This window comes from Peromyscus maniculatus, chromosome 5 (assembly GCF_049852395.1).
Source record: "Peromyscus maniculatus bairdii isolate BWxNUB_F1_BW_parent chromosome 5, HU_Pman_BW_mat_3.1, whole genome shotgun sequence".
Lineage (NCBI taxonomy): Eukaryota > Metazoa > Chordata > Mammalia > Rodentia > Cricetidae > Peromyscus > Peromyscus maniculatus.
This window is the reverse complement of record NC_134856.1, coordinates 118,183,389-118,306,671: the sequence shown is the minus strand read 5'-3', so window position 1 is coordinate 118,306,671 and position 123,283 is coordinate 118,183,389. Positions and strand designations below refer to the sequence as shown.

The window sequence follows — 123,283 nt, the reverse complement described above, 5'->3', positions numbered from 1 at the left end:
GGGGCAGGCGGTGAGAGGCCAGTGATGCAAGGCACAGAGCAACAGGCGGCTGCGGGCTGTGCCTGCAAGCAACTGGAAGCAGGAACATCAGCACAATGGGGCCGACCCAGCCAAGCGGGTAAAATGTCAGGGCGCTGTAACCTCCAAAGCAAGATGGCATGAAACTCAGGGAGACTCATTTCAGTTAGATTGAAAGTCCTGCCCTGACCAAAGACTATGGCTGTGGTCAGATGATTCTCTCACAGATTCATTAGTGGCTTGACTAGATGCTAGGCTATGCAAAATGCCTCTGACATATATTTCATAGGCCAAAATGGTTGCCCAGGCCCCAGCCATTAGTCCCACATTCCTGCTAACAGCAGCAGCAGCAGCAACAACAACATGGTAGCCAGGAAAGGTACTTCTCCTCCACTTCCAGTCATGTCTGGAAAGCTGCACATAACATACCTGACTTTTCACTTTATTCTGGGTGGCCTTGTGCTCAGCGGACGAAGCATCAGAAAGGTAGATCGGGATGGAGGGGTAAACAGGTAGCTTGTCCCACAGCAGTCAGGGTGGGGAGCCCTGAGCCAGCTGCAGGGTGTGCGCAACCAGGAGTGTGTCCCTATTGCACATCAGGATACAGGGGACAAGAAAGGAAAGGGGGAAGGGCACGGAGACAGGGAGGGATGAGAGGAAGCCAGGGTGCAGGGGAGTGAGAAAGGGGGGTGAATGCAACAGCAGGAGGAGGGGCCAGGAGATTGCTCCACCTGCGGACTGGGCTCATCAAAACTACCTACCCTCTAATGGGCAACTGATGAGGGTGAGTAGGAGGGTGATTCTTGCCAGCAGCCTCTCTCAGCCAGGGCTGACCTCATGCTCTGCTCAACCTCAACATGCCCTCCCACCCAGCCGGCAGACATTCCACACTCACTCATCTTCTGCCTTCTCCCGCTCCCACGTGCTTGGGGGGCTGGGGATCTATGGTCTGGCTACATCCAGTGAGCCCGGCTCCACCTCAGGATGATGGGCGGCTCCCAGCACACTCACGCTGCCTTATTTGCTCCAGAAAAGCTTCCGAGGGAACTAGGAATACAAATGAAAGCCTCTCCAGTCTGCAGAGCATTCGTGCTCAGAGGATAGTCCCTACCCCTCCCTGCGTGAAGTTTCCGTGTGACAACAGGTACCAGGGACTGAAGAAGCCAGGAAGAGAGTCACCCTTCCCACCTCGTGGTGGTCTGAGCTGAACTGAAACTAGCCTGTTGCCCCACAGCTGTGAGAGTCAAAACCACCAGCTGCCAGGGCATCTCTCCTCAAGGGAGGAATCAGCTCAACTGTCAAGTTCGGTGATAGGACGTTTGTCCACCCAGACAAGTCACAGGAAATGTCACTCATTGGAAAAAGACCTACTGTGGCTAGGTGTCCCTCCCCCCAAGGCAGGGAGTGTTAGAAAGGGAAGGGGCTGACTGCAGATGCTGAAGTCCAGTAGAGCCACCCGAGGATTCCTCTGGAGGAAAGAGTGGGTGATGCAGGGAGGGGCCTGGTAGTCGTGGGTTCAAATGTTGCCTCCCTCGGCACTGCGGCCTTGTGCAAACCAGCTTTCTGGGTCTGGGTGTTCAGAGCTGGAAGATGCTGCCAAGCTGTAGCCCTGACCTGGTTATAGGGAGGACAAACAGAGCATGCTTGAATGGCACCCTGCTTATCAGGAGTCCTGCGGTTTTCCCCCAACTAGCTCATGGTTTTCCCGGGTTCCTGGAGGGCCAAGCAGCTTGCTCCTCCTCCTCTGTGATGGGCAGCCCCTGGCAGCTGCCTCCCCTCTACTGTTTGTCAACAACAATAAAACAAAGTTTCCTCTGCAATGAAGTTCATCCAGCCTAGTGGAGCCTTGGGGCTCCTGCAGGGCTCAGGGGCCAAGGACATTTTGAAGGGCCCCTTTCTTCTTGCTGGTGTTATACTAGAGGCTCCTTCCTGGGCTGCGTCAGGCCACTGACTTGGCTCACACTCCTCTCAGCTGTGGGTGAGCCCCCAGCTTTCTCTGTTACCTGCTTCTCAGATCCTTCAGGGAGACCCATGGCTGTGCAGTGGAGAGAGAGGGGACCTACCATAGCCACATTTATTTCGAGGCCACTGAAGAGCTGACTCCAAGCAGGTGTCCCCTCGCAGTCCTCTGTGAATGGATGCCGAGGTTAAACTTCTCATCTCTTCACCACCGCTTTTCCTACTTCTTAGCCTTCCTGCGTGTCTTATTTCAATTGAAGAACAACATCTCTCCATTTTTGTTTTCCTTGAGCAAAGAACTGGTTCAACTCCATGCTCCAGGATGAAAGGGGCACGTTGAGCAGGCATATAATGACCATTGCTCTGACTCCAGCTCATGGGGATCTGTAAGATCCTGAGAAACGCATGCCATTTCCCTGTGCTGGCTCCTTGTCCACAGTGGTGTTTTCAGAGGAGCTGGGTGCCAGGGGAAGGACCCCAGCACCTGAGTGAGTGCCAGTGACGACGTATTCATGAGGTGAATGTTGTTCCTGTGCACGCAGGGCTGGTGCCCTGCAGGTGCGATGGGGTGCTAGGGACTGGTGTATTCAGAGGGACTGAGTTTGAGTGGGAGAGGTGGGGAGGCCCTTCCCACCACAGGTGTATCATGGGAGAAGTGTGGCAGGCAGAAGTCAGTTGATTAAGCTGACGCAGAGTCAGTTCATCTGCCTTGGAGATGAACCGTGAGAGGACCAGTGCTCAGGGAGTGGGAGAAACAAAATGCGACATGGTCAGAGGGAGGGAACGCATGCGTGCTAGCCACCTGGGTTCTCCCTGTCACCCCAACACCCCTTTATACACCTGGGTAGAGGATGGGCCTGGGTAGAGAATGGGCCTATGGTAGTTTTCAGATGACCAATAGAGGCAAGAGAAGGTTGGATATCATAATTCCTGGGTTAATCATTCTTTTATACCCAAAAAGAAGTCTCCTTAGCCTCATTGCTCCTCTGTGGTGTGTGTGTGTGTGTGTGTGTGTGTGTGTGTGTGTGCGCTCGTGCATATGTGCACACATATGAATACATATTTTTAAATCTATCTTTTTACTGTGGACTCATCCTCCTCCTGTCTCAGGCTACCAAGCAGCTAGAATGTCAGGCACTCACCACTGCCTGTGCCTGGTGCTCTTCATTTTTGGAAGTCTCCGGTAGTCTGGCAGTAGATGTAGCAATGGGGTCAGGCTTCTTTCCAGGTCCCTCCTTATCCTTCCCTGTTTCTTCCGTGGAGCCTGCAGCTCTGGGCTCCTCTTCCTCCTACTGCATCTGTCCTGAGGTGCTGAATTTCACCCCCACGGGGGTCTTGGTCAAGCTGACCTTCATCATGTGTACCCCTTGCTTCTCCTGAGCACAGGTGCTGGCAGGAGGCAGAGAACAGAGCTGCCCTTCAGAATGGACCAGTGGCATCCATGTCCCACAACTGTGGTCATCATACTGAGGTGTGGCTGCAGACCTTGGGTGAACAGGTGGGCACTCACATGTTCAGATCTACTTCTCTATGTGTGAGCACATGTGCGTAATGTGTACATATTAGTGTGTGCTTGCTTGTATATGTGTGTGTGTGAGTGCCCAGGGAGACAGAGATTGACATTAGATGTCTTCCTCAATCACTTTCCTCCTTTAAAAAAAATTATTAATTAATTAACTTTTCTGCATATGGGTGTTTTGCATGCTTGCATGTCTTTGCACCATGTGCCTACCTGATGGCCAGGAGAGGGCGTTGGATCTCCTGGACCTGGAGTTACAGGTGGTTGTGAGTAGCCATGTGGATGCTAGGAACTGAACCTAGGTCCTCTGTAAGAACAGCCAGTGCTCTTCACCGTCAGCTCCATCCTCCTTACTTTTTTGGACGGAATCCGGAGCTCCAATCTGACAGACTACCTTGCCAACAAGCACAGTGCCCCTGCTGTGCCTTCCTCCCCAGGGCTGGGGTTACAGGTGCAGACTGCCACGCCTAGCTCTTATGTGGGGGCTGGGGATCGATCGTGTGTGCACTTTATATGCTGAGCTGTTTCCCCAGATCCCGCAAGTCTGCTTTTTCAACGGGAAACCAAACAAGACTCATTACCCAATGATAGAAAAGAACATTCAGCGGCATTGAAGGTGGAGGCCAATCCTGCCCCAGCTGACTTAGGGCTTCTATTACAAGTTCTTGCTTATACCCCCAGTGAAGCGGCTGCTATTTCTCCAATGATTCTGATTTTCAGTGTACAGTTACAAAAATGTCTGTAGCAGATGATAAAGCAGTTTGTAGCAGTTATAAAACAAGATACCAAAATCAAAAGATTCTCCCTTTTTGTTTGTCTTGAGACATAGTCTTGCTGTGTAGCCTTGTGGGGCCTAGAATTCACTATGTAGACCAGGCTGGCTTCAAACTCATAGAGATCTGCCTGCCTCTCTACCTTCCAAGTGCTGAGTTTAGAGGTGTGCTTGGCTTCTGATTAATTTTAATCTTTTTTTTTTTTCTTTTGGTGTTTGGAAACAGCGTTTCTCTGTGTAACAGCTTTGGCTGTTCTGGAACTCACTCTGTAGACCAGGATGGCCTTGAACTCACAGAGATCTGCCTGCCTCTGCCTCCTGAGTGCTCGGATTAAAGGCGTGCACCACCACCTCCTGGCTAATCTTTACATTTTATTTTTTTACAGTATTGAGCCCAGGGCCCTACAGGTGCTGGGCAAGTGCTCTGTTGAGCTTTATTTTCCATCCGTACTTCATTATTTTCTTTTATTTGCTTTATTTATTTTATTAAATTTTTATGCACATGAATGTTTTGCCTGCATGTATGTGTTTGTGTATCATGCACATGCTTGGTGCCCGTGGAGGTCAGAAGAGGGTGTCAGATCCCCTGGAACTGGAGGTGCAGATGGTTCTGAACAGCCATATGGGTGGTGGGAAGTGAACCTTGGTCCTATGCATCAGCAGAGAGTGCATCTGACTGCCGAGCCAACCCTCCATCTCTCCACTCGGCGTCTGTAAATGCCATTTTTATTTTCCAGAGTGATTAGGAAGACTTAGAAACGGGTCCAGATTATCTCCTTTTGCTATAGTAGAATCTGGACTGGTCCAGCGTATGCACGGTATTTGTGTTTCAGAATTAGACCTGTTAAACAGTAGTGGGAAGTGGATCCACTTTCTTGGGGAAGGGAGCAAAGAGCCTCTACTAGTGCAGTAGCAGTGGTGTGTGTGTGTGTGTGTGTGTGTGTGTGTGTGTGTGTGTGTGTGTGTGTGACAGACACACACACAGAAAGAGACAAAAGCAGACTGAAGCAGACAGAGGGAGAGGAAGAGGGAAAGAGAGAAACTGGCTGGTTTTGTGTGCCTATTGACACAAGCTAGAGTCTTCAGAGAGGAAGGAGCCTGAGATCCAGCTGTAAGGCATTTTCTCAATTAGTGATCAATGGGGGAGGGCCCAGCCCATGGTGGACGGTGTCATCCCTGGCTGGTGGTCCTGGGTTCTATAAGAAATCGGCCTGAGCAAGCCAGGTGGAGCATGCTAGTAGGCAGCACCCCTCCATGGCCTCTGCATCAGCTCCTTCCTCCAGGTTCCTGCCCTGCTTGAGTTCCTGCCCTGACTTCCTTCAGTGGGAACAGCAATGTGGAAGTGTAAGCCAGATGAACCCTTTACCTCCCAGGTTGCTTTTTGGTCATGGTGTTTCAATGAAGCAATAGAAACCCTAACGAAGACAAATTGGTACCAGCATAGTAAGGAATTGCTGTGACAGCGCTGACCATGTTTTTGGGAGGAATGTGGAAGGACTTTGGAACTTTGGCTAGAAGAGCCATTGAGTGTTAAGAGCTCTGTCAGATGTTCTGTGGAAACTTGGAAGATAAGAATGTTGAGAGCAGTGCAGAGGATGGAGGCCTGCTTGTGAAATTTCAGAGGGAAGTTTAAAGACTATTGGGGCCATTTGTTTTTTGTTTGTTTGTTTGTTTTTGTTTTTGTTTTTGAGTTAAAATACTTTGGTTCTGGCTACCTGGGGCTGAAAAATCAGCTGCGATTAACAAGATGCTAGAACTATTAAAGTGAAACTTTGCTGGGATACTTGATGCTAGTTGACTAGAGCTAAGAAATTAGCAGTGATTTAGGAGAGACCAGCATCACTGAGTTGAAATCTTCTGGGAAGTGTTTCCTGAGAGCACAGAGAAGCTGTGTTCCAGAGGCAGCCAAGGTTGCACCTCCTGCTGGCAGCTGGACTTGCTGATGTGTAAGAGTCACCCAGGTGGTACTGGTTTTGAAGGCGTGAAGGGGTCACGGAGAGCAGCTGAGGCTTGGCACCATGAGCCATGAGAGGTCACTGGTGAAGGTGGCAGCTGAAGGTTCAGGACTGAAGGGGTCATGCAAAGAAGATGAGGCTTGGGCACCATGAAGAGAGCCTAGGAGAGGCTATTGGTGAAAGTGCAGCCCCGCTGCAGCAGAAGACCCCAGCATTTTGGAGATGCCAGTACCATGGGATGACCACCAAGAACAGCAGCTATGGAGTGGCGCCTGCTGGAGCTCAGACAAGCTGTGTGTGCTGCAGAGGGTGGAGCCAGAGAAGTGCCCCAAGCCCTTTGGAGGAGTCTAGAAAATGGTGAGTGGATCCCAGACACTGGACAGTTGGGAGTTTGATTTTGATTTGATTTGGTTGTGACTGCGCCCTGATTTTTCCCCTCTTGAAGCAAGAAAGTATTTTACTGGAACCCACAGTTGAGAGACTCTGGATTTGAATAGACTGGCTATTTTAAAGGGACTGAAAATCTAATGTGTTTGAATTTATAAAGCCTGTGGGACTTTTAAAGTTATTTGTGTTTTTAATATGAGATCTTGGGGATGAATAAACAAGGAATGCTTGTGTCATGATAGTGATGTGTTTGTGTGTCAAGATGGCAAGGGGTCAGTTGTGTCCACTTGACACAAGTTGAGGAAATGCCTCCATGAGATCCAGCTGTGAGGCATTTTCTCAATTAGTGATCAATGGGGTAGGGCCATCCCTGGGCTGGTGGTCCTGGGTTCTATAAAAAAGCAGCCTGATCAAGCCATGAAGAACAAGTCAGTAAGCAACACCCCTCCATGGCCTCTGCACCAGCTTGACCTCCAGCTTTCTGCCCTGTTTGAGTTCCTATCCTGACTTCCTTCAGCGGTGAACAGTAATGTACAAGTAGAAGCCAAATAAACCCTTTTCTCCCCCAGCTTCTTTTTGGTCATGTTGTTTGACAGTTTTCATTGAAGCAATAGACACCCTAACTAAGAGCGGAGGAGGGGAGTTCATTTGGATCACGTGCAGGACATATAAGGATTGACATATTATTTCTGTCCAGTGTGGGGCCTATCATGCTAGCAGAACAATATCGCAGTGTTGAATAGGCCAGCAAGCAGAGGAGGGTGAGGGGGACAGCAGTTAACCAGTTAACGCTGGCTAGAAGGGCTTATGGGAGTCTCACAGGAGGAGATGGCATTTGGCATGTGTATTGGCTATTTTTCTTGTGATGGTGATGAAATACCCCATATAAAGAACTTAAGGGAAGATTTCACAGTTTCAAAGGGGTCAGTCCATGGCTGCTTGGCCCCATTCTCCTGACAGAACATCATATTGGAGGGGATATGTGATGAGAAGCTTCTTCATGGCAGACAGGAAGCTGAGAAATGGGATATAGGAAGGGGCCAGGGCAAGATACAACCCCAGGGAGTCACTCACAATGATCTGACACTCTGACTAGTGTCAACTTCTTACTTTTTAGCATCTCCAAGACATGCCTTCATATTTTAAATTCATCAAGGTGTTAATCCAGAACCCTGATTAGCTCAGGACCCTTAGGATCCAGTCACTTGTCCCCATCACCCAAGTCTGTGAGGACATTTCACATTCCAACCCTAACAGCATGTGTTTGCCCTTTCGGGTGGGTAGAATGTCTGTGGGAGGACACAGTTGAGGGCCTCAGGTAGAGGGGACAGCAGTTGCCAAGATGGGTTGCTGGTCCCTGCCCCCCTTCTAGGCCTTGGACTCCTAGGCCAGGTCTTTGTCACACTCATCTCTTCATAGATGGAGCAAGGCTCTCAGTGCTTCTGAGCTCACCTGTACCCCCCTCTGCTCTGGAGGTCACACAGGAGAAGTAGCCATCTGCCTGGAGGCAGTGATGAGAGAGACTCACCTTGCTTGGCAGCCTTTTCTAGAACAATATTCTTGCAACATCTTTTTAGAACCACAAAGGCCAAGCAGTTATTTATTGAGATGCAGTATATGATTGGGAGGGAATGTCCAGAGACAGATGCTGTTCAGGCCAAGGGACTCTTCTCAACTTTCTGTCCAGCTAGCACAGGGAGGGAAGAAAGGGAGGAAGTGGTCTTGAATGGGAATACTTATGAACAAAGTGGCATTGGTAAGGGAATAAGCTGATAGTCTACACTTCAATCATCAATCAATCCAGCTTCCAGGATCCTCCTTTGCTAGCTTTGGTGTGAAGAGGCTAAGAGATGGGAACAGATTGAGTGCATAAAGCAAGGATCAGATAAATTCTCTTCTTTTAACTTGTGAATGAGTGACTCCACAGTGCATGGGACAGGATAGCTGTGAGCACTCCTGACAAGTCAAGAAAGCCTCATTCAGGTTTGGAAGGAAAATATTAATTCCCCAACAGTGACCAGTTGGAAGGGTGCTTCAAAGGATGAGTCAGCCACTGTCTTCATTAGGTTTCTATTGCTGTAAAGAGATACTGTGACCACAGCAACTCTTATAAAGGAAAAACATTTAATTGGAGCTGGCTTACAGTTTCAGAGGTTTAATCCATTATCATCTTGGAGAAACAAGGCAACATGTAGGAGGACATGATGCTGGAGAAGGAGCTGAGAGTTCTACATCTTGATTGGTAGACAACAGGAAGTGAACTGTGTCACTGGGTACAGCTTGAGCACAGGACATCTCAAAACCCACCTCCACAGTGGCACACTTTCTCCAACAAGGCCACACCTATTCCAGTAAAGCCACACCTCCTGATAGTGCTACTCCCTGTGGAGGCCATTTTCTTTCAAACCACCACAGCCACCAAGGGCACACTACAGCCTGCATCCTCCTCACCTGGTGGCTTAGCTGAGATCATTGTTTCATAGTGTGGAATCTGCTGAGTGCCAATGACAGTGCCTATGAAATTCACCTCATTGAGCATCATGCCAGCTCCAGGGACTGTGTTTCACATGCTTGGCTCCCTGGACTCATGCCAGAAACTTCCCTGATGCTTTTCTCATGACAGCAAGGTGTCATCATCTGAGATAAGGCATGCCAGAAATCTTCTGTTAGACACAGGTGGTTGCCTTGACCATAAGCAGAATGGAGGACATAGGTCTGTCTCTATGACCTTTTTTTAATCAAAGAAGAAAATATTCACATTTTAGCTGCAATGCTTGTGAGTGTTCTTAAGACTAAAACGGCTAAAATTGAACACAACTTTTCAAAAGTAGGCATTGTGACCATGATTTTGTAACTATCTTCTATACAGGGATGTGGGGCTCTGCACAATCTGTTTCCCTTCTATTTTTAGTGCCTTTGAATTTTCTCTATCTATGTCATTTCTAGGGGGTATCTAGTTGGGGCTGTGTGATGGCTGATCTTGGTTGTCAACTTAATACATTTGGGAATTGCCACTATCAGACTGGCCTGTGGACAGGTCTCTGGGACATTTTGTTGATTGCTAATTGATGTAAGAGGGCAACCCACTATGGGTGGTGCCATCCCCTAGGTAGGTGGGCCTATAATAAACAGCATTCCTCTGTGATTTGTGCTTCGTTTCCTGCTTCCAGGTTCCTGCTTTGAGTTCCTACCTTGGCTTTGCTTGATGATGGACCTCTAAGCCAAGTGAATCCTTCTTCCTTTGCTTGATGATGGACCTCTTAGCCAGGTGAATCCTTCTTCCTTTGCTTGATGATGGACCTCTAAGTCAAGTGAATCCTTCTTCCTTTGCTTGATGATGGACCTCTAAGCCAAGTGAATCCTTCTTCCTTTGCTCGATGATGGACCTTTAAGCCAAGTGAATCCTTCTTCATAAGTTGTTTTTGGTCAGTGTTTTTTATCCCAGCAACAGAGAAAGTAAACTAGAACAGTCTGAAATGCTTTTCTAGAGATGTTTCATATTTTCTAATTTATATATTATCTCAGGACTATATATGACTTGATTTGAAATTTGTGGGTTGAATTTAAAGTCCTCATTTTCTTTTCTCTGGGAGATTTCTTTGACTATATCTTCTAAGTGTTTATTAAAATTGTAACAATTCTATTCATTATTTTTGAATGTTTCCATTTTTAAAACACTTTGTTCTGGTTTCACATATTTAGTCTCTCTCTCTCTCTCTCTCCAGGAGTTGGTATTGAGTTTCTTAACTTTTATCTGAGTTCCTGTTTTTGGTGTTTCTTTGTGTTTCTCAACCTTGGAGTCTTAATAGTGAATGCCTGGGGATGCTGAGATAGATAGTTGTAGCTCTATGTCTCAGAGGGTGGCCTTTTTAAGTGCTGGGCATCTAAAGTTGGGTAAGTGGTGAACTGGACATTTTTCTAAGGGCTAATTCTCATCTTTTAATATCTAAACTATATAAGCATCCACATTTTCACTGGTTGGTGAAATGCTTGCTGCAGGTTGAGAGAGTGGAGCACAGATGTCTACATGACTCTCTGTTCTGTGTGTACCTGTTCATGGTCCCTTTTTATTTACCTTTTCTGTGAACTGTGACTGTCTGTTTGCCCCTGTGTCTAGAGAATCTGGGTTAATGTTCCCCAGAGCATCACCCTTGGCCTCTGACTCCGATAGTCCACGTGCAGTGTTTACTTAGAAGTCTCAAAGGCCATGCTGTGAACCGTTGGGCAATCCTGCTTTCTGTGAGCCGACTTTGGTATCTGTTAGGAGAGATTTTTACCCAGCAGTGTGATAACATCAATTCCATCTTCCTGTAACTACAGCTGGCAATAAACACCCTCTTCCTTCTCAGCTGCAGGGAGCTTTCTCTGAGCCTTCTTGAAAAGGTCTTGATGTTGGTCACCACCACCAGGTCTGCATCATCCTCTCTGGGGAAAAAAAAAATCCCCTAGCCCTGCTATGGCCACTTCAGGATTTTCCTTCTACTCTTTCTCACCAGCTTCTTGGTTCTAGCTGTCTTCACATTAATCAGTATTGAGGCCACTCTGTTGCTCCTGTTACCATATCCCTATTGCCATAATCTCAAATAAAATCCCCCTTATCATTTCAGCCAGTGTTGGGATGTTTTTAACACTGACATTTGAGGAAGCACATAATCACTTGTACAAACAACACACACGATGTGACCAGTGGCTGCCATGAGTGTGCAGCTGACCTTTGCCTTGACCTAATCAGGCAGCTGCCCAGGGACTGCTTGCCTCCTGGTCATCACGAGGTGAGGGCTTCCTCTACCATGTGCTGCCAGCATGATGGACTGCCTTTCCCCAGGCCCAGGGTCAAGTAACCAAGGATTATAACTCCCCACACCATGAGCCAGAATAAAGCTTTCCTCCTTTTAAGCTGTCTTTCTCAGAAGTTTTGTCATAGTGATGGAAAATGAACACACTAAATCATTCTAACATCCCCAAACTGAAATGGAGTAGAGTTAGAAAATATCACTGTGGGGGAACAGTGAATTGGATTTGGACCAGTCTATTCATTAGGCAGGTGCTGTTACAGCATCATTGTATCAGAGGAGCAGACATGACAAAAGCCAGTTTCCATCCACTGAGTCCCTGTACATCCAAGTCTCAGTCTATTTACCATAACTTTGTCAGCTTCTCCTTAGGCAAAAGCATTTTCTTTCTTTTTCTTGCCTAAGAAAGCAAGGGCATGTTAGGTTAGAATTTCCTTTCAAGTGAGGAGTGGGTACACACATGGTTAGTTAATATTATGGACTAGCAAGCAAACCAAAGATGAGAACCAAAGGGACAGAGTGTTTCTGCTTGGAAAAGGGCTAACTCTTTGGGACTCATTTGCATTCTTACATCATTGGCTCTTTGAAACCCTGGGTGGGTGCTAGGATCAAAGTGTGGTCGGTTGGGAAGGCACAGTAAAGTGTTAGTGGCAAGACTTAGCGCTTAGGATCACAATATAAGTAAAACTAATTCTATAGGTGACCCCACAGGAGAACAGTAAGAATACAATCGATGTTTGGAGGACTCCTGTGGCTGCCATGTCAACTAGGTCTTCTCCGCCTTCAGAAGTAAACTGTCCACACTTCAGGGTCCTTGCAGTTGTATTTGTAGAGGAAGACAAACTCACTCACAGAATACCCTGTAGCTTTGGGCAGACATAAACATGAAACAGTTCTTTTGCAGAGTTGCTGAGCCCCACCTGGGGAGGGGGCAAGCTTGGGGACCTTATGGGGACAGGCTGGGCTTCGGGGTTGGAACAACAAAGATCTGCAGCCAGCTCTGCTGGTGCTGGGTGTGTGGCTGGCTCTGCTGCTGCGTTAAGAGCTGTGTTTTGCTGTGATTTCCCTCAAATTAGTGCAACTTTGGTTTAATGACAGCTAGTCATTTGGTGAATTTATCCCGAGAAAGAACTACCTCTTAGCTGGACACAATGGCATACACCTGTGTTCCTAGCACTCGGATGGCAGAAAGCAGGTGGATCAGTTCCTGGCCAGCCTCGGCTACATGAGACCCTGTCTTGAATCAATCAATCAATCAATCAATCAATCAACCAATCAGATCTATGACAAAAAAGCATGTAAAGATTACAAATACAACCTAAAAACATTTTACTTGAAGACAATAACAAACTGAACAAATGAAAAATTAGCCCATGGAACAGAAATTTTAGCATCAATCATACTAGTGGGTTGCTGCTGAAGATGAAGATATTTCCTGTTTCTTACCTAGTCAGGCACCCCTGTCCTTCCTCTTTTTCCTTTTCTTCAACTGATATAAGTTCGAACACTAAGGAAACCACGAAGTGACTTTATTTTGAACTCTGTCTGGGAAACTGACACCCAGCAGAGGACAATCTTGCAGTGTTTGCAGAACTGGTGGTACTCTTTTGTGAATTTTATTTATCTTATAGCTGAAGGCTTCTCAGGGAGAAAAACTTATGGCCTGGTCCAGCGGTCTTCAGGAGAAGCAGACAAGTTTCAGTTGTGAAATGGTGGGTTGGGCTCACTCAAGAATGGCAGGGAGGCGATGCCTCTGGGCAACAGACGTTGTTTAAAATCCATACCCAGGCTTTAGCCAAATGCTCCACATGCATCCTAGAATCTTATCTATGCAGTGGGAGCTGGGTGCCTTTGCCACCCCTACTTTGCAGATAGAAAAACTGAGGCCCAAGTTTAGGTGAGGGCTATCACTGACCTCCGCCACAGTCTGTCAGAACATTGACTGCTCCTGCAAGCTTGCCGGTTGTAAAAGGCTCTTCTGGGATTTCTTTGTTTTTTTTTTTTTTTTTTCTCTTGTTTTGTGGGGATTGAATGAAGGGAGCCATACATGGGCATGAACCACGCCTTTGAGTGTAGGTCAGAGGACGACCATATGGAGTTGGTTCTCTACTGCTACCTTTATGGAAGTTTAGGGGATAGAATTCAGGTTGCCAGGCTGTGTGCCAAAAGCCTTTACTCATTCAACCATCTTGAAGGCCCCAGAAATTTCTTGGTAACAAAGATATAACCAAAAGAAACAGAAACAGATAGGAAAATAAAACAGATTTTGATGAAGCCCTAATTACTTGATAACTCAAGTTTATGAAGCCACCAGGTTGTACATGAGTTTTCAATTTCTTTAAGCCTCCTTCAGATGGTTTATGGTGATTATAGTAATCTTTGATCATTTGCATTGCCAAAAGATTAAAAACCACAACATTTTATTGTAAAGATCTAAACTGGCTTTCTGACTATTGACTTTGGTAACTTTTCATGCCTTTGAATAAAATAAACAAAGCAATACAAAATAAAATCATAATACAGAATAGAAGAACAGCAATGGATGATATAGACTATAATAAATGTCACCCCAAGCGGAGCAGAAAAGGTTGGTGTTATAGAAAAGGTCTGACAGATACTTTGGTTTTCATAGCCTGAGGGGGTCGGCCCAAGTCCAGCCCCTGTTCGATATGTCCGGGAGTGACCACGGTCACCCCAGCGTTTGTGCCACTCGGGAGAGGCGCCCTCTCCTGGAAACATAACTTATAAAGAAGAACAGGCTGGCCTCCAACTCACTCGTGCTGGGATTAAAGATAGACCAGGCTGGATCCACCTGCCTCTGGGACTGTACACCAGCCGGTCTGGATTGACTGCAACTGCCCTCCTTCCCCAAGTCACGAACTGCACAAACAAAAGAAGAAACTTCATCACCCCAATGTAGGCAGGGAAGATGTCCCTTCCCCTACAACCCAACCCATTTGCCCTCTTCTATGGTATACTCAATAAAATAAATTAAATAAGCGAACAGATAAATAAATAAACAAACAAATGAAAAGTCAAAAAAAAAAAAAAAAAAAAAGGGTTGACAGCAGAAACAAAGCCCAACGCAGGAGCAGTCATCACAGCAGCTCTTGTTAGGAAGAAACAGCGGATAGGTAGAGCACAGTAACTGCTGACTGGTTAACTAACGGCAGGTTTACTTCTTGACTAGGATAAAAGCAGAGAACACTCATTAGGCTGACTGAAGCCAGCTGCTTGAGGAGTTTTTTTCTGGCCTTGTGGCTGGAGAGGCATCAAAATTAGCATATGTAAGAAGCCAATGATAGAAAGGACTGGAAATTCTACCCCGCTAAGGCTGATGTGCAAACAGCATCCACCAAAAAAATGTGCCCCGTGCAAATGTTCCAGTCTACCCATCCACAGTATCACTAAGCGTGGAGCCTTCTTTCCGGAGTCCATGGCCCACTTCCCATCCTACAAGTGTCTGATTTTTAAATAAACTACCACCACACTTCCCTGGTCCAGTTCCTAGCTTCTGGACACAAGAACCTGGACATCCCAGAGGGTACCCTCCAGACTCCAATACCCACCTACAGAAACGTCCGCTGCTTTCCCAAAGACCAGATACCAACCTGGTTTTAGCTTGGTGAACTGAAACCTGAGCTAGGGAGGCTTCACTGCTGTTAGACTGCTCTTTGGGGGCCTGGTGTAGGGCTTTTGTCCAGAAGAACGGCCTCCTATGATTTCTATTGAACAACATCGTTTACTATGGCATTTCTGATTCCTGTACTGGTTGCACAGGGAACCCTATTTTGTCAGGGTATCTCACTGAATTGGACAATGCAGCTTCACACATGCCCATCCACTTCAAGAGACAGAGATGGTGAGGGAGAGAAATAACTGAAAACCATGTCAGGGTGGCCAGCATCGCTGACAGTTGTTCTTTTCCTAGATTTTTTAAAAAACTGTCTTCAGTGGGCGATGCTTTCATTCTGATATGTCAGTATTCGGTGGGTGAAGAACAGTGACTGTTCACTGGGCAACCGCTAGGGTGTTCTGAAGCGAAGAAGAGAGGAAATGATCCTCCCTGCTGTGGGGCTCTTGGAGCAGAGCTGGAAGGCCATCTACTTGTAAAGCTGTGCTTGGCATCTTGGACTCTCAAGTTCACTAGCATGAAGGGGGCCTTGGACGTAAGCGGTTCTGTTTCAGTAGCCAGGATAAGACAGCACACGCCTTTGGTGAACAGTCAGGTGTCACCCGCAGCCAAATGTGGTGCAGGCTGGCTTCTCTGTTTGTTGGAAGTCTTAGAAGGCCAAGAGTAAAACTCCCAGTTTTTGACTCCTGTCCTGAGGAGAATCTTCCAGATCTAGCCTCTACGGGTTCGGTTTCCCTTTGTTAGCAGAAATAAGACTTCTGATTGTGCTGTTAGAAGAGGTCAGTATGGCTTGAATGAGCACCTGAAGTTCCTGGCTGCCTTTTTAACCTCTGGGTTTTATTTCTGAAGTCAGTACAGGCTTCCAGCACTGGGAGAGTCCCATGGCTGCTGCTGTTGAAAGACTGAACTGCTGTAAATGTCTCCGTGAAGCGTTCTTGCCAGCTCCCTTTGGAATGGTTTGTTTTGTTGAGTTGGGTTGCTGTGATTAATTATTAAATTAGTCTCTCACAAATTCATCCATACTTCTGCAGGAGGAAATGGAGAGCTGTTTGCTGGTAATGGGTACCACACAAAACAAAGAAGGAAGCCACAGTGAGGGTAGGAGCCCAGGAGGCAGGAGCAAGGAGAGTTGTTGGAAAGACAGAGGATGCTCCCTCAACTATACCAAAAAAAAAAAAAAAATCCAAAGAATTTGTCAGTTCGGCATTTATTCTGCATCTGCTGTGTGGGGCAGAGATTCCAAACTTCCAGCTAATTAGGAGTTGAAGAACTGTTTGTTTAATGATATGAGTCCTCTCTCTCCCTCTTCTTAGAACTAATGCATGCATTAAAATGATAGTCAAGGGAATTTAAATGTGCATAACCTTAAAATACTTTATAAATTCAAAGTTTATCCATCCTTAAATAACCACAATTCTCTCTAGGGAGAGCATGGCTTAAAGAGGGAGGCTTGCCTTCAGAGCTTTGCCATGACCTGGTGACTCAGCACTGGCCACCATCCCAGGAGTTCATTCCCACTGTGGGGAATCATCTTCCATTTCTGGGGAGTCCCCAGGAGCCACCTTCTCTGGTTTCTCAAATGGTTCATGTATAACACACACACACACACACACACACACACACACACACACACACACACACACACACACTCCTGCCGTAATTCTCAAGCCTGTTCTCTCTGTCATTTTTAACTTTTGCTAGAAGGCCTTTGTTTGCTCTTGATCTAGACTGCGGGGGACTTGGGGTTCTGGCTAATTGTTAGTAGAATCAGAACACCCAGAATCAGAACAGTATTCACTATCAGGTGCCTTTATGGAGACCTGGAATTATTATTATTATTATTATTTTTAAAGAGCGTGGGCTGGAGAGATGGCCTAGTGGTTCAGAGAGCACTCATTCTTACAGAGAATCTAGATTCCATTCCTAGGACTTGTGACAATGCACAGCCTTCTATAACTCCAGTTCTGAAGGAGCCAGCGTCCTCCTTTGGCCTGCTTGGGTAACAGGCACACACATGAAGCTTATACACACATGCAACTAAAGACTTATAAACAAAAATAAAACTAAATACTTAAAGACTTGTGCTTTTGAGATAACCTAAAGTGACTTAAACATTTGAGCTGATGACAGGTATTCTTTGACACAAATGTCAACAAAATGTTTCACAGAGGTCACCTTAATTTCCTAACAACCTGAAAAAGAACAGCCTTTCTTAGAGACAGTGCATGTTGAACTGGTCAGCTGGGTGATGTTCCATATCTTCCAAAGGAACCTGTTTTTGCACAGTATGGCAAGTGGTTGTTGGAAAGATGTAACAGTTGGACCTGGGTGGTCTGGATAACTGCCTGCTGGTCTGGAAGTATTCTGTAAACTTCCATCACGGAGCCAGCCAGAGGGGCCTGAGCTGGCGCTGACTTCTCCTTGTCATGTGACAACCCACTGTCCAAGCGACTGACTTTGAACATGGCGGCACACCTCCTGACTTGTTAGTTCTTCCTTGCCTGGGGTCAAGGGTGAAGATCAAAGATTCCCAGGGTCACCGAAATGCAATATGCTCACTTTTTCCTAAGGTGCCAGCCCTGAGCACCAGACCGTCTGTGTCTCAGGCTAGTGTTTGCTGAAAGGGCTCATGATCCTGGAAGTAATGGAGTGTGGAAAGGGTAGGGCCTTGACAATTACTCCAGGGTTGATGCCACAGCCAGCCATAGCTCTGGTTCTTTCTTCACTGTTTGCCTCCTCCTCTGTTTCTTCCCTCTGCCTTTCTTTCCCCCAGTCATCCTCGAGCATTTTAGAGTTGATGAGCTGTTCAAGTAATAACTGTTATCAGAATGTGTCACCTGTTTATGGTAGACCATGGGTGGGAGGGTTTTGTGGGGCAGGGCACTTGTGTGTAATACACATCTCCAAAGTTACTTATTACCCTGGCATGGGGAACAAGAGTCTTTATAATGAAGAACTCTGGCCACTGCCCTGTGGCTAATGTGACTGTAGGAAGGCACAACTTCCCACCCATGGGATGCAACACAAGGGCTCAGTGTCCCTGGGAAGTGTCCTTGCCAAAACATTTAAGCTGAGTCTGATGAAGCCTCTAGAGTTAAACTAGAGACAAGTTAGTGGTGGGAAGAAACGGTCAGAGAAATGCAGAATATGGAAATGTCTCCCACCCCAAACTGTCCAGGACTCTTGAAAAACACCTGTCAGCAGGGGTAGAACTGTGACCTGTGTGGAGAGAGGGTTCTGTAGTAAAAGACTGGAGCCTAAAGGGCTTCATCAATCAAATCTGGTGTGTTGGGCTTGGTTAGAGCCTGCTTTTTTTTTTTTTTTTTTTTTTCCGGTTAAGAGATTTTCTATTCATTTTACATACCAACCACAGATTCCCCTGTCCTCCCTCCTCCCACTCCCCAGCCTTCCCCCCCAAACCATCCCCCATTTCCACCTCTTCCAAGACAAGCTCTCCCATGGAGAGTCAGCAGAGCCTGGTACATTGGATTGAGGCTGGTCCAAGACCCTCCCCCCTGCACCAAGGCTGTGCAAAGTGTCTCACCATAGGCACTGGGCTCCAAAACACCAGCTCTTGCACTAGGGACAGGTCCCAATCCCACTGCCTGGGGGCCCCCTAAACAGTTCAAGCTAAACAACTGTCTCACTTATCCAGAAGGCCTAGTCCAGTACCATGGGGACTCCTCAGCTATTGGTCCACAGTTCATGTGTCTCCACTAGTTTGGCTAGTTGTCTCTGTACTTTTTCTAATCATGAAGACCCTGTTTTTAAAATACAGCCTAGAAGAAGATGATGGAAGAGGGAGAGGAGAGAATGCTAGCACAATTCAGACGATCGGGACAATTGAAATATAGACTGTGTATAAGATGACAGTGACGTCTCTTCTCCATTTGTTTGTGTGTGCGGTGTCTGTGTGTGCATGAATGCCTGGGGCATGTTTGTGTGCTGTGTCTGTGTGTGCATGAATGCCTGGGGCATGTTTGTGTGTTGTTGTGTCTGTGTGCATGAATGCCTGGGACATGTTTGTGTGTTGTTGTGTCTGTGTGTGCATGAATGCCTGGGCATGTTTGTGTGTTGTCATGTCTGTGTGTGCACACAAATTCCTGGGGCATGTTGTGTGTTGTGTCTGTGTGCATGGATGCTTGGGGCATGTTTGGAAGTCATAGAACAACTTGTGGGCGTCTGTTCCTCACTCAGAGCAGTCATCCTGAACGAGTCTCAGATCTCTGACTGGCTTAGCTTTCTCAATTGTTCCTTTTCCTGGATTAGCTTGGTTCCTATTAATTTTTAACTTCATATTCACCCAGAACTCTTCATTCTGGGCTCACCTGAAGCTATGGGAAACCACATGACCTATGAGACCCACATTCCTTACCCATGGTGCTCTCTCTTCTTGGGCACCTCTTCTTACCCATTCTGAATACACATGGGGTGTTTGCATCTTAACTGAACCTAACCAGTGGTTCTTTTCTGTCTATAAGAGAGGAAGCTGGGTATGGTAGTACACAACCTTGATCCCACCACTTGGGAGACAGAGATAGGTAGATTGCTGTGACTTTCAGGCTAGCCTTATCCACATAGTGAGTTTCAGAGCAGCCATAGCTACATAGTGAAGCCCTGTCTAAAACAAATTGGGAGCTAGAGAGATGATTTGATGGTGAAAAGCACTTGCTGCTCTTCCCAAGGACCCAGGTTCAATTCTCAGCACACAACCATCTATAGCTCCAGTCCCAATACCCTCTTCTGGCCTCTGCGGACACTGTATGCCCCGGGCATTCATGCACACACAGACACAATACACACAAACATGTCCCAGGCATTCATGCACACACAGACACAATACACACAAACATGCCCCAGGCATTCATGCACACACAGATACAACAACACACAAACATGCCCCAGGCATTCATGCACACACAGATATAACAACACACAAACATGCCCCAGGCATTCATGCACACACAGACACAGCACACACAAACAAATGGAGAAGAGACATCACTGTCATCTTATACACAGTCTATATTTCAATTGTCCCGATCGTCTGAATTGTGCTAGCATTCTCTCCTCTCCCTCTTCCATCATCTTCTTCGAGGTTGTATTTTAAAAGCAGGGTCTAACCAAGTCCAACACCCCAGAGTTGATTGTTGAAGCCCTTCAGATTCCAGTCTTTTACTACAGAACCCTCTCTCCACACAGGTCACAGTTCTACCCCTGCTGACAGATATTTTTCAAGAGTCCTGTCTCCAAAAGATGTGGACAGCATTCTTGAAGATGACACCTGAGATCATTGACAGCCTCTACATGCATGTGCATGCATGTGGTGTGCCAGCATATGCATGAATATTCACACATATTTACATACATGTGCATTAAAAACATCTCTGACAACTCTACAGTATAAGAAACAGAACCCCACAAATGTACCTGGTCACCCACCCACATTTGGATGGCAGACCTTCCAGTTGCTGGACAAACCCTGAAGAATCTTATGAAATAAACCAAGGGGCCACCTCTGAAAGGGAAGAGCAGGGAAGATCAAGGCTGAGTCTCAGGGTCACAGCAGTCCATTGTGAAACTTGAGTCCATTGTGAAACTTTGGTATAGAATTGTTTCTTATTCTTCAGTATGACAGTCTGTGCTCATCTCTTTTTTAAAAAAAATTATTATTATTAATTATTTATTTATTTTGCATTGGTATCTTTGCCTATGTAAGGGTATCAGTCCCCTGGAACTATAGTTACAGACAGTTGTAAGCCACCATGTGGGTGCTGGGACTTGAACCCTGGTCTTCTGGGAGAACAGTCACTGTTCTTAACCACTGAGCCATTTCTCCAGCCCCTTGTGCTCGTCTCTTATCCTAGTCTGTCTTCTCTTGTGATAAACACCATGACCAAAAGCAACTGGAGAGCAAAGGGTTTCTTTGGCTTTTACATTCTGTGTCATGGAATTTTGGGTCTATTGAGGGAAGCCGAGGCAGGAACCTGGAGGCAGGAACTAAAGCAGAACCATGGAGGAGCTCTGCTTACTGACCTGCCCCTTGGGTTGCTTTGTTTGCTTTCTGATACCACGCAGGACCATCGGCCTGGGGTCAACATTGCCCACAGAGAGCTGGGCCCTCCTCCATCAACCATTAATTAAGAAAATGCCCCGATAGACTTGCCTATGGACCAATCTGACAGAGGAATTTTCTCAGTTGAGGTTCCCTGTTCTTACATGACTCTAGCTTATATCAAGTTCACAAAACCTAGCCAGCATACCTCACTTGCCTTTACCCAAACAGCCCGTATCATGTTCAAAATTGTAGCTTCTTACTTGCTTTGGCATGTGTGTATGTATGTGTGTGTATGCGGTAGGAGGTGGGATGAGAAAAAGGTACCGTTGTAGCTTCAGGAGCAGGTGGCCAAGCAAAGACATTGAGAATATTTCCTCCAAGTTTTACTAAATAGAAATAAAAGATTGCCCCACTGGAAAGAATTAGCGGGTGCTGGGGAGAGGAAAGGTCTTGTGAAAGAGACAGAAAGGCTTCTCAGCGGTGCTGTGGGAACCAGGGGAGCCGGGCAATGATTTAAAACAGTTGAAGGAAACCCATTTCCTCCTGGAGGGCTCTGCCCCTGCACTTAAGGGAGGATGGGGCAAAACAACAGCTTCTAGGTACACAAGGCTCAGACATTGTGTGAAGAAGTCACTGGAGGGTGAGTGTCTCCACAACAAAGGATCGAAGGAAGAGGGTGGTGTGGTGTGCTGGAGGGGGGAGGGGACCCAAACACAAGCAAGTTGTGGGGAATTCCCACAGTAATCTCCTCCCAGGAGCGCAGCCTCCTCCTGGCGGAAAAAAAGGCATTGGATCCTGAGTTAAGCTGTCAGAAGCCTCTAGAAGAGTTCAAGATGAAATTGATATAACGCCTGAAAGTATTAAGCAGTTTACAAAATTGTCTGAGAGTTTGGAATTTGAATTATTCTAAGTACTTTGAAGAAATGAGCAAAAGGAGTAGATAAACATTAGCTTCTTGGTTTTGAGACAAAGAGTCTTCAAACCGTTCTCTGCGGCTCAGCTGTGAATGGGCTTTTCACAGTTGTGATAGTATAGGTTTTAGGGGATGGTTTAAATAAAATGAGTAATAATCATGTGTCTGTCTGTGAGTGCATCTGTGTGTGTCTTTCTATGTGTATATCTGTGCGTGTCTGTGTATATGTGTCTTTCTATGTGTCTGTGTGTCTATTTGTGTGTGTGCATGTACCTGTGTATGTGTCTCTTTCTGTGTGTGCATGTCTGTGTGTGTGCGCGCGCCCACATGTCTGTGTGTCTTTCTCTGTGCCTGTGTCTGTCTGTGTGTTTCTGTTTCTCTGTGAGTATCTTTGGGTCTGTGTGTGTGTCAAGAATGTCATATGAAGGACAGACAGCTATATGGGCATTTCCCAGAGTGGGAGGTCTATAGGTGTCTAAAATTAAAAGCACAAAACTATCAGGAAATTGCAGTGTAAGAGTGTTGTTTAGGGAAGTGGTGATAACTGGACTCCATGGAAAGATTTGACCATGGCTGCTCCAGGGATGGATGACAGATGGGCACTAGGGGGTAGGAAACAAGTCTGGAAATGGTACCTGTCTTCACTGTGTTTATATCTGTCTTCATAGGACCTCTGACAGTGATCACAAAATGGTAGTCCAATGATGGGTGTTTGCATGGTTCCCATAGTTAAGTCTTTCATAACAAAGATACTCAGAGTTTAGCGGAAAAAAACTGTTCTTTGTAGAGAAGGAATTTAGAAAGAATAAAACTTTCCAACCATGTCTGTACATTCTAGATTGTGCTCCTGGTTGGCCATTGTCAAGACTTGCTCCAGAAAGTTCTTCCTCAGAATAGGATCTACAGTTACCTCCTGAATGGAGAGAAGACTTGCTTTGTGCACCATCTTGCTTCACAGAATTTTAGAACTGAAACCTTTTCAAACCCCAAGAGGGAAATGGAGGCCAGCATGTCCTTAGAAACAGTAATGGGCAGAGGGGTGCCATCCGTGCAGGAACTGCAATGAAATCACTGGAAAAGGACTTAAACCGGAGCAAGATCTGGGAACCCAGGTGACCAACTCCAAGCCCTGCCGCTTGTTAGTTGCCAGGCAGAGAGAGCCAGTGGGAACGGCAGAGTCCTTCAGAGTTGCCCTGGAAGCAGCGAGGGGAGAGCCTCCCCTTTAAGTAAGACACTAACTTGGAGGTCTTTCTGCTGTCTGTTTTGCTGTCCCCCTTGCTGCCGCCACCGTTGTCACTGCAGGGAAAGAAAAAAGAAAACACTTTAACCTTGCCTAAGTATCTTATTGGAGACACAGTGAGTTCTTTCACTCATGAACAAAGACTTATGGAACGCATTTAAGTGCTGGCCATTGTTCTGGATGTTTGCCCCGCTTCCCCAGCAAAATGACAAAAGCCGGGCTCTGATGGAGTTTGCCGTCTAGTTAAGGGTGATGGGGAGATGGAGCTGGGACAGTCAATACATGATAGATGCAAGTAACATCACAGCACGTCGGATAATAAGATAGGCGGTGACAGATGCTAACAGCATGAGAAAAGGCGCAGGCGCAGTGGACAGCAAAGTGCCAGGCAGGGAGAAGGCACCCCCATCTCCCACCGCCGGGGTTATCTGTCTGTTGTTGCTGGCTTACCCACCGCTACATCTTGCTAGCAGCATTTGGGAACTTCCTTGCCCAGAGTAATACACTTCTAGGGTGAGGCTCATGACTAATGTCTGACTAACCTAAGAATACAAGGTTCTGTCGCTCTCCTTAGGACTCCCCATAAGTAGCTGAGGTCTCCCCATAAGTAGTGGCAGTCTTTTTTTTTTTTTTTTGTCTGAAACCTTGAGCTGACTCCTAGATCTTCCTTCAGGCCCCTCTCTGTCTCATAGTCTTAGTCTGGGAAATGCAATCTATGACAGGGGCAAACAACCCAGGAGCCAGAGGACAAAGGAATCTTCACCTTGGATGGCATGGCCAATGCCAGCTTCATCAGGAAGATGCCATTTGAATAAAAGTTGAAGTCAGAAGAACAATTTTCTAGGAATTGACACAATCCAAATGTTATACTGAGTGTCCTAGCTAGGGTTTCTATTGCTGTGATGAAACGCCATGATCAAAAGCTAACTGGGGAGGAAAGGGTTTATTTGGCTTATATGTCCACCTTGTAGTCCATCGTTGAAGGAGTCAGGACAGGAACTCAAGCAGGGCTGGAACTCGGAAGCAGGAGCTGATGCAGAGGCCATGGAGGAGTGCTGAGTACTGGCTTGGTCATCATGCCTTGCTCAGCCTGCTTTCTTATAGAATCTAGGACCACTGGCCCAGATATGGCAGCACCCACAATGGTCTGGGCCCTCCCCTGTCAATTAAGAAAATGCATTACAGCTGGATCTTATGGAGGCAACATCTCAATTGAGGGTCCCTCTTCTCAGATAACTCTAGCCTATGTCCAATTGACATAAAGCTAGTCAGCACACTTGAGTTTGCTTAATGGAGATTTTGTAGCCTCACAAGGTAACTGGCTTTGCATCATAGTTAGAATCCTAATTTCCCATGCTCCTCTAGAGATAAGGGGGTGGAGGCTGCAGGGAGGGAAGGTATAAGGCAGGTGGAAGATACTTCTTCCTCATCCTTACCATTGAAGGCACTGATCTCAGATTGTGATTTGAGAGTACTTAACTGTTCAGGACAAGGGACACCAAAAAAGGCCATAACCTAGAACATTTGGGTAGCAAAGGAAGCGTGTACCTTATAGGGATGGTTCTTATTTAAAGTTATGAAACCTTTCTAGTAACTACAGATTAGCATACATAAGCAGCAGCAATGGCAATGTTTAAAACTGTTAAGTGCACTTTTATTGAGTGATAGGGTGAGAACTTTCCACCTTTCATTTCCAAATGCAAAGGTATTCATGTGAAAGCTCTTGAGTCATGAAAATCTTCACACAGGAGCTGGATTTTACAGTACACATCTCAGACAAAAGTCCTTTCATCCCGCTGGCCAGTTGGGTAATCCTGTCCTTGAGGGAAGAGGAAGCTCCTTCAGAGGCCTGCCAAGGACATCAGCCCAGGCCCTGGGGCAGAGGTCTTGTCCCCAGGTCTGTCCTGAGTGGAGAGAAGAGGTAGAGGAAGAGGAAGACTGAGCACTAGGAACAAACAAACCAGCTTTGTCTCATCCAAGCCTGATTCTTGATTTTCCTTGGCTGCTTTTACTGGCGTTCAGAGAAGCAAGCAGGAGGTCCCTAGCCTTTCTCAAACGGTCTCATTCTTTAAAAATTAACTTTCAAACTTCAGCCCTCTCATCATCAGGACAAATGTGGGTAGGTACAGGGTTTTGTAGTGCCCTCCCTGAAGTCTCTGCTCTCAATTGTGTTTAACCAAATAGAACGTGCAATTGACCAATTCCACCACGATTAAATACACATTGGACGGCATTAAACACATTCACACCTTAAGTCACCAGCATCCCCAACCACCTCTAGAATTTCCACATCACAGACCTCAGAGTGTGTACCTATTAAGCCCAGTTCCCCTCCCCTATTCCCAGCAACTGTATCAATCTCTTTCTTATAAGCAGAACCATGCTGAATCACACAGTATTTGATCTTTAGCAAATGATTAGTTTTTCTTAGAATGTTCTCAGAGTCCATCCCACCGTGACATGAGCCAGGCTTTCTTCTTTCAGAAGGAATGATATTCCATGAGTGCGTATGTCAGTGGTCATCTCTTCAAATGCCTTTGGACCCTTGGGTGCTCCTGCTTTGGGCCTTCATGAGTAGAGCTGCTAGGACGATGGAGGGCAAATCCCTGTAACAGCCTCACTTAGTACTTTCCCCAGCACACAACGGACTTGTGGAGTTTGTGCGTGTCTAACTTCTTAAGAGCAGGTATATGTAAGTTTATGCATTTGAAGGTGGTCTCTTACATCGTCATACTTTTGGTTTTGGTGTACTGTGCACTCTCTGGATGAATAACTCATCCATTTTCAGCTCTGGTGGTTGTGAGAATCAAGTTCATAACCAGAGAGAGAATCATAAGAAGAGGAAGGCCTGGCCACCACCACTCAGGTATGGGCTGTCACAGATTGGCAAGTCAGGAGAAGCTATAACTCAGCTGTGTGTAAGTGAGGGAAGTGTGTAATTCCAGCTTTGTCGTCTTGAGTATCTGAGGGCTTAGGTTTTGAACTGGTGAGGAGACAGTGTGAATGAGCCGAGTGTTAGAAGAATCAGCTTAGTTTCTGTTTCTCCTCCGTGTTGCCTAGTGACGCAGCTCTGATGTGATGTAAAGCTTCATGTAGGCTCTATGATGCTGCTGGGACTGTCTATCTTCACAGTACAGTCTGCCTGTTGTCCCAACCGGTATCACACATACTCATGTCTCTACCAGCAGAGCAGATACACCAGCAGAGCAGATACTTAGTAATCATAGATGCCTAGGATCTCTGTGATCTAGGACTCGCTACTAGGACCTAGATCAACTTGATGTTGAGGCAACTGTCCTTTCCTTCTGGCGAGTTGGGTGGCGTCCCATGTTGCTCTCCCTTAAATATCTGCTCTTGCTTTTCATTCAACTCACTTCTTTTCCTTATTTACTTTGAGTACAGCTCAGTAGTGCCACAACCTTACCAAAGGCTACCGAGTTCATTGTCATTGGCCAGTTATATCTGCACCTCTCAGTTCAATATTTTGGAAGATGTATTGGCTGATATGTTTTATTTGTTTGTTTGTTTTAGACAGAAGCTTGATACATAGCTCAAGCTGGCTTTGAACTTGTGATGCACTTTCCTTGGCCTCAGAATACTGTGATCGCAGCCATATTTCACTATGCCCGGCTTCTGGAAAGCTTGTGAACTTATTGCCCAATCTGAGTCATCTTGCTGCAGGGCTGTGGCTAGGGGAGGAGCAGGAAAGGTGGGTGGATGCTGGTGGGAATCCTGTGGAATGTAGGGTTCCCTTTTATACAGACCTCAGTGGGCAGCCAACAGAGCCAGGCTGGAACACCAACTGGAGGAAAGAGCAAATGGGCTGGGACGGAAGAGAGCAGCCTCCTCCAACAGCTCACACCCTGGGCACTGCCGGGCACTGCTGGGCACTGCTGGGCACAGCTCCGTTTTCATCCCTCCTTGTGCAATCAGTGGCCCTCTAGACATGACTCACCCAATGGGGAGACTGTAAAACCTCCACAGAAGGACGGCTTTGTGAGTGTGTTGTTCTTTTATGGAAGGGCCTTGGTTATATTGATTAATTAGCCAGCTAATTAACTCATCAACCTCCATATGTTTACTGAGTGCTGACTGTGTGCCAAGTGCTCTGCTTTGTCCCTTCACGGTAATGTACAGGGGCAGTTGGAGCCTCAGGGACATTCGCCTGTTTAAGCTGGGAACTCAGATGAGAGTCTCTGAGTGAGGAGAATTTGCCCACCCCCCAGACACCATCCAGGAGTTCTTCAAGGCTACCTGCTGAATGCATTAGCAGCCCTGAATGCTAGGAACTGTGTTTTTCCCACTATCGTTAGAAGGCTCAGGAGGGTAGACGGCCCACCTATCTATTAAGCAGAATGGCCAGGAAGGACACCCTTGCAGACGGTTAACTAGGAAATCATATGCACCTAAGCTACCTTAAATGGAAGCATTAACTCTTCCCAGGGTCAATTCCTACACAGCTCTTTTCAAAGCCGTGCATTGAGCAGGTACGCAGGCGGCACTGGAAGAAACCAGACATCCAGTATAGACAGATCTAACCCGGAAGGCAGCGTAACCAGATGTGCCCATCTGACAATGGGCTAAGGAGAACACTGTGCCATTCTAATAGTTAACCTTTCAAATGTTTCCTTCTGTTTTATTCACTTAGTAAATAAAATCAATTTCAATCATCAACTAGAAAACAGTTAAAACATGCAAACGTGCCTGAGCAAATACAAACAGCATTGTATTTTAAAATAATTAGTGAAATTGGGGTGCATTTCAAACAAAATCCGTCTAGTTTAAGCATTTGAGAATTTTGTAGATTGGTCACAGATGGACACTGTTAATTTCATTTGGCTTTATAATTGAAGTCATCTTTAGTATCAATTTATTCTCCCTCGTTTTGTCTCTGAATTTTGCTGTGGTTCCAAGTTTCTATCCATCTTTATGCATTTTTACAATGTCCCTCTCACATAAAGACCCAGAAGATGTAAAAATAATTGGGGTATTTTGTTTGTTTAATTTTTAAATCTAAAGGTAAGTTAGAATATCCAAAGAACATTATTATTTCAGTACTTCACTTCTATTATTAAAACACACCATAATATTGCTTAATCCCAAGCAGTGGTATAGGACTGTTTGGGAATTTCAATGTCCTGGCTGCAATGGACTTCACTACGTGAAGATTGCTCTGGGGGAAGCTGGTCATCGGTGCCTCCACAAAGCTCCCGTTGTATTCAGTACCTGGGTCAGCATGAAGGACTGGGTCAACTGTAGACAATGGCACTAATTGTTTCCTTTCTGTCTACTTAATGTCAGAGTTAACCTATCCTTTTAAAAGACATATTTAGAAAATACTAGTTGAGAGAAGAAGCCGATACCTGCCAGGAGGAGATAAGAGGGAGGCCCACCATTCCTCCTGCCTGAGAAGGTCCCCTGCCCTGTAGCCACTCACTTCGGGCTGCCTATGAGAGCAGGCCCTGGCCAAGGACCTTTCTCGCTTCTCAGTCTATCACAGAAATGGCTGGCATTCTCTGCTATAATATAGGGCCAGCAGACTATGACTTCTGGGTAGAGCTAGTCTGCTCCTGCCTTTCCATGGCCCATGAACTGTGAAGGTTTCCACTTTTAAAATGAAGAGAAGAATGTTTACAAACACAAAAATGATATGAAATGAAAACGTTGGTGTTCATAAGTAAAACTGACTGGCATACAGTGCTATGGATGAGGACTCTCTGCTGGTGAGCTTGTCACATGACTGACCAGGAACATTGAAGTGATCAGGAGGGAATCCCTTTCCTCAGCCCATCAAATGTTTCAGGCCACCAGTGTCTGTTCTGGGTTTTCCTGGTCTTCTCTTCTGTCACTTTGGGTGACATTTCCTTTCTCCCATAGAAAGTCGACCCCCACCTCCTTTAGATCCCCCCTTCTAGATTTTCTGCCACCTTTTCCTTTTCTCTCCCCTCCACCATATTATAACGATTCTCTTCTGCTCCATCAATCTGGCCAGTTTTAAAAGGTGTTTGTCAGACAGGTCAGATAATAAGTATCTGAGACAACACAAGTCACAAAGAAAGAGAGAGGTTTACTCTGGCTCATGGCTGCAGAGGGTTCAGTCTGTAGCTGCTTGCTCTGTGGCTTTGGGGGCCGTGCTGAGGCTGCACATGGTAGGAGAGCACAGTGGAGGGGGACCTCTTACTACATCATCTGTGAAACAAGAGTGAAAGCAGACTGGCTGGACTCCCACCATCCCCTTTGAGGGTGCACTATAAATAACCTAAAAGACTCCCCCCACTTTAGGCTCCATCTCCTAAATCTTCCACCTCTCCCAGACAGCACCACAGGCTGGTGACCAGTCCTTTAAGAGGATAAGATCCGGGTTGCAACAGACAAGACCTTACAACCTTCTCCCCAAGGAGTCTCCACTTGGCCCAATCGGGCCAACTATGGTCCATATCTTAGCTCACCTCCCAGGGACATTCACCAGGGGTCACACCTGCCCCCACCCCCTTACTTCTTTCTTTCTTTTCTTATCACTCCACTAAGCCTAGTCTCATGTGGTAAGTACTGGTCACCTTGTGGCCAAAATTGGTAGTGATTTTTCTTTGCTAAGAGCAGCCTTGCAGCAACTTTGAATCCAGTCGATAGTTCCTTGTCTTAAACCTGCTATTGGTGCATCTTATTCCCAGATCTTCCCTTCTGTTTCGGAGTCTCTTCCTGAACCTGCCCTCCAATGCTGTCCTGGGGTGTCTTTCCTCTCTCTTTGTGGTTTCTCTAGAGCAGTGGTTCTCAACCTTCCTAATGCTGTGACCCTTTAATACAGCTCCTCATGTGATGGTGATTCCCCCAACCATAAATTTTGTTGCTACTTCATAACTGTAATCTTGCTGTTGTTGTGAATCATAATGTAAATATCTGATATGCTGGCTATCTGATATGTGACTCCCAAAGGGGTTGTGACCCACAGGTTGAGAACCACTGCTCTAGATTATTTCCTTACTTTAAATGCCATTGCTGTAGTTTGAGTGTGTTCCTTAGAACTTACATGTGAGCTCATCTCCAGTGCATGCATTGAGATGTAGAACTTCTTTTTCTTTACATTTAAAAAATCTGTTATCTGTGCGTGCATGTATGCATGTGAAATGCATGAATGCACATGTGTGGAGGTCAGAGGACAACTCCGAGAGTTAATTCTCTCATTCCACCATGTGGGCTCTGCGGACCAAACTCAGGTTGTAAGCCTTGGTGGCAAGTGCTCTCACCTGGTGAGTCACCTTGCCAGCCATACGGGGCCATTAGCTTATTGTGGCTCACCCTTATGAATGGACTGCTGTTCTGGAGGGAGGTCCCAAGCACTGATTTGACCCCTACAGTCTTTCTTATATGATCTTACCCTTTTGCCCTCTACCTTAGGGTGGCGCAGCAGGTGTCTCCTATCAGGTGGGGCCCTCTTCATGTTGGACTTCCCAGCCTCTAGGGACATAAGAAATGACATTATTAACAAAATACCCAGCCTCTGGTATTTTGTTACAGTGGAGTGAAATGAACTATGATGATCTTCAACACGCAAATCACTCTTGATTCTAGAGCCCCGATTTCCCTCTGAGAGCCTGCCTCCAGAGCTGCAAACCTGGCATTCCTCCTATTCCCCTAGGCAGAGTCTCTCACTGAACCTGGAGTGGAGCTGGTGGCCAGCAAGGTCCAGGAATCCTCCTGTCTGCTTGGCATATCCCTGGGGTCACAGCTCACAGCCACACCTGGCTTCACGTGGGTGCCGAGAATTTGAACTCAGGGCCTCGTGCTTTTACAGCAAATTGTCTCAGTCCTTGAGCCAGCTCCCTCGTCCCCAATACTTTAAATTGATACCTTATATATTGATTTTTAGTTTCAGAACTATTATGTGCACATGCACTCTCACCCCCTCCCCCATATCTTCTGGTGATGAAATCCAGGATTTCTTACGTACTAGACAACACCAGGGATCTATGTCTCCAGCCCATTTCCTTTTTCTGTTCGTATGTGTTAGCATGTAACAGTTTTGCATGCTGCTTTTCCCACTCAACAAAAGCAAGTATTTTTACTTGTTATTTAATCATACTCATAAACACCCTTATAATGGTTGCATAATACTACATTCCATGGTTGTTTACCCCATTGTAATTTGATATTTAGCTCACATCAAATTTTTCACAGTAATGAACAGTGTGTGTGTGTGTGTGTGTGTGTGTGTGTGTGTGTGTGTGTGTGTGTATACTGCCCTGTTTTATCTGGTCACTGGAAATGAATCCATGGAGACCTGTGACCCTGTAGCAGCTTCTCCCAGAGCAGCACACCTGGTCTGGCTGGAGACTAAGCCGGGAGTCTGGAGTGCAATTAGCATTTGAATTAGTGACATGAAGATAAACAGGTGATTATCCCATTTAACAGCTGCTGGATGGTGTTAAATAGACACTGTCTGACAGCTTGAGCTTTAGATGGAGGGTTTATTAACAAATGATTTTTTTTTAAAAAGAATTGCTTGTTTTTTAAAAAAAAATAAACGAAAGCAGGATTTAAGAGATGAGTCCTTTCAAACTGCTTTTGACCAAACTAAACCGATTTTAACTCCTGAATCAAGCTGCTTGTTCACGAAGTGAATAGCACGAATAATCTCATTTCATACTTCCCTGCCGTTTGTCTGAACAGCTCTGTGTGACTTACAGATGCTCTCTCAGCACCCCTCAGCTGGGGCCAGGAGCACTGGACAGTATGGACTCAGAAGCTACATTTGGTTCACAGAGACACTAAAGAGCCCATGTGCTCTGACAGGGTCAGGTAGATGCAATTCGAACTCACGGCCCCAGGTTCTAAAATAACACCCCTTATTTTCTTGGTGAAAAATGCATTGGCATTTTTAGAGTTAGTATCAGGTGAGAATGTTTTGTTTGTGCATGATGTTTACCTCGACAGTTTTCCTTTAATTGCCTGTCTTGCAGTAGAACTGTGAACCCTTGCAGTGTGAGTTCGCAGTGGGTGGGGGTGGGTGGACCTGGGAGGGTGGGAGTCAGGGAGGCTGATGGGATGGCTTAGTGCTGCCTTTTGCTTTGTTCCCATGTTCCTTTGTGCTTCTTGATTTCCGTTCTTCTCCTCTAGGTACTGAGGACTGATCCCAAGCTTTGCATGCTCTACGTACACACCCCGGCACTGAGATGTGCTCTCAGCCCACTTTTGGATTTATTTGCCTTAATTGTGTGGATTTAGGGTCAAAATGGATGCAGAGCTACCCAGCAGGTGCTGCACTGCAGCCAGTAACTTAGGTTTTGTAGACGTTTTGTTCACTATTCTCACCAAGCCAGTCTTCGTGGTGAAGAAGCAGGCAGAGTTTCTTAGCATAAGGAAGAGAAGGCAGGCCTGATGAGGCAGAGACAAAATGATCATGAGTTCGAGGCTAGCCTGGGCTCCAGAGTGAATTTCCAGGCCAGTCTGAAGTACACAATGAGATCCTTTCTCTCTCTCTCTCTCTCTCTCTCTCTCTCTCTCTCTCTCTCTCTCTCTCTCTCTCTCTCTCTCTCTCTCAAAAGCTCATAAAACAAAACAAAATAAAAACAAACCTGAAGAAAAGGGGAAGGCGGGTTGGAGAGATGACTCAGTGGTTGGGAGCACTTGCTGCTCTTCAGAGGACCTGAGTTCAGTTCCCTGAACCCATATCTAATGCTCAGAAGGCTAGTTATTCCTTACCACATGCCCATAAATATATTTTTCCTGTCAAGCAAAGTCAAATCCGTTATCTTTTAGAAAGGCTGATTTTTGAACTGTTAGTGAGAAAGTAGACTGAGACTGACCTGTCGCAAAATGCAGAACTGAACGCTTTTAGTCAACTCATGTGGTATTTGCAAAGATCTGAGGGAAGATTAGTAACTTCTTCCGTGACAAGGTTTGTGATTTGCATACATGTAAATTATCTCATTCATAGTCAATATGATAGTGCAAGAGCTAGCATATCCCAAAAGGTAATCTGTGCTTTCCTCACTTGGAATGAAGACCTTATCTGTTGAGTTCCTGACATTGAGTAGTTGTGAGGAAGGAAGTTAGACTAGAGTTCAATAAGCTGGATAGTCTTGTCACATGTATGTCACAAATAAATAGGATATATACAAAAAGCACTCATTGTGTTAAATGGATAAGTTTGGCCTAAATCTGATTCCATCCTTAAATGACAAAATTTGGCCCAAGATGGTCTCCATGTAGGGTGAACTGGAACCTAGGTTGATGTGAAAGCAAGTTGTAATGTAACCTGAAAGTATTTTCTGATATCCCAGTAAAGGAGTCAAGCGATCAGAGGCTGCAAACTGCCCCCCCCTCCAACACACACACACAGGGGGCTCCATGCTGATTTCAGCTAAGCAGCTTGTCTCTGGAGGTCACTTCCTTTCCTCTGGCTATAACTACAGTCTGTGCAAACTCTCTGCTCAGGGCATTCTGAATCAACTTCCCACTAGAGATCGGCTGGTGGCTAGAACCTCTTTGTCCAAAGAAATTGTTGAAATGAACTCAGCTCAGACTTTATCAGTTGTGTCTCTGGAAACCAGATTGAGTTGGTCCTCCTCTGTATCAACTCTGCTAAGTCTGGTCAGCTAAGCAGATTAGTGCTCAAAACTTTTTTTTGCTGGGGGGGCATCCTGGGACTTTGTTCCCCAGCGTGTTCTGAACTGACATGGGTGGCTAAGGTTAGACCTTGACACCATGTACGGTTCCAACGACGCGCTGTCCCTGTCTCTATGAAACAGATGGAGGTAGTGGCATTTTGTAGCCTCTGGTCCCCAGTGAATGCATAATTGCTTGCCAGAGAATTCTCCCACAGGTGCTTCCAGGCCATTAAGGCAAAGGGCAGGAGGAGAAGGAGAGAGAGAGTAATCTGGGGAATGCAGGGGTGAGGCCTTCTTGCTCCCACCAGCTGTTCTGGAATGATCTTTCTGAGGGAAGAAATGTGGCAGCGATTCGCGACGTTTCAGGCCCAGCACGATGCTTGGGCTGGTAGAAAACTTTTCCGTGTGTTTCCTCCGGGGTATTTGGGCTTTTGTTTTCTGCTGTGCTTTGCACAGAAGCTGGAAAGCTGCCTCCCCAGAAGTGGACTTCCTCCCCTTTTATAAACTGACCCCTGGTGGTTACTATAGCAACTGCAAAGAGAGACTGATAGCTGCATAAACAAAGCTAGCTTCAGAAAAGAGAATGAGGAAGATGAATAAGATGGGCCAGAGAAGCGAGCCCTAGGAAGATCAGGAAACACTGTAAAGCACCCGCCCAGCTCTTCCCTTCTCTCCTCCCATCTTTTGTATTCCCATCAGCCCTAGGGCGAAGACAGAGGACCTAGGAGGGCAGCATGCAGGGGCCTGCCTTTGATGCTGGGGAACTGAACACCAGATGACTGAAAATGAAGTTTAAACATTTGCTCAGAGCTCTAGGCTAGAAATATGCCAACCTGACCTGGAAAAACAAATAACCGGAGTAGCTGCCACACCTGCTGCGGACTGAGATGTCTTGCAGCCAGAGGGCTGAGATGCCTTGCAGCCAGAGGGCTGGGATGCCTTGCAGCCAGAGGGCTGGGATGCCTTGCAGCCAGAGGGCTGGGATGCCTTGCAGCCAGAGGGCTGGGATGCCTTGCAGCCAGAGGACTGGGATGCCTTGCAGCCAGAGGGCTGGGCCTCTCGACCCTCAGCTACTCTTGCCTTCATAAACTAGATGAAGCTGGAGACAAAGGTTGAAGATTTCTGAGATCTGTAATCCTTGCAGTATGACTACTGGGTGGAGAAAGACCATCCTAAGATTATACACACACACACACACACACACACACACACACACACACACACACACACGTACGCACACACGCACCACACGCACACACGCACGCACGCATGCACGCACACTCACACTCACTTTCCTCTCCAGAAACTTGGCTCCTAGTTGCAGGAAACTTTCTTTATACAACCAGAGAGCCAGAGATGCCAGCATTATAGTCAGTGTTGTTGTCTTTCTTTTCTTTTTCTTTAGTTCACTCCCCCCACCCTCGTTTAGCCTTTTTAAGTGTTTGTGCATGAATTATAAACTGTGTGATGCATATAACACAACTTTTCAAGCTGACCTCCTGAAGGGATGGTGAAAGTCAGTTGGAGAATCCATGGAAACCTTCCATTTCTTTTGTCCTTGACACTGCAGACTCTCCTTTCATTAATGAAAACCAGTGTTGCCCCATTTACTCTGATAGGAAATCTAGCATAGCGAACCACACTTACAGTCAGCCCATCCATGGGTGCTCATTTTAAAATTTACTTAACGAACAGCAGCAACAAAAACCTCATCTGTACTAAATATGTGAAGGCATCAAGAGGGTCATTATTCCAAAATAATGATTAACAGTGTAACAACTATTTACATTGCATTTATACTGGGCTAAGTGTTTTAAGTAATAGAGAAATAATTTAAAGGGTGTGAAGGGTGTGGCTATGCTATATGTAAATATCACACCCTTTTGTATAAGAGATACTCCGTCTGTTGGGGGTCCTGGACTCAATATCATAGATAATGAAGGATGGCTATATGCTTATAATGCCCATTTTTATTATTCTTAACTTTTTGAAGTATTCACACATCTATTATTCAGAAGGTGCTTCAACAACTCCAAAACCCATATGTGGCAATTAAATCTTCTAATTAACCTCTCAGATGGAGGAACTGGCCTAGGGGAGATTAGCTGATGTTATTATGGGGAAACTAATGGGCTGAAAGTTTGGGTTAAAAGGAAGTTATTGAGTCATTCTTATTTCTGAGATAAAGAATGCCCTGTATTACACAAAACTAGATCATAATGAACATTTCTATAATGTATATTATACAGAAGCCATGGTGAATAAATCCGAGGGTCTTCTAGGCTCTATTTGTAAAATCTGATTCCTAATTCTTAGGACAGCTTCACATGTGATGTGGCATTAAAGCATTACCATTGTTTTCCTTTTGAGTCACATCAGTCATTCTGCTCCCCTGCCTCGAGCTTCAGTCCCAGGTGGGCTGATGCTGTAACTATAGCTGAATGGCCAAGCAGTTGCTTAGCATGCACAGGGTTCCAGGTTCTACCCCAGGTACCACAAAATAAACAGATGACACCAAATAAGAATTAAGTCACAGGCCTGGCCTCTGTAGACTTTCTGTAATTGGAAGCTTTAGCCTTTCCTTGAAGATGTTCTGTAACAGTTTCCTCCAAGATTAAAACGTTCCAGCTTAGAGGGAAGCTCAGTAAGACACAGGATGTTAAATTAGAGGTCATCTAAGGGGTGGGAGGAGCATGCCATCCTGTAGGGAAACTCCTTAAACCCAAGAGTAAGCAACTCAACAACTTCAGGAAGTACCTGAAACCAGGATCGCTCCACCCTTCCCTCCCCGAGTTTATATTAGCTGTAAGGACTGCTGAGGGACACTCTCAGACCAACGGAGCCACCTGGCTGGAGCAGAGACCTGCCCAGCTGCCTGGAAATGGCTCAAAGCTACCTCACTACCTGGAATGCACACTCTTCAGCCTGCCTAGCAGCCTGCAGGCTGTGCCGTGTGCTCTAGGTTTCTAGCTTTTGTGAGCTGTCACCCATGCTGGGGTGGGCTTTAGTGATGTGCCTGTCTCTGAGTCATTTCTGCTCCTGCAAGTAGCCCCTCACCCATACTCCTGTGAGTAATCCCAGTAAAAGTCATTGGTTCAGCACATTGGATTTTAGTGGTATATCCATCCTTTGGTCTGTTGTCCCTCTGCCTAGGGTGAGTAGATGTTTGTTCCTGTCTCCCCAGGAATAATGTCACACAATGGGGGTGGACCATCACTCTGTGGGATCTTTAGTAGGTTGTAAAGAAGTGTGGACCAGTGATGCTGATCCTCTGGGGAAGACATAAAGGGAAATTTATGAAAGGTAGTAATATGTAAGAGCCAACTCCTCATAGACTGCCCTATTCTACCGTTGACATGTCAGACTTGTAGGACTGTTAGTAGCAGACAAGGTGGTGAGGTGGGGTAAGGTTGCAGAATTCAAACAGCACATGCAGTTCCATGAAGAAAATTCGAAGTCCTCAACCCAAAGAGCAAGGAGGGACATTTTGATGACTCCCAGGCTCTCCTGGAAAAATGATTTTCTCTTATCATTGGAAGGTATTGGTGTAGTGTTGAAGTTTCTAGGGGATCATGTTTTCTTTCTTTCTTTTTTTATTAAGACATTTTAAAATTTGTTTTACATATCTGCCCCGCCTGCAGGGCTACAACGGGTTCTCGACCACCCTAAGGAGGGAATGTAGGGACAGGAGATACAAAGGAAAGTACACCAAGTCTAGATTCTGATCAAGATGCAACTTTATTTTCTCCAGAAGGGTTTATATAGTTCCTGCAGGGTGGGGGGAGCAAGAAGCTGTCATCTGCATAAGGTGGGGCAAGCTAACAGGATGTTTGTATAGGATGTTTACAGGGTGAGAGGGTCAAGGGCTCTGACTCAATGTCCTGTTGCTAGGCAACCTGACTGTAAGATGATCTAGTTCTCTATCTTATCGGGGGTCTGTATTTTTCCACTAACTAGAGATTCTGGTCCTTGTCCCTGACATATACCAATCACAGATTGCCCTCTTCCCTCCTCCTGCCCCTCCAGCCTCCCCAACCTAACCCACCTCCTATTCCCTCCTACAAGAAGGTAAGGCCTCTTATGGGGAGGTTCATATAGTAGAGGTAGTGGGGACCATGTTTTCTACTCCATATCTCTAGGGTTTGTGATGCTGAGTTTTAAATGTCTATGTGCCACAACCTAGAAGCACCTGAGAAGAGAGCCTCACTTGAGAGAGTAGCTGCGGGCATGCCTGTGGACAAATGTCTTGAATGTTAATTGATGGAGGAAGATGTAGCCCATTATGGGTGGTATCATTCTCTAGGCAGCAGATCCTGACCTATAGCAGAAAGCTCATGAAGTACAAGCCTGGCAGCGTGGGTACATTTTTGTTTCTCTCTGTTCTTGACTGTGGATGTGATTTGACTAGTGGCTTGAGTTCTTGCTTTGATTTCTTTGAAATGATGGACTGGAACCATAGGCCAGATAAACCTCATCTTCATTAAATGGATTTTGGTCAGGGTGTTTTTTCACAGCAGCTGAAATGAAAGAAGAATGGGACTCTTCTCTCAGATAGTGCAAGCTTTCATTTTCTGGATTTAGAGGCATGGCTGCCTGTCCCCCCTTCCCCCCAAGGACAGGTCTGCAGCCAGCCTTGGAGCCTCGTTTGTGCCACCAAAGTAACCAGCACACTCCAAGCATGCAAGGAGACCCCAAACCCTTGGATTTTTACAGGGGGCATATGAATGAAGTTCTTTGAGTTTTAAGTAAATGGCTCCTGAGTCTCCTTTAACACTAAAGGTACTTAGAACAGACAGACGAAAGAAATCATAAAATAGTATCTCTGGAGAGAAACTTGGAGATCATCAATTGGAGCTAAATGTCTAAACTTGAATGTTAGGTTTTTAAGGCCAGGGGTGGTGATGTAGACATGCACGCTAGCACTTAGAGGTAGAGACAAGAGGATTGAGAATTCAAAGCCAGCCCGAGATCCAGAGCGAGATCCTGCATCAAAATAAACAGATAAATGAACTGACTACCTCAGCAGCTGAGCGACTGACCAACTAATTAGCTATCAGGGTCCCTTCTGCTGTCACAATATTGGTGAGTGACAGCAGTCATGGCTCTGCTCACTCTAAACTCAAGCTGCGTGATGGAGATACACCGTCAGCCACTGTGTCACTTAAAATATCCTAATACTGCATTTAAAATGGGACAGAGAGCCACCAATGATGGCAGACCGGTGAATCCAGTGCTTGAAAGATGGAGACGGGGGAATCAGAAGTTCAAGGCCAGCCTTGGTTACACAGCTAGTTTGAGACCAGCCCAGGCTGCATAAGAACCCACTTAGAAAAGCAAACACAAACGGCGTGAGAGGAATGCAGTTGAACAGTCACTGATGACCAGGAACCTGACACCAAAGCCACTATGGGATACAGATCTCACATTCGATGGCATGGCCATGGGAAAATCCCAGTGCAGATGCGGAGAACTGATGATCCTTGCTCTCTGCTGGTGGGTAGAGTGAAGTATCCACTGTGGAAGAGAGTACTGTGGCTTCTCAAAATGCTAAGGAGCAGATGAGCAAATGAAAAATCTGTCAATTCTTCTGCTGGCCATACCCCCTAAGGAAATGAAAGCAGAGACTTGAACAGACATTTGCACACTCATGCTCACAGCAGCACATGCACGATGAGGTGTCAACAGGTGAAAGAAATCTGAGTGTCAATAACAGAGGAATGGATGAATAAGATATGATCTGCACACAAAGAAGAGTATCATTGAGCCTGAAAAATAGAAGGGCACTCTGTCACAGGTTACAGCTTGGATAAATCTTGAGGACACCGTGCTAAGAGAAATAAGCTGCTCACAAGAGGGCAGATATTTTATTATTCCATTTGTGTTAGATACTAGAATACTCAAGTTCATAGAGACACACCACAGAATGACAGCTTCCAAGGGTGAGGGAGGGTGAAATGGGTAGATGTTGGCCTGGGGGTACATAGCTCAGTTGGTAGAATGCTTGCTTAATGTGAATGAGGTTGTGGACTCCATCCCCAGTACCACATAAATGGGGCATGGTAGCACATTCTTGGAATGCCAACACTTTGGTAGTAGAGGAATCAGGAGGTCTAGTTAATCCTTAGCTACATGGTGCCTTTGAGATCAGCCTGGGTTTTGTAAGACCTTGTCTCAAAATTAAAAAAAGAAAAAGATGTGTGCATGTGTGCACTCGAGTGTGTCTGCGTGACTTGTTGCTTATTTGGGTATAGAGATTCAATTTTGGAAGTTCTGTGGAAGGCTGCTGGTGGTGATGGTAGTATGATAGTAGGTGTGCACCCAACACCATCACCCTGTGTTCTTGAAGGTAGCAAGCTCAGGGTCTGAGGAGATGGCTCAGCGGTGGAGAGCATTACTGCTGTTGCAGAAGGTGTGAGTTCAGTTTCCAGTACCAGTGTCAGATGGCTTACAGCCGCCTCTAACTCCAGGGGCTCTGATGTCCTCTTCCCTCCTCCTCAGCCATCTGCACTCACATGCACATACCCTTCCCCCAAATTAAAACTAAAACAAGTCTTTAAAGAGATGGTAGGCTTGTGATACATGTATTTTGCCACAATAAGAAAGAATAATTTAAACGATATATTTAACCAGTGAAAGAAAAATATTACTAATTTAACATATAATCAGTGCTAAACAAGTTAAGGAGCTGCTTTATATTCTTTATCTCACATTTTCTTCAAAAGCCTGAGACACTTTTTACATTTCAGCACATCCAATGGCCATGTGTCAAGTGACTGCCAGCCACATGTGGCTAGTGGTTCCTATCCTGGACATACTTTTTTTAGCTAATGTTTGATGGAATGTAGCTTCAAGGTCCCCTGACAGATGTTTCTTAGTCGCAGGTCTCTGGAGACCACCAGCTGAGTGTCTGAGAGATAGGAGACACCAGACCTGCTTTCCTCCCCCGGGCCTCACAACACAGGATTCATTGTGACCAGATGCAGTTCCCCCACTTCATCAATCCTCTGGGACCAGCTGGCTGTCCCACAATCGAGTTCCGTTCTGACCCCATCCACCTGGAGACAGCATCAGATCCTACAGGGGTAGAAGTTAGCTTCGCGAGGTGGGATGGTGCCTGTCTGTGTTCTAAGCACTTGAGAATTGGAGTGAAGGGTATTATGAGTTCAAGGTCAACCTTGGCTACATAGCAAGTTCAAAGCCAGCCTAGACTACTTGAGACCATCTCAAAAACAACAACAAAAATAAAATGAAATATAAATAAACAAACAAGAAAGATCTTTAAGTTTCACACGACTGCCTTCTCCCTTAGATTCAGGTAGAAGCAGTGCATTTCCAGGCCACTCTTACCCTGTGTCTGACTTGGCTGCAAATCCAAGGCTCTCACAATTCTTTTGGGATCCATCCCTTGCTAGAACTCTTCACAGAGGTCACAGAAACATTTTACTGACTCACCCACTTATTACAAAAGGATACAACTTAGGAAAAGCCAAACTGAAGATAGGCACAAGGCAAGATATGAAGGAAGGTGTGCAGAGGTTCCATGACCCATTGGGTATAGCACCCTCCCAGAATGCATAGGTGTCCTTGTTCACCAACATGGGTGCATCTCAAGCCCCACAATGGAGGGGCTTTTGCATTATAGAGGCTCTGTCAAGTAGTTAGAATCAATTATTAGGCCAGTTTCTAGTCCCCTTCACTTGCCAGAGGATGTAGGGAGGGGGTGAATGTTTTCAGCTGATGACCAGCCCCATCAGAAGAAAAAAAAAAAAAAGGTCCCTAGGACAAAAGATGTTTTTATGGCCCAGGGCACCCCAGGTGAAAGTCAGGAATTGGGTTAAAGGGGACATGTTAGGACAGAAGATGCTTCTCTATTGTTCTGGAACTTATGAGCTTGGGAATTCTGTGCCAGGAATCAAGGACAAAGACTCGAATACCTACTTTTTTTTTTCTTTCTAAGACAGGGTTTCTGTGTCATTTTAGTACCTGTCCTGGATCTTGCTCTGAGTTTGAGATCAGGCTGGCCTCGAACTCACAGAGATCCGACTGGCTCTGCCTTCCAAGTGCTGGGATTAAAGGTGTGGGCCACCACCACCCGGCTGAATACCTACTTCTTATTATTCAGGGCATCACCTCTTCACATGCTCAGTGCTGTGTCTGCTGCAAGGCGAGGGCACTGCCCAGCTGAAGTCCAAGTCCCCTTCCTCTCCAGGCCAAGAGGCAGCTGTCCAGAAGCCACTGCAGGTGACAGGCATCAGTCTGGACTGAGGTGGCTCCAGCACACCCGTCCTTGGCTATGGCATAGTAGGGGTAGGACTTAACACTCCTTGTGAGGCTCATGGATCATCGAGCAGAAAAAGTGATGTCCATGAGAACTGGTCAATACAGAAGGCAAAAAGACCGACTTGAGGATGAGTGAGGGCTTTGAGTCAAAGTCCTAGGCAAGCTGGCATCCTTATTAGTGTGAAAATGGTTTTTGATCCTTGTTGTATAGCTGATTATTGATAAGTGACTCCTATTTCCTTCCTTCTTTCTTCCTTTCTCCCTCTCTCCTTCCCTCTCTCCCTCCTACATTTTCACCCTCACCCTCCCCTCTCGATTCCTGTTGTCTAGAACGTCTGTTTCTTGTGTAAGGTCTAGTGACTAGGGCAGTCTTCCCTGACACTGCATGGGAGAAACACATCCCTTTGCTGCAGCAACTGCAATGAGGACTAGCTGGCGAATTCTGGAAGAATCTTGCTTGGAATCTTTAACGTTCTCCCAGACCTCTGATGCTCCTCTGGGGAGGGGTCCGAGGGTCTGTGCTGCAGTCAAAGTCACTGCCAAGAGTCCCCTCGCCTCCAAGACCACTCTCACCTGCCCGAACCCCATCTTATCGACCCCTGAGAAGAAGGGGTGAAGTGTTGCTTGGCTCCAGTTGGAAAGCCTTCCGTTTTGTATGACTGTCAGCTCTCGGGAAGGGGAGCGCTGAATTGTTTAAAGGTAGGTTTTCTGGATCACACCCTATCCGCCAGGCAGCCATACTGTACGCAGAACACTTATTAGCTCTTAGCAGGGACTCTGTCCTCTCTCCACATCAGCTGTGTGCGCGGTGGAGTATGTGTGATGGTACACAAACAGGAAAGGGGGTACAGCGAGGAAAGGCGGACTTTCAGTTTCTATCGGAGTTTTACAGCCCCAGGGTCAGCTTCCTCTCTGGAAAGGCGAGCACGCAGCTGTCAGCAGCAGTCACAGCCCTGTTATCTCTGAGGACAGAAGGCTTTGTCAAGGGCAGACGCCAGGCTTGTTTCTCAAGACAGGGAAGAAAGGACATGGCGGCTGCCCATCTAGCTGCTTCTCCTAAGACTCTGCCTCCCTCCGCCGCCACCGCCCACACAGGGGGCTCCCTGGAATTGTGGAATGCACCCTATTTGTTAGACTTTGGGCTCTCTGGTGCCCTCTTTACACTTTGCCTCAGAAAGAATGCTGGCTGGGGTGATTCTCATTTTCAGAGCCACTGATCTGGCTATCTGGGCTGTGGAGATTGACAAAGATTGGGTGAAATCAGTGACTGCTGTATTTGGAGAAGCACGGGGGACCCCATTCCAGGCCCAGCTGGGGAAGCTGGCTCTCTGAGGCATTCAGACACTCTGCCAAGATTCAGCCTCACCCACAGCCTGCTTCGGGCTTCCTCCTCCACAGGCTTCCTCCCCTGAATCCAGAGGTTCAGTGTTTCCCGCCTGTCCTTCACCTGTCTCAACTTCATCTCAGGGCCTTACGACACTGGAGGATTCAGCTGAGCCTCTGAGGCCCAGGATCCAAGGCTACCAAGGACACTGGCATGGGGGCCCAGCTTCGTTTGCCTTTGGGACTCACACCCCACAAATAAACATCTAACAAAGCCCAGATTCATAGAAATGCTTAGGGTGTGGACCAGGAGCCACATGGCTCCAGTGGATAGCCTGGGACAAGGGATGCGGGCAGGAAGCTGGCTCCTGGGGAGGGAAGGACCTAGGGCTGCTTTGCTGGAGGACTCCAAGGCTGCTGTGCTAGGCAGTGGCAAGGTGCGGAGGCAGCCCTCCTAGGCAACATGTGGGTCCAGGGGGTGTTACCAAGAAAACTGGGGTTCCCTCCTTGGGATTCTCACTTTAAAATGGACTCAGAATGAAGCTTGGGGACAATGTAATTAAAATTTGAGAGTAAGACAACAGGGCAGGCAAGCTAAAAATCCTAGCAATTGTCAGGAGGAGGGGAAATGGAAAAGAGAAAACAAGAAGCCAGAGCATCAGGGACAGCATGCCTAGGAATGCAGAGCCACAGATCTGAGGTCAAAGGGTACTGGGTTCCCTTTGACTCCCGAATCCCAGGGCTTCCGATTGTGAAGGGATACACGGTTAGAACTAGAAATTGAGGCAGCTTATTGAGAGAGAGAGAGAGAGAGAGAGAGAGAGAGAGAGAGAGAGAGAGAGAGAGAGAGAGAGAGAGAGAGAGAGAGAAGGCATTCCGAAGAATGGGAGCAGGCTGGTAAGCTGAGGAGAGCATCCCTGAAGAGCTGGCTCATGGGGTCCATGGGCCTGGGACACTTACGCAGCACTCACTTGTCCTGTCTCAAACACGCTCTGTTTATTAGAGGAGGCCTAGGTCAGGAAGGACTTTCAGTTCTCTTCTACCCTGGTTCCTGTCATAGGTCAGTCTCCATGCTTCAGCTCAGCCCCCTAATCTCCTGTTGCAGTAGGGAAAAGCATCAGCACTGCACACAACAGTCACCAACTTGCTGCACCCAGCATCTGGCACTGCCTCTCTCCCAAGCTGCAGTCCCTCCCACTTGCTAGAGAGCTGTAGTGTGGCGCGAACCTCGGCCAGCAAGGAAGAACGACCACCACACGAGTATTCTTCTCAGATCACACTTTATTGGAGCGCCTCTTGATTAAGGGAGAGCGGGAGGTGAGGGGCCCCGAGGACTAAACTGCCGCTGCTTATAAAGGGAATCAGGCAAACGTGCCGTACTGTGATTGGGTCCTGCCAGAATGCTAGCACGGGGAGCCACGGGATAGGCTGAGGACATAAGGCCAATTACCATACTCGTGCATCATAGCCAAATATGGAGTTGTTTACAGCTAGGCTACCAGGAAGCCAGCGCCATCTTTGAATAGCGGCTCCCTACACTGTAGCATGCTTGGAAGGAGCACCTTCCCATGCATCCCCCCAAAAAACATTCTGAAGAAAATATGGCAAAGTATGTTTCTGCATCTTTATGTAATTAAGAAAAATGCATGTTGGGGTCTAGAGAGATGACTCAGTGCTTAAGGGAACTTACTGCCCTTCCAGATGACCTGAGTTTGATTCCCAGCACCCACATGGTGGCTGACAACTTTCTGTCATTCTAGTTCCAGGGAATCTGACTGGCCTCTTCTGGCCTCCCTGGATATCAGACACACACACATGGTAAATAAATATGCAGGCAAAATACCCGTACACATAAAACAAAAATAAGTAAATCTAAAATAATTTCAAAGAAAGAAAAAATGCATTTTAAAACAGGGAGCTGGGCATTTTTTTTATTCTGTTTAGCAAAGCTGTTTTGGAAAGGCCATCTTACCCAAGTGCTTAAACCATGATGTTATTGGCTCCACCTTCTGAAGCATGAAAATTGCACACAGGCCCAGGAATGACAGCTTCGTGAGCAGTGAGCACGGAGAGTCTGCATCCTAGCTCTCTTTCTCTCCAGTAGGTCTGTAGGGCCACAGCACACTCCAGCTTTGAGCAACCAGGCATCTGGGTGCAGGCCTTGCTGCATCCTTCCTGCTCACTGGCCAAATCCACGGTAACAGTGGAGGGAGTCAGGGAGCGGTCCTAAACATCAAGCCGGGTTCACAGGGCCAGTCACACTTCCCCCTTCTGGAAAGACTGGGGCAGGACAGCAGCAGGGTGGCAGGCTGAAGCAACAGAAGGGTGATAACTAACCTGGAGGAAAAATTCCAGCTGGGCTTTCAGGCCTGAGGCTGCCAGGCTGGGGATGTGAAAGGGCCATCCTGGGAGGGGCTTGGCTTCCTTACAAAGGGCCTGTGTTACCTGAGGGTGGTTCTCCGCAGCCCTGGCCAGGCTATAGCTTCTTTGTGCAGCGTGGTCTCCCCAGGCCAGGACTGCAGGGTGGTACTCCAGCACCCAACTAGGCAGTTCCCTGGAGGCCACTCCCAGGAAAGGCGCTGAAGATTCAGGCATTCACTGATGATGGCTGGCTGCCCAGGAACTGGTAAGACAGGTTTGTAGGCTGGCAGCTACCAAAAGATGCCAGGAGGCCATGGTTAAGAGAAACATTCAGAGTGGGCAGAAAGCAATGTCTGGAACCGTACCTGGAGTCCCCAACTCTACTTCGGGCCATCTCCCTTGGACATGCTGCCTCCAGGATGCAGGCCTGAAACTGGCAATCTTTTTGCTGTTCTGATTGGGAATCAGTTGTATCCGGAATAAGATCCAAACTCCTGGGACTCTCTCACGTGGCCCGATTCTACTATAAACACTTGATACCATCTGGGAAAAAGTTGGGACCCCATATATTTTCAAGCCAGGAGTGTGGCTTGGAGGGTGTATATGTTTGGCGTTACTGTTTGTGAAGGAAAGATCTTGCTGTCGTTATTTAAATCGAGATGTGAGGTATAGTCGCCATGTGTTGCTATCCACAACGCTCTCGTTGGAAGTGGCGGCTGCAGTTCTTAGAAACCAGGGCCATCCTTCAGCACGTCGTCGTAATGTTTAACAGCACTGCCTTTGCCAGGACACTTGAGGATTGATTCTATTTGTTGTGCTAAAATAATTTTTTGAAGAGAGATGAGGATTCCTTGGCCTGAGCTATTTATGGATTCTGCAGCTGAGGAAATACTATTTTTTTTTTTTAGAACATTTGTCTCACTTAAATGTTTGCAGGAGATTAAATAAACTGGGTGTGGTGTCACACGCCTGTAATCCCAGCACTCGGAAGACTGAGGCCAGAGGATGGAGAGTTCGAGGCCATCATGGGCTACATAATAAGAAAAAAAAAAAAAAAGTGGCTGCTACAGAGCAGCATGTGGTTCTGGGGAAACGAGTTAATGTTTGTGAGAGAAACTACACCAAATGCCTTAGCAAGAATTTCCCGACCAACTGCTCTTTCCTGCTGCCTCCCTATCACGTTTTTCCAGCGCCTCTGCAGGGGAGAGCTGAGGCAGCCTGCTTGGGGTATCCCTCGCTCCATGCTTCCTTCCTCCACAGAGTTTAGGCGACCTGCACCAGGCCGAGCATTGTCCTCTCTTTCCTCGCTGGAGGAAAGTCCCTATGGCCCATTTTCTGAGCTGTGCTTTTCCACTCTTTCGTAATCTCTCACTGTGACCTTGAGAGGCGGGGAGAGAAGCCCTTGGCAGGGCACCCTTTATGTGTAGCCAGAGCCCTGGTATCTGTGCCTTGGTGTCATACTGTGGCTATGGTCAACATCCTACATCCTTCTGTGTTGGCACCTGCATCCGGGTGCGAGCAGTCGTGTGTGTGTGTGTGTGTGTGTGTGTGTGTGTGTGTGTGTGTGTGCGTGCGCGTGTGTGTTGCATTACTAGAGAAAGGCGTTGAAAGGAGGGACAGAGGAAGAGAGCACAAAGAATCAGGTGACTTTTCTAGGCCTGCCTGATCGATTTGATCCTCACCAAAGTCAGCGATAAACACGGGACACCCCGTGCACAGAAGTCCGTTCTTGCGTGAAGATAAAGATGCTGGGAGAACAGCAAGAAATGGAAGGAAACATTGCTTTGGGAGAGGAGAGAGAGCAGGAAGCAGGAGGCAACAGCAGCGGGGAGTGCACCCCACGGGCTGGGTGGCCAGCCTTGGGACTCAGGGCAGGAGGGGTGGGATTCACTCTGGGGGGCTGCTGTCACCGTCCCCCTCTCTGCCGCTTCTTCTCTGCTCACCCCGGTCTGTGTGGCAGAGAGTTTGCCAGTGTACTTCATCAGATGAAATGAAGGGGAAATCTGATTTGCCTCTAATTGGACTTACTGCAGGCAATTAGGGTTAAGCGGGCATGAGGGGCTGTCAGATAGGGGGATTTTCAGGGCTTTTTTCTACAGTCCTGGGGAAGTCTGCCAAAATCAAGTCGTTGTAAATCAGGACACCAGTCTACAGCCAGTATCTTCAATTGGAACATTTTGCCTGAAAATAACCTGTGTCTGAACTGATATATTATGTACATATACGTATACCATGTCATTTATATATATTAGATAGATGCCACATGTTATACAGCATGTACTGTATATCTGCTAACACACACTAACTATAGTTTGTTCACCTGGAGAGTGAGATACACATGTATATACATATTCTGCACATATATTATAGATAGGACTGGAGAGATAGCTCAGTATAGAGTACTTGGTCAGTATGTGAAAGGTCCTGAGTTCAAGACCCAGTGCTGAAAAAAAAAAAAAAGAAAAAAAAGACCCCATGTACCTATTGTGCAACACACACACACACACACACATGCACGCACGTGCACACACACAAGCACGCTATACATCTGCTGTCTGTACTAGATATATAATATAGCATATATAGTATGTGGTATAGAGTATATTTTAAGGTAGTAATCTCCAGGTTTAATGAGAGACCCTGATTTATCTGGGCTGACAGGCCATCAAGCTCCAGGGATATTCCTGTCTTCCCACCACCACTGGAGTCGCAGGTATGTCTCCCATGCTTGACTTTCCACACAGGTGCTTGGGATGGAGCTCAGGTCTGCACCTTTACACAGCGGTCACTTTACAGAATGAACCGTGCCCCTAGTCCCAGGGCCACTTCCTTCATTCAGCACTCAGTAGGTCTCATTTGCTTGTTATAGGGACAGCAGTGTGGATGCTTCAAGTGTGCATGTGCGCGTGCACGTGCGCGTGCGTGCGTGCGTGCGTGCGTGCGTGTGTGTGTGTGTGTGTGTGTGTGTGTGTGTGTGTGTGGTGTGTGCCTGGTATAATATAGTGTTGTAGATCTTAGGCCACATAACTAAATCTTCCCCTCCCCCTAGAACAGAGCCTGCCACCTGCTTGCGTTACAGCAACTGCCATTTCTGTTTCCATTTCTGGTGCCCAGTGACCTCAAAGAGAGCTGCTGAGGAGAAACACACAGACACATGGTCTTCATCAGCTGGTGGGAAGCTGCTCAGACACAATGTGCTTCTGGTGACAAAGGCAGCCTCCTCAGTGACAGTGGCTCCCTCTGGATGCGTGAAGCAGAACATATTTTCCACTATTAGCCATTTTCTTTTTCTGTTTTAAAAGATTTGTTTATTTATTATGTGTACAGTGTTCTGCCTGCACACCAGAAGAGGAAACCAGATTTCATTACAGCTGGTTGCCAGCCACCATGTGGGTGCTGGGAATTGAACTCAGGACCTCTGGAAGAGCAGCCATTGCTCTGAACCTCTGAACTATCTCTCCAGTCCCCTATAAACCATTTTCTGCACTCACCCATTCCAGCAGAGGCTCTGTGTTGAGACCTGCCATCCTGCTTGCTCAGAGCTAGCCTTCCCCCCCCCCCCCCCCCCCCGAGACAGGGTTTCTCTGTGCAGTTTTGGTGCTTGTCCTGGATCTCACTCTATAGACCAGGCTGGCCTCAATCTCACAGAGATCTGCCTGGCTCTGCCTCCCGAGTGCTGGGATTAAAGGTGTATGTCCCCACGGCCCAGCTGGGCTAGTCTTATTTTGTGAGCTGGGTCCTTCATTGCTATTATCTCTCAATAGATTTTCTAACTACTGTGACCCCAGGGTGTGTAGACCCTCCCAAAGGTGTCAGAAACATGGGGAACAGGGCATAGCAGGAGAGCTCCAACTCCTTCAGTTCTGAAGTGGGCTGTTACCCAGAGCCAGGTGGCCTTTGTTCTGTTATAGAGCAGGTGATTGTTTCCAACAGGTCCCAGCAAACTTGTGCAGGGAGGTGCTGGGTGGTCCCATATGGACAAGAGCTGATAGGTTTTGGATGACCACTGATGCACAAGCACCTTCTATGTATAGCCACTGAGGGTGGTAATGAAGAAAACCAGGCATCCCCCCAGAGCCTGCTCTACCTGGGCCTTTCGGGTCCTTGGTATGGGCAGAACCGACCATGAAGACACAATGTCTATCCTCTAAGCACCTTTAGCTTAGTGGAGAGAGTTCCCGTCTTCCCTCCTGCCCGTCCTCAAGGAGCAGATCCACAATCGTTCTGTGCCAATGACACTAGAGTTGGGTGAAGGAGAGAAGAACCTGGGGGTCTTTTGTGTCTATCTAGCTCTTAGTCTCTCTATGGTTGGTTTGTTGCAGTTTGTGATATTACAACCTTGCTTTGAAGATGTTTGCCTGTTTTGTGCTGTAATAGAAGAATAACTCAGAAGCTTATGAAGAAAATAACTTCATTGATAGCTCTGGAGGCTAGGAAGTTCAAGGTCAGAGGGCACGCAACTGATGAGAAGTTTATACTGCTTCATGCTGTGGTGGGAAGTGTGAGGCAAAGGCAAGAGAGAGGAGCATTCCCTTCCAGACTGAGTGCTTAGCCCTAGCCAGGGCATATTTATCAATCCCCCTTCTTCAGGGAACATTTTGGAGCAGGATCCAGGAAGAAGATAATGAGTATCGTGGAACACTCTCTTCTAGACTTGCCATGGCTGGCACTCATGAACTCACAGAAGCTGTTGGTTACCCCCAAAGAACTACCCAAGGGCAAGCCAGCCAAAAGTCTAACATAGATGGGAGGGGTACTCTCCGAGCCCCACCCCTTCCCTGGGAACAGTTGGTGTCTGATAAAGGAGGATGGATCGTCTTTTGAGGGTGTGGCTACTGGCAGGTTTTCCCACACTCCGTGGATGGCTTCACACCTGTGCACATACGGTCAGCACTAATTGGACTTAACTGGGTTATCAAAAGGAAAAAGGGGCAATGTCAGGAGGAGGGCTTGTAGAAGGGATATGGGGGAAGGAGGTGAAGAAGGGAAGTAAGGGTGGATATGGTCATATTTCATCGGACACATATGAAATTCCTAAGAATAAAGAAAAATCGTATGGTGTATATGTAATAGACCCAACCATAAATTAGAAAAAATGAGAATTGTCTTATAACAAGTTCACACTCCTAGCTACGCCTTCTCCATGGTGATGACACTAAGCTGCACACCTCTTATTATTAGTCCCCATCTTCCAGTCCTATATTGGAATGGTTTCCCATACATGAACTTGGGAACACATTTAAACTGTGGCAACACCATCCTGTCCTTCCATTCATCAGTTTGTGTTTGTTTCAATTTCAAGACCAGCCAGCAAAGTGACTTCTCCTAGTCTTTTGCTCTCAGCTTGCTTTGAAGCACTAGTGAGACGCCTTTTAGCAATAAACAATGTTCTGCTGCCTGCTTCCAACCTGTTTGCTCATTTCCAAAGCTAGTTTATGGGTATTGAGCAAAGTTACTCCTCATTTTTTGCTGGATTGTTAACACAAAGTCATCCCCCTGTATTCACAGGGAGTTGGTTCCAGAACCTCTGGGGATACAAAAATCTATAGGTGCTCTAGCACTATATATAAAAAAATGTTGTATTTGTACAGACTCTATTACTCCTCCTACACTTAAGCAATCTCCACGTTATATGCAATATCTGTCGCAATGTGAACAGATGTTATTTGTTTAGGGAATAATGACAAGGAAAAAGAAATTGCATGTTCAGTATATGCACAATTTTTTCAGTATTTTTCAACATGTGGTTAGCTGAATTCACAGATATGAAACCCACACAAAGGGCCAACTCTCTGTTTGTCTGTCTGTCTGTCTGTCTGTCTGTCTGAGTGTGTGTGTGTGTGTGTGTGTGTGTGTGTGTGTGTGTGTGTGTGTGTGTGTGTGTATACATCCATCCAGTAGTTGCCAGTCTGGTTAGCAGTAGGAAGCGGATTGACATGCATGTGCAGAAAAGATTACGTAGGTTACAAGCTTCATGTAGTGGATGTTCGACTCAGTCATGTATAAGTTCCTACCATATTTTTTCCCCCATGAGATGAGCGTGGTTTAAGAGGAAAGGCAATGTCTTAGAGGATGGAGGAATGGGAGTCTGACCCCAGGGACCCACGTGGTGGAAAGAGAAAACTGACCGGAGGAATGGATGCAAGTTGGTTTCTCTGACAGATTCTATTCCTGTCTTACAGATAGCCAAGTCATGGCCACCACAGTGTCCCTCTTGATGCTCTGTCCCTCTTGTGTCCATGCTCCCATCCAACATTTCTCCAAATTTCTCTTCCCCACCACTCCCTGTGCTCCATTCTAAGGTCTTTGAAGATTTCTGGGCTGTAAATGACGGCTTGTAGTTTGTGAGGTTGTTTTCCTTTCTCTGTGGCTCACTAGATAATGGTCCTGGGGGTGTGAGAGCATGTCAGCAAAAAGTGACACGTGAGGTCACTAAGGAAAACCACAGATCTATCTCAGTGGGCAGAATTCCCCTTTGTTAGGTTAGAAATCCTTGAGGCTATGTTAGGTTCTCTCTGCCACTCCAGAAGCTGAGGCACCAGAGAGCTCTCCCTGCAGGCAGACATTAGCACTAAGAAGGGATCCATCCGCATCCTCGAAAGACCCCCCAGCTTCATTTTAATATCATTTGCATTGTGGTTTTGACTCCCATCTTCTCGTGGATGTTTCAAAAGGATCGTGGTAAGAAATACATTTAAAAGAAGATCTAATCCACTGTGATTTGGGAGGGGGGAAATTGCCACCTCAGGATACCTGACCTTCCTCCTAAGTATTCATAAAAAGTCTTTAAAATCCAGAACACCAAACTTAGTAAGCGGCTAGTCCCTGCTCCGGGGTATCCCTCTCCAATGCTTCTTTGCAGTGCTGATCGCTTTCCTAAAATCAGCTCTTGGTGGACTGTCTCCAGCTCTTGGCTGCTTCTTTCCTTTGAGAAGATGAGATTCAAAGAGAACTCCCTGCTTGGTAATGGATGGTGTTTAGATTTACAGGCAGTTGACTGTGGGATCCTCAGATTCTCTGAAACAGGACAGTGGCTTTAGTGACCACCACCACCCCTTCTTTGACAAGGAGAGGATACGGGCTCTTTTTCTATCATTTAAAGCATATTCCAGGACACTGTCATCTCCTACTCCAAACCCACTTGCCTCTATCTGGGCGGCTACAGCCCAACCCTTTCCCACCCTTGGATTTCTGCCTGGATTTTTGTTTGACTCCAGCAGGGTTTTCTGAATCCCAGCATCCCCTCTGGCCTTTGCCACCCCCACCCCTCTACCTCTTGGCTCCTTGCTCTATAATCTGTAGACTGCCTGTGCCCAAAGGCATTCGGAAAGTCTCCCAGACTCCATCATGTGGACCCAGCAGCCTGCTTGGTGAGGAGAGAGAGAAGTGTTCTGAGGGGAGACGTAGATCAGCCTTTTGACTCTGTACCCTCAACTCCTAGTGAAGGCTCCCTAGAAGTTGCACAATCCATCCAAAACAACAGAGCTTCATTGTTTTAATCAACATGATGCATAGAGATACCGAATATTAACATATCATACATTGTTTTCCCTCATGGCCAGGAAGAGCGGTCATGTGGTGCTCCCTAGACAGGGCAGCTGGTCTCTAGTGTCGGTTGCTGATTCTTTTTGAATCTTAGCTTTCCCCTTGTTTTCTGCCCATGTGGCAGGGCTGGCATGTGGTTAATGTCACTGAGGAGTGTGTGGGGTGAGGAACAGCTCACACATCTTATCTTTCTCTTTTTGTGTAGCCTCATACCTGGCTGAGCCTTGAAATTTCCAGTTTACCTGGGACAGGTCCAGGTGAGTGACAGAGCTTTGAGCTGGAGCCAGGTCAGACTCTAAGCCTTTGCCTACCAGATCTCTCCAGATGAAAGCTGTTTGCATCAGTCAGACGGGTGGAAATGGTCCTGCAGCTTTGTCTAAACCAAGTCGACCCTTGGATTTGATCTGAATCTTTGTATCCGTCTTGGGTCTTGGCCTGCTCGACACCCCCAGTGCAGGGGTGAGGATGTTGTGTGTGTCCATTGGGGTGACCGAGTCCCCTGTGAACTGAACACTTCATTACTGGAGCACAGGTAAAGGGGTTTTAAGGAACGAGCTCCCAGCCATCAGTAAGCTCTTCTCAGCCCCCACACAGTGCACCAAAGGCCAGGCAGAGCAGATAACAGACTTACACAATGTACCGGTTTGTCTGCTGTGATTACAATTACTGAATGCTCACTCTTACTCAAATTTTGGTGTAGTGATTTAAATTTCTTTTGTTAAAAAAAGTCTGTTAGTGTTTGTCTTTGTCTTTTCTGTGGTTGGGGACTATGGTAGGAACTCATATGTAACATAAAACGTGGCATAAAACGTAACATAATACAGTGATGTGTATTGCTGACTTGCGTGGGTTCCTTGTGAGTGTCTTTTTAAGGTGTTATGGTTTGAACCTGAGGCCTGGCACATGCTCAGCAAGTGTTGTACCACGAAGCTGCACCCCCAGCACCTTGCTAGCTGACCTGCCATGGCAGAAGCATTTACACCAGGGGAATTGGCAAACAGCACCGCTGGGAGCAGAAGAGGCCCTGAGTGAAAGTGTAAGGACTGGATGAAGTGAGTGAGTGAGTGAGTCTTATTGACACGAACATGGCCGTATCAAGGACCTCACTGCCTCAGACCCACAGGGACTGGGAAAGCCTTCCTCGGTCCTTCTGTGAATGACGAACGTGTGTACAGACAGCATGAAGGACAGCTCTCCTGGATGTTACAGCCTGAGACTTCCCCTGCAGAGAAGGGGGACATAACAAACATGTACATAACAAACATGCTGTATCGCCAGGCTGGAAGCTGGTATGTCTCAGAGCCGGCATCCCAGACTGGCTGCTCATGTGTCTGTGTGGCTGTCCTTTCTTCATTCCCTTCTTGCCCCAATCAAGTTTCCAGGACACAGCTGTGCAGGAGGCGGTACAGGCACAACAGCAGGGCTTCCCCCGCCCCCTTCTAGATGCAGCTCACCATTAGCACTGGCTCAGAATGGAGCAGCCTGGGAAGGACTGCAGCTGGTTGTTTCCATGGATTTCTTTTTTAACTCTTGTATTTTTGTCAATGAATGCTTCATAATGGAACAAGAAGAGGCCCCTATATTAAAATTGAAGTAGTTCTTCATAAAGTGAAGAATTTTGTGAGAGATGCCCTGTCTGGTGGTACAAGTCTGTAATCCCAGATGTCTGTGAGGCTGAGGCAGGAGGATCTCAGGGTGAAGACCTGACTAAGCTGTAGTAAGCTGAAGCCCAGCCTAGGCTATTTAGTGAGACCTTGCTTTAAAATAACAGGGTAAGCCGGGCGGTGGTGGCGCACGCCTTTAATCCCAGCACTAGGGAGGCAGAGGCAGGAGGATCTCTGTGAGTTCGAGGCCAGCCTGGTCTACAGAGTGAATTCCAGGAAAGGTGCAAAACTACCCAGAGAAACCCTGTCTCGAAAAACCAATAAATAAATAAATAAATAAATAAATAAATAAATAAATAAATAAATAAATAAATAAAAATAACAGGGTAAAAAGAGAGCTGGGGCTACGGCCCAGTGGTAGACAGCTTACCTGGATTCCATCCTCAATATGATAAAAGAACTATGCAGTAGGAGTTCCAGCAGCCTCAGAACGGGGCCATCAATACCCAGGCACTGTGAAGGTCCTGTGGGTGCCTGGCCCCGATGCAACAAATGAGAAACAATTCCACCACACTGCTGCTGCTGCTGCTCACGTAAGAGCTGTCCCCTCTGGCTTTCTTCAGACTCAGTTATCAGAAGGCGGCTTGCCTGGCCTAGAGGGGTTACCACTCTTTTCTCTTTCCCATCCCCTTGTCTTATGGTGAAATACCTGTGGGAGATGGTAAGTGGCTGGTGTTTAAGCCCTTTACATCTTTCAGGTTTTGTTGCTTAAAGGGCCTTATACAAACGCTTGAGAACAAAACCACTGTAGTGGAATGGGGACATTTGAGATTTTTTTTCCCCTTTAGGGGCATACAGTTATAAGCAGTCCATTGCAGAGAAGGTGCTGATGTGGAAAGAGACACTCTCCCTCCACTCCATCTCCATCATGTTTTCCTACGAAGGAACGAGACATCCTCCTGTCTTCCCAGCTGACATTCTCAGTTCATGTTCCTGGCTGGAGCCTCTCTTATGAAGAGGGAGGGGCAGGTGCCTTTTGAGATCTGCCAGAAGAAGACCCTGTGATGACATCTGAGTTAGGCCTAAATGTCTGGGAGGAACCAGCTTTACAAAAGCTGGGAGGAAGAGGAGACGTAGAGTTGTGCCCTCTCTGCCTCCTTAGCATGAAAGGAAGGGCAGGTGATGGAACAAGGCACAGAGAGAGGCCAAGCAGCTACCAGAACAGCCATCAGCTCTGGGGCCCCTGCCAGCTAGGGCAGGAATGTGGTTTTGTAGTAAACATAGAAGCCTCAGGTCCCTCACTTTGGTGAGGCAACCAACAATCAGAATGGCCTTTTTAGGGACTCCTCAGACATTCCTATTCACAGATATTTTTATTTTATAAACAATTCCAGCTAGGTGCAGTGACATCTGTTATCCCAGTACTCAGAAGGCTGGGGTAAGAAAATCCTGAATTTGAGACCAACCTGGGCTACATAGTGAGTTCTAGGCTTGCCTGGGTTAAGTAGATTGAGACCTTGTCTCAAGAAACCAACCCACCAAACAAACAAACAAAATCAGTTTTCATCAATACATAAGTGGATAAGGAAAATATATTCATAATGAAACATCAACCGGTTAATTGGATAGAATTGGGGGATGCCACATTAGGTGAATTAAGCCAGACATAAGATAAATAATGCATTATCTTGTTCATTTGTGGAACCCTAAAAAGTTGATTCAGTCCTAGTGAGATGGCTCATCAGCTTAATTACTTGCCACCAAATCTGAAGACCTGAGTACCATTTTGGGGGGACCTTACATAGTGGAAAGAGAAAATTGACTCCCACAAGTTATCCTCTAACGTCCACTTAAGCGTTTTAGCAAGTGCGTGACACCACACACACACACACACACACACACACACACACACACACACACACACACACAGAGTAACTTGTGTCTCATTAAAAAAAAGTTGATTCATGGGAGTAGAATAGTGGTGTAATATCTAGGGAGGGTGGAGGGAAAGGGGGCAGGAGGTCCCAAAATACAGACCGGAGGAGGAATTCCTAAAGCATGGAACTATGATGTACAATTATTACCTGTTTTTAAGGAACTGGAAAAGAGTTGGGTGTGATGGTTCATGTCTGCAATCCCAGCTCTCAGGAGGTAGAGGCAGAAGGGTTACAGTCAATAGAGGGTGGCTGGTATAGACAGCAAGTTCCAGGCCAGCCTGGGCTTGTCTATCAAAACAACAACAACAACAACAACAACAACAACAACAATATCAACAAGGAGAAGAGAGTTCAAAGCTTCCCAACACAAGGAATGATAACTGTTAATAGAGAGGGACAAGTACTCACTCTGGTTAAAAACTATGGAATACGTCAGATTACCACACTGGATTCCATAAAAATGTCAATCACTGTATGTCAAGCTTAAAAAGAAAAATGAAAAACAAGCCTAAGTTTTCAAATATAAATACGTGCTCTGGAGGTGGTGGATTTAGTATTGTCCCAGGTATAGCCTTTGTAGTTAAAATCAGATACAATACTGCCTCCCTCCCAACTCACACATCCATACCTCTCACAGGCAAACTCCACCCACAAATTCTGAACCAGAATCCCAGGGTTACAAGTTCACATCAGTTTCAAATGGCACCTGGACATTACCTGATGGATACCTTGGATACTGAGATCATATTGGGGACAAGGGGAGTAGGTATCTCTTTCTTCCTGGGCTGTTTTCCCAGAAAATGCAAAACATGTGGGGAGTGTGTTTGGGGTACCCAGCCTTCAGCCTAGAGCCTTCAGCTCAGTTGGTTTGATGGACATGCATCAGAAGAGAATGTCTGATTGAAGTGTTCCCTGAAATCGGGGATTGACTTTTTCCTCTAGATTCATTTTAATCCTCTCGCATTCAAATTGCTCTTGGAATGGCTCTTGGCATGTGATCTGACACTTGAACCTCACAGAGAGTGGGCTATGAAGGAGGAGAGATGGGATGGGGAGGGAGGGAGGGAAGGGGACTTCAGATACAAAACAAGTTCTGATCTGCCAGAGGAAAGAGAGCTAAGTGATCTCTTGAGAGTGGAGGGCAGAGGTCAGCCCCTGAAGAGCCTTGGATGCCATTTCAATGAGTGTCACTGCTGGTCAGGTGGCGGTGGAGAGCCTTAAAGGAATTCTGAGTTGGAGCACAACATAATCACGCTTGAAATGTCTCCAGTCGTGGTAAGTGAGGAAAGGGATACCAGCTCTCGGGTGTGGAACACATGACTTCAAGGACAGTGCCTTGCCCAGCAGAGCACTTTGGAGGGAGGATTCCCAGGGCTGTTCATCTGAGAGGTGTCTCCCACGAGACCTCTACGAAGATCCTGGCAGAGGCTTCAGCACTGGAGGGCCTGACATGGGCTGAGGCCATTTCTAAGTGGCTTACTCTCATAGTGTCCAAGTAAGGGACTGTTGTGGATGCTCTGAAACTCATCTGTACAGGGATCCAGCTATAGTCTCTCAACCACCAGGCAGGTACTTCCAGGGACAGTCATCCATGCTTTTGTGGGCAAAGCCACACCTTTCAAGTGACTGTACCCTTTAAATGACTGTTAACACTCTTTCAAAGTTGGGGTTTGTTTGTTTCAGGTAAGGCCCTGCAGAGACACAAGGACCAGAGTCACCCTGATTTCCTCTTCTTAGGTGACCTACAATAATCTGTGCTGATTAGCACACTAAATTCTCCATGCACAGCCTTGTGTTCACATTTTGATCCCACACTTTGGTGCACACCTTTGATCCCAGCACTCCAGAGTCAGAGGCAGGTGGATCTCTGTGAGTCTGAGGCCAGCCTGGTCTACATAGTAAGTCCTAGGCTAGCTAATGCTACAAACAAATGGACCTTATTTTTTGTTTTGTTTTATTTTAAAAGCAATATATAGACACATGACCTGAACAGAGCATGCTCAGTAATGTGCCTGCCTCTCCATGTGAAGACCAGTCTGTGTCTCTCCTATTGAATACAAATAAATGTCCCCAATAAAAGTTCCTTGCTTTTTGTTTGAAGGGGCATTACCTTTGAGTGTAAGCTCTGAAGCCGGGCATGGTGTCCAATACTTTTAATCCAGTAGTTCTGAACCTTCTTAATGCTGCGACCCTTCGATACAATTCCTCATGTTGTGGTGAACCCCAACCATAAAATTATTTTCATTGCTACTTCATACTGTAATTTTGCTACTGCTATACATTATTAATGTAGATATCTGTGTTTTCTGATATCCTTAGGTGACCCCTGTGAAAGGGTCATTCGAACCCCAAAAGGGTCGAGACCTATGGGCTAGGAACCACTGCTGCTATGAATCCCAGCACTCAGGAGGCAGAGGCAGACAGATCTCTGAAGTTCAAGGCTAGCTTGGTCTGTATAGTGAGTTCCAGGATAGCTGGGGTTGTATAGAGAGACCTTGTCTTAAAAAATAAAAAACAAAACAACTAAACAAAATCCCAATAGTCTCTGGTACAGCTTTCTCAAGCTGATCTCTGGACTGTGCTTCCCTTCTTTGCGTTCACCAACAGGAGTCCCCATGACACTCAGTCACAACTGCTTGAGTGTCACCATGACTGCTGCCCCCAAGACCGATGGCCTACGAGAGAGAGCAAAGTGAAAGTGGCAGCATGGGTTACACCCTGACTTCCTTTTAGTCACATTGTGTGTACTAGGAAAGGACATTCACTTTGGCTCATGTGCCAGAGTAAAGGGATTAGACTGGACCTCTCAAAAGATGGGTCAAAGAAGTGGGTGGTGTAGATTAGACTTCTCTTGACTGAGGTTTGAAAATAAGAGATTGTGTGTGTGTGTGTGTGTGTGTGTGTGTGAGAGAGAGAGAGAGAGAGAGAGAGAGAGAGAGAGAGAGAGAGAGAGAAGAGAGAGAGAGAGAGAGAGAGGAAGAGAGAGACAGGGAGAGAGAGATACAGGGAGAGAGAGAGAGAGAGAGACAGGGAGAGAGAGAGACAGGGAAAGACAAAGAGACAGACGGAGATTGAGGTTGTAATTTAACTCAAGTGCTGGAGTTCACAGGATTTGGAAACCTGCAATTGATCTAAGCTGAGGCAGTGTGGAGAAGGGGCCATCTGCAGCAAGAAGAGTGAGGTGAGGACATACACCACACATGCATTGTGGGGCATGGTGGGTCTGTGTGCTGATCTGAGGGTGCAAGCATAGAAACTGTGTTTGTAGAGGAGATGACCTTGAAAAGGAGGTAATAGAGAGTATCCCCAAGATTCAGTTGTGGGAAAGGCACTTACTAATGCTTCCAGACAAGGGCCAGGGCTTGTGCGGTAGGTGATCATGTCTTTTGTTGTGTGGTTTTGTGGTGACTGTCCATGTGATAATGTCCTGCAGAAGGAATTGGTTGGTTGCAGGCTCAGTGGCTTCCCTTCCAGGCCTCAGTTCCACCTTCTGAAAACCAGGCAGAAAACTCCCCACCTCAGGCAGGTCGAGGACTGAATGACATAATGGTTCAACATACTTTGCCCAGCTCGTAAGATTTAATAAGTGCTCAATGAGAGGTGGCTATTGACTTTAGCAAATACCACCCTTGACTAGAATTTAGGGTGTGGGAGGGGAGTGCTGAGACAAGCGTTTACTGAATAGGCTGTGAGGACTTTGAAAGATTTTGAGCTGGAAAGGCTTAGAGCCTATTTGAGAATCCTAATGAGCAAATGTATTGGAGATTTGTGTATGGAGGCCCAGCGGCTCTGGCTGTCCTCAGAGGGCCATGGGGCCATGCTCTATTTGGACTTTGGCTTTCTTTCTATGGCATCTTGAAGCCAGTGTGCTCTAGAGAGGAAGTGATGGAGTGACCACTGTTTTCCTCAGTGGGGCTGGCCAAAGCCATATGCAGTGAACGATCGTGGTTAAGAGAGCCAATGTTCTTCTCTCTGCAGGGGAGCCTTCTCAAAGGTTCTGATCCTTCCTGGCAGCTGCCGGTGGGACCCTCTAGGAGGGATACAGTTTTCTAAGTCGGCTCTACCGTAGCTATCTCACTCAGATGAAATCATGGTAGTGACAGCTGTAGGTGAGACAGGCTGACAGTGAGCTAAGTCATGCCTACAAGACAACCTCGTTAGCTGCCTTCTTATCTTTGAGTGGAAAGTTAAGCAGAGATGTGTGCATATTTTCCTGATAAGACTTTCAGTCATGATACTCCTTGCTATGGTATGTTCTATCCGTGATCACAGGCTGGGCAGTGGGTTTCAACCTACCTGATGACTCTCAGCAATACCATCTTGCCCAGAGACTACAAGTTCCAGCATACATTGCACACGGTCCTCAGGGTATAGCTTCTGTTGAAAGCAAAACCCCAGAGGTTCTCCCTGCCTCTCCTAGAAAGATGCCTCCTTAACTTCTGGCAAACCAAGGTGACCACCCAACCTGGTCTCTGGAACATTCTCTGTCTAGTAGTTAGTGGAGACCTTTTTATTCTGGTGCCTTCTTTATAGCCTGACAAGACAGGACAATCGAGACCTGTGGCAGAGTGTGGCTCATTGCTCATTCATCCAGCCAGGGACCAGAGCTCTGGCAGGATCGAAGTTTTTGTCAGATGGGAGCCATGGAGTGAATTTTAAAAAGTGAAAACAGATGTTCTTCCCTCCAGTTGCTTCAAATACGTGCAGAGACTCGGGGGAGGAGGCTGTAAAAATGTCACAGTTCCTGAATCCCGAGGCCCAGATTTATGCACCCAGTAACCCTGCACCGTAAATCCACCACCCTTGAGGGAATGTCAGCTTCCGAAGGGGCAGGCTCAGCTGTGGTGTTGACCCGAGGAAGCTGACGGATGAGGCTGAAGGGATGGATGTGGGTAGGAAGCACGTGAGTGGGGAGGTCTGGCTGGGAACGGAGATTGCTTTTCAAGAATTTTAAAGTGGGCAAAAGAGTTTACAAGGTTGGCTGGGACACTGGCCTTCTGAGAAGATAAGCCAAACTCTTTCACATTTTTGTGGGGGAAGTAGAGGGAGGCAGATGAGAGCTTCCTGGGAACAGAACTCACACGCACAGCATTTTGGTTGAAGTGCCAGAAGGAGAAATGAGGAGGAGGGTGGGCCAGACTTCAGGGAAGCCTGGATGCATCTTGAGTGCCATGGAGATATCACACTTAAGTGTAAGGGGTTATTCTGTTGGCCATGGAGAGGATAGATGCCAGGGATCCTGGTGAGAACAGAAGCAAGGAGACAATTTAGGAGCTATGATACAGTCCGGGCTTTTAATGATAGAGGCACAATGGGTGGGGTGGAAGCTGGGACATGGGGCATGGTTGGCCAGATGTCAGTCCACTTCTAGGGGTTCTGACATGAGCAATGGAGAAGCTAAGGGTGCCATCGAGGCAGGGAATTCTGGAGAAGGATGGAATTTGTTGAAAAATAAATAAACAGTTTGGTCTTGGCCATGATAGATTAGAAATCCGTACAGACATTCATGTGGACATTTTAAACAAACAGAAATGAGAGCTTGAAGACAAGGAGAGAGGTCAGGGCTATAATACTAATCTGTGAGTCATATTACAGAAAATGAAAATGGAATTCTGTTATCTACTAAAAAGCTAGAAGCAGATCTTCTGGACGGGCTGTACAGGTCTCTGCTTTTGACTCTCTGTGGCCAGTCACCTTCTGCCTGTATCTGCTCCCAGGGCATGGATGAACATGCATAGGCTATTCCCATTTCCACCTGTGTCATGCATCAGTGTCCTGCATCCTTAATCTGCATAGTTGAGACATGAAGTAGGGCTTCCTACTACATGGCCATAAGTGCCTTGACCCTAGCAAGCAGAATTCTCTTAGGGTTTCTTCGTTTTGTCTTGTTTTTTTCATCATCTGGCTCAGATTTCCTGCTCACTTAACATTCTCCCAGCTGCTCCACTATTTTTTTTATAGTAGGGGCAACCTTATTATTTGATTATTATTCACTCAGCATGAATGATTGGCTTTTTCCTCTCCGTATCACTTGAAGTGTCATGTGAGTTTCTGGTATATTCTAATGACTAGGTCTGACTCTTGACAGAATGTGTCTAGCCAGCTGATGGTCAGGAATGACCAGTCACCATGTCAATGCTTAGACTATCACTTCCCAGGCCCATGGACAAGGACACAGGTTGTGGCCTCCCATTCTGTTCATTCTCCTTCCTCATGAAATTTCCATTTTATGCGGCCACTATGTTTTCCATTTCTTCTAATTAAATAGTAGCAAACACTCAGTTCTGTCAATTCTTCATGTAAAATGACTCAAGCAGCCTCCTCCCTCCCGCAAGTGAAGCTGAAAACAGATGCAAGCTCACACTGTAGAGCTAAACAGTATGCTTGTGTGACTGAAGCCAGGACAGATGCACGGGAGCAGCTGGATGTCACCCTGGTTGTGGGTGGGGGTGGGGTGACAGTGGTCTATTGTGAAGCCCTGCTTGGCTTGCTCTGTGTTCCACCTGTGAGTCTCCATCCCCTCCGAGTCCACAAATCCCTTACAAGATGGAGCCCACAGCAAGGGGCGGGGCACACCTGTAGCCACTGTCCATATCTTGTCTGGCTTTTGCAGATTATCTGGATCATTCACAAGACTGGAGTTTTGGATTTCCTTTCCACTTTGGGAGCCTTCTGGCAGATGACTGGGAGACAACTTAAGAACCACAGGATCCCTGCCCCCCTTTTATTTTGAGGCAACATCTTACTAAGTTGCCCATGCTGGCCTTGAACTCAACAACCTGCTTCTTCTTCAAGGCTCATTGAGTGAGATGAGGTCTAGCTGTAGCTCTAACTGCAAAGCTGTGGACTATTTCCCAGAACCCATCCTATCCTTGGTCAGCTTTCCCTCACAACTTCATATCGCAAAGTAGGTGACTCCATTCCTTCCTAAACTAATTACTAGATGAGGAGAATAAAATTAACAGAATTTCATTAGAGCAATGGAGATTTATTTACTGGTATTGGGGACAAAGTTGACCTTTCCTCATAATATGACTCTGCAACAGACTTCAGGGATTTTAAGTAAATGGGTCTTGTATTACAAATAAAAAAAAGTTTAAATGTGTGTGGCTGGAGACGTAGTCTGATTGGTAGAGTGCTTGTTATCCACACATGAGGACCAGCGCTGCTGGAAAAGTCACGCACCGAGCCTTAAACCTGGCACTGATGGCAGGCGTGACAACTAGAACTCACTAGCTGGCCAGTCTAAGGCAATCGGTGTGCTCTGGGCTTCGTGAGTGACACCATCTTAAAAAACAACGTGGAGAACAGTTCAGGAGGGGCCTTGATGTCAACCTCCGGCTGCTGTGCACATTTGTACACATTGCGCATGAGTCCACACATGCACGTGGATACACGTACACACGTGTTGGTTTCGTGGGAGTCTGGAGCGGTTAGAACACTGAAAGTACAAAACCCACTTTAATGAGCATGAAATGATATAGGTGATATGTGTAAGAAGGGTTCCACTCTCCCATAGAGCAACTCAAGAATCTCACAGAAACAGGAAACTTCCATTTGAGTCTTTGCCAGTTACTGTTTGTCAACATGACACCAGCTATAGTCACCTTGGAAGAAGGAACTTCAACTGAGGAATTGCTTCTATCAGGTTGGCCTGTAGGCAAGTCTGTGGGGACAATGTCTTGATAAACGGTTGGTATGGGAGGACCCAGCCCACTGTGGGCACCTGGGGCAGGTGACCCTGGTAGGTATAAGAAAGGTTGCTGAACCTGAGTGTGGAGAGCAAGCTAGTAAGCAGCATTCCATCAGGGCCTCTACTTGGGTTCCTGCCTCCAGGTTCCTGCTTGATTTCCTGCCCCGACTTCCCTCGATGATGGGGTATGACAAAGGGGACAGACTAAGACGGCATCAAATTCACTCTGTTTTCCAAAGGAAGAGACTCAGAGCTAGATTTACACTCGATGTCCCCCCCAGGGTTGCACAGGTAGTTCACTCCAGGCTTTACACCATCATCAAATAAGCTGCTGCTGGCTCTTCATGCCTCAGAGTCACCTTTCTTGACACTGAATTTGGAACCTGGCTAAGACCTGCTTCTGACGCCAGTGCTAGGATCTCGGTGTCTTGTTGCCATCACTGAAAGCTGAAGGCCAGGCAACTCATACAAAGGAGAGGTGGACTTAGCTTTCAGTTCTGAAGGCTGAGACCTGCAATATCCAGGTGCTAGCATGTGGTGGGGGCCTCTTGATGCCTGCCTCCTTGTAACACTGAAATGTTAGCTCCACTCCCCTGATCCCCCCTCCCCTCACCTCCCTGCCTCACACAGATCTACAGCCTAGGCTGGCCTGGAACTTGTTACATAGCTGACGATAGCCCTTCTTCCTGATCTTCTGTCTCTATTTCCCAAGTGTTCAGGGAATAGCCTGTGTATTCCACCACATCTGGCACTCTCTATCTTATAAAACTATGAATTCTGCCTTGGAGCTTTACCTTCATGATTTCATCAAATCTTATCTTCCAAAGGACTCACCTCCAAAAGCCCCCTAAACACATGAGCTTCTTGGGGACACATTCAAACTAGAAGCTGGTTCAGAAAATGCATGAAGCTTTGTGTTTAGGAGCACCCGTACACACTAGGACAAGGCTACTTTTCCCACATGTTAAGAGCCTCAGATGAGAAGACGCTGGGCATCTGTTGGGTTTCAAGCAGCGAAGCTGAAGCTTCAAAGTACAGTAGGATCTTGGCTTACCATCAAGGCTTATTTTAGATCCATCTTGCCCTTGAAAGGCAGGTGTGCTGAGCAAAGCCTGGTGTGTGTCTTTCCTGTGCCTGGAGGTTTTCAAGAAGTGAAAACATCCTTCTGTGGATGAAAGCGTTGAGAATCAAAATGTGCCTTGATTGGGAAGGTCTGCCCTGTCTGCATGAAGTCACTCTCAGCTGCCCCATGGATTTGTCCAAATCCTAAAAACCTCTTAGTCATAGGGGGACCATGGCTGTTCAGATACCCAGGCACTGTGTTTTCTTTCTTGTCATCCATCTTCGACTGGTTTTCTGTAAATCCCTATCTGCTTCCTCTAACACTTTCCTCCTCTCTTAAAAAAAAAATTATTTTCATGTGCATGAGTATTTTGCCTCCTTGTCTATCTGTGCACTGTTCATGTGCCTGGTGCCCTTAGATCCTCTGGGATTGGGCTTGCAAATGATTGTGAGCCTTCATGTGAGTGCTGGAAATTGAACCTGGGTCCTCTGGAAGAGTAGGCAGTGCTCTGAACTGCTGGGCCATCTCTCCAGCCTCCTGCAACTTTTGGACTTACCAATCACATCTTGATTCTCTCCCTTCCCACTGTCTCTGTTGTGCTCATTTTCTGTTTGGTCTATCGTCAGCTTATCCCCCACCCCCACCCAGGGCAGGTATCTTCATCTCCTTCTATGCAAGGCTTCACCATCTTCCTAGACACTCATTGCTAAGACCAAGGTGAGGCAGAAGAGACTCCAGAGTCAGTGGGAGGAAGTAGCCTGGGAGAAGTTACTTCCAGGAAGGGGTGGAGGGCTTTCTGGCCCTGTTTTGTCTAATACTTTCATCATATGTCCCCAACATAAAGTCATAAAGGTCACACTTTCCTAAGTGTGTTGGTTGCTCAATAGTGAAAGACAACCACACACTTAGGGTGCCAGAAGCAGAAACCCAAAGCACCCTGGAAGGCAAGGAAATGGGCTAACGCTTCACTTAAGTGGGAAAATGAATTGCACAAGTCCAGAACAGGGCAGGTACAGCTGAGCAGTGAAAAGAAATCTTTTAATTGCTTTAGCTAAAAGTAGGGTTAAAAAAAAAAAAAGAACCATCTATAGTTAGAGCCCCAGCCCCCTTCTCAAAGCATATTTGAGATGGAACAGTACTAAAGAAGTACAGAGTTTGGAGTGAGATGGGCTGGTCATGCACCACACCAAAGGACAGGCAGCGCCACAAGCATCTGTTGAAAGAGGGAGGGAAGAACGGGGCATGGCTGGTGAGGTTGCCAAAAGGATGTACCAACCTTTCAAGCATTGTAGAAGAGAAGTTAGACACTTGGCTCCAACAAGTTTGACTTCATCCTTTTACTGAAAAGATGTACTTGGCAACAGGCAAAGTGTGTGTGTGTGTGTGTGTGTGTGTGTGTGTGTGTGTGTGTGTGTGTGTGTGTGTGTTGGACAGAGGTCAAGGTCAATATGTCTTCTTCAATCACTGCCATCTTTATTCTTTTGTATATAGCATATTTTGAATCCTATTTTTGTTAATCTAGGTTATCTTCATATGTTTATTTGTTTGAGATAAGGTTTTGTTACGTAGCCCAGTCTAGCCTTAAACTCACTCACCTCTTCCCCTCTTTTCTTTTTTCTTACCGATTTTTTTTTTTTTAAAGTTAAGCGTCCATGTGTATTTCTGAGTGTGGCTTTGTGTATGCTGAGCACACGAATGGAGGAGGTCATAAGAGAACTTCGGATCCTTGGAACTGGCATCTCATGCAGCTGTGATCCTCCTGACATGGGTACTGAGAGCTGAACTCCCGTCCTCTGCAAGAGAACCACCGCCTTTTACAGCTGAGCCATCTCTCCAGCCCCTCCTTATTTCCCGAGACAGTTTCTCATTGATCCTGAAGCTCACTGATTCAGTTAGAACGGTTGACCAGAAACCTCCAGGGATCTGACTGGCTCGCCCTTCCCAGCATTGAGATTACGGGCGTATGCCACCACACCTGGCTTTTGTGTGGGTGCTGGAGATCCGAACTCAGGGCTACATGCTTGCACAGCAATCAGTTTATCAGCTGAGTTCTCGACCCTAAGTTCTTATAGTTAATAATGGGTAGGAAATAATGATGATACTTAAGAGTCATTACACACTTACTGTTAGCTGAGGACGCGGTACTCAATGTTTTATCTGCATCATCTTACTCAATCCCTACAGTAACATGCTGAGTTGGATGCTACGATTAGTGCCATCTTAGAAATGAGGAAGGCAGTTCAGGGCAGGGAAGAATGAACTCGAAATACCGCAGTCAAGAATAAAGCCTCCATGGTGGGTGGGATCAAACGCCTAACAGTACAGAGACTCTGTCATGGTTATTCGATAGGGACCGTGGAGGCTGCAGAGGAGGCAAAGAGCTTCCTTCAGGGTGGGTTTTCATTTGTAGCAGTACAGTAGGAACACTTGTCAGGGAAGGCTCCTGGCAATGTGGCCGTCCCGTCTTCATTCGGGTGGAGTTAATTACAAAACAAACGAATAGGGCAAATCCTGTAAGTATTCGTTCAATGGAATTTTTTGTCCAAAGCTACCAGCATCAGTTTGAGTTTTTAATTGCAGCCGCAGTGAGTCAGGCAATGAGAGGAATGATGAGGCCTCCATCATTTCCGGTGTCGGCAGCCAGCGTTATGGCTCAGTATTTGACATGTAGGAAGAACTGGATTCCTTTCATATTTTGTGGAGACTTTATGGTTGTCCGTGGGAAATTTAGTCCGGCTACCTAGTCTAATGCAAAAGGAAATTAGAAAGCTTCCCAATGACAGTAAAGCCCTTCTCGTTCAGTTCCAAGCCGTTGCATTTTACCGTGAGCGTTGGGTCTATCTTTGCCTCCAGTTTAGAGGCTCCTGGGGTCCTTTCTGACTCAAGCCGTGAAACTGAAGGCTCAGAGAGTCCCAGCGGCAGAATCAGGGCTCAGGAGCCTTGGACCTGGTGGAGGGTTGTCAATGAAATACTGAGAACAGTGCTCAACAATCACGTGACCAAGAAACACCAGGTGTGGGGACTAGACGAAGTCTTAGGTAACCTGCTGTGTTCTAGGCCAGGGCAGAAGGATCTCTCCTCAGCAGGGTGTAAGTGAGACGGGGTGCTGGGAAGGAGGTGATGGGAAGGAGGTGAACGCAGCACCCCTGCTCTAGCCTGTGCTTGCTGTCTGGGTGAGAGCTCAGTGCTAAGATTTGGTAACCAGTCACCTTCAGCTTGATGCTTTCATCTGCCCAGGCCTATTGGACCAAAGCCTGTCATGTGAAGGTCTTCCAATCAGGTGACTGTGAATCATGGTTGTCCCTCAGGGGCTTGAGAGAAGAAATGAGTAACCAGATTGCACCAGACCCTCGTTTGCTGTCTCCCAGTGACCTGCACCCAGGCCAGGCCCATCCTTGACCCAGGCTCTGGTTAGAGCTAGGAGCCTCCTCCTGGTAGAATCCTTGGTAAAAACATAAAAGAGGAGCCTGGGCAGGAGGAGAGACGCAGGGGGCCACTCGTGGCTGCCCCTGGGCCCTTTAGAGTGTGCAGCTGCTGCAGCATGGGACACCCCAGTGGCAGCTCTTGTTTGTCCGGGTGGAAGGATGCCATGTTCTTACCTCGGAGGCCGAGGGGTGCGAGCGGGGAGTGTGATAGAGTGTGCTCAGAGCCAGGCGGCTGGTCTCAGATCTGGGTCACCTCACAGACCGGCACAACGACGACGTGTCCCGTTTGCTGGGATCGGGTTTCGTTCTTCCTTGTCAAACCCAGTGGTGCCCTCGGGCTGCTGGCAGCTCCCAGGCTCTCCTTTGTCCTACAGTTCCAGGAGGCCAAGGAGCGAGGTGACACAAAGGGCCGAATGCCCAGGCTCCCCACCCGCTCTCTGCACAGCGGGACTGGGTCCTGGGCCCAAGGGGGGTCCCAGGGCAGTACGGGTGAGACCTGCGCAGTCACCGCCCGACCTTCCCAAGAGCTGCGCTGGGGATTGGAAGGTGCCTCCCTTTCCACCACCTTGGGTCTTTCCAACTTGTATTTCTGCTGACGCTGGAGCCCTGGTGTTTTGCCCTTAGAGACACCCTGTAATTGAAAGGAGAGAGGGGAGAGAGAGAGAAAAAAAAAAAAAAAAAACAACTGCTGCTTGCTGCCTGGACTGCGAGACAAGACACTTGCTGCCCTCTAACGGCTCCTGCCTGTGAGTTCCCAGGCTGGACTGGCACCGGTGCAGGCCTTCCTTCCTGCAGTGTCTGCGGTGGGGGTTTCCTTCCTCTGGTTAGCAGGCCCTTTTCCCTACAACTGCTGAGAGAGCCAGCCGTTTCTCATCACAAGGAAAAGATGTCAAAAGTCAAGCAGTTCTGGTGTGGCTCGCTCAGAGAGAAAAGACTGGCCCCAAGTTTCATTGCTGGACCCGAAATAACCCATCATAGCGTTTGTGTGGCCTCAACGCCCCTGCTGTCTTCGAAAGGGACAGCCACCCACCCCCCCACCCCCGACACACACACCCTGCTCTTTTGCGGTTCCTAGCAGCTCCCTGTGTTAGAGAAAGCACAATGCTCTGGCAAGGGCCAGCAGCTGCCAGCAGGTTTGTACACACAAAGGGGCTTCCTTTTCCTGCCTTGGTGGGGTGGGGGGTGGGGGTGGGGCAAGAGCTGTGGACAGGGGTTCCCTCCCCCGACCTTTTCTTGGGAACCTCAAGAGCCAACTCCAAAGGCAAACATGGCCCTCTGGACAAAACATCTGCTGGGTGAATATTTGAAGACCTGGAGACACAGGTTGGACAGCATCCAGTTCTATGTAGGGAGGAACCACGCATTCAATCAAAGGCACAAAGGTCAGAGGTACGGGAGGAAAACCGGCACACACTTCTGTTTTGGAAGTTGGGAAGCGCGGCCCCAGATGGGATGGAAAGGACCTGAAAGCGGGCTCGTCTGGCCCAGGGGAATGACCGTACTGTGAATACACCTTGGGACTGGCTGGGCACAAAGAAGGGTGCCAAAATTAGAGTCCTTGAGTTTAGAACGACCTGCCCGAGTGAGGTTTCTTGGGGGAGAGTGTCATCTTGAGAGGGTGTGTGGAATAAATTTTCTTCAGCTTTTGTGACATTGGGGCTTGGTCGTCACCGAGATGAGTGAGGGAATTCCGTGGGGAGCTCTGTGTGGGGCTGGCAAACCCCATCGGAGCTCTCTGATGGAGGGGCGGGGAGCAGAGCTGCTGAGCTGGAGTTTGAATTCATGAGCATCAGTTTGACAAGGGGGTTAGTAAACTACCCTTCCGATTTTCTCTTCGTGGAAAAAGAAAAGAAGCACTTACTTTTTTTATTTTTTTTAAATCTGGAGCTTAGATTGTAAAAATTTGCCATTGGGAAATGAGTATTTCTTTACCCTTTGGCCACTCAATTTTAGAATCCTGCCTCCCCCCCCCCCCCCCCCCGCCCCGCCCCACATACACACTTTTCTCATAATCCTGAACAAGTTTGAAAAAATTAAGTTAAGAGCTGCTGGTGCTGGTGCTGGTGCTGGTTCTGGTGCTGGTGCTGGTGGCACACACCTTTAATCCCAGCAGTTGGGAGCCAGAGGCAGGCAGATCTCTGTGAGTTCAAGACTAGCCTGGTCTACATAGTGAGTTCTCAGACAGCCAGGGCAAAGGGTGAGATCCTGTTTCAAAACAACCAAAACCAAAACAAAAAGAAAAAAAAAATGAAAAAATTAAGTTAAATTAAAATTTTTTTCAGGTTTCTTTTTCCTCTTTCTCCTCCTCCCCCTCCTCCTCCCCCTCCCTCTCATTCTCTTCTTCCTCCTCTTCTCTACAGAACTGACCTGAAATTCTGGTTTCTGGTTGCCTAATGGTGTACCTGGTGTGCATCTGCGTGTGCCTAACAGGGCCCATGGAGTCTTGCTTCTTAGCTGTGAGGGGTTGATAAGTCAAGGGCAAAGCCAGTTTTTAGTGTTCTCTTTCTCAAGGGTATAGAGTGGAGAGAAATGATGACTATAATTCCCACCTTAAGACTTGGGTTGTTTTATGATCACCCTCTGCCCCCAAGCCATAGTTGGAACTTGGGGTTCTAGAAAATATTTTCATTGTGTTCAGTCAAGAGCCCCTTTGTCTCCATAGCACTTCACACAAAGCATGTAAGTGTATCCCCAAAGCCGTGTGTGCCGAGTGACGCTCATTGGCTCTCTGGATTCCTCTGCGGGGTAAGGCAGTGTTTGTTTTTATTTTGTTTACAGCAAAGTCAAAAGTCGACAGTGGGCCCTGGGCTCGTATGTTCCTTTTAAAGCAAAGGAGTATCTAACCAGCAGACACCCAGAGGTTCCTTTATTTTATTATTATTTATTCCATGCAACACTGGAATGGAATCCAGGAAAGGCCTTGTGCATGCTAGGCAAGACCTCTCACCCCTCCAGCTCTGGAGATCTCTTTAAATCTCTGGACAGCTCATGATTCTAACTGTGGCTAGAAGAAGCCAACAAGATGGAAACACTATAATGTCTAGGGACAATGGCCCCTCACGGGAGGGCTCCACTTCAGTAGAACGCATGAGCCTCCAGGGATACCTGGCACAATGGAGCACATGACGGATATCCCATGTCATTGTTTGCATTTGAACATAGCTTTACCATGCTCCCCAGGCTGACCTCCGTGTGTCCAGCTCTACCCCTTGTTTCTCGGCATTTCCACATGACAGGGTGGGCATGAAAGTGAACATGTTGGTGATTAAAATCAGGGCCTCACTCACCGGATGTGAAATGACCCTCACAGACTCATGTCTTTGAGCACATGGTCCCTAGGTGGTGGCACTGCCTGGGGAGGCTGTGAAACCTTCGGGTAGGGCCTAGCTGAATGAGGTCGGGTAAGGAATTTGAAGGCGGTAGTCCTTTTTCTCTCCTCCTCAATCCTCTAAGGTGCCCAGTGTGAGCAATGCTCTACATGCTCCTACCACCAAGATAGACTGCTTTCTTTCAACTGAGAGCTGGAGTCAGTTTTTCCTCCCTTAAGTTACTTCCCTCAGGCATCTGGTCACAGCATCGAAAACAATGAGCGACACACCACACAAAGCCCTTAGCCCCTGAGCCAAACCCCCCAGTCACTGGCTGCTTGTTTTTATGTATTTGGGGATGGATCCCCTGATCTCGTTTGTTCTAGACAAGCACTCTTCAATCAAGCTTGCTTTTGAACTTGGTGTTTTGTGGGGTGTGTGCATGTGTGCACACAAGGGCAGAACACGGTGCCTACTTACTGATGCAAAAGCCATATGACAGCCTTAGCTACCCGCCCCCCACTCCTTCCTTTGTGCAGAGCTGGAGGTGGAACCCGTGGTCTTATTCTTCCTACAGTAATACTCTGCTCCTGAGCAACACCCTCAGCTCGACACATCACTTTATTTTTTAATATTTTTATAGAGATTTATTATTATTATTATTCGTAATTATGCATAAAAGAGGTGTGTGTTTGCATGTTGGCATGGGCACATGTATATAGGAGCCCTTGGAGGTCAGAGGCATCGGATATGCTAGAGCTGGAGTTACAGACTATGACCACTCGACTTGGGTGCTGGAAACTGAACTTGAGTCCTTAGGGAACTGAGCTTGGAGTGTTCTTCAGTGCTGAGTCATCCCTCAAGCCCTATTTTTTAAATATTTTTTTGACTGGGTGGGTGCACGTATGAGTGCATGCATACTAGGGATGGACACTGCTATTTCGGTAGGCTTGTAGGAAGGCAACAGTCCCACAGACCCAAGTTTCTTTCCTGGTAAACTTAGGAGCATTCTCTGACAGAGTGGGGATGGAGGACTTAGTATTTCTACAGCAAAGAAGTCAATATGTTTCCCTTCCCATTCTGCCCCCACCCTCTTTCTTTCTATTGGTGACAATAGAGAGGGAGCCTGAGTACCCATGCAATGCTAGGAAAGCGCCCACCCGCCTGCCCGCCCGCCTTAGAGCTTCACCTCCGCTTGCTCCAATCATTACAATTTTTGTACAGAAAGGCTGGACTCAAAGGACTGAACGGGGCTGAAATGTAAACTGGCTTCAGTGAGCTCTTGGCCGCATTGGGGCTTGTGATCACAGTCGAAAGAAAAAGTTTGGAAGGAAGTTGGGAGTGAGAAAGGAGACCTAGGTCCCTTTGTAGCGAAAAGCAGCTCAGATCTCAGTGTTGGAGCGTGTGAAAAGGGTGGTTTGCCATGGTAGTGGGTGAGAGAGAGGGAGACAAACTGGGATGCCAACTCTGCATGGGGCATCGGCCTGAGAATACACACCCACAGAACCCAGACACATGGTGGTAAAACCTGCAAAGAGACCTTTTGGCTGTGAGTGGAAAGGGGGGGGCCTGCAGGGGCCCCAAACTGGGAACCAGTCCAAAGCCACCAGTCTGCCAGGGAGAGAGGGAACTTGGAATAACAGCCGGGTAAGCTCCTGATTAATGGATAAGCTGGGGGCTCCTTCAGGTGAAGGTGCACCTGTGAATTACCTAATCCCTGCAAAGCTGCACCCTGAGATCCCTCATGCTCAAAACTGCGGGAAGAAAGCCTGGATTGTGCTGAATGGCCTTGGGGGCAGGGATTCTGGGACGGGGGGGGGGGCGAGGGGGGCTCAGGGTTAAAAAAGAGAGTCTGATTTGGAGTTGGGGTGGAGCTTGGGGGCCTGTTCTTGCTCACGAGCAGAAGGGCCCATGAGGAAAAGAATCAGAATTGCTTTCTAAGTTTGGGCACCAAATATGGGCAGAAGTTAACTGTCTGTTGCATGTACTTATAGACAAGATTATTTTCCAGCTTTGGGGACTTCCTTGTGTATTTTTGTTCCCATTTTTGTTGATTACAGTTTCTCAGACTTTTAATGCCAGAATTCCAACCATGTAGTTTGCTAAAAGTGTGCAAATGCTCACTCTGACTAGCACTTGGAATAACATTACTTACAGCAGGGGCCTACCTCACCCGTGCCTTTCCTAGCTCCAGCTCTTGGCCTACATCACAGCCCGGTTCTCCTGATGATTATTTCTCCTAGCCCGACTTTGGTTTCCTGCCCCCAACCCACCCACTCTGTCCTGAGACCCAGCCCAGTGCCTTGCACAGACTAGGCCAGTGCCCCAACTCTGAGCAACAGCCCCAGCATGAGGGGAAAAAATTAAATTGTTTTATCAGATACTGTAAAGCTTACTCGTTTAACTATTTAAACACTGTAAGTGTGCAGAATTATGGCAGAAGTACTTTTACATTGACCATCACCACCATCTATCTCCCCACCTTTCTTTTTTTTTCAGAAGAGGCTCTGTACCCACAAACACTAATCTCTGATCTCTCTTGTTCAGAGCTTACGGAGGCCACTATTTTATTTCCTATCTCAAAGACTTGCCGACTCCAGGGAGCTCATTTTACTGGAGGTCAGAAGACAACTTGCAGGAGTTGGTCCTCTCCTTCCATTGTATGGGTCCCAGGGATGGAACTCCTGTCACCAGGCTCAGTGGCAAGCATCTCTATCCACTGGATCATTTTCTGCTTTTGGAGGAAGCACCATGCTTCCCATCTGTCTTCCCTTGTTCTTTATGCTCAGCCCATACCCTTGTGTTTGGATTCACCATCAACTTTTCACTTCAAATTTAGTTGGTGAAATTCAGTTTTTGTTGGTATATGAATGTAGCCTCCCCCCCCCCAGTGTGTGTGTGTGTGTGTGCTGTAATGTGGGAGATAATTCCCAGGGCCTTGTACATTGTACATGCTGGGCAAATACTCCTTGTGGTGGACCTATTCAGTACGTTTATAATAGAGTACTTTGATCAGTTCAGTTATCCAGCTGATAAACACCTTGACTGATAAGATAATGCATTTCCATATCTCTGAACTCACTTATCCTGGGACTCCTCTATCTACAGCAATCCACCTAAAACAAAAATACAGTTGGAATCACCCTTATCACTCCCCCTGAGTCCCCTGTGGGTTACACTGAATACTTTTTAAAAACCATATTTTCAGAATTCCCGAGAAAGAAAAATAAGACATAAAGCAGGTGATCTTTTTAAGTCCTAGCCTCCACTCGCAACAGGTCTTTTTGAAGTGTTCTGGTGAGTTCCAGCTATTACTCCGGCAGAGTAGGGAGACCCTGTCCTAATGTGGTGTGTGGAGGAAGCTGGCCGCAGGGGGACAACCAGTACTTCCTCCGAGGAAAGAGATTAGGAACAGATGAGTGCCTGGTGGTCTCACTGGCCTTCCTAGGACCACTAGCCTATGACGCAGGCAGGGGAGATGTCCTGCCTGCTCTCTGCAACGCTGGGACTGAATGTGTGAAATGGGAGAACAACACCTGTGTGTAGGAGGATCCTGAGGCCTGGGTTTGAGTCTTGCCTCTGACTCTGCTACCACAGGGTCTTGGTTTCTCCATTGGTGTAGATAACTTCCCTGGAATCTGAAAAAACAAATAAACGAACAATCAACAACAACCCCTTCTGCTCCCTCCCCCCCAAAAAAAGTTAAACAAATATTCAGTGTAATTCCCAGGGGACTCAGGGCTCCTGGTTACTGAAGTTTTCTTTTTTAGGCAGATGGCTGTGGATGGAGCGTTCATTAGCGAAGTGAGCACAGAGGTGTGGAAATACGTTATCTTAAACTGCAGTCAGGCCTGTGGCACAGGCTTGAAATCCCAGCTGCTCCTGAGGCTGAGGGCCCGAGGCCTGGAAGACCAGTGGGCTACAGAGATACGAACTGCTCTGCTCTCTGCTGTCACTTTTAAAAAGTACTTATTTCCAGAAAGCCACCAGACCTTTGGGCCCCCCATCTTTCTGGGAAATTTGTGGTAGAGGACTGAGAGCAGATTTTGCCCAAATCCAAACTCAACCCCTGTGGGTTTTGTTTTGAAAGCTTTAAGCCATTTAGGAAATGATGAGCTTGGGCTCAAGAATGATGTGTCCCCCCATCCTGCTGTGTGTGTGTGTGTGTGTGTGTGTGTGTGTGTGTGTGTGTGTGTGTAAAGGGAGGCGATTGAGGTTAGTGTTTCTTTTTTTAGTGAGGAGAACAAGCTTCTAAACAGAGGCCAGTAGAAGTTAGAAGTGCTTTCCTGTGGTTGGGAAAGAGTAAGTAGGTTGGTGTTAACTCAGCTTTGTGTCACTATAGCAAGATAAATCAACAAATCAAGATAAATCAGTCTAAGTAGAGGGAAGTTCACTGGGGCTCCCGTTTTCAGAGGCTCCGTTCACGATGCTGCTCCATTGCTTTGAGTGTATCACAAGGTGGTTTCCTGGCAGGGAGCGTGGCGGAGCAAAGCCGCTCAGCTTCTGGGCCGGCCATGAAGGACAGAGGTTGAAAAGGGAGGAAGAAGGGGATGGAGGAAGTGGGGGTAAGGTCCCAATATCTTCCCCAGGAGTATGTACCAATGACCACAATCCACTCACTGGGCCCCGCCCCCTAGTCTGTCCACAGGCTGACAAATCAGCCTTTAGTACACAGTTTGGGGGTGTGTGTGTGTGGAGGGTAGACTTACACCATTTTAGCAGACAGGACTTCCAGAGGGGGCCCTGGGGATCTGAGTCCCACGCTGTAACTCCCGGAGAGCAGTCAGAACATGGAAGGTAGTGTCTGCTCAAGCTTCCCGTGACAGACATGAAGACTCCTCCCAAGGCAGCTGCAGTCTGAGACATATCGGATGCTAAGGGCCATGACGACTGCCGTGGATGCTTCCTTTCCTTCTGATGTTGGGACCTTACCATCAACTTTGGACCTGTGGAGAAGCATCACAGTAGCAAGACAGGCAGAGGAGGAATATATTTTTGTCATTGCTGTTTACTATAGCCCAGGCTGGACTTGAACTAGCAGTAATCCTCCAGCCTCATCCTCCTGAATACTGGATTCCCCAGTTTGAGCCACCATGTCTCGATAAGGCTCGATTTGTTTTGTTTGCTCTGTGTCTCTGTCTCTCTCTGTCTCTGGCAGGGTCTCTCTATGTAGTCCCTGCTGGCCTGGAATTTTCTATGAAAACCAGGCTGGCCTTGAACTCACAGAAATCCACCTATCTCTGCCCTCAAGTGCAGAATTACAGACATGCATCACTGTTCAGCTTGTTTGTTTGGAAAGAACCCATGTAGCCCAGGCCGGCCTTGAACTCCTGTCTTCCTATTTCTAGGTAGCTCTTGAGTGCTGGGATTACAACTATGCACCACCATACTCAGCTCCTGAAGTTGAGTTTCTTACTCCTCTTGTAGTGTTTGAATGGAGACAGTTTCTTTGGACCTAAATTTCTGGGGTCAAAATTCCTATTGGCCCCGTATAAAATGGAGATTGCCTGGTACAGGGCTTGTGTGGCTGTGGGAGGGGAGGGGAGGAGGAAGGTGTGTGAGAAGCACTTAGCACGCATCCCATGCAACCCTGCTGGGATGGCTCTCCTGTTTCCAGGAGAATAGAAGCTTTACATGGCTGCAGTGAGGCAGGCTTTCTAAGCTGCTGGGGGTGGTGGGTCTCCTGCAGCATCCAGAGGCTGCCAAGGCAGGATGTTGACAGCGAAGCTGCTTCCTCTGTGGGACAGGCAGGACAGTGGTCTCGGAATGCTGCTGCTGTTGCTGCTTTCACTCCAGTGTTCTGGAGGAGAGGGGACTTGGACATTTCTAGGGAGAGTGTTAGTGTTTACTGACAGGCTTCAGAGTCTACTCTGCCATGCAGGGGCTGACTGCCAAGCATGTCTTTTGCCTGAGGGAGTCAGTCAGTCACAGGTTGAGTGGATCCACTGAGCAGAGAGGGACTTTACCCTGAGTCCAGCCCCCATGACACCAGTGGAAATGAAAGGTGGCTCAATGTCAACAACATGTCTTACTTCACATTTTTCAGTAGCTACATTATAAGAAGAAGAAGAAAAGGTAAAAATGCATCATAAGTATTTTAATTTGCCTAATAAATGAAAAATCATTGCAATATAAACAACATCAAGTACAAATATGCAGAAATGTGTTAGTATAATTCGTGATAATTTACATGGGTTTTTTTTTCATTTAAATATTTGAACTCAAGATAAATTTATAGTGATGCTCTATCTCAATTTGAGCTGGCTGCATGCAATCTTTAAGAAATGAAGCTACTAATATACTTTTGGGATCCCCTAGATTGCCCTACAAAGAAGCCAGGTCATGCCCCGGTTCACAAAACAATTAGGGTTACCGCTACAGAGGGTGACTGGAGAATAAGAGATAGAAATTGGATAAGAAGCTCATGGCATGAACCCTAAAAGAAGCACTTGTAGAAATGTCCTTGGTCCTGTTTTGGCTGGAGGTTAGAATACCAAAGTGCTTGGGGTCTGGTTCCTAAATGATTTTAGGGCTACCTTTTTCAAGGCAGGAGGATGCTACAATAAAGAGTGAAATCTACCCCTGGGGAGAGCCATGCTGTTGGCTCTTTCCTTAAGAGTAAATCCAGCTGAGCCAATCTCCAGGCTGAAGGGCTGGAACTGTTGTCCAGAAATCCAAAAAGCTGACATACAGCACATCAAGTAGAGGAAGAAAAGTCTGTCTCATGCCGACAGTGTGAGAAAATGAGGATACGAGGTGAGAAAACAGAAAGTCTGCACCCGTGGGCCCGAGTGCTGGGAATTCCCAACAGCGTCTCCACTCTCGAGATGTCCGTGCTGTTGGACTGTTAACCACGGTCACACAGATGGGGCTGGGGTCTGAGCCAGCGTGAGAGCTACCCAGCTTCTCTTCCAGTCTTCTTTTCCAAAAGTTTCTGCTTCCTTTCCAACTCTCTCTCTCTTTCTCTCTCTCTCTTTTTTAATGCATTGTTGTTTTGCCTGCATGTACGACCATACGAGGATATCAGATCCCTAAGAACTGGAGTTACAGACAGTTGTGAGCTACCATGTGGGTGCTGGGAATTGAACCTGGGTTCCTTGGAAGAGCAGCCAGAGAGCTCTTAACTGCTCAGGAATGCAGGTTCATATTAAGCTGTGCTAAGAAGATAGGAGGAATAATTATGCCTTCATTGCAACAAAGTGCTTTCCTTCACAGAACCTCTGCCCTCTGCCGAGTCCCTTACGGATGCTCAAAGCACAGCCCTTCCTTCTGTTTCTGCCTCTTTTCTGAGCGTGCTTTCTTTAACATGTTGGATATCACTCTTCCTCTGCAGCTCCTCTCCCCACCACGTGGCGGCTTGTCCACCATGTGGCTGGACTCCGTGCTAGCTTAACTCAAATGGCATGACTTTTTTCTCTTCCTCGCCTCTGTCTCCCTTCTCCAGGAAGCTGCAGAGATTTATAGCTTGCCTGCTCTGGAGTTCTTCTGTAAAACTCTAATAAAATTGTCCTTGAACTTAAAAAAAAAAAGTGGCTGAGTACAGAGCCTTCTGCTCACACATGTCTCAAGGGAGATTGCTGGGGGCAAGCATGATGTGGGCAGCCATGATGCTTTGCTGCAGCACAGGCCCAACCAGTCAATCACGGATTGAAGGCACTAAAACTGTGAGCCCAAAAACGAACCTTTTCTCTTTATAATTGGATTGTCTGAGGTGTTGGTTACAGTATTGGAAAGCTGCTCAATACACTTTCCCACAGAGATAGGAATAAGGCACCAAGAGCCGGTTGGTGGCAGGATAGATGCTGACACCCAAGTCTTCTGAGTTGAACATGGGTGTCAGAGGGGAGCATCTTGTGATAAGAATGAGTTTCTTGCTTATTTACAAGAGGAGCCAGATTGTTTCCTAAACGCCCTACTCAAATGCTGTTCTCATCTGTCAATGGAAAGCACCTTGCAGTGAGAGGAAGCTACATCTTTAAGTTGATGAGGACCAATTGTGTTGCCTTGATCTCCTTAGAGGCTCTCTTTCCCCCAGTCATTATAGAATTAGAATTTTTTTTTAATTTTTTTTTAGAAAGTTCAGAGAAATGAGTGATGGGCCCACGGGATGAATGGATTCCATAGAATGACTTGCGATGTGTCCGGGTTTCTTCTTGCCTTGTAGTTAAATCACTCGGCTTCCTGCAGATGCTCTTGATGGACCCTCAGCCTTGCTGGCATTGCTGTTTGCCTCTCCTCTTGTCTCCTCGCCCGCCCGGCACTGTTCTGCATTCCTGCATCTGTTTGTGGGTGGCTTGGCTCGACACTGAGAATGTCAGGGCCATCACCCTGGAAGCCTTCCTCTAGCCGTGAGTCTGGCTTGGGATCACATTATTAAAAAGATCCTTTCTGTGTTCCATTGTCCTGAGGAAGTTCAGACCTCACTTCCTAGATCTGTGACCTCAGGGCTCTTTTTTCTGCACATGGAAAGGGCCCATTTTATGTTCCTGCTTATTTCCAGTTCTTCAGTCTATGCGTGGGCAGGCTCCGCGCCCATGAGTGTGCTTGTTGACTGGCAAAGCATAGGTAGTCATTGAGTTAGTTCACATTGTATTGAGAGACTATGGCTTGTCTTTGCACATCTTCATGGCCTTTCCTGCTTGCTAACTCAGTCAGGGACAAGGAAACAGGCTCAATCCATCTTGTCATTGGTGTATGTTAAAAAGAGTTGGAAAGGGGGCTGGAGAGATGGCTCAGCGGTTAAGAGCTCTCTGGCTGCTCTTCCAAGGAACCCAGGTTCAATTCCCAGCACCCACATGGCAGCTCACAACTGTCTGTAACTCAAGTTCTTGGGGATCTGATATCCTTGTACAGTCATACATGCAGGCAAAACACCAATGCATTAAAAAAGAAAGAGAGAGAGAGTTGGAAAGGAAGCAGAAACTGTTGGAAAAGGAGACTGGAAGAGAAGCTGGGTAGCTCTCACGCTGGCTCAGACCCCAGCCCCATATGTGTGACCATGGTTAACAGTCCAACAGCACGGACATCTCGAGAGTGGAGACGCTGTTGGGAATTCCCAGCACTCGGGCCCACGGGTGCAGACTTTCTGTTTTCTCACCTCGTATCCTCATTTTCTCACACTGTCGGCATGAGACAGACTTTTCTTCCTCTACTTGATGTGCTGTATGTCAGCTTTTTGGATTTCTGGACAACAGTTCCAGCCTTCGACAGTGGAAAATATGGGGGCATAAACCAAGAATTAAAGGATTGTCTAGGGTTGGAGAGCCCCTGTGTAGAGTTAGTTATACAGATCTCCACAACGTGTCCTCCAGCTGTGGCTCAAACCCTTGTTTCCACTGGGGGATAGAGATGAGGCCATGGCTACCGCACCAGCCTCCAGAGCCTTGGGTACCAGCCCAGCATGTTCACAGGCAAGCAAAAGACTCTTCCGCCCACCAACAACTACGGATTAAATCTTCTGGAGATGTCGGCCGCTCTTCTCCTCTGGGAATTAGCAGTAGCTTAAAAAAAAAAGATTTCCTTTCCTCCAGTCCTCATTTTTTTTTTACTCACTTTAAACAATATACTCAAAAGGGAGCTGAAGCCCAGAATCCAGGGATCTGTTTGAAAACACAGCTGCCTTCTCCAGATCTCAGAACATGGCTGCTGAACATTGTGGAATGTTTCAGTCTTCTGGATCCTCAGTAGAGAGATGTCCTGTGTGTGTGTGTTTATGGGGGGTGGGGTGGGGGAGAGAGAGAGACTCCCTTACTCAGCATCTTTGAGGCTTGGCTCAGCAGAGCCACGAAGTGGGACCCAGATGTGAGGCTGTTTGCTGACCACCTTCCCATGTAGGCAGTTCCCGAAGCTGAATTTCAGCGCATGCTCCTGTGTAGCATGGCTTTTTGCTGCGATTAGATGGCAGGACAATGCAGACCCTGACATTCAAGGATCATAATTCATAGGGGAAAGTGTTCCTCTTGTCTCTAGTACCCCGATTTTTGCAGTTATATTTGCTAATCTAGCGCATCCTTTAGCTGATCTTAATGTGAACGAGGGTGAGCTGAGATGAATTCTGTGAATGCTTTCGTGAAACATTTTCAGACCCGGGGTTTTCCAGGTTTCTACAGTGGGTGTGGAAAGGCTCTGTTCTGACTTCCACAGTCGAAGTGGAGCTGAGGCTGTAAACATCCCAGGATACCACAGCTCACCTTCCCCCTTTTCATCTGCTGTTTCTGCTGCCTTTGTTTGTATTTCAAAAGTCAATACCACATTTTGGTGGAAGATGCATGCCTGGGGAGGGTGGCATTTTAGTGGAAAGAAAGAAAACCTGCTGTTCTAATTGCATTTGTTTTTCTGGGCTTTTTCCTATTGTTGCTTAAGAAGTTGGGAGTGCAGAAACCCTTAGGAAGCCAATCTGGGTGCTTTAATGGCACACAAGTGGATCTTAAAGTCATCCGTCCTCCGACTTGTCTATTTGAGAACGGGAAAGCCAAATAGAGCTGTAAAAACATTTTGTGCAGTGATCCGCCACAGCCAGCCAGCACACCCTTGCGCCCTCCTAAAGAGAGTCGGTGGAGTCCTAGCCTCTGGGTTCCTGTAAGCCATCACTGCTCACTTTTGCATGCCTCACAGCATCTCCCCAGAAAGAAAACACACTTAAGACGCTGGGCCTGGCCTCTGTCTTCCAGGGCAGTTTCCAGTCTCTGCTTGGCCCGTCCTCTTCCTTGTGTCCCCACCCCAGCCTGCTGGGGTGAGCAGCAGGGGAGGGTGGCAATGTATGCTTGAGCACCCGTGGGGAGGGCTGGGTGGCTGCAGCCTGTCCCTTACCTTGTCCCCTTACCCTGTTTTTCTCCTCTCCTGCCTTCTTGGCATTTATCTCATTTCCTAACAGATTTCCACACGGAGAGTTTTATTCAGGCCAAGAGAGCAGCCCTGAAAGTGGGGAGGGGCAGGGGTGGGGGTGGGTCAGAGCATAAGCTAATGAGGCTGAGGCTCCAGTTCCCAGCAGATTCTCTTTGTGGGTCTCTGCTGGCTCCTAGGAAGGCCTCCCCGCTTCTCAGAGAGGCCTGCCTCTTCCTCGTCTCCACCCCATTGGGAAAGCCGCCTGTTTGCTTTGCCCTTTCAACATGTACACCTTTGTCGTGAAACCAGAGGAGTTCAAAAGTCAGTGACTTGCTAACTCTCCTGGGGTTAATGGGACTCCAGTGCCCCCCAGAGGAGAGTTAACACATCTAGTTTAGAGACCTTTTCATTGGGGGTCCCAGAGTCCCAGGTAGGTAAACCCCCACTGTGGGGACCAGGAGAGTGACGACGAGATAGCACACAGAAGGGAGCTTCAGCCAGTGTGTCTGTGGGAGGAAAGGAGGGAGGGAGGGCTTGATGGGCACCTGGGGAGAAGCTTCCTGCTCACTTGCCTCCAGGCCTTCCTTGATGAACTGAGCACAACGAGGAGGAAGGATAGAAAGACAGGGAATTGGATGACTAGGAACTGAAAGGGGAGCTTCACCCAGGTCTCTCACCAGCCTCATGTCAAGAAACAATTAGTATTTAGTGAGGGCTGCCTATGTAGAGAGAAAGTAACCTTTATGTATGTTACACATGTTTAAAGAAGACTGTTAAAATAGCCATAAACCATGCTTAAGGGCAATGTATATATGGCCTCCAGTACAGACCTACTCTTTTCTCAATTGCAAACCTATAGTTTTCTAGGACTATGCCAAGACACCTCATTTATAGTAGAAGACACGTCTTTACTCTCTTGTGCAGCCTCAGTGCCCCATGGCTTGCCTTATCGGACTGCAACCCTATTCTAGGCACCTCCAGAGTCGCTCTGGAATTTTACTGTCTATAAGGGAGGAAAGGAGATAAAGGAATCCCTTTTGTAACGGCTTGAAAGAATGGCCCCCAAAGGGAGTGGCACTATTAGAAGGTGTGGCCTTGTGGAGTAGGTATGGTTTTGGAGGAAGTATGTCACTGTGGAGGCAGCCTTTGAGGTCTCAAATACTCTTTTTCTTTCTTTCTTTCTTTCTTTTTTTTTTTTTTATTATGTATACAGTATTCTGTCTGCACGTGTCCCTGCAGGCCAGAAAAGGGCACCAGATCTCATTACAGGTGGTTGTGAGCCACCATGTGGTTGCTGGCAATTGAACTCAGGACCTCTGGAAGAAGTCAGTGCTTTTAACCGCTGAGCCATCTCTCCAGCCCCTCAAATACTCTTAAGATACCGCCCAGTGTCAGAGACCACTTCCTGTTGCCTGCACAAGATACAGGACTCTCAGCTACTTCTCCAGCACCATGTCTGCCTGCATGCCACCACGTTGAACCATGATGACAACTGACTAAACCTCTGAAACTGTAAGCCACACAATTAAATATTTTTTTTATGAGTTGCCATGGTTACGGTGTCTCTTCACAGCAATAGAAACCCTAAGTAAGACAACGTGGAACTGTTAAAAATTCTCGCAACAGTGAGACTATGAAAGGGTTTAGTGATGACTCAGCCAGGTTGTCAGGGTGTCCCCTCCTGAACTTCTGGATTAATAACAATGTTTATAACTGTCAGCGGGGCCCAGACAGAATATCTCACGATTTGAAAAAGCCAAGTAGTGTTGGGCTGCTCTTCATGAAGTCTTTCAAAGGAATTAAAAAGATCCTAAGGGTTGTGGAATAAATCCTTCTGGGAGAGAGTTTAGAATCCATTCCCACTGACTCCTGTGGACAAGTGTGTGAGAGTACAAACAATAGAGATGAACCGTACTCTAGCTGCAGACTGAATAGAAGGCATTGGGAAGGAAGACCCCGTCATGGCTCTTGAGGACTGAACTACTCTGTCTCTGTTATTGTCTGTTTGCTGCTGTAGCTGTAAGATAATAGACAGGGTGGACAGCAAGCAACAGACGTTTATTGGCTCACCATTTAGGAGTCACATGCAAGGGCATAGTGCTGGCATCTCTTAGGGACCTTCTTGCTACACCATAACATGGCAGAAGAAGAGAAAAGTAGCCAAACTTATCCTTGGTACGCAGGACTCCATTCCTGAGATAACTAACCCACTCCCTTGATACCAGCACTGACCTACTCATGAGGGTAGAACTCTCATGACTCAAACACCTCTGAAAGGTCTCAAGTCTTAACATTGTTACCATGGCAATTGAGTTCCACAGACATGATGGAGATGTTCAAACCCATACCCATCACTAATTTTGCTAATGGCTGATGGCAAGAAAGTAGGGATATTATCTAAAATATAATGTCTGTTTGTATAGAGTGCCCTTGCAAAGACATGAAGGCTTCATTGAAGGATGGGCCCAGTCAACACAGTGTAAATAAAAGATTTGTACAGGACAGCAAACCAGGGCAGTCTGCTCCTGTGAGAACCCCCTGAAGTTAGAGATATTTGGAGATATTGTAAACAAACAAACAAACAAAACGTTGACCTTAGTACATAAAAGCAGAAAAAGTCCATTAACTCTACTTCTCCTGTGACTTTGTCAAAGGGATCGTTCCTCTTAGGTCCACACCGATGTGTGAGAAGAGATGACCAGCTCCACCTGCGGGTGCCTACTCCCTTCCTGGTGCACCAAAGGTGACATAGCCCATTGTTATCACTTTTTATTTCTTGCCACCCTCCCTAGGAATGCACAAGCCATATCTATGGTGAAGAATTTGGTAATTAATCATGTGAAGCTTGTGTCTGAACATTTTTCTTTCTTATGATAACCCCAGGCTATGCAGCCCAGCTTCCTGTTTAGTTCATCTAGTTGAACTTCTGGAAAAATAGTCCCCAACTGGACTGTCAGTATTCTTTGTGTCCCCAAAAGGTACACTCTTGATGTCCCTGGCTTCCTACCTTGCATATTTGTCCTTGACATTGACCATCTAATTGTTCTTGTTCTCCTCAAAATTTCCAACAAAGTAAGCTTTCTCGTCGGGCTTTTTTTGAACCGCTAACCTCCAAAAAATGACATGGAGACTTATGATTACTTATGAAAGCCTGGTGTTAGCTTAAACTTGTTCCCAACTAGCTCTTATAACTTAATTTAACCTGCTTTTATTAATCTACATTCTGCCGCATGGCTTTTTACCTTTCTGCCATTCTGTATGTCCGACTCCCTCTGTGTCTCATTAGAGTCGTCTCCCATTCCTCTCCTTCCCTGGAAGTCCTGCCTATTCTCTGCTGCCTAGCTATTGGCCATCAGCTCTTTATTAAGCCAATCAGAAGGTGCCTTGGCAAGATACATCTTCACAGTGTACAGAAAGATTGTCCCACAACACCCCACCCCCCTTTAACCTGTCAAGTGCAAGCCAGGTTAGTTAAGGTACTTGATTATACCCCCCTTTAACCTGTCAAGTGCAGGTTAGCTAAGGTACTCGATTATACCTCCCTTTAACCTGTCAAGTGCAGGTTAGCTAAGGTACTTGATTATACCCCCCCTTGCCTGTCAAAGGTGAACTATGTGAACTGACTCCCATTTAGCTCCTTGCTCCATCAACAGGCCGAATCTGAGAGTCTGGACTTCTTTATGTAGAGCTAGATCCTTTTCTGCTGCTTGCTGCATTAGCAAGTCAAAGCAGAAATCCTACAAAGTCTTCAACATATACTTCTAGGCTTCTTTGACAAGGAACTCTTAGAATCCATGCCTAGTCCCTGTGATATTCTCATCCTCTGGACAGACAAGTCAAATGAGACACCAGATGGTTCAAGGTTTGTGAGCAGGAAGCAGCGCAGTCCGTCTTGTGTTTCTTCCACCTTCTGAGGTCCAGCACCATCCTGCCATCCTTTTCCTAAAGCTATTCACTTCACAGTCATCAATTTAGATTTTTTTTTTAAATACCCTTTCCAATTCTCCTCACAATACCCTCTGCCTCTGTAAGGAAAGGACAGCATGCATTTGGAAAGTCCTGCTTCAGGACTTTTATTTATTTCTTTGGGACACCAGATGTACAAAATGACGTGAGTGAGAGGAATCCTACCCAGAAAGTTCACAGTGCTGAGACTGAAAAGCTCTAATCTAGACAACTGATAATTCCAGGTCATTCTCTAGTCTAGAAACCAAATGAATACATGGGTTTCTGACAGGGACTGACTCTTAGAGCAGTGGCCTGCCTGTCAGTATTCTCAGATGTGATGAGGAAGCAAAAACAGAAGAGTAATCTGGTGTGGTTTCTGGCTAAGAACTCATCTTGGAGCCAGCTGGTGGTGGTGCACACCTTTAATACTAGCACTCAGGAGGCAGAGGCAGAGGCAGAGGCAGGCAGATCTCTGTGAATTCAAGGCCAGCCTGGTCTACAGAGTGAGTTCTAGGACAGGCTCCAAAACTACACAGAGAAACCTTATCTCAGAAAACAAACAAACAAACAACAAAACAAAAAAATTGATCTTGATGTTTGTGAGAATGTAAATTAATCCAGCAACTATGGATATTATTATAAATCTCAAAAAATGAAAAATGGAACTACCAAATGATTTAGCTACATCACTCCTGGATATGACTTAGAGAAATCTGAATCATCATACAAAGCAGACTTTTGCACACCCATATTTATCATGGCACTATTCATAATAGCCAAATTATAGAGTTAGCCTAGTGCCTATCAATGGATAAAGGAAATGCAGAATATATAAACCAGGATTTTAATTCAGTCATAAAGAATGAAATTGTATCATCTGCAGGAAAACAGGTGGGCTTGAAAATTATTGTGTTACATAAAATCTACTAGACTCAGAAAGTCAAATGCTGCATGCTTTCTCTTGAATGAAGAACATACATGTAAGCTGAGTGGTGGTGGTGTACTCCTTTAATCCCAGCACTAGGGAGGCAGAGGCAGGTGGATCTCTGTGAGTTTGAGGCTAGTCTGGTCTACAGAGTGAGATCCAGGACAGCCAAGACTATACAGAGAAACCTTGTCTCAAAAACAAACAAACAAACTTACATGTAAAAAGGAAGACACACAAAGGAAGAGGGCAAAATGTAACAGAAGTAACTTCAGAGGAGGAAGATTTGTTTTGACTCATGGTTTCTTGAGCGTTGCTCCATCCTAACAGGGGAGGCATGGAGTGACCCAGTCTACAGTGATGTAAGAGGTGGGCTTGGAAGCAGAGGGAGTGTGGCCAGAGCCAGAGGCGCATAGAACCTTCAAAGGTCTCCTGCTACGGATCTGCGTCTGCCTGCTAGACCCCACTGCTTATGCGTTCCACAGCCTCCCAAACATAACAGGAACTACTTGAGTCGAGGAAGGGGGTCCAGAGAGTGGAAGATGGGCGATAAGAGGCTTAATGGGGTTGTAAATATGTACACTATAAATCTATGATACTCTCATAATAAAATCCACTATTTTGTACAAACAGTATACACTTTTTTTTTTTTTTTTTTTTTTGGTTTTTCGAGACAGGGTTTCTCTGTGTAGCTTTGCGCCTTTCCTGGAACTCACTTGGTAGCCCAGGCTGGCCTCGAACTCACAGAGATCCGCGTGGCTCTGCCTCCCGAGTACTGGGATTAAAGGCGTGGGCCACCACCGCCCGGCTAATTTAAAAGTCTTTAAAAATTAGGTCTTGTCACATCGTGAAGGGTGACTCTGGGGAATAAGGTAATGCTGTTGAAACAGACCGAGTCACGCTGTGAGCATGGTGGCCTGGATCTTGGCCCGGCTTCCACCGAGTCCTTCTCTGGCTCAAACAGAATTAAATTATAGAACAGGCCCACTCATGAATCAGTTTGGAAAATTACAAAATTATAAGAAATAGGAAGAAGAAACCGCTCCAGTTCTGTCCTTCCACTGCTTGCTGTAGGCGTGTCCAGCCCTAGCTGTGGGCGTGTCCAGCCCTTGCTGTAGGCGTGTCCACCCCTAGCTGTGGGCGTGTCCAGCCCTAGCACGTGCATGCCGTGTGACCCACTTCCTTTCCTCTGCTTAGGCTGGAAAGCCAGTAGTTGGGAAAGGAGGAGGTCTGGCAGGCAGCAAGGCCAGCCAGGGGTGAGGCTTTGGGTGTGTGAGGATGGGCTGGCAAAGGGAGTTCTTTGGCATTTGTTTTCAAAATGAGGGCTGGGGATGAGCAGTGACTCAGTTGGCACCCTGTACCCACAGGCTCCGCATTTGCTCACCCAACCAATTGTGGACTGAAAGCAATCAGAAAGGAAAAATGGCCTGTATCCTAAACGTGCAGTTTTTCCTTCACCGTCACTCATTAAGCAATAGAGAGGTGATTTGAAGCAAATAAGAAGACGTGCTGGGTCATAGGAGGATGCGACTCCACAAGCCTGCGTGCGTGTGCCTCTCATTTGTGCATTGCCTGTGGGGCCAGAAGAGGGCGCTGGATTCCCTGGACCTGGAGTTAGAGCCGGTTATGAGCTGCCAAGTGGATGTTGGGAATCTAAGCAGAGTCCTCTGGAAGAGCAGCTAGTGGTCTTAATCACTGAGCCATCTCTCCTGCCCCGGATCACTGAAGTTCTAATCAATCAGCCTTTGCAGAATGCTCAGTATCGGTATGGCTTCTTTTTGGGAACTTTGGTTCGTAGTGATAATCGCACACCTTTTCCTCTGTCTTTATGTCTTGTATACTGTTTTTGTTTGACATAAGGGCTCCCTGTGTAACTCAGGCTGGTCTTGAACTTGCACCCTTCCCCTCAAGTGCCGGGATTATAGGTGTCTATCGCCATGTCCAGCTGTGATGTGTACAAAGGTGGGTCGGTGGTGCTGAGAGCCATGTCGGTAGACTTAAAAACACTTTGGAACTCAACAGCAAAAGACTAAAAGGGCTGAATTGGAATTAAGGTCCACAATCAGATTTCACACAGAACACCATTTGGAACAACCTTGCCAAGATTTTCCCCACCCAAAGAGGCTGTGTTCTCATCACTGCCTCTTCAGGTAATCATTTACCTTCTAAGAGCCATGTATAACCTGAAAAAAAAAATCAACCCTATCACACCTAGGATAACATAAATCCCAGAGTCTCACTACTTCTCTGTGTTAATTCTTCATGGAGTCCACTTCAGGGTCACTTTGTTGAAGTAAGCTGAAGAAAGACCTGACAATGTGACCTCAGAAGCCACTGGCTTGGCTGTATGTAGGCTATAGCAAGCAAATCCGTGCAGATAATTCTATCAGCCTGCAAATTTGCCTTCCCTAGACTTGATAAGTGCCCACCTGCGCCAGGATTGCTTTGACACAATGCATAGTGCAAAGGCCCCTGTGAGCACTGCACAGAATGATTTTACAGACTCAAAGATGGTAGGAGCAGTCTGGTTACAACTTGACACGCGGCCTAAGATGGTCACTAGCGTCACAGCTGAGGAATATATTTATAGGTAACAAACGAGTCTGGAACATGCTGACACTCCAGTTTGATAACCCTGCTGTCAACATTTGTAAGTGGCTGCAATTCTCAGGACCACAGAAGTGCAGGGCTGCAAGTGCCCGGCGGAAGCCACCCGGCCTAGCCCTTCCACGGAGGTAGAAACAGGTGTGATCTGCTCACCAGCGAGCAGTTGCTGCTGACCTGGGATTAGGTGTTCTGACTTCTTGCCCAGTGCCCTCTGGCCCACCACCCCCTGTTGTTCATCCTAAATGATTGCAGGTCCTCTGGCTGTGGGGCCTTTTAATTGGTTCATATTCACAGGACACTCTCTGGAGGATAAGATTACACTTTTATTTTCCCTCATTTACTTCCCTCTCCTCCCTGACCCACAAAGCCCCAACACTGTCAAGTCACAGCCACTGAAACTCTGGCTGAAACCAGTCAGAAAGGCTTCCTGCCAAGTGACTTTTGGCCAGGCAGTGTGATGGGCTGAGTACAAAGGAGAACCTCCCTGGGTTTCTCATGTATGGTCCACATCAGCCTTGAGCTAATTTGATCCAGCTCAAAAATGTGCCCCAGTTATTCCACAAATGCTTAGAAGGACCGAACGGCAGGCCTGGAAAAGGCAGTAGAGAGAATTCAGCCCAAAGCTCTCGAACTGTTGTCCAAAGAACTCTAGAAGCTTCCTCAAGGAGGGGGTTCTTTTCAATTCAGCCCCTAAGCATAGGTGAGCTGGGAGTCTGAGCAGACCAGGTTCTAGGCTTTGCACAGTTCTTGTTTTTTAACTGGGATTCCACATCAGAGCTCTTGTGTGTGCCGAGTTTGAGGACAGAAAATGATTGACAGCTGCAGTTGTGACCAGAGCTTCCATCTGAAGGGTGTGGAAACAGTTCAGACTGGGGGGAGAGACAGTGACCACCCTGTGTGCTGGGCACACCTTACTAGTGACAGGCTGGGGCTGGAAGCCGGCTCTACGTACTGTCCCCTCACTGCTTTGCAGGTATGGCTTGGCCCTTGTATTTGGGGCTCCACCGAGACTCAGAAAACAACACTACGCTATGGAGGCTGCTTAGCTGGCAAAGGAAAGGGACAAAATCAACACCTATGGAGTGACTACTGTACCATGTCCACAGAAAATATCTGCACTCGCTCAGGGCAGATTTTTCAGTTTGAAGAGTTTCATATGCTTTTTTTTTTTGAAAGTGGGAAAAAAAACTTTTAAAAATAATTTATTTTTATTTTATGCATGTGCATTGGTGTTTTGGATGCGTGTATGTCTGTGAGGGTGTCAGAAGCCCTGGAACTGGAGTTACAGACAGGTGTGAGCTGCCATGTGGGTGCTGGGAATTGAACCCAGGTCTTCTGGAAGCACAGCCAGTGCTCTGAACCCCTGGACCACCTCTTCAGCCCAATTTGGAGAGTTTCAAATGGAATGGAGTTTTGTTTATTTGTTTGTTTTCTTCCTCAGGAGCCTGAAGAAGTTCTACCAACTTTCAAAGAGAAGTGACTGACAGGCACTTGTAGCTCCAAGAAGCAGGACCCCCTCCATGCGGACAAACGTTAACTCCTCATCTGCTACGTGAGGCACCGTAATAGGAGTTTCATTTTTCTTGAAGGCCCAGAAAACCAACAGCTGCACACAAACTATGCAAGGAGTTGAAACTCAGTTAAAACAAAAACAGAACTTGAGATTCTCTGTTTGGAGAATGGCTGGGCCCCCTCTGTGTCTGTTCTCCTGGGGACATCCATTGCCTTTGTTAAGTATAGTGACCATCTCTTCCTGTGCGGGTTATTGTGGTTCATGGCTTGCAGTGTTAGCCCTGTCTTTTGCTTGAAGTGGAAAATACTATTCATCTTGTCGCTCAGCTGCTGGGTGGATCCTGGAGCAGCTGTCCCTCGGGGGACATGGGCGAGGCAGAGTGCTATGCCTGTGAATGCCAGTGATGGAGAGATAACAAATGTGCCACAGAGAGAAACCAGTCGCAGACATTAGGATGCCAGCCTTCATCAGGCTAAGCCATTTTCTATTGCCTTGATCTTTTGAAGGACCCTGCATCTCTCGAGTGTAACAGCGGTTTTGAAGCAATTTCAGGCCTTTCTTTTTTACTCATGTGCTGGGGATTTTCATAAGAACCGCTCAGCTCCTAGTTATCTAAGTCTTCCTTCTAAACACAAGGAGTCGTTTTGAACAAACTGGGCTGATGTAGATGCTGAAAAGCACAGATCCACGAGATGAGACTGCTAGGTTAAACATGAGATTAGTGTCAACCCTTGCCAGGACCCCAGACACGTCATTTAGGGTGTGTTCCAGTTGCCAGATTGCATATCAGGAAATATGGTACCTGCTGTCCTTTTGAATATTTGTGTTTCAGTCTTAGGACCTGCACCTGTATCTCTTGCTCTTAGTTACATCCCTAAAGGTTGGTGGTAGTGAAGTTGTTTGGTGACTTTGGCTTGTTTGTGTAAGCTGAATATTAAAGTTTTATTCTCAAGACTTTTTCAATTTCAGTCAGCTTTAGAGATAAACATAGTAACATCCTTCAATGTCAAAACTAAACCCAAACTTGTTTTGAAAACATTTGAATGGAAATAGTAAAGTGAAGAAATTGTTTCAACAGACACGATTTTTTTTAAGGCACAAAAGTGATATATTAAAGGCACATCATCATTTGGCACTTTCCTTGTGGTTATATTTACATCTGCTTTAAAAGGGGTAATTCTCTATATTTTATCTTTAATTTTCATTTATTTTTAGAGAGATGTTCTTGCTGTGTAGTACAGGTTCCCTGGTGCTTGCTTTGGAGACCATGCTGGCTTTGAACTTTTAGCATTCTGTGGTCTCTGGCTCCCTGGTGCTGAGAGCGGTGTGCATCACCATGCCCAACCTCTATATTACTTTTATTTATTCATTTTTATATCATGTTTGAAGAAGAGCAAAACACCTTTCTTTCCCAAGCATCTAAATCTAAATAGTACTTAATTTTTTTTTTCTTTACTTTTACAGCACCTTAGCAAAAATGAAGCAAAGACCAGCAAAGATTCTCTGGGAGGGAGATCAGGGTCTTCTCGCATCTGAATTCTAGGACACAGTGGGCATGCACCCTGGGGCAGGATCCTGAAGGTTTTTCTTACTTGACATACAGAGGGAAAAGCCACCATGCACTTTGATGGGTATTGCACCCGCACTGCCTACTCCAAAGTGCTCCTACATGTGTTCTCATGGTGGAGGACTCCAGGGAGCATCCTGGAGTAAAGGGATAGATGTTAGTTGAGAGTATTGCTTTTCATGGACCACTCCTGGTATTCTCTGCTTCTCTGCAGTTGGAGCAAGCTCAAGCATCGGGCCAAAACAAATGATCCAGGGATGAACCACGCTTTCACGGTGTGCTACACACCCGGGAAGCGTTTTCTTTGTTTGTTTTAGAAGAGATTGAATCTCTGTCCTCTGGTGATGGGATCTGTGCTCCCTCTGTCTTTGATTTCTTTTTCTCTGGGAGAGCCATTTTAGATCACAGGATGGGGACTGTGGAAAAGAACATGCCAGAGCATCGGGGAACAGGCCTGGAACTCCAGGGACAACATTCTTCATGCTCTCTTAAGAGCTTAGAGGTTTGGAACTGGTGGCAACTGGTAGTTTTCAGTGTTTGGTAAACAGCCAGTATCCGGAGCCCTGGGAACAGCCTTGCTTAGCTCTTTGTTTAAGTTTTGGGCTAGAGGCTCTGAGAAGTTGGTGCAGGGGAGAGAAATTAACAACCACTACTCATTCACAGCTGGGCAGCCAAGTGGACAGCCCTGAAAGACGCAAGCGGACAGCAGAGAGAGAGGCCCCTGGCCTGTCTTGGACCAACAGCTTTTAGAAGAGGGCACTCCCTCACCCCACCCCCCACTGCTCTGCATCTGCCTGGCCTCTGGCCAAAGATCTGTGCACACTGCAGCGTTGGTATGCTTTGGGTGAGGCTCGTGGCCATGGCAACAGGATGGGAGAGACCCAGTTCCTGGGAGTAAGAACTGTGGCCAAGATACAGATTGGGCAGGCAAGGGGTAGGGAGGGGAGGTCAAGGTTGGCCTTGCCTGAAGAATGGAGCCCTTTATTGTTGTGGGCTGAGCTACTTCAGTCAGGGGCGGCTAGTGGTCCATCTCAAGCCCCTCCTTTCTTCAAGTAGGTGTGGCTGGAGCCAAGAGTTTGTTAAACTCTGGTGAATGTGATCAACCCACTGACCTGCTGACTTCAGAGAGAATTAACCACTGACCTACTGGTAGTACTCAATCACATTTAAATATCCGTGCACCTAATTCTTTATTCAAGGCATTTCTTCACTTTAGGAAAAAGAGATGCTGTGCATGTGTGGCCTGTGATTGAAGTCCTGGGCTCACATTTGAGGAGCTAAGTTCTAATCCTAGCACTGACTCTCCCCCACTCCACGTTTGAATCCTCCCTTTCCTCTTCTATGAAATGAAGGCGTTTGGTGTTGGGGTAAAAAACAGCTCCAGTTCTGAACGTCAGTGTCTATACACTATGGATCAGGAGACACTTTGTTTCTTACTTGTATTTCTTTGAAGCCACCAGGTACAGATAAAGAAAAGTCAATAGATTTCCTTTTCAACATTCTCCTTCCTTTCGTTAAATTCTTTACTTACTTTAGAGCAGTTTTAAGCTCTTGCACAATTGAAAAGGGAATGCACAGAGACTTCCCACATAACCCTCATCCCCCCTCCCTCCCGTCCCATTACTGCCATCCTAACAGAGTGGTCAATTTGTTACAACTAATAAATACATTGGCAGATTGTGATCATACAAAGGCCATAGTTTACAGCAGGGCTCCATCCTGGTGGTATTGATTCTATGGGTTTGCAAAGCATGGATTAAGCTGTGTATATCCACCACGGCTTAGTGGATAAGAGTGCGTGCAGTATAAGCATGAGGCTCTGAGTTCAAATCCCCAGAACATACATAAAAATCTGGGTGCGGCCACATGCATGCCTAGAGCCCCAGGGTGGTGAGGAAGGGAATACAGGAGGATTATTGGAGCCTGCTGGCCATCAGCCTAACTCCAGGTGCAGGGAGAGGACCTGACTCAAACAAATAAGACAAAGAAAAATAGTTGGCTCTTCAACATCATCCCCGGTCTCTGCACATGAGTAGAGTAGCATGCAGCAAAACACAGACATGCATATACAGCACACAGGCATGCACATACAACACACACACACACACACACACACACACACCAGAAAAAGACTAAAAGGAAAAAAAAAAGATATGTATCCACCACCATTAAATTCCTGTCTCTCCCTCCCTCCCTCCCTCCCTCCCTCCCTCCCTCCCTCCCTCCCTCCCTCCCTCTCCCTAAGCCTCTGGCAATCACAGATCGTTCCTGTCTCCATGGTCTTGCCTTTCCCAGAACATCATGTGGTTGGAATCATAGTGTGTGGCCTTTGCAGATTGACTTCAGATAACTTCCTAGTTTGTTGTTGTTGTTTGCTTGTTTTGACACAGGGGTCTCACTGATCTGGAGCTCACTCTGGAGCCTAGGCTGCTTTGAACTCCACAATCCTCCTGCCTCAGCCTCCCAAGTGCTGCGATATAAGCTTGATCCAACATGCCCAGCTTACAGTTTTCTTCCCCCTCACTTCTTACCCCTTCTTTATTTCTCTTCTGATTTTTGCGAGTGTCACCTGGCATCACAACTCCCTGGTGGCCTTGTTTTGGTGGCAATTGTAGCAATGTATACTTCTCCTGTCTGTCTTATCTGCTTATCCCCCAAATGTCCCAGGATTTTCCTTTTCATAACTGGTCACTCACAGAAGTCTAAGTGGCCAAGCACCACGTCTTCTGCCTCGCTGATTGTCACCACAGCCCCAGTAGTTAACTAACATTTAAAATGTCCATCTCAACCCCAACTGTGCAAAAGAATCAGGCAGGAAATTTAAAAAGTAACAGCAAAATCAAGAAAACGATCCACACCTGCAGACTCGGATTCAAGGGTCTTGGGTGGGACCTAGACACTGGTTCTTTTTAGTTCCCTAGGTAATCTAATGTGGAGTCACTTGGAAAGCCGCTGTTAAAGGAGAATCAACGTCCTGTTACAGGTTGTAGGACGTCTCCAGCCTGTGACAGTGGAGGTTATGTTGTTGTGTGCTCACGAAGTTGCCCTGCTGAGGCATGGCCCTAGCTGTGAGATCACTCCCTGAAGAAAGAGGACCTGAAGATGGCCCTGTGAGCCCCAATTCTTGGTATTTAGGATTTTGTGTAATCTCCTCCCTTTAAGCCTGGGCAGCACCTAATGACTCACATCTAACCAGCAACATATGTCAGAACCGATGGGAAGTTACTTGCAGGATTTTATGTCTTGTGCCTCTTGCTTGGCTTTGGGGCCCCTTCCCCAGCTCCAAGGGACAATGGCTAACAGTTATGAACAGCTCTGTGATAGGGAAGTGAGGTAGGGATGTCCTGGAGCCTGCTGACTCCTGGGTGAGTGAGCTGGAACTCACATGAGCTGCCCTCCGGTCCAGCCCTGTCATGACTACAGCCCCAGCCTACACAGAGTGTAGCCCCTGTCAGAGTTCTCCAGCTACACCACACCTAGATTCCTGACTCACAGAAGCCCTATGATGATAAATGTTTCTTCTTTGGAAGCGCTCAGTTTGGGGGGTTTGTTATGATCTGTCTGTAATGTCCCCCCGCAGGCTCATGTGTTTGAACGCTCGCTCCCCAGCTGTTTGGTGGGAGCTGTAGAACCTTTGAAAAATAAGACCCAGCTGGTGGATGGGCCAGGAGGGGCCGGCCTTGATAGCTGTAGCTCTGTCCTGTCTCAGGCCCGTCCATCTCTGTGTCCCCTCCAAGGTGTGGGCATCTGCCAGCTGGAGCTCCTGTTGCTGTGCCTTCCTTGTGGAGCTGGACTGTCCTCTGAAGTTGAACCAAATTAAACGTCTCCTCCTGTAAGGTACCTCTGTCCCACACTCTGTCACAGCCACAAGCAAAGTAACTAAAGTGACAGCAAAAGTCACTAATATACTCCTTGGGGGGAAAAAACTAACATTTTAAAAGGGTGTGCTTTCCTCCTGGAAGGGACAGACTAAATGCTGAGCCTGAGCTGTGGTAGGTCCAAGAGACTGTTCCTGAGGTGGCTGCTGTGGAGTCAGTGCCCACGTTGCTGGGGACAAAGAAACAGCATCTTTGCCTAGGCCGTTGCTTCTCCAGCGTGGATTTGTATATCGAGGTCTCAGGGTGGGGGTGGGGGTGGGGGTGGGGGGGAGCCTTGTCAGGATGCTCATAATTTCGAACAGGAGCCTCTGGAAATAGTGGTGAGGGAGGATTCTGCAAGCTTTGGGTTGGTCTTACCATTTCTCCTGTGGGGACCATGAGTAAGGTACTAAGGAGCTAAGCTGTTGTATTCTTGTTTCTCCCTGTGAGTGTTAGGTCCCCTTTAAAGGTTTTTGCTGGAATACTGAGGGTGGGGCCTTTGGAACACATCATTTGCCTTTGGGGAGTTTAGGAAATGGAGCAGCACCCTCTTGAGGCCACAAGGTGGAGATGCTGGGAAGGAAGCGAGCTGAATAAAGCCAGGTAGGCCACAGGCTTCTTCAGCTGGTTTTCTCAAGTTGCCTTTACCATAGAAGGACAAGAATCTTGGGAAACAGCCTCCGAAAACATTTGCAAGGCTGTTCATTTGTTTGTTTGCTGTTTTTGTCCATTTCTTGAAAATCAGTAGAATGTGCTTATTGCCATATAAATTTAATTTCCTCCCTAAACCTGCCCCAGAAGGTGCAATTGGTCTAAGCAGTGTGTTCCTGGGAATATGCCCCTCCGAGCTAGATGGGGACCACCTGCACATCCCACCCCCAACTCTGAGATTCCACCTCTCCCTTGTTTCTCTTATCTTCCTTGGCTTCTCTGTTTTGACTTTCCTCATAGCCTGCCAGACCGCTCATGCCTTCACTTTGCTCGCTGCTAAAGGTGGGCCATGGTCAAGCACATTGAATGCAACATTCCAGACCTCCAACCATACCACTCTGGAGAGATTATCCTCTTTCGGAGATCCTATCTTCCCGGAAATGGAGTTCCGATTCCACCCACCATTTTGGTTCAGTTCCATCTTCCTGGCTAGACTTCACTAATTTACTAGAACCCTGCCTCCCATCTAGGTCAATCCCTTTCCAGACCTTGCCCTTCTGAAGAGGAAGTTCTCTTTCTTTTGACTCAGTTTTTGCTGGGCTCTGCTGCCTTAGCTAGACCCCTCCCTCCGGGATATACCTCACCTTCCTGGGCAGACCTGGCCACACTCATTCATCCTGGATGGACACACAGACACACAGATATACCCCACTTCTGTTTTTCTCTCCTAACAGCTTCCTGGTAGAGGAGTTTGGCGGAGGAAAGAATTCAGAGTGATTCCCTCAAGGTCATGTTTTCCAGCCATTTATGGATCTCCTTGAGCTCAACAGTTCTCACACCCATGAGTTCTCTGAAGAGCCTGACGACAAGTGTGCTCTGAATCCATCCTGATGACACAGATTTCGGTCCACCCCAGTTCTGCAGAAGGCATGTCTCCCGGGAGGAGTCTGCACTGCCACACTGTTCGCCATTCTCCTCACAGGGAGGCTTGAGAAGCACAGCTGTGGTTGGCCCAGGACCCAGCCCAGACCCCGGTGGCCATTAGGGACTTCTCCAGCCCTGTCTCCCATCATCGCCCAGCCTAACTTTCTCACTTAGAAGATTGAGGCCATCTGGTGTGAGCCTCCTGCATTTCCTGCCCCCGCCCTCCACAGTCTCCACATTTCCCAGTCTGCCTCCCTCTCTCTCTTTTCTTAGAAAATAAACATCTTCCCATGACTAGATTTCTACCCTCCTTGACCATCTCCTCTGGAACGATGACCCCCTTGATCCTCCCTCTGTACATTTTGGTCTTTTTCTCACCAATGGATTTCTCTTTTTCTTCTTTTTTTGATTTAAAATTTTTTTTGGATTAGATCTTATGTCTTTTCTTTCCTAAATCACAGAACATCTTCCAGTAACTTGGCTTCTCCCTCAAAGCTGCCAGCTCTCCTCCTACTTCCTTTTCCCTGAGTGCATCTTGTCTCTGTGTGGGTCTCAGCCTAGCATGTTCGTTTCCTTTCTAATCATTGTACAGGCTGTCCTGTACAATGCTCACCCCCAGACTGGGTGCCACACATTGCTGCTTAGATCCATGGCTGGATCCTTAGAGCCTCTTCACAAGCACATGCCACTTATCACCATGGTATCCATCAGCTTTCTATTACTGATCACAAAACACCCGAGCTCGTGAATGTTTAAGGAGCAAATGTTTGTTTTGGTTTGTGATTTCAGTTGATGATCACTTGGTCCCTGCTGTCCTTGAGCCTACAGCAAAGCAGTACAATGGAGCAGGGACATGTAGCCGACCAAGCTGCTCAGGAAGTGACCAGGAAGCAAAAGGAGACAGAAAGAGGACAAGATCCTGATGGCCCCTAGTGACCAGGAAGCAAAAGGAGACAGAAAGAGGACAAGATCCTGATGGCCCCTTCAAAGACACCTGGCCCCACCAGATGACTTCACCTCCTCTCACCAGGCTCCACCTCTTAAATACTACCAGGAGTCAGGGACCAAGCCTTCAATGCATCAGCATTTCGGGTGACATAGATCTAAACCACAGCAATGTGAAAGCCTAAAGAGGATGGAAAAAAACGACTACTTCACAGGGGTACGAAAGCTGCTGAGCTCTATAAGTGAGTTTCTTTGCACAGACTTTGGTGTACGAAGGACTATCAGCTACAGGACATCTACACCAATTCCGCTTCCAGACTGGACCCAAACCTGTTGCTCCCACCTTTATCCACCAACCTTATCACCTTTTTTTTTTTTTCTGAAATTGAGTTTCAGGCCGGGCGGTGGTGGCGCACGCCTTTAGTCCCAGCACTTGGGAGGCAGAGCCGGGCGAATCTCTGAGTTTGAGGCCAACCTGGTCTACAGAGTGAGATCTAGGACAGGCACCAAACTACACAGATAAACCCTGCCTTGAGAAAACCAGAGAGAGAGAGAGAGAGAGAGAGAGAGAGAGAGAGAGAGAAAGGGGTGGTGGTGGTGGAGTTTTTTCTTAAAAAGAAGCTTCCATGTCAGGATGCAGGGCGGCCCCAAGGGGCGGGTCAGAATATTAACACTCACTATGTGTTCTTGGCTGGCCTGGAGCTTGTAGAACACGCTGGCCTTGAACTCACAGACATCCACCTGCCTCAGCCTCCCAAGTGCTGGGATTAAAGGCATGCGCCACCATACCCAGCTTAATGATCAGCACTTCTTGAAGGGAAGATGGGCTCTCTGTGCCACTCACCAGCCCTGCAGCTTAGCCTCCCCACCCCCGATTCTGCCCGATGGTGAGCATCTTCGGGGCTTGTACGACACAGAATGAGAAATGAACTAGGAAATCCATGCCAGTGAAGACTCCTTGCTTATTCTGATCAGGATTGCAAATACAAGCCAGGGCGACCCATGCCTTGATCTTTCCCTGGATGCTTCATGATTTCTTCTTTTGTAGTTCTTTAACTATGATCTATAGGGTGTGGATCGGAGAATTCTTTGATAAAGACCCTTTAAGTGAAGCCAGATTCTAGAATGAGAGCAAGCAGAAAGGAAGGGGGCTTTCTGATTGATAACTCAATTATAATTTGGGGGGGGGGTGCAGAGTGGGCTGTTGGAACAGGCAGACCCAGGAGTCTCTGATGTCATTCCACAGGTATCCTATGGAACTCTGGTTAATGAAGAACCGACCAAAGAGAAGCTGAAGAGAAGAAGCAGCTTGGCTGAGAAAGCTCAATAAAGAAGCACCTCAAAAGAGTTATGGTTCTTCTGGTTGCCTTTACCGTGACCTCACTTGGGAAAGGCAGCACAGAACCATTGAATGTGTTCTCACCACCATCTCCTGCATCTCTGTGGTCATCTCTGTGAGTTTAGACACCGAGTTACATTCGGTGAACTTTATGGCCTATTCTTTTTTGTGTCTGTTGTGTCTAGCACAATTCTTACTCATGCCATCGATTAAGTCAGGGAGGCTATTTTTGTGGATCTTCTGTCTAACAAAAAGGATTTTATTTTTAACGTGTATGGAAAAATTGACAACCTGTGTGGAATGCACAATGACTGATGGACTGATGGAGTGATGAGTGGACGAGTGCTGGGTAACACATTTGCTGGGAAGACTCAAGCAAATATCTATTTACCCCAAGACAGAACCAACAACGGACCAAAGTAACGATTACAGCAAAGCTCAACTTGGTGAATCAACTAATTTATTAGGGTTACTTAAAGTCCCATAGGTGAGTGGTGTAGGGACGGCTCAAAAGCAGCTGCATCATCAAAAAGCCAACTCCAGCCGATGTGCAGACTCAAAAGTTATATCCCTACAGCGATTTCTACGATGTGCAGACAGGTTGACAGGCCAGAACATCTCCAGGTAATTCTCCTGATTGAAGAGCCTCTTCCCCTAGCAGTTATTTATTGCTCCCATAATGTTGGGAAGGGTCCTGTGTATCTTGTTAATTTCAGGAACTTCTCAAAACTTGTGCCCCTACCTCCTGTCCCCTGCAAGGATTTTCCCTCCTGGATAGAATATTTAAATTTAGAGAAAATTGCTGTACAACAAGATGTTCAAATCTAATGATTTAGAGTTCTGGGTAGTCAAGATGTATTTAAATATGTGTCTAATGTACTTTTGCTGTGAAGATTTGTCCTCACGGCTAAGCACCATGTCTTTCTGCCCTGGTCCAGGAAGCTTCAATTTGATGGTTGAATTGACAGTTCTTTAAGGTCAATAGTCTTTAATGTAGTTCTTTCATGGGAACCTTCCTGCTGATGACTTGGGAATCCAGAGTGAATTATGCAATCTTATTCCTAGGTTTTTCCACATTCACCCCATGCCTGCCTTCCATATCCTATCCTCAAAGAGGCCCTGGGAGGAGCAATCAGAAAGATCCCATTCAGCTGGAAATGCCATCCCTTCTTAAACTTTAGGAGAGGATAATGTCACCTCATATGATGTCACATCGTAATTCAGAGCACATCTGGGCATGGTAGCTTATGATTTTCAGTACTGGGGAGATAGAGGCGGATGAATCTCTATGAGTTTGAGGCCAAGAGTTCCAAGACAGCCAGAGCTACATTTAAAAAACCTGTTTTAAACAAACAAACAAACAAACAAACAAGCAAGCAAGCAAAGCACATCTGAATTGGCAGCTCCCCTTGGTACCTGAGAGTGAAAGCTAACAAGCTCTCAGAAGACTTCCTGAAAAGGTCATGATGATTGTCCTCCAGACTGAAGCTGGCACAGACAGGAGGGTCACCAATCCCACTGAAGGCAAGGGTCTGGGTAAGTGTGTTTCTAGCCCAGGGAACTGAATTTATATGTCTAACGTGAGTCACCCAAAGTTAGCATGTTAGCACTCCAGTGTGACCACAGAAACAGTCTTGGGGAGGAATCCTGGTGCAGTCGATGGGGAAGATTACACAGACTGGGCTACTGGTGTTTGTAGCTAAGTGATGCCCTCTATATGTGCTGCTAGCTCACCTCTCCTGGATCCCGTGACCAACTCTCCTTTACTTGTTGTAAGTTAAATAGACACCTTTGACTATCAGACAGACTGCACGGAATTGCCCTGAATTGCCACTTTAACTTAGTTATGCTGTATTCTTCTGCTTGGGATGAAAAAAAATTTGAGGGATAGCACTAGGGATCAAACTTAGGGCTTCCCATATGTTAGGTAAGTGCTCTAACCATTGTGCTTCCGGCACAGTCCTTTTGAATTTTATTTTGACACAGTGTATTACTAAATTGACCAGGCTTGACTCAAGTTCTATAGACTCCTGCTAGGATTATAGGCATGTGTGATCATAACTGGTATGGCTTAGATCTTGAAAATCTCATTTCTGTCCTATAATTCATCTGATCCCACTATTAATACCTCCAGATCCAAGGAGTTCACCAAATCACATGGCTCTAGTGGAATATGTGTTTGCCTTTGTCTGAATTTTAAGGCTCCACTTAAAGTTAACACTTGTTAGTGTCATCCAGTGTATAAAGGAGGTCAGTGTTGCCAAGTGTGGGATATGCTGCCACCAAAAACAAATAAGGTACACCAGGCACTAGACTTCCTAACTTATAGGGAATGTGAAGTCTTTCATGGTCAAACAAATACCCTCCATCTTTTCCAGAATGTACTATGTTGTGGAATATTAATTTAAGATGTGTTATATTGGTTTATGCTGGGGAATATTTGTTTGATGATGCAAAGATGTGTTGCATTTTTTAGGTTGCATTTGTTTAACTCTGTGAAGCTGTGTTACTTTGCCTGCCTAAAACACCTGATTGGTCTAATAAAGAGCTGAATGGCCAATATAGATAGGCAGGAGAGAGTAAATAGAAGGAGAGTAAAAGGAGAAGGAGAGGAGGATTCCAGGGGCCAGCCACTCAGTTATACAGCAAGCCACAGAATAAGGAGAAAAGAGCCGGGCAGTGGTGGCGCATGCCTTTAATCCCAGCACGTGGGAGGCAGAGCCAGGTGGATCTCTGTGAGTTCGAGGCCAGCCTGGGATACAGAGTGAGTTCCAGGACAGGCTCCAAAGCTACACAGAGAAACCCTGTCTTGAAAAAAAAAAAAAGAAGAAGAAAAGAAAGGTATATAGAAAGATAAAGAGCCCAGAGGCAAAAGGTAGATGGGATAATTTAAGTTAAGAAAAGCTGTCTAGAAACAAGCCAAGCTAAGGCCAGGCATTCCTAAGTAAGAACAAGTTTCCATGTGTGTATTTATTTGGGAGCTGAGTGGCAGGACCCCAAAGATCAAAGAGTGAAAAAACAAAAACAAAAACAAAACCCTACATTTTGGTACCCAATGTGGGGCTCGAACCCACAACCCTGTTATTAAGAGTCTAATGCTCTACTGACTGATCTGTTTATGTACTATCTTGACATATTGGGGTATTCCCAAAGGTTTCTATTTGGTGTCTTTCACTATGGTAGATTTTACACCATGGCCCATGGAATTGATGCTGAAGCTGACCACCTCCTGAGTATGCTAAGGACAATTCTGTACTTAGGGTCCAGGGTTTGTCTACCACATGCTACTGGATCTAATAGGAGCATTGTGAGCAGGACATTAGCCATGATTCTATCTAGTGCCTAGCTCTGGGTATTCACTCTAATGTGGGAGTAGGGAGCCATAATAACACTTAAGGTCTTCCCAAAGACTGACCACTAGTTTGGGGACTAACTGAGTCTTCTCCTTTCCTGTCGACCTGAGCAAATGTCCAACATTTACATTTTGTATGAGGACCATTGTAGGCTGACTTATGTTCTCCAGAAGACGATCCACTGAAGCCCTAGTCCCCAGGACCCGTGAATGGAGCTTCACTTGAAAACAGTCTTTGCAGCTGTATCCAAGTGAAGATAAGGACATCAGGGTGGATCCTGTTTCATTCTGACTTGTGTCCTTGCAAAATGGTGAAATATGGGCTGTTACCACAAAGGAAGCCATGTGGGCTGCACAAGGCAAGACCTGAGTGTGCATTTTCCTGAGAATGGAAACACAGGGCACTTTTTTTTCTAGGGCCAAAGTACAAATGTACCATGACACCATCACCCTCCCCCGCACCCCCCTCCCCAAGGCTTTTGGACCTTGAAACATTCTTAGCACAGTACAGAGCTGGTGGTTTCCAAATGAAAACGAAATGTTACTCTCAAGTAGAAGCTAGGTCTCCTGCCTGGCCCCGTCTCCAAACACAAAACAAACAAACAAAAAACTCTCTTTGTTGGGAATCCTAAGGTATTTTCAGGGCTTAACTGCCAGTTATGTTTAATGAGTATATTCCATGACTTCCGGGTATTCTGTTAGGATTTATTTTCCAAAGAATATGTTGCAAAACTTGGGCCCATTGGGAAGACATTCACTTCCTAGGGTTCTTTGCCAGTTTTTGATTTAGGAAAGTAAAGGGCGGAGGCTTTGGTAGCCATGGTGAAGACAGCAAGAAGTTGGATGTGCATGTGTAACCATAGAGTGGATGGGGAGGTGGGTGGGTGTGAAAGACCTATGGGACAAGGGAAAGGGTATGTGCCCTTTCAAGGGTCCCAATCCCATGGGGTCACGGATCTGGTTGAGGAGGTGAAGGCCACAAGTGTCATGCCATGGCATTTCAGCCCTCTAGGTTTAGCAGTAAAAGGAAGATAAAGAGAATATTTTTTCTGATCCCCCTCTCCAGCTAATTCGAATTGTATGGGGCATCTCTGGGCAAAGCAGTCTGGGGTTTCCTAAGATACATTTACACTCACACCAACACACATGAACTTACACGGGCACACACTCACATCAGCATTTGCAGTAGTGGGGCTATGAAGAGGATAGAAATTTCTAGAATCCTAAAGCTCCAGGCTATTCCATGAGTTAAAGTGTTGATATACAAGGTTTGATGAAGACACTACCTGGTTGTCATATTTAAGATTTTCCTTCCTTTCCCCCTTTCCTTCCTTCCTCCCTCTCTTCCTCCCTTTCTTCCCTCCCTCCTTCCTTCTTCCCTCTTCCCTCCTCCCTTTCTCTCTCCCTCCTCCTCTCCCTCCAGCTCCTCCTCCCTCTTCATTTCCTGCTCTGTTTTGGAGAAACAAAGTCTCACTGGCACGACCCTCTAGATTTTGTTCTGCCTTAGCTGTGCAAGTGCTGTGGGTGCGGGGATCCACCAAAGACATCACTAACAGTGACGTCACTAACAGTGATAGTTGGAATTGGAAGATAATATTGATGGCTCGTTTATATTTTCCATGCTCAGAAGGTTTTCCAAGTCCTACAGCATTTCCTCTGACATGGCTCACTCCCTAGAAATGTGCTCACATGAAGTAGAGGAAAGATACAGAAAAGATACAGGAGATTCAGATATTACACAGTGATGGGAAGGCAGTGGCTGCCATGAAAATGGATCAAATGGTCCCATGACCAGCACAGTTCCATCTTCTCAAGTGGTTCCCATGACTGGCATAGTTCCTTTTTGTCTTGGGGCCTCTAAGTTTGGAAAGAAAAGATGGTTTCTGCTTTATCAGAAAGCCTATCTGTCCACAGCACAGGGTCTCCTCAAATAGACGGGGAGCAACCATGCTTCTGGAAACAGCTTCTCAGTGGCTCAGATAACCCATGACATTTTAACGACATAATGTGCCTTACACCTTGGAATTTGGATCCCTTATATCACTGCCATGTATGTGTCAAGTGATCATGGACATGAGAGAAGGGAATCTGTATCACAGTATCCCCAACAGTCTTTGCTTTGCACAGTAGTCTACTAGTGTAGAAAGGGCCGTGTTAGTTGAAATTGTGGGGAACAATTTTACAAAGCAACAAGGAAAATTATGAGCAACCTCATGAAAATTAAAATAAAGATGACACTTCAAAATTTCTGTTGACACCATAAATATTCTCTTGCTGATGGTTGTAAATATATATGGAAATAAAAGCAGGTAAGCTAAACTTTAATAGGATTAGAACAGTGGTTCTCAACCTGTGGGTTGTGACCCCTTTGGGGGTTTAACAATCCTTTCATGGGGTCACCTAAAAACATTGGAAAACACAAATGATTACATTATGATTCATAACAGTAGCAAAATTATAGTTATAAAGTAGCAACAAAAATAGTTTTATCGTTGGGGGTCACTGCAACACGAGGAACTGTATTAAAGGATTGCAGTATTAGGAAAGTTGATAACCACTGTATTAGAGACATTAAAAAATAATGACTCCCCACCCCAGAATCACTTCAGGTTTCATATTATCATTATTTAATAGAACTTAGCTTCATGGCATAATCAAGACCCCTAACAAGTTTCTCAGGTTATGTTCCTGATAGAATGCTTAGCGATGTTGCCTAGAAATACCCAGACTGCTGCTTCTCTCACATTCTCTTCATTGGGAAGAAGAGCAGTTGGATTTAAGGCCTCTGGAGAAGAATGTGTCCAGAGAATCAAGAATATGCAGGGTTTTCCTTCCTTCCTTCCTTCCTTCCTTCCTTCCTTCCTTCCTTCCTTCCTTCCTTCCTTCCTTCCTCCCTCCCTCCCTCCCTCCCTCCCTCCCTCCCTCCCTCCCTTCCTTCTTTCCTTCCTTCCTCCCTCCTTTCCTCCCTCCCTCCTTCCTTCCTCCCTCCCGTTTCTCCGCCCCTCTTTTCTTTCCTTTCAACAGTCTCTCACTGTGTAACCCAGGCTGACCCTAGACTCACAGTCCTGCTACCTCAGGCCGTAAACTGGGATTCTAGGAGTGAAGCATCATGGCTAGGGAAGAATTTGTGTTTATCTAGAGTCAAAAACATTATAGCTAGAGTGTATAATACACATCTGGACTCTAGATTTATGTAATATGTACTTAGAATCTAGAATGTACAGCTGGAATCTGGCCCTAATATCCTCAAAAATGAAGCAAGATCTGGCAAAAAAAAAAAAAATCCGTTTTCTAAGTTAGTAGACACAATAGAAGAAGAAATTAACAGATACATCTATACTCTGGATTTTTTCACCCCATGTTTTCCCAATAAGCAAACTAGTCGCCCTTAATCTATGCTGATAATAGTTTGGAATTCTAATTGCAGAATTTTATCCAGTGCTTACTCACATGCATTTGTTCCACATATTAATGGGGTGATGTTTCAACACTTAACACAATGCTGATCAGAGGACCATTCCCGTTTCTCTGTTTGTGTTTTGAGTCTCCGAGCATCTCTTTTCTAGATCTTCAACTGTGTAACAGCTTTGTTGTGAGCTGTGGTCTTCACACTGTGCCTCAGAGCACCAGGATTTCCTTCTTCTATAAAGCTGTGTTATGCTGCTCTTTTATTTATTTGTGAAAATTTTATTGAGAATAAACTGAACAGCACCTTCCCCTCACCGTACAACTCATAGTACAGACCAGCTACCATTTCAGTGGCTTGGTGAACTGTCACACTCCTATAAACGTGGGTAAGCCCACATTATTTTATCCTTTGTATTTTTTCAGTGCCATGAAGCAGCCCCAAATCTCCTTCAATGTGAACTGCTGTGGCAGCCTCTTTAGTCTGCATCCTCTAGCTTCAACTCAGGATCCCACAGAAGGTAGCAATGGCTTCTTCACTCTGGGGTCAGAAACTCCTGGAATTCCACTTACATTTCACTCATTGTTCACTTCCAGTATGAGCACTTTTCTCTTTGGCCATAATTCCTTCTTTAGATTACCCATTTAAAAACAAAACAAAAATAAAAAAGCCTCGGGCTGGAGAGATGGCTCAGAGGTTAAGAGCACTGACTGTTCTTCCAGAGGTCCTGAGATCAATTCCCAGCAACCTCATAGTGGCTCACTACCATCTGTAATGAGATCTGGCACCCTCCTCTGTATACATAATAAATAAATAAATCTTTAAAAAAAAAAAAGCCTCGCGTGGATTTGCCATTTGGAGCCAAGAAGGGAGTATACTCTACTGTTTGTTTTCTGTGCATGAACTGGACACTAACTGGTCATCGCCAGACTTTGAAGGAAGCGTATGAGATGTGGTTGGTCACAGATCATGGTTTACACCTATTGTTTATGTACTGATTTATGGGCTAAGCTGTGCAGCAGAATTTGTGACTGTTCATGGCTAATGTGACTTCCCATATGGTCTCTCATTGGTGCCCAGGTGCTCAGCTTGCTACTGTGTTGACATGGCCTGTCCTTTGTAAATGAGCATCTCTGGTGTCCCTGTCCAAGTTTCTTCTTCTTAGCAGATAACCACTCAGATTGACTCACAGGTCACCCTTGTAACAGCATTTTACCCTAATTACCCTTTCAAAGGCACAAATACAGTTACAGTCTGAGGTTCTAGAAGAAGGAATCTTAGGGTTTCTAATGCTGTGAAGAGACACCATGACCATGGCCACTCTTATAAAGAAAACATTTAATTGAGGTGGCAGTTTCTGAGGTTCGGTCCATTATCATCATGAAGGGGAGCATTGTGGCATGCAGGCAGACACGGTGCTGGAGAAATAGCTGAGAGTCCTACATCTTGCAGGTTACAGGAAGTCACTGAGACACTGGGCAGTATCCTGAGCACAGGAAACCTCAAAGCCCACCCCCACAGTGACACACTTCCTCCAACAAGGCCATACCCACTCCAACAAAGCTGGACCTCCTAATAGTGCCCCTTCCTATGAGATTATAGGGGACAACTACATTCAAACTACCACAGAATCTACATAATGAATTTTGATGGTGGCACAGGTCAGGCCATAACTCTCAGTATGGAGGCCTGGCACACACATTTCAAGATGAATTATGATTTTAGACATGTGGAAGAAAAGGGAAATGTGAATGGCAGAATCAAGAAATGCAGGGACCTGTAGGATTGGTTAAAGATACTTGATGGTGGCATCCATTACCTCAGGCCTATAGGACCGGCACTTAGGAGACTGATGCAGGAGACTGACATAAATTCAAGGCCAATCTGTTTTACTTTGTGAGTTCTAGGCCACCCAGGGCTGTCTAATGAGATTCTGTCCCCTTCCTGCCCAAAAGATTGTGTCAGTGGATCACACTTCATGTGAAGCATTGAAGTGGCCGGTAAATATGGAGTAAGAAATAGACCCACCATTTTTGTAAAGTGTAGATAAATATAAGTAGTAAAATAAGATTTTGTTTGGGGTTTCTAAACATGTGTACTGAGGCCCAACCACAGCAGCCAGAAGTTGAGACTCTTGGTTTCTTTCGAAAGACAAGTTTAAAAATGGCTCCTTAATTGCTGCTTGCAAAATTGTCCTCCCAGCGGGGATCCGGGCTTCCTTCAATGATGTTCTGACCCCATGGGCTGCTGTCTGGGGAGCAGTGTCGACACTCCACTCTCAGGATGCTCCTGGGTTGCACATAAAACAAACACTGACTAGCAATCGTATGGGAACCAAAGGAAATTACCAGAAAGGCGGCCCAGGGATTGTATTCTAGATTGAGGTTTGATGGCGTGTTGTGTTGATCAGATTTCTATCACTGTGGCAAAATACTTCATAAACGGCTTTTCTGTTTTGTTTGTTTGTTTTGTCAGAAGCACGGGTTGAACTCTGGGCCTTATGCACCATACCATGTACCATAGAAAGCTAGCGCTTCCTTCCTTCCTTCCTTCCTTCCTTCCTTCCTTCCTTCCTTCCTTCCTTCCTTCCTTCCTTCCTTCCTTCCTTCCTTCCTTTTTTTTCCTTCCTTCCTTTTCTTCTTTTTTTCTTTTCTTTTTTTTTTTTTTTAATTTTTGAGACAAAGTCTCATTTAGTTGTCCAAGCTGGCCTTGAACTCACTTTGTAGCCTAGCAGGCCTTGAGGTTTGGATCTTTCTATCTCAGGCTTCCTAAACAGCTGGGATTGCAGGTCTGAAAAGTCTGCCTTGGCTGAGATAAGCACCTTTAAGGAGATGATTTGTTTTGGCTCAGAGTTCACAGTCTGTGGTCCCCAGGCTTCATTGTTTTTAAGCCTGTGGAAGGTCATGATAAGGAGGCTATTCAACTCCTGACAGCCAAGAAGGAAAGAGGAGGGAACAGGAGGGAGAGAGAGAAGGGGGGGGGGTAAAGAGGAGGGGGATGAGGGAGCTGGAGGAGTCAGCTAGTGGTCCCAGTAATCCATCAAGGCACATTCCCCAAGCCTAACTTCTATTCTACCTACCTTCAGTCAGAAGTTTTAAAAGTTTCTACAACCTTGCAAAAAGAACTCAAGTTGCAAATGAAACCTTTAACATACAGGACTCTAGGAGACATTGAAGATCCAAACTCTGGTGTCTGCTTTGTATTGTGTCAGATTCATGTCTTATCTCAGTCACAGGTTTGGCTGAGAGCACCTCACTGAGCCCTGTTTACCATCCTACTGCTGCCCTTCCTACCTCAGGAGGAAAGCCTAAGAGACCCCACCTGACACATGCTCATCCTGGAACCAGGAACCAAAAGGGTCTGGGGACAGCAGCCAAGGGATGCTGGTGATGCTGAGGTACATGTAATAGGTTGCTCTGAACCCCCAGATGTCCCCAGACATTCCCTCAGCGGCCAATGCCACAAGGCACCGATGCATCGTCTGCTTCTTTCACTCATGCTCACTGTCCTGCCTTCCTGAGTTGAGCATCTGTCTGCTCTGGGGTCAAGCCTGTCTCAGGCAGACCAGGCAGGCTTGAGGCCTTCATCTTTGGGCCCCCTAAATCGGAGAAAGATGTAGTGAGATATCGTGGAGGTACCAGAAAAGATGCAGATGCTCAAAGGGAAGGGATGCTGCTGCCACAGTGGAGACATAAACCAACGTGGACTAAAAATAGCATGAGGCAAGGCAGGGGGAGAAAATGGCCCACTATATTTAAAACAGCTGGGAGCAATGGTGGAAACCAGTCTCCCAGGAATATGGTTTGCTGAAGGGTGGGGCTGGGAGCCTGCCCACAATTATGCCCTAGTGGTACTTGCTACTCCCTCTGCATTCCATCCATCAATGCATGCAAAACAGCCGCCCTCCCACATCCTCAGTTCTGCAGCAGGCTTGTAAAGGAGGTAAACCTGTAGCTCCCCTTCCAGATACGGGAAACCAAGGCGAAATGATTGGTTGAGCTGCCAAAGCCATAAGAGAAAGTCTTGCTGAATTTGGGATTACACTCTGGGCTTCCCACCCACCCTCTGTGGCCGAGGCTGTGACTGGGTCTGTGGCTGAGGCTGTGGCCTGGCCCCACCTTTTACTGGATCTGACTCCAGGGCAGATGCTTTGCTCGGTTCCTGGAAGGCAGAGGCTCGCATTTGTGTGCCTTGCCGTGGACTGGGGCATTTCACAAGACGGGAGGAGAAAGCTGCAGTGGGCATGTCTGAGGAAGGGAGGGGAGAGGAGCTTTGAGAGCAAGCTGCACAGGGGTGTGGTGGGTCGAGCGCCTGCCTTTCCTCTTCCCGTGACTGGACTTGTCTCTCCCACAGGAGAGCCTGTGCCTCCATCATCAACAGCACAGGGCAAGGCTCAGTCTTGTCCAAATACGATTCTTTAAAACACCACTGTTTTCAATCAAGTGCGATAGAGAATGAGAATAACAATACGAAAATGGCCCCCAGTGTTAAGCTGCTGTTTTCTGTACATCCTGGGGAAAAAGAGAATTTAAACATCGAGGCGATCTGTGCCCTCCCGCCTGTGAAGCTCAGGGAACTAGACACAGGCAAGCTTTGGCGGGGGCCTCTGCTTCCCCTTCAGTTCTGTTTTTCTTTCCGTGCTCAGGGTGATACCTGGCTCTGCATTTTGAGTGTGGGAAAAGTGGAGGGACCACGGTGTCCTTGGCATGTATTAATGGCGTTTACATGCATTACTAACCCCTTCTGACAGTCTCGTGAGACAGGTACTGGAGTCATCCATCCTCTACAGATGAGCAAGCTGGCGTTTAGCAAGGTGAGGTGAGCTGAGTGTCCCTGGGCAGCCCCACCCTAGCTGGTGCTATTTCCACCCCCATAGAGAAGCCTCCCTGGCTTCTTACAACACTGCTGCTTGGCTTCCTGCATGGCTGACTCACCAAGCCTGTGAGCCCGAGATGCCCTGGAGAGTCCTAAGCATGCTACTCTTTAAGTCACGGGTTTGTCTCTGAGTCTTCCCCACTTCTATTATGGATGGCAGGTTTTCTTCCCTTCCTAGAGTTTATCTTTGGGTAGCTGTAATATCCTTAGTTGGAGGGAAGCCGAGAAGTAGAGGTAGAAGGCAAGAGGGAAGAAACTGTTGAACGTGAGTGCTCAGTCTCCTGATGGTGAGGGGAATGCTTTCAGTCTCAAGAATCCACACTGCTTTCAACCTGGACTTCTAGGTGAAGTAGCTGTAGCTGCTGCTGGCCCTCTGGGAACATTAAAGCTCTGGGTACTGTTACCATGGGTTTGGAAGAAAATCCCGAAGAGCATTCTGTAGCTCTCCATCTTTGAATTTGCACTCTTGTCTGTGGCTCCAAACTTCTGGGATCACTGTGGATCGTTTTAACCAAGACACATACCCTTAACATCTCCAGGGAGCTCTTGATGGCTCATAGACAGCACTATAGTGTCTGGGAAGACATGAATAAAAATGATCTTGAAGTGATTCAACAGAGTTCGAATGTAAGGGGTTTAGGTACATCGTGCTCCATTTGTATTTCCTCTTTGAATATGCAGAAAGTAGTATATAATTAAAATTTTTCATACCAAGGTCTGACATGATTATTTGTGTGTGTGTGCATGTGCTTGCATGGGTGTGTGGGGGCACACCACAGAGCACATTCAGAGGTCAGAGGACAACCTGCAGGAATTGCTCCTATCCTTCTACTACATGTGGCTGGGAATCAGATCCAGATCACCAAGCTTGGGACAAGCAGCTTCATCTGCTGAGCCGTGGTCTCCAGTAGGTTGAAAAGGAGAATTCCAGGCACTAAGGGAGCTGTGTGACACCCCTGGCTTATGATCAGCACTTTTCCTTCCCTGCACCTTCAGGAAATAGCAGCATCTTATACAGATGGAGTTTTAGATTCCACGGAATGTGGTAGGATTTATGCCTTATGTTTCAATAGTTATCAATCTGTTTCTAATGTATTCATGGAAAAATGTGGGAGCCATCTTGCCATTAAGCTATTTTTGAAATCTTGTGGAAAACTGCCAGGTTTTTTTTGCAAGCTAGCTAAGAAACACTCTTGCATGTAAGAGGGAATTGTCAGGGTATGTCTCTGGATGTCTCTTCATTCTACCATTATTCTAGAGTAATGGTAATTCTACTGTTATTCTAGAGTCAAAATAAGTACATAAACAAGTAAATAAACAGGGAGGCAAAGAGAAAAACCAAAATGTCCCTATTGTAAAATGTGCAGTTTAAAGAATGAAGTCAGAGTGGTTTTTTTCTTGCTTTGCAAGCCAGGTTGGCCTGGAACTCAGTTCATGATCCTCCTGCATCAGCCTCCTGAGTGCCGGGGTGAGAGGCTTACACCATGGTTCATGGCTTTGTATGAAATTCAGAAGAACACTTTTGTTCCTGCGCCTGGTCCATTCGCCCACATGTTGAGTGACTTGTGGTTGGGAACCTGTGTTCCTTCAGTTCTCTTTATTTGTCCTATGAGTATCTTTATACAATGTGTTCATTTTATCATTGGTGCTCCAGGTGGGTGTATGTGCTTTTAGAAACACACTGTTAGATCATAACGGTATTTCCACCTGGACTTTCTTCCTACAAACCTCAGTTCCCATGTAGCTTAAGTCTGAGCTAAAGTAAACATCAGTGCCTGCTGGCCTCAGGAACTTCAGTTTCTTTCCCATGCCAGGGAACAACAAATGTTCCCTAAGAAAGGATCCAATCATTTGGTTTGCACCATTATTTTGAATATGACCACTGCCTGGCCACTTTTGTCCCTGCCTAGTAGCATTGTCTGGGCTTTGAGGAAACACACGTTCAAGAAAGAAGGATGCAGAGACACTCCAGTTTCTGGAAAATGGCCTTAAAGCAGAGCCCTCCCTTGTCTAAGAACACACATTCCACACCTACTTTAGAGCGCAAGGTGCATAAGGCCGGACCTGCACATGTGTTATGAAAGGAATCTGGTTTGCACCTAGACGCCTGGGCCTTTGAGAACTTTGGAGGTTTCACACAGTGGGTGCACCTGGTCTGTTCCAGCTTCACGGAGCCTGTGAAGGCATTAGGAACAGGTTTGGGTGAAGGCAGACACACTCTGACTTGGATTTGGAAAATCGTACAAGTTTCCATGAGACTTCAGGGTAGGAGCCAGGCCATCCCTCTGCAAGGCTTGCTAAGTGGCACACCTAATTCACTTGCAAATGACGCCCAGGACTGGTTTGAGGTCATTCCCCTGGGTAATAGGTGTGAAATTGGTGTCTATCACCAGCGGCTTTTCATTATGTGAGTTCCCACCTTCCTCCTGACCTGGGCAGGGCCCCCTTCCTACCCGCCAGTTGAAATGTTGTTTCATCCTTACCTTAAACCTGTGGCTCCTGGTGCCATGGAAGCCAACACTCCTTAGTGATGCTTATCCAAGCCAGCAGGTGACCTTTCTCTCATTACAATAAAAAGGAAAGGCTTGCTCAGGGGGAGCCTGGAATTGGCCAGGCCACCCCCAGGAGCTGAATTTGAGAAGCTGAACTCCAGGGGTTCTCTGATGCATTTTCATGCAGAGAGAAAAGGGTCTCTCAGTAATTCTTGGCTGAAGCAAAGTAGTCTTAGTAAGACAGCGAGTTTTAGCAAAGGTGTGTAGGATGGGGGATAGATTCTGGGTTAGGGGAGGGATGCTGCTTCTGTGTATGGGTGCATTGATGTGTCTGTGTGGTGTGTGCACATATGCACATGTGTTTCTCTCTCTCTCTCTCTCTCTCTCTCTCTCTCTCTCTCTCTCTCTCTCTCTGTGTGTGTGTGTGTGTGTGTGCTAGTATTAGTGGCGATGGAATAGACTTAGGGCTTAAATGAGTGTCCAGTGAGTTTTCAAATCAGCACTATAATTTGGATAATCTCTCAGTTTCCTACAAGACCTATTAAAACACAAAATAAAACATTTTGTAAAATAATAAAAGCACAAAATGGAAGCGAGAGTCTGGGAGGCCCAATATCCTCCACTTACATTATAAAGAAATCAGAAAGTCTGGGGATGTAGCTTGGTGACAGCCCACTTGTCTAGCCTATGCAAAGCCTACACACACACACACACACACACACACACACACACACACACACACACACCCCTCTCCAGATAACCGCATCCCAAAATCAATAGAATGTATTTTTCAGGTACAAATCTCTACGGCATTTGGTAAATACCATGGTAATAGCTATTTCAGGTGGAGACTATAAATGTGCTAATATGAGAGGGCAGAGGTACTTACACATACACAATTTGTAACATTATGGCTGAGGACCTTCTGGGCACCATCCTATAATGCATAAGTCAACAGCAAGAGCCTTTGGGTGTTATGTGCTGGAGCCTCACCCCTGTCGGATTCCACACAAAGTAGCCTGACTTGCATTTGATCAAGAGGAAGCATCAGATACACCTGAACTACAACACAGTTTACAAAAGTCTTCAGAAGTGTCAAGGTCATGAGCAAAAAGGACCCAGCAACTTCAAGTTCAAGAGGACTGGAGAGATCCAGACAATAGATTCATTGTTTCATCCTGAGCCAGAAAAGGACACTTAGTAAAATTTGAATGAGGGCTGAGGGTTAGGTAATATAAGAGCCCTAGATGGTTATTTTCTGATTTTGATCATTGCAGCATGCTTTTGTTGTAACTTAATGTTCGGAGAGCCTGTAAAAGGTATATAGGGGTTCTTTGTATTGTTACTGACAATTTTTTTTTTTCTAAGTCTGATCTTCAAAATTACCAGTACAATTATCTGTCTTCTAACTATCTGGCTTGAACATCATTTGGTGGCCAGTCTGCTCTGCCTCCCGACAGTTTGCCAGTCAGGACTGCCATCTCTAATTAACACGCAAGGAAACGAGGAAATGGAGTTTCCAGAGCTTCGACTGCTTTTCCAGATCCCAAAGCCAAGGCCCTCCGGTGCTCCAGCTGCTTCCTTCCTGCAGTAGAGAAAGGTGTCTGAGTACAGTCTAGACTTTCCTCAGCATTCTTCATGATATACTATCAGAGGCTCCAAAGGAGCAATCAACCAAATACCGAGACTCAAGGATACAATGAACTTGACTTTTCATGGTCACTTCTAAGTGAAGTTAATTTGATCATGTGACACCCCTCTCCACTCGCCCCATCTCGGAAGCTTAACCTTGGATCAGGTCTGGACGCCTCACCGTGACTTCTCCAGACCTTCCCTGTCTGAGTTGCCCCCGCAGCTGTGGAGCCGTTCTGAAGTGTTTCAGTTTGTCATAGCCATTTAAACTCCATCTCCCAGAAGGACGCTATGAGACCTGTGTTTGCGTGCGCTAGACAGCTGGGTGCTGCCTCTGGGCAAGTATGTGGGCTGAACAGCTCAGGCCTTGGGAAAGTCACTCTCCCAGAATCGGTTATTATTCACCGCCGCATCCTTACACCCGCTCCGCTTCCCGGAGTTGGGATCTGTGTAGTGGCTGGATGGGTGGTGCCCCTAGACACACCTTCCCACCAGCCCAGAGGAAGTCCACAGTCTTTTCTCACTTTGCTTCCTGGAACGGACATGTTGTAGCTGCTGGGAAAATACTTGACAGTTAAAGCCGTAGCTGGGAGGGTTCGACAACTGGAACGGCACAAACATCCTCGATCTGCAGGGCGAGGTTAGTTTCTGTTTGGGCTTGTGCTTTTGAAAGGAGGAAATAGTTTTCATAAGCATCAGATTAGATGCAGGAAGTGTCCACCGGACAATGAGAAGCTGAGATGACGAGCAGAAGGATTTTGTCGTTGGTTCCTACCGCCATCTCCTGGCAGAGTTTGAGAACTACAGGGCATCGCGGGTAAACTGAGAAAGCTTGCTCCCCTCTCCTGGCTTTCCGCAAGTTCTTAGGGGCGTGAAAGAAAAATGGCAAGAACCATTTTCCAGTTAGGGTATTTACCGGCATCTTTCACTATCCTTCAGTGATAAACGTGAGAATGGAGACTGAAATGACAGCGGGCTTATCTGACGCGTTAGAGGGAAGAATTCACCAGGGCGGCTTATTACACCTCTGCATTAGCTGCTTTCAGGACAAAATACCCAACAAACCGATTTAGGGACGGAAGGCTTTATCTTCATTCATCTGGAGGGAAGAGTGCTGCACGGTAGGAAAGGCCTGGCGACAGATCAAGATTGTTGGCTTGACAGATCAAGATCAGTTTTCGCTGGAGGCAACAGGAGCTGGAGGTACCTGGTGGCCTGTGTCCACAGTCAGGAGGCAGAGAGAGGAATGCTCAGATAGCTCCCTGGGCCCCTTTCTTGTTTGTTTTTCAAGACAGAGTTTCTCTGGGTAACAGACCTGGCTGTCCTGGAACTCATTTTGTATAGCAGGCTGGCCTCGAACTCACTATTCATTACAGGATTCCAGTTTATGAGTTGGTGCTTCACATATTAAGGATGGTGCTCCCCTCTTCAGTTAAACCTCTCTGGAAGCCCTCAACCATCCTCTTGCAGATGTGTTTCCTATGCACTTCCAAATCCAGAAAGAGTCACCATCACACCTGCTACTCTTCTACACCAAAAGTAAGCGTTGGGCACAACCTGAGTTTTTAAGACCCCTTAAAAAAGTGTAGGGCAATCCAGAAGTCATGTTGGAAAAATTAGTGCAAAAGCAGGGAATTGACTAAAAGCTACAACATGAAATGGTGTGTCTCTCTGGGTGGTGGTGAAGCATGCCTTTAATTCCAGTACTTGGGATGATGCAGAGGGAAGAGGATCTCTGTGAGTTCAAGGCCAGCCTGGTCTACAGAGGGTGTTCCAGGACAGGCTCCAAAGTTACACAGAGAAACCCTGCCTTGAAAAACCAAATAAAGCCGGGCGGTGGTGGCGCACGCCTTTAATCCCAGCACTTGGGAGGCAGAGGCAGGTGGATCTCTGTGAGTTTGAGGCTAGCCTGGGCTACCAAGTGAGTTCCAGGAAAGGCGCAAAGCTACACAGAGAAACCCTGTCTCGAAAAAGCAAACAAAAACAAACAAACAAAAAAAAAACAAAAACCAAATAAACAAACAAATAAATGAATGAATGAATAAATAAATAAATAATAAAAAATAAAATAAATGGTGTGTCTCTTTAGGCATACCTGTATCAAGCAATGGAAATAATGTAAGATTTGGGACTGTTAATCCCACAGATGTGAGGAGAAAGTCCACTGACCCAAATCATGGCCAAATTAATTAAATAAAGCGAGCTTTATTTGTGTGCATGGGCTGTCTCTCCAAAAGGTGGGGTTCAAGAGATAAGCACTGGACATGAGGAAGGTAAGGTTTTTATAGCTCAGGGGTAGGGTGTTTCCAAATGGGTGATTTGGGAGGCAAATAAGCAGGAGTCACAGAAGCAGAACGTAAGTATAACAAGTTGATCCCAACAACCTCCTGAAACAAAGGCATGGGGGCAAGGTGGTCATAACAATGCAGTCCTGACAATGTCCTCCTAACAACCTCCTGAAACAAAGGCATGGGGGCAAGGTGGTCATAACAACGTTGTCATAACAAGGTAGTCATAACAACCTTTTGAAACAGGCATGGTGGCCGTTTCGTGGAACAGGCAGTACAGAACTATTGGTAGCTAAGAGTGTAGGCGGGGCATAGCCTAATCCTTGAGAAACAGATTTAATTGTCAACAGGAATAGCTTTCAAGCTCAAGCTGGAGGCAGGCTGGTTTATCAGGACCACCTTTATCATTTGGTATTAATTCTATACACGGGCCCATACTCACCCTCCAGGAAGGTAAATTCTGTTAAGGCCTATTAGTAGAGCAGACATCTCATACACATACACGGGCAGACATGAAATGGCCTTTCCAGGTATTTAGGTTTCCTTTGGGGAAGAAATTGTCTTTAAATTGTCTTTTATATTTAATGATGAAAGTGCTGCAAATGAAGAGAAGAATTTCTGAACCATGTTAGGGATATGGACACAGCTCCTTACTCTGCCTCTTCCTCACTTCCAACAAACCTCAGGTTCTTCTCACGGGGGCCACCATGGACTGACTATGTTCACAGAAGAGAGACATCAATGTCTGACTTGTGTAAGCCAGAGCTAATGTTTTTATTTCAACACCAGTCTCTCCCAAATTGGGGGGGGGGTGAGGAAATCAAGGTTTTATTTGGAGAGTCTGAAGGTAAATCACATCAAATGAAAAGCTGGGAGCCAGTGATGGGGCTTAAGGAGTAGCGTCCTTAGCCCAGCCTAGCCCCGAAAGAAATAAGAAAGAAAAAGAAGAGCTGAATTATCCAGAACAATCACTTAGAGGTGGTGTTTGCTATGCATGCGCCACCATGAAGGTGCCAGGCCAGCCGACTCTCTCCTCTGCTGACAGAAGGACATCCAGTCCTAGTCACACTTCAGAGGAGGCCTAGGAGAAAAGAGCCCCACCCCCCACCTCAGCCTGGCTGAGAACATTGGCCCTGCAGGTTTAAGAGAGAAGGATGAAGGGGAGAAGGGAAAGAGCTTGATTTTAACTGTCAGTCAAGACTGGAGAAAACCAACTTTCCCTAAACTAATCCTTCTGGCAGTTCTTGGAGCTTGGGAACATAATAAACACAGCCCTTTATGTGGCTTGTCAGTCACCCAGTCCTGTGCTGTTTGCTTGGCCTGTGGTTCGGGGAGGGGGATTTTCTGAAAAGATCTGCTTATTCTTTGTGATGACTTTCAAAACATGAATTTACCCATCAAAGCATTTGGGCTGGGCTGGGGGTGCAAACCAGTGGCAGAGTACCCAGCATGCTCCAAAGCCCTGGAAAAGCAAAAATGAAGTCAAGATGAAACCCCACTTGATATGGCTCATGATGTGTTCAGCCAATATATGTGTTTTCAGTTGTGTCAACCTTGAAAGGATAACCGGCACTGGTTGTTCGGCGGAAGAGTCACAAGCCATGGCTACCAGAGTTAGAATGGGCTTCGTTAGAAAGAAGAGGGGATAGGACAGGAGAAGCCAGGCCTGGCAGAGAGGAAACAGAAAGAGAGGCGCAGAGAGAGAGTGTGGGGGTGCACGTCCGGCTTTAAGGCTGGGACACAGTCGCCTGTTGATGATGTAATAAGGCACCAGGCAAGACCCCAAGCAGCACATGTACAGAATCCTAACAAACCTGGAGTTATCAAGCTCTCAAAGTCTATTGATTGCTTAACGATGTTGAGAGGTGAGAAACAGTGTGGAGCTAGGAGTCTGGATCTAGTCTTGTCTCTTCTGCAGCTCAGTTTCTTGTGTCACGTTAGGTGAGTTCTTAGTCTATGAGACTGTTTCCTCATCTAGAGTATAGATTTGAGAATAGTCCCTGGGATGGGGGACTGCTATGAAGATCAGGTCTGATGAGCACACAAAGCCTTGAGTGCTCAGTAGAGTAGGGGGCAGGCTGTAAGCGCACAGCAACTCTGTAAGCATGTAGTAATGATTCGCTGTGACTGCTTTTATTTATAGCAATGCTCACCCTCCAGCCATGTGCTGTCAACTACTAGCTTCCTGTGGCCACTGAGGCTGAAATGAAGTTAGACCAAAGTGATACAGACTATAAATATAAAACACTGGACAGGTGGTAGACACCTGAGATCTCAGCATTTTGGAAGTGGAACCAGGAGAGCCAGGAGTTCAAGGCCATCCTTGCCTACAAAGTGAGTTGGAAGTCAGCCTGAACTACAAGAGACCGTTCCACAAAATAAAATAAAAGCACAAGTGAAAAATACAAAGTATAAGCTGGCCGTAGTGGTGTGAGCCTTTAATCCCAGCACTTGTAAGGCAGAAGCAGGCAAAGCTCTGAGTTGGAGGCCAGCCTGCTCTAAAGGAGCAAGTTCCAGGTCAGCCCAAGTTACACAGAGAGACCTTGGATTCTGTTTTTTAAAGCTTTTATAAAAAGATTTTTTTTTTTTTGGAGACAGGGTTTCTCTGTGTAGCTTTGCGACTTTCCTGGGACTCACTTGGTAGCCCAGGCTGGCTTTGAACTTGCAGAGATCCCCCTGGCTCTGCCTCCCACCACCGCCTGGCCATAAAAAGATTTTGTAGCTAGAGTTTTTCTGGTCCTGCCTGGCTCATGGTCAGTGATAGACCCCAGACCCATGGTACTACCTTCTTGAGTGGGCACCCCAAGCACCCAGACTCCAGTCCAGTTGATGCAATAGCAAGAGGTTTATTGGCGACTGTACAGAAGGGCAAACTCTGCTCCAAAGAGCAAGAGCCGCATTTTATTGCAGCCCCATGGGGGCTTTTAAAGGAAAAGCCCACAAAAGCCATAAGATTACAATTCCCATACAATTTTGTTTCACAAGATCATGGTCTGATCACAGAGTGGGTACAGTCACGTCCACATGTACATTCTTCCTGACACCTCAATGGGGGGTATGAGGGTGGGAGTGGAGTTTACACAAAGGTCACAGTGGTCCTTCCTGGGACACTTGCAACTATCCCCGTCACAGTTGAGCACATCTCTTAACAGAAATCTTTTTACATTGTTACATTATGGCAGGGGTGGTTGAACAATGGCTGAGTCAGCTTGCCCTTGGAACTAGATTTTTAGTTTCTCATTTCCTGGGGCTTGGGGGGTGTAAGCCTGAAGGGTTAGGGTCTTTCAGTCAGGACAAATCTCTCTCACCTGCCAGTCCCGCAGCCGCTCAGACCCAACCAAGAAAACACACAGAGACTTATATTATTTAAAAACTATATGGCTGTGGCAGGCTTCTTGCTAATTGTTTTTATATTTTAAATCAACCTATTTCTATTAATCTATAAGTTGCCACATGGCTCGTGGCTTACCAGCATCTTAACATCTGCTTCTCATCATGGAGGTAGCTGGTAGCGTCTCCTGACTCAACCTTCTTGTTCCCAGAATTCTCTTCTCTGCTTGTCCTGCCTATACTTCCTGCCTGGCTACTGGCCAATCAGCATTTTATTAATATAGAGCGATATCCACAGCACTTCCCCTTTTCTTTTCTTTTTTTTTTTAAAAAGGATTTACTTATTTTTATTTTGTGTGTATGATTGTTTGCCTGCTGTGTATACGTGAACTCTGTGTATGTGTGTGTGTGTGT

The 123,283-nt window shown here is 46.6% G+C and overlaps 4 long non-coding RNA genes across 8 annotated transcripts; 1 reads left to right on the top strand and 3 right to left on the bottom strand.

Moving 5' to 3' along the window:
• The first annotated feature begins 5,304 nt into the window (after nucleotides 1-5,304).
• On the top strand, nucleotides 5,305-110,783 carry LOC121829587 (uncharacterized). Of its 5 annotated transcripts, XR_013051578.1 has the most exons (7): nucleotides 5,307-6,580; nucleotides 84,432-84,730; nucleotides 92,140-92,250; nucleotides 96,762-96,905; nucleotides 97,516-97,615; nucleotides 99,021-100,397; nucleotides 101,402-110,783. It is a non-coding gene; the product is annotated as an uncharacterized LOC121829587 (long non-coding RNA). The 5 variants fall into 5 exon arrangements; XR_013051577.1 differs by having other exon boundaries at nucleotides 5,306-6,580; nucleotides 97,488-97,615; nucleotides 99,021-110,783; XR_013051575.1 differs by having other exon boundaries at nucleotides 5,308-6,580; nucleotides 99,021-110,783.
• LOC143273464 (uncharacterized) lies at nucleotides 37,571-44,667 on the bottom strand. Its single transcript, XR_013051573.1, has 2 exons — nucleotides 44,419-44,667; nucleotides 37,571-42,227 (listed from the first exon to the last, which is right to left on the bottom strand). It is a non-coding gene; the product is annotated as an uncharacterized LOC143273464 (long non-coding RNA).
• Nucleotides 66,673-69,398, bottom strand: LOC143273465 (uncharacterized). Its single transcript, XR_013051574.1, has 2 exons — nucleotides 69,261-69,398; nucleotides 66,673-68,607 (listed from the first exon to the last, which is right to left on the bottom strand). It is a non-coding gene; the product is annotated as an uncharacterized LOC143273465 (long non-coding RNA).
• A 5,851-nt stretch (nucleotides 110,784-116,634) lies between the features above and the next one.
• Nucleotides 116,635-118,052, bottom strand: LOC121829586 (uncharacterized). The gene is made up of 2 exons (XR_006072555.2): nucleotides 117,736-118,052; nucleotides 116,635-117,204 (listed from the first exon to the last, which is right to left on the bottom strand). It is a non-coding gene; the product is annotated as an uncharacterized LOC121829586 (long non-coding RNA).
• Between the last annotated feature and the right edge of the window lie 5,231 nt (nucleotides 118,053-123,283).